This window comes from Athalia rosae, chromosome 1, assembly GCF_917208135.1.
Source record: "Athalia rosae chromosome 1, iyAthRosa1.1, whole genome shotgun sequence".
Lineage (NCBI taxonomy): Eukaryota > Metazoa > Arthropoda > Insecta > Hymenoptera > Athaliidae > Athalia > Athalia rosae.
In genome coordinates, this window is record NC_064026.1 from 4,571,952 (window position 1) to 4,714,676 (window position 142,725).

At 47.1% G+C, this 142,725-nt stretch overlaps 4 protein-coding genes across 6 annotated transcripts; 3 read left to right on the top strand and 1 right to left on the bottom strand.

Moving 5' to 3' along the window:
• Positions 1-15,770: 15,770 nt before the first annotated feature.
• Positions 15,771-29,550, top strand: LOC105692942. Of its 2 annotated transcripts, none has more exons than XM_048649695.1 (4): positions 15,771-16,036; positions 26,954-27,228; positions 27,736-27,993; positions 28,090-29,550. In XM_048649695.1, the coding sequence occupies exons 1-4, from the start codon at positions 16,027-16,029 to the stop codon at positions 28,579-28,581; spliced, it is 1,035 nt and encodes a 344-aa protein (XP_048505652.1). In that variant the 5' UTR covers positions 15,771-16,026; the 3' UTR covers positions 28,582-29,550. The 2 variants fall into 2 exon arrangements, with proteins under 2 accessions (XP_048505652.1, XP_020712007.2); XM_020856348.2 differs by lacking the exon at positions 15,771-16,036 and adding an exon at positions 19,312-20,214.
• Positions 29,551-31,621: 2,071 nt separating this feature from the next.
• LOC105692961 lies at positions 31,622-34,417 on the top strand. The gene is made up of 2 exons (XM_012412544.3): positions 31,622-32,351; positions 32,870-34,417. The coding sequence occupies exons 1-2, from the start codon at positions 32,001-32,003 to the stop codon at positions 33,191-33,193; spliced, it is 675 nt and encodes a 224-aa protein (XP_012267967.2). The 5' UTR covers positions 31,622-32,000; the 3' UTR covers positions 33,194-34,417.
• A 2,172-nt stretch (positions 34,418-36,589) lies between these two features.
• Positions 36,590-85,287, top strand: LOC105692958. 2 transcript variants are annotated; one of them, XM_048648875.1, is made up of 3 exons: positions 36,590-36,796; positions 82,452-82,489; positions 83,597-85,287. In XM_048648875.1, the coding sequence occupies exon 3, from the start codon at positions 83,651-83,653 to the stop codon at positions 84,491-84,493; it is 843 nt and encodes a 280-aa protein (XP_048504832.1). In that variant the 5' UTR covers positions 36,590-36,796; positions 82,452-82,489; positions 83,597-83,650; the 3' UTR covers positions 84,494-85,287. The 2 variants fall into 2 exon arrangements, with proteins under 2 accessions (XP_048504832.1, XP_012267962.2); XM_012412539.3 differs by lacking the exon at positions 36,590-36,796 and adding an exon at positions 52,454-52,801.
• Positions 85,132-86,632, bottom strand: LOC105692941 (glutamine amidotransferase-like class 1 domain-containing protein 3, mitochondrial). The gene is made up of 3 exons (XM_020856349.2): positions 85,972-86,632; positions 85,737-85,900; positions 85,132-85,677 (listed from the first exon to the last, which is right to left on the bottom strand). Exons 1-3 carry the CDS (start codon positions 86,130-86,132, stop codon positions 85,469-85,471), a joined length of 534 nt encoding a protein of 177 aa, XP_020712008.2. The 5' UTR covers positions 86,133-86,632; the 3' UTR covers positions 85,132-85,468.
• Positions 86,633-142,725: the final 56,093 nt, after the last annotated feature.

A 142,725-nucleotide genomic window follows, 5' to 3' on the forward strand; every position in this document is an offset into this window, starting at 1 on the left:
GGGAGACGCTACGGAGCTTCTGCTGACAGCGTATAAGTCCAGACGTATAACTCATCTCTGAATCTGCTGAAACTGTATTTTGAAAGAAAACAGAAATTCGAATATATACGTGCACGGTGGGCGAATCGCGTGTGCGCGAAGCATGAGAGAATGGCGGGACTCGTCGTCCGTATTCGATATCGATCAGTCATTGTTTACAATTCCTATCAGTTATGGCATAGCGACGATGTATACTAGAGATAAATCGTTACTAATGACTGCATTACCTCACGCGTAACACCTATAATCGTGGCGCCGGCGACAGAATTTTTGAGTCATGAAAATCCAAGTATCCGTGGAGTAGGCGCTCAATACGCACGTTCCGTTTGATCGTCCCACTTTCTGAAAACAGACGTAATTGTGATTTAACGTGGCGATTCGTTTACTCCTTTCCAAGTTGATGATGAACGGATATAAAAATTCAGGAGTTCGGCAAAGATCGTACCGAATCCCCGGGTTTCTTCGTCACTTTTGTCCGCGCTTTCTACACCGCCGATTATGCTTTACGTTCGGCCATCTCGGTTGTCAATGGATGGCGACGCACCTTCGTAAAACGCCAGCTGAGGCTCGGATCAGGTCTAATTTTACGAGTGATTGGTTTTGCCGGAGGCGCCTGCCAGGAAGAGTTGGCGACCAACTACTCCTACGGCGTAGCGACGCGACACCTCCTTTCCTTCGATCCGATCGCCGAGCACGATGAAAACCACGTCTCAATCGTGAACGGGCGATTTACGCTTAATACTTTCGTATATGAACACGTTGTTATTCGTGTACGGCTTAAACTCTATTATGAAAATGATGACGCCCGGTCAACGCGGCGTGAGAAAAATTTGAGTACAGGTGAGCGCGTAGGACGATGGCGAAACGGTTCGTGATCTATTGACGCAGATACGGATCGATCGACCGGCTCTCGTTCCTTCGCAGAGATCGAATATATCGTCGGATTCGGTTCACGATTTTTCAGATCGACTCGCGGCACGAACGCTGCGATAACTAAATATCACGGATTAATTATCGTTGCGTAACCTTGGAACGCAACGATTTAATGGATATGCAGTGTCCGTTGACCACTGGAGCATACGTACATTTGCCTTTTGCCGGTTACAGTTTCCGATCGGCCCAGCTCTGGTAGCGGTAGCTCCGGTAAACCAGGTGCCGGGATATGTCAGCAATGACGTCATTCACCTGGGGCGACACGTGTTGCCAGCTCGTCTGGCCGGATCGTCGAGTCCCCGGGGCGATCCTGACAGTTCTTTGCTCGCGAAAACCGCCGATCACTGACTCACCTGATCTTCTCCCCCCGTTCCGCCGCGCGAATCTGTCCTTCGTTTCGATCGAAGGCTCGACGAAATCCAGCCAGAAGATTCTTGAAATCTAACGATCGCCCGTTCGATTTTCGCCATTACGGCCGCTCTCGCACCGGTTATAATGGCTCCCACGTGTGAATAAATAATTTCCAAGTCACGAGGCGGCACGTTTTACCTAATTTACGTACGCGACCAGGTGGTGAGAATTCACCGGTCGCTATATAACGAACGGATTATTTTAAGAGGATTTGCGAATCGCGTTCAGATTAGAGAAAGCGCGAAGGTGCCAGCTGATGTATCCGGAGAACGTCGGTAGGCCGAAGCGAAACGTACGCTCTTTGTCTTCCCGTACGATCGTTCCCGTATACCATTGCTGCTGCGATCGCGTCGAGTAACAGCAAAAATCTTTCATTAGTGGCAGTTTTTATTCATTTGCTAATTCGCTTTTTGTCGTTCGACGCCCGACGCTGCCGCGGACGCGACAGCTGAAATGCGACAGACCAGATTGCTAATTACAAGTGGGTATACTATGGACAGGAGCTTGCGCAAGAGGTGGGTACAAGTTGTCCGAGGGGGGTGCGGGGAACGAACGGTCGACGATCGCCGGGTCTAGTCTCCGCGATCTCTCGGTACTATCGATTGATAAATTCTATCAATGATTCATGAGTAGAAAACGTGATCTCGTTGATTCGCTCGTTAGCACGAAAGCCGGGGAATCGAAAGGGAATCGACAAAATCGTCTCAGCTTTCATACGATCTCTCGCCGATTTTCAACTCGAACGTATCGGCGTACGTTTAATACCTTCACGGATATCGTTGACTCGAGCCCGCTTTCCATTTCACGAACGCGTCGGACACGGATCCTACCTACCCGTGCAACGGGGATACCCGGCACGCGCGAAACTTCATGCGGTTTTCGTTTGTTTTCGAAGTGTTAATGGCCTGGCGTGATATAGCGAGACAACAATGCACACGCAAGCGGAACGGAGTGCGCCGTGTGGGCGTTCGAAGATGTGGGCCAGTCGGGCCATTCGGGCGGACCCAGCAGACCCAGCAGCAGACTCGCCGTGCAGAATCTCCATACCGTTGTCCGTTCGCCGTTCTCCGTTCCCTCCGTCGATGGGATTCGTCGGTCCTGTTTCTCCGCAGGGTCTCCGGACGATCGATGCGCTTAGAATCCCGCACATTAAAAATCTCTTTTTTAGTTTCGATTGAAATTTTTTTCAACCTTTTCTGTTTTGTTTTTTTTTCTTTGCGGCAACGGACAACATTGGCCGGCTCTTCGCTCGACGACGCCGTGCGCCGTCGCACACAATGCACCTCTGCAGCTTACTCTCTCCGGTGAATCACACCGCCTATTAACCCACGTGTTCAATATAATATACCGCGCGGAATTGTCATTTGACCGGGGTATAAGAGCGACTCTTTGTAATGACTCTGCGTAGGTCTTGCGCGCGTTGACTGCAGATCATCGCGAAAACCCCGGCGGAACGACGACACCTGCGAGAAGTTGCTTGATTTTTTTCTCGTTCCCTTTGGACCGAACGCACGACGCCACGGTAACAAAGAAAACTCGGAGAGGAACGGAGATGAGGACAGACTTAACTTTAGCGTCGCGAAAATTCTCGCATTCTTGGATGGTACGGGCTTAAGGATTTGTCCTTTTCGCGTGGGCGTACAGACAGGAGGAGGTGAAGATGGTCTATGGCGAGATATGCGGAACACACCCGGTCCCGGAGCGGCGAGTGAAAGAGGAACTCCGCTCCGTAAACTCACCCGAACGTGGGCCGTGGATTTCCGAACCCTTTCGTCATCGACCCTTTTAGAACGGCGTCCTTATAACGTACCCCGTATTAATTCACGGAGATCCGGAATTCAATCGGTCTCGCTGCGCAGAGACGACCGGCACCATTGGAGGGTCAATGCCCCTCGAAGTCCGATTTCATGGTCGCGATGAGGAGCACATGCCATTTCTGTTTGGATGGAAAAATTCACCTCTTCGTTCGATTCTACGGATGGTACGGGTATCGGGCCTGGAGACCGATTGTATTTATATGAAATAGGCAAACATCGATTTTCCATGAATATTTTAGTTAATTAATGACGCAGATCAAAGTCTTCGGAGAAGTGGAAATGGTTTAAAAATAATTTTCGGTGAAAACGAAATTCGAAAATCTGCTGAGCCATAATCGATCGCCTGAGAATAAACGTTTTATGATAGGTACGGTATAATCTTGATCGACTTCGCCGTGACGCGAGTATTCTCGTCGGCGTTCTACAGTCAGCGCGTATGATCGTGAACTTTGGACCCTCGACGATTCTGGATCATTTAGCTTCCTCCGCGCCCAATCTCATACGTTTACCTAAAAACTCTTGGGTCGGAAAATTCTTTCACCTCAACGGAGTCTGGAAGAACGTCTTCTATTCACAACATGGAGTACGAATCGCACTGCCGCGGTATCAATTGGACGATCTGCACCTGTCCGGAGGAACCGGAAGTCGAGCAGACAACAGGAGAGGACTTGAGTGGATGGAGTGGGTGGAGGGGGGAACGGGAAATTCGCGTAGATAAGACCGAAAGCTCGAATCCGCTAACTAATTGTGAGCAGGCTGCACTTGGTTCGATTTGCATAAGTACCGTAATTTATAGGCAATAATCTGGTATACAGTCAACCAGTCTAGACCACCGCACGTGACGCTGGCGGTTCATTCATACGAGGCCATCCCAGGTGTGAAACAAGAAATTCGCAGCATCGCAAAAAAGGCACACACATTTCATTACATAGATTTCGAGCGGCATTGAGGAGTAATTTTTTTTTGGTTTTTCACATACCGAACGAGCGCTCCGTAAATCTAGTCTGCATGAGCGAACCGACGGTGCCACACCTCCAACTAAGTGAATTTCTCTCGAGCGTAAAATGTTTCTCGGTATGGATATACCGCACGTACACGGGTGTACCGCAGGTATGTGTATTACCTACGGCAACGTCCCACCGACGGATGCTGCATCGCCGTTCATCTCGAAGCAGTACCATTCCGTAGAGTGTGCTCGATGCCTACGGCATTCGTCCCACTAACGCGAGGTAATCCAATATTCGCTCGGAACCCAATGATAGATAGATATATGGGAGGTACGTCGCCTGTCGGAACGAGGGTTTTTCGAATGGTTTATGGCTGAAAACGTCCGCGAGAACATTAGAGTCCATCGCGGAAAGTTCACTTCCGATCAGCGATTCGCTTTTCATCTCATCCTCGCGCGTCCATCGTCCAACTCCTCGACGAATTGTAACGACGATTCTCGACAGGGTTTTCGCTCACTCGGCGTTCGGGTGGGAAGCTGTAGATCCACCTCAGGGCCGAGCAGCGTTCAACATCTTACGATCACTAAATACCGAATGATATCCAAACGTTGCGAGCACATGTATTATACGGATCGAGACTCGGGATCTGTTATTATCGATGGTCGATGTCTCCTAGGTATATTACGTGACGTGACGGGGGGGGGGAGGTGGGGGAAATGTAAGGTCGTATAGTTGTATGTAACACGTTCATATAATACCTTCAGGAAACACGTACACGGCTCCATAAATATAAACCGCATGGTAGTTGGATGTTGTATCTGGCCCCGGGAGTAGTAGTGGGAGGAGTGAACGTCTTAATTTATCACCGGCGATTTATCATCTCGTGGGAACGAGTCATTTTTCTATAATTTTTATCACATTTTTTTTTTTTTTTCTTCTTCTTCTTCTTCTTCTTTTCATCGATCGTTGATAGACGCAATTACATCGTATCGATCGCCGGAGTATTACGTGTACACCGCCATACACATATACACGTCTTACCTGACCCGCGCAATTCGCTCTACGTGATTAACGCGAACGCCAACTGATTTAAGCGCAATTAAGTAGCGGAGAATTATCCCCCCGGTTCGACCCCCCCTCCCCCCTGAGTTGAATGAAAAGCGTTTATAAAGATATTACGAATCTGGGATGTGTATTTGCAAATGAAACGAACGATTACCGATTATGAACGGGACTAGACGATGTGGAGCGGTGCTAACAGACCATTGTTTTTTATCGCGCTCGAGAATCTCCCTCGGTAGTATTTTGCAGCACGCGACTTGCAAAATGACATCGGGCGAACGGACGGTTAGCCGGGCGACACCACGGGCCGCAGTATAGCCGAGTGGCGAACGCGCGGCTCGTGAGATGAAATCTTTGATAGAGGTAAAGGGCGAGAAGAAGGCTGGGTTCAAAAGTGTCTGACTACAAGATCAATGAATGTCGTTAATGCATGTAAGATGTTAACGGCAATGACGTCCCTACTGCTAGCAGGTTAACGAGGTAGGGTGGGCGTCCGGTCGCCGTACCCAGAGCACCCAGAACCACCAGTGGCCGGCCCTTGCTTATCCACCTCGGTGTGTCCTCCCGGTCACCACAAGCTGTTGGGTCGTTCAGCGCTTTTACATACCGAGGCTCACCGGACCCTCGTAATTTACATATCTCTCTATCAAAGCTACCTTGCTGCGCCCCGCATGCAGCTCTCTCAAGAGCACAGCGGTTCGCAATTATCCGTCAACGACTCTATGCCGTTCGCACATGGATTAGAGAACACCAGTTTCCGCCGTCTCGTTGAAACGGAGTCCGAAAATCACCTGGCAGATTTTCGCGTCACCGGACGGTGGAAATCGAGTCGCGGTAAGAGACGAGAGATTTTTTTTTTAGCATCGCAAAGATTTTGCGGTGGGTTGAGCGCCTTGGGGTTCGTCCTCCATATAATCCTCTGCGATGTTTAATCCTGTCCACAACTCGGGCGTTTCTTATTAACAAGATCTGCGTTGACAGTAGCCGCAGTTAATAACCCATAGAAGAATCGTTTGAACTTTATGCAAACAGCGAGGAGGCGCCAAATCGTATATATCCACGCCATTGAGATATTTTTCATCCTGTATTACGAAATATTTCTAAGGATTTTCCGCGTATTCTATCCTCTGCTAAAGTCATCTCAGCGATTCCATCTCTTTTCCTGAGATATTAACATTTTCATTCTATCGCTATTATAAGTATAAAGTGGTTGAGGTCCCCGCGAGTTAATCCCTGACGAGATATGTACCTGCCGTCGGAGCGACACCGTCTCGTCATAATCTTCGCACATAATCGGGACTAGCTTTTAACTTTGATGCGAAAAAAATTTCATCCAGCGAAATGCTGCCGTTGCTTCTAACCGTAGAGGGGCATGCAGGCGTACGGTATAGGTATGTCAGTGGTCAGTGAACGCAGCTGCACCCCGAGGCGTCGCTCGTGCGAACGACGCCTCCTGGACGTTTGTCTTGTTGTCCGAATGATGTATCGACTGTATATCGGTTGGTAATGAATATATCAATATATATGTATACACCTATCCGGACACATGGGGATATATTACATAAGACAAAATATATTTGCGTCGAGATAAAATACACGTCAGTATTGAGAAGCATTATTAATTCGCTGCGCAATGATACCCCGCATGATTGTCGAGTGAGTCAGATCTGGTGTTATCTGGAGGTGATTATACGCCTCGGATAATAAGTATGAACCTGGTCGAATACCGATGTGATAAATGATAACGGTTGATCCTTATTATCGTCATCGATGATCCACATGATTCTCGAACGACGAGAAAACGAAAGAAATCCGTCTCCGGCCTTTCGCAAAATTTTTTCACCTCGTGGAGGTATCAATGGATGAACGGCGAGATGAATGGTGCACGTTCTAAAAATACAACGATCGCGAGTCACTCGAGTATGCGGGGATCACCCGAAGATCGAGCGTAGATTCGCTCTTAGATATCCTAGAAAAGTTGCACAATCATCGCGTTCGCAACAATGGAGAATATCACCGCTTAATTGACTTGGCATTGTTTAGAGTATATCGCGGCTACTCATATACCGTGGGAGGTTCGGTCTTTCCTAGGACGTCATTGCGGTCTTGGTACATTAAATCGCGTGTTCGCAATCACGTATGCACGACACACGTACGCACATTGTAACCGGTGAATTTTCGTTTGTACGCGGTAACATCCGTTGGAATGCAAAAGGATAAAAATGAATCTGGACAGGAATTCCGAGGACACCGACGCGTACCTTTGCTACGAAAACGGAAGAACGAATGAAACCGATAATGAGATACAGTTGGAGCCGAAGTGAAATCCTTTCAGAGCTTAATTTTTTTTTCTTTACTTCGCACAACGCCCATTAATTCTTAGACCAGGTTACTTCGGGAGCCTATCATCGCGGATGAGCTGCCAACGTTGCGGTAGAGTTGGCCAAAAGTAGGACGGATTTTTCGACGGGGTCGAGGAAAAAGGGGCGGAACGAGGAGCGGAAATTTTGTATTCGTATTTCGCGGGTTTCGGCGATGAGTTTGAGTTTTTAGTTTTATAGAATTCCCGAGGTTTCGGCGTGCTCGACGTATGCGGTTGTGAGCCATGAGCCGATGCTGGAGGGCCGAGCGAGTGGGCTGTTGGTAATTACATAGGGCTGGCAGTTTGGCGGGTTCGCGAACAGCCTCCCACTTAAACACCCTCCCTTCCAAGTATTAAATATTAATGTGTATTTAAATAAACCACCAACCGAACAAAGCCGACTTCTCTCTCAAAGCTATAGGGTCATTCGCGAGACGCTAACGAGGGTTCGCAACTTTTAAAAAATCACCACTACCACGACGCGGATCACATCGAGCCGAATTACTGACTGTTCGACGATCCACCCGGATCCCTCTTCTTCGCCTCACACTTGATCCGAACTGAATTCGGTTTCGTGTTCTCGATCACTTCGTACACTCGTCGAAACAATTTGGCGAATTACCGACGGATCTGTGCTGCAGCGGTCGGACCAAATGAAAGAAGATGAATGAAAAAAAAAATAAATAATAAAATAAAATAAAAAAGAAAATAATAAAAGAAAAAGAAAGCGAAGAATTACGAGTGTTTGTAAAAGAAGTTGGGGTCGAGCGAGCAGCCTGGATTCGCTCTGGTTGAGAGCCAAGCCTTCGGAATTTGTGTGAATGTATTATGATAATTGTGAAATGATGAATTTATAATTTGCGTAAATGATGCAGAGCGGCCCTCCGAATTGTCGGCTCCGAAATTATACACCGTTCGCCAATATATCCTCGCTCCCGTTAATGCCCCGCGTCCCAGAGTAGGTAGCACTTTTTTTTAACAATCTTCGAAATTACTGTGAGAAAATTTGCGAAAAACTTCGGTATTATTTGCTTTTGAAATGCCCGAGGGGTGGATCAACCGCAAACCACGTATGCGGTCAATTGGCTTCGAAGTTCCACTTCAGATCTTCCCGCCTACTACAGCCTGATAAAATATTACGAGATCGCCTGTAATTTTTCAAAACTGCACCTGAGCGGAAAATACCGTTCGCGCGGACCGAACTGGATGAGGAAAAAAAAGTCGAAAGGTGGTCATAAAACTGAGAAAATCGAGACGGGCCCACATTTCTAAGAGAAACATAGTCGCTTCGTCGCGAGCGAATCGCTGTGAATTTAACGGGTAAATTTGTAAGTTGCAAATCCGAAATGTTTGGCGTATATAACGGCCTCGCGCCCGTCGGCTCGAGCGGCGAATCGACTGGCTTGCGATATACGTCGGTAATGAATTTCAATACCGCCGAGTTGGACGTTAAAATTTTTTACGCCGCTAATAAACCAGTGACTGCAGACTGCGAACGCGGGCTAAACTTTGCATGCGGACACGGTGCGTGCGTAAGAACGAATCGATTCTATCGAGCAGATGGGCGCCGAAACGCTCTCTTTATTCCATCGTCACCGATCACCTGATTCCACGCAACGAAACGAATATTCCAATGTTTTCCATCAATTCGTGAAACGTTTTTTCATCCGGTAGGCAGACGTGTAAGTTGTGACGATTACAACCGTGCGCCAGGTGAACGTGGGCGTCTTACAACTAGGCAAATGAGTCAAAGCCGAAGAATTGTCCGGCGATGTACCGCTACCGGTGATGGACTTGGAGTAAAACCTGATCTCGTGAATACACGCGCACGACATTCGGATAATCAGAAAAATTCTAATTAGAGACAAAATTCCAGCGATACGCTCGGGCTTGCGCTATTGATAGTAATGTATGACGTGTGACTAGCGCCTCGAAAAACTTCCTTATACGAACGACGCGCGATGTTAATCCAAATAGATTCGAGCTTCGTAGAATGACGGTACAATCTCGTGTAAATATTTGGCCTAATTTTTTTCACCGGATTGTTTCTTCTTCTTTTTATTGAGGAGTATCGACGTCGTCGTCCAACGTCATGGTTAACGCCACCGTGGCGCGTCCTATCGATGACGTATCGTCAACGAACGTGATGTAGGTCCCCCCCGAGCCACCGGAGATATAGCGGTATGACGATGACTGGCTTGCAAAAAATGTTTAAAAACGTCGTTGACATCTGTTTATTTTAGTCGGACTACGTCAACCGAGCTATTAAAATAGACGAGGAGGAGGGGCCGAATATTAGTCGCCGACTAAAATCTAAGAATCGGAAGGTTCGACGCGAGCCCGACGTGGCCATGAGATTCGGACCTGAAGGCAGGCAGTTTCCTGAGTGCGTTTTCGACAACGGATGTGGAAACTTGCGGAATCACCGTTCCGACCGATCGTTTCACGTATTTGTCCCAAGCGATCGTACCATTTATTCATTGAATCGATCATCCGTCGCAGAGCTCGACTTCTGCTCTCTCTAATCAGATGCTCAGCCCATGAGAGGTTAATGGCTCCTCGTTCTCGTTATTAATTACGCCAGCGTTGACCCACTTCGGTAACGTCATTGGTCAGTTTTCACGGTGCAAGGTACCCTAAGCGATCGTTCGTTGTCTCGATCAATTTATTCAAGCCATTAGCCAACGTAAGGCAACGCGCTCTGACGTGCTACTGATACGGAAGGCATTTCTCGCAGGGTACATCGAAGGACAATCCCGTAGAGATCCGACGCTTTGTCTTCACTTTGTCTTCACGAGCTGCTTCCTACCGGGTTTCCACTTCTGGTATGTGGGCAACGGACCTCTACGCGACCGATGTCCACCTCCATGCGTCGGATGACCGGTTTCATTTTGGATAAAATAACGTAACCGATCATCATCCCCGCTGCCTTACTTCTGACGCATCCTTCGTCCAGATGCTTCGCGTTGATTCCGCCAAAAAAATCAGAATCGAAAGCAAACAAACAACCATCCGGTCTTTAAATGTGAGTTATCGATCGTTCTGTATAATACGCTTCGAATGAAAAGGAGGCGCGACCATCAGCACTCACTGAGTCATTCGTGCAGGTCGTTGAAAACTTCGTGTAAGCGAACAGGTGTATTTCGCGGCCAAATTTGTATTCGTTAGTGTTCCCGAGATGTGAATTGATGCTCGTTTGGGTGACGGGGGCGACCGAGGTGCGACGGGTTTAGCGGCGGCAGCAGCAGCAGCAGCAACATCAGCAGCAGCGGTAGTTCCGCCGGTGGGATTGAATGAATTTACAAGTGTAGTATAGATACAAACATGAGCGGGGAGACGAACGTGAGGGACCAACGACGGTGCCCGGATGAAGCGCGTGGCACGCTGTGCGATAACCGGATCCGACGGGAAAACCCCAGCGTTTAGTTCTAACGAGAGAGCAAGTAATTAGGTTCCGCAAATCGAGACGCGAGCGACAGCTTATCGCTACCTCCGATAAAATCTGAAACCACGCTCGACGACAAGTTGTGAGAAACTTGGTCAATATTCAAAAGCGATCGCGATTGAATTTGATAAAATCATTACCAGTTTCCATCTTCCTTTTCATTAAAGTCATCTCACGTATGGTGCACCGGAGCTGTGTAATATTTCTTTTTCTTGCGAGTCCCGGAGATGTATACGCGCGAGTCCTCGTATCCCACATGTAACCCCCCCTTACAAATATGTACACGGTGATTCTCACGGCAGGGACGGCGTGTCATGCTTCCAAAGAGATTTACTATCCGCAAATATTTGACGCTCCGTTTAGCGAGTTGAATACTCGAACGCGGTCTAGAAACTCGATGCAGTTAAGTGCAGGGCGTTACTTTTCTCGCATTATTTTTTCATATTCATCGAGCGGTTCGCGACGAGTTCGATTCCGACCGGGGTTTCGTAATTCGCGGCGATATGCAGCCTCCTCTCGACGGTCGATCTTCCGATTCGCCGAAAGGATCGCGAGCCTCCGTATAGGATCGAAAGAGGAGGTGAAAAAGTCCTTGTACGATTTCTTCGTTCCACGTTACAACTTCCGAGCTGGTTTTTTGGAGAAATCGTAAGGCGGGAGTGCGCCGCGGGCGAGCCGTGTGGAAAAAAAAAAAAAAACAGAACAGAACAGAACTTAAAAATTCAGTCAATTTTTTTTCACCGCGGCTCATCCGCGGGAGTGAAGTTTTCTCGGAGAGAAAATAAAAGGAACCGAACAAAATAATTAAACGGATCAAACGGATGCGCTCCGAATATTTCGTCAAAAGAAAAATCTGCTCCGAAAAATCTTTCGATCCCACGTACGTATATATCCGTAGCTATCAGCCTCGATGATACGTTTGGTATACACGGTCGGCTCTAACCTGCCCGCAGCCTCCGTCTAATAACGAGGAGGAGGCTGAGAGAAAGGAGCGAGTTGCGTATACGTGAATATTTGACGAGGAGAGATAATCCTCCCACCGCTACGTCTCGTGGCGTCCAGATACCCCGGAGACGATACCGAGTCCCTGTACCTGCAGTACCTCCCCGGCCACCTATACACGTATAATACCTATCCTATAATCTATTTACCATACGGAGAGTATCATTAGGTTCTATCGTAATACCCATACGCCCCGCGCGTTACGGAAGGTGTCCCGGGGAAATAATCCTTCAATACCCCCGCGTTTATTATTTTATTTATTTTAATTTTTTTTTTCTTCGAACTTTTTTTTTTCTTTCTCCATTCTTTTTTTTTTCGAACAGCTGGGATATCTCATCGATCGTAATAAATCGTCGTTCATCGAAGACGGTGAATCAAACATCCCAAAGTGTTCCCGTTCCACTCCGTTCCATTATATTATTTTCCATTGAGTTTGTCCGCCCGCGTTCTATCTATACCGTACATCCTTTCCTGCGATCCCGAAGGATACGATCTCTAGGAATACGTTAAAAATCCCTACGAAGCGCACACTTCTCCCATTGTCTTTGGGGCGGAGGATTCCTTTTTGCGGTCGGATGTATACTCGGAGCTTATTAATCGGACGAATTATGGATGTGGGAACCCGTAAATACCGGGCATTTTCGGAGGGCCATGCCTCCTCAAACGTGATGTCGTAGTGTCGGTGTCTTCGATTTTACCGCGCCTCCAGCGTTTTCGTCCACACGTACGTGCGTACGTGCGTACCTACGTGGTCCGTTCCACGATTAGACCGGCGGATGGAGTATGACTTGAGATTATTCTGTCATATGATTTTGGCGTGACGCAATATACATTCGCGGTATCGATACACAAAAATTACATCCTAGTTCTCCGATCGAATCCGGGCCGGCGAAACTAGGTCGCGCGACAGAGTTCGAAAATATTCAGATATGTTATAGTCACACTGGGCAAACGAAGGAGACTCGATGGTAATTAAATAATGATTACCCGCCGCTGGGATACGGACAAGTTTTGTTTTTTCTTGAACTTTTTTCTATATTATTCGTTACTTTTTTTTTTCTTATTATTATTATTATTATTTTTTCGTTATTGATCGAATTCCGTTAATCCGTCGGTCGAAATTGTCGAGGATGTGGTAAGCTTGGTAATATTACTTATGCGTCTCGTGTGCGTGTGTATGTATATTATCTAAAGCGATACCCGTAATACCCGCGGCCGCGTTGCGTCAGCCAGGTATTATGCGGAGGTATGAAGTTGAATACAGAAGGGAGACTGAGAAGTGCAAAAAGATAGGCAATGAAATTCTTATCCACGTCGCGTTTCAGTCCGGTATCACGAAAAATCTTGAGGTATGTCGATAAAATTATACTCGAGCAGGCTACCTGTACGGGGAGTCCGAGACCAATCAACATTCTACCTGCGTAAAGTGGTCAATTAAAATCCAGAGAACAGTACATCGGGGATTAAATCGCGTGGTATCTTCAACGAAATTCGTATTATTCTCGACTCTTTTTATCCCGTTCCTAGGTATTCTCATTCAGGGTGGAGACAAACCAGTAGGTGAACCGAGAGAACCGAGGATATACGCGCCAGGGATTCCATCTAATTGTAAGTTAATATTGTGTCGCCTGCAACCTCATGCCGTTCGAATCGCGTGCGACTTACATACCGAATATACACATTCGTTATTCCCGAAGTAATTCATTCGACCGGCCGATGCGGGAAGAACCGACTCGATCCCAGGTAAGATAATCCCGGTGGAATTACGAGGGTAGGAAACGGTCTCAATCAGAAGCACGAAGATCGGAGGGACTCGATCGCGGACGGATGCGTATTGGATGGTTCTACTTCGAAGTATGATTCAGGGGGCGGTGTTTGCCTCCACTTCCTGAAAAGCATAGATCTTCTAGGAACAAACCCTGTGGCAATCGGTACGGTGGTCCGTTGTCTTATTTCTTCTCCTCCTTTTTCTTCGTCTTCTTCTTCTTCTTCTTCTGCTGCTGCTGCTGCTGCTGCATCGCCGCTGTTACTTCGGCGATCGGTACGAGGTGCTAGTATGCTAGCTGGTCTTTCATTTTGACCGCGGCGTACGAAGGAATTCACGATTGCCTTATATTCCCACGGGGCCACGGAAGTGGAGTCGCCCTCGCCTCGCTTCACCTGACCAAACCGCACTGCAGCAGCGCGGGTGCTGCGGGGTGTAGCATATTCAGAAATAGCAGCATATTCTAGCGGAGCCGTTTGCGGTGCGACGTAGCTCTTTTTCCACCAAAAATATTAATAAGTTACTGCTTACCCGATAGGTTTCTGGGAACGCAACGGCTTTTGGGTTGGCGAACACAATGGCTCGCTCCACGGGAGTCCCGACCGGGATCTGCCCGAAGATTTGTCCGGATAGAGTTTGTCCCCGTGTGCACAACTAGCGTTCGGTTCGCCTACTCAACGGTGCCCGCCATCAGATAACCGCGCGTTTGAAAAAACCGACGGATTCTTTGCTCTCGTTCGCACGCCTTTATCCCCTGCAGCAGCGGCACACCGTCATCCGACCCTAAGGACCGGAGAATCGAGCTCCTCGGAGACCCGGGGACCCGGAGACCCGGAGACCCGGGACTCCGGGAGGCAATTCTTTTCATAGTTCTTCCAGCAGTTTTCAATCCGAGAATTATCATCCAGTGTAGGTTTTTCAATGCTGCGGTAATTGGTTGAAAAACTTTTTATCGTACGACGGATACGACGTCCAGCGAAAGTGATTCGACTTGTCGCACTGCGCACCTGTGCTCCGAATAAATCAGTCAACTTTCCAATCATTCGGGCATTCGGTACGCCTGTAGCCAAAGTCACGGGGGAGATTAGAATTTTCGAGATCGCGATGTCCGCGGGGGGATCATCGATCTCGATAAAATCTCCCACGTGGACCGGCGTCTCCTATATGACTATATAGGGTCACAATTGTGTCACCGAGCGGCGTGTCATCTTTACAGATTGCGACAAATTCTCACGTCGTTACGCGATGGTTATGACGTTTTAAACATCCGCGTCCCAAACGGCGAAGGGGGTCCAGGGGGGTTTCACTGCCAAATTCTGACAACGTATACGACGACGTTCCTCGAGTTCACGCCTCAATGTTTACTTACAGAGCTTGCGTGTACGCAGTGTCGCGGGCACCGCTTGATTTCCGGCCACGATCTACATTATATATATCTATATTCACACTGTACCACACGCACGCCGGACGAGTTACATAATAATTGTCCCGTCATTGATATATATATATATATATATGCGCGCGAGTCTTTCACACACCTACAGATATATCGTATAACCGAGTGATTCACCACCACCACCTATTCGTAAAACTGCACCATAACGTGCAACGCGATTGTTGTCACCTTTTACAGGCGATGGGTCAGCGCCACTTGACACCATCTTATCTCACGGGGTGCGACCCGCGCCGCTGGTCGATACCTGAAATAATAAACGGCGTCTCAATTAGGGGTGGGTGGGTACGGGCGAGCGAGCGTGTCCAGGACGAATCGTTTGCCTCTTGGGGTCGGGCATTTCCAGTTTCGTTGGTTGCGGACCGCTGGAATCACGGGGGCAATTTCCGCAATGGTTGCCAATATAGTTCGGCGGCTTCCAGTGCTGACGAGTAAAATTCTGCGAAAAAATAAGGTCGTGGTCGGTAGTGATGTCCGATTGGTGGAACCGCCCACGCCGCGGTTGGTTATATAGCACTCTTGTACCACGCGGAGTTCATTCATGTCTCCACTCTAGCGTATAGTCATTCATTAATCCGATCCGACGACCCGCTCTCACGAGGGCCCGAGAATCACACTTCCACACACACACGCACGCACGCACACAAGACGACACGTGTTCACTCCATCGCATCGTCTCCGACGCTTTTCTTTTTCGAAGCGTCGATCGACAGTTCGACGAATCAGTGAATGGGGATATCAGAGGAAAACTCATCGGTCGATCAACCCTTTGGATACTCAACGACGAAGCATGTTATACGGTAAGAATCGTCAACGAATAATTATAAATAAATATCATTTCACTTCGCGTGCCTTTCCTAAGCTGGATGAACACACCTCCGTCGTCGGCTACGAAATTCACCTGGAATACTTCCAGGTCCCGTGCACCGACGGTCGAATGTAAACACATGTGATAAGCGCACTTCGGTACACCGATGCTAACGCTACAGGTACAGGTACTCGAGTCGGCGTGTATCTGCACACGATAAACGTGTAGAATGCCCCAGCTATCTATCGCTAAATTCTTCCATGCAACTTTGAACATTACGTCATTATCGTCGCGATCTGGGGTGGCGATAAAAAGCCAGGTGTAATTGTATACATACAATGATTCGACAATCTTTTTTTATTTCCAAAACGATCCACGTTCTTCTTCGGGCACATTCAATTTAATTAGCGCGTTACAGAGTATCAAAAACGAAATCGATTCGAGGAACTTGTCGGATATCTAAAATCCACTAGTATGCGACGATCTTTGGACTTTCGCTTCAAGTACAGTTGTGTATGGCAAAAAAAAAAAAAACAGTAAAATGTTCACGTCGCCGAATAATGAATCAGTCGATCGGCGCCCACGGTAGCGTCTCTCCTACGGAATCTGTTCAGACCATCGTTCTAGTCTCCCTATCGATCGATTGTAATCCGCGATCAAATTCGACACGACTCGAGCAAAGCTCTGAATCTGTACGTTGTGAATTTTTTTCAAACTATCGCGAAAAACTAATACGAGTATACATACGCGATAGTCCCGTCGCGAGCACGCATGAGGTGAAGGGAAGGAAAAAGAGAAGTCGACGGTTTGAAGAATGAGGAATAATCGTAACGGACGGAAACGAACCGCAGAAAGCTCACCGATGCTCGTTACTATTTACCCGAGCCGTAATATTCCAGTTCTTGCGTAGCGGATGATCGAGAGCGCGGCGGGGCGTGAAGAGTTTTCCATGATAATCGCGACGCTGATTCACAGTCACAACAGCGGAAAACTAAAGAAAAACTGGTAACGCGACGTACCGTATATTGCTGTGCAATTTTCGCTACCGTCCTACCGGGATGCATTATAACTGCAGCCCGTCGACGCCCTTGATGTAATACGTACGCGATTCTCGTACACACGTGACGTAACTCGTTTCTTTACGTAACAGTTATTACAAATGACAATTGAAGATCAAATCGAACTGTGCCTGAAACTGAAGAAACCAAGTCGGACTTAATCGCGTCAATATACCTTTCGCGGCTGATAAGCGACCTGCACTTGACGAGGTGCAGGTGTAGTCGTTCTTCCGTTTTATTCGCCGGAAGTATAAACGATATTCGCAATATTCAATCGAACTGTTTGCAGGCGATGACTCGGTCGTCGAAAAGTCGTACGAGGGAGCCGACGAAAATTCAACGTCCCTTAGCGTGCGAACGGAGTTTGTGCAACGATATTATCGATCGTGACGCGGTAGGAACACTACCGTAGTACAAGTGGTTCGTTTGTTGTTCGATTTTTTCGCGACTTCAAATTGCACATGAAAATTATAGATATTATTGTAAGGCAATCGCGAGAAATAGCTTCGTTCTTCGGTTAAAGTTATCATTGTATAATATAATGTGAAATAATTGCGATGATCTTATACGGTGGGATAATGACTTCACCGATGAGGATGACGACTGTTGTTGAAGAAAAATTGTCGGTCAATGTTAAGTCATGCCTTCGTTAAATCGTGTGTATAATTTTCCTCGCTTTCAGGACACGCGACTTCGCGTCGTTATAGTCGGAAGCACGATTCCGTTTCTTTTCTCGTGCAGCAAAACTTGTTGGAATTGTCGCTTCGGTGTAGTTCAGATCCTTCGATAATATGTACGGCTGCACTGCGTACGCGGTCTGTACAACTCGACTCAAAAAAGAAGAAGAAAACGAAAACGAAAAAAAAAGAAACAAAAAAAAAATCTACGACCACGATCATTCCCTGATAATTCTCTAACGGCCGCAAGCTTTCACCAAGAGTCATAGCCGATTGTTACGTCAATGTAATCGCGGCGGGCCCATGCATGGTCTTTAGCGCTTATAACCCGTATAGTAAGTTGGCCGATCACGGAGCCAAAATAATGTATGACTAATAAGACGGAAGAACCGACCGGGGTCTTGTCACCTGGCAGCGTGCGGCTTCACCTGTCGCTGTATAACGAGGGAGGTGCCGTCGCGGGGTTCGCCTTCGGGGGATACCTTATCAATGACGTCACACGTCACGTGTACAGATCCAGATACATCTGTGCGTGTGTTTTCACAGATTGTAACCCCATCCTTATCGTCGCGGCTTCGAAAGTCCCTCCTCGACGACTTTTCCTGCATGGGCAGGCAGTAATTGTGGTATCGTGCGATCGTGATCTCTTTCGAGCTGGAAACCGCTACTCATACGTATAATCATCTTTAATGGTGAGATACGTATGTCATTAGCAGAAACTGCGGTTCGCCACCAATTTATTCCGCGTGTGCAAACGTTATCGCTTCTTATACTTCATATTTTTCATTCGGATTCTGCGGGGAGAATTTTTCCCAGCTAGCTCATCCGCGTGCACGCGTATCGAAAGCACATCAGTCGAAATCGATGTACTTCTGTCGCCGTGCGATCGTCGCAACGCGAAACGGTGATTTTCCGGATATTCAAGGTTGAGGAATCAAAAGTGTTGTACGTTTCGAGTGAAACCGTGGAGTTGACCCTAGTTCACGTCGAGTCGGTGAAATATTCCCGGGGGCATGACGCGTGGAGCTGCATCGAGGTTCGTTAACTTTACGACCGGCACGATTGCGACCCGTAATTGTTTCACGCTAATTCTGATTTTATCGTCAATTTCCACGCACCTCAATTTTCCATAAATCCCGCGGTCGCATCAAAAAATATCGCCAACATTCTAAACACCCCGAGGTGTTTCCCGTAACTCCATCGTCCGCGCATCGATGCTTCGAACAATAATTCCAAAAACTCCGTGCTCGCTATTATCGCACCCGAATCCCCCGTTCGCTTCTCTCCCGATTATCACCCGAGAATACAACCAGCATTAATGTCCGCGGCATAGATGAGCATGCAACATAGTCGGACGGTATGTTGCTCTCTGTTTAATAATATGTACCTGTGGGTAATGAAATTATGTTGCCCGGGGGTCAAGTATCCTCGCACGCGAGGGCGGCATGTGTGCGAGATGGGGGAGGAGGTCGGGGGTGAAGAGAAAATTATGGGGGCAGGGGGAATGGAAAGAGAGGGAGATAGGGGGGAGACCGAGAAGAGCGGTTTCCCCGTGGAGGAGGAAGCTGGAGGGAGAAGAGGGCCCGATCGGCCGAGTGAGTTGGCAGTGAGTTAAGCGAGTCAGGCGCGCGCCCGGCTCAGTCACCACGAGATCGTCTTGCCGAATGGTCAAGTTGCGCGTTTCTAAATCACGTTATAGCGACGCTGACTTACTATTTTCTTACATCGGAGTGGGATAGAAATTTATGAAATTTGAAAAAAAAAAAAGCAAAAACAACAACACCAACAAAAAAAAACAAAAAACAACGAGGTAATTTCATGACACGGAAGGAATAAGCTCGACCGAGAAAGATCGAAGGGACAGCTCTGAGCCTCCGAAAGGGATCGGCGCGTTATCGTTCACGGTAAAGTGCACACCACTGCCAGGGAGATCCTCGAAGATATTCCGCGGAGATCGACGAAAGATCGACAAACGGATAATTGACGATAAAGAAGTGAAGGCCGATCGTAACGGGACGGTTTGCTTCGGAAAACGAAAGATGTGGACATTTTTATTGCGCTGTTACGTGTCTATAACTTCAATCTGAATTTATTGATGGCCGCCTCGGAGTGATCGATACATCGATACCTCGATCGCGATCTTTACAGTTGTGGTTTTCGTTATATATCTTGCGTTTAAAAAAAGAAAAAATAAAAGAAAAAATAAACGAAGAAACGACGATAATATAAATTACCGCCCCCTTCCCGAAGCAACGGTCAGCCGCGGGCCCAAGTGGATGCTGCAGCGGAGGATACTTCTGGTACCAAAGCTAAGAAGGATAAAGCGACGCTGGAAGAAGCGGCGACGCAGCTGCTCCTGCAACAGGAGAACGCGCAAGAGATGATCTTCGATTTGCTGGTGGCCGGAGCATACGCCCTCGCCACACTCAGGCGGTGTGTGTACATTGTTAAATTTTGTTTATCAATTGCTAGTTTAATCTTAAGAAATACTTGAGATCGTTAAGGAACCGGAAGGTCCCGCGCGCCTCGCCATCTTCTTTCATCCCTGAGCTGTCGGTCGCTTGCGTTCGCGATCCGAGATCTCTTCGTCTTACCCTTTCTCGCTCATTACCCGCGTTGATCTCATTAAATCGATGATATTCCAAGGTGTTCGAACGGCAGGTGTATCGTGGCTACCCAGCTTAAAGATACAACTGCGCCATGTTTTCTGTCAGTTTCTTTACATCCGCTGAAATTCTTGCGATGAAAGTAGACGGAGGTATACATATATACCCTTGGTATTTATTCTCCACACCGAGCACGGTTTCGAGTTTCGACACTCTACCGTGCGCATATGTATGTATACTAATATATCGACGACGTAAAGAGTTTCAATCGCATTGTAGATTATAGCTTTTCTCGTACATCGGCGTAATTTGTTGCGGTGTGAAACCAAAGGCCGCATTGAATAAGAGTTGCGAAGTGAAACGGCAAAGTTGTCGCGTCATTCGATCCGACTCCTCAAACTTTCAATTCCATGCAAATTTACAGACTATTCGGTATCACCACTTCGGTCTACCCTTAACTTTACAGATCTGACGATCGGTCGACGAATGCAACGGGAATCGAAAAGGGATACCACGGGCGCCAAAATTACCGTCATTTTTTGCGTCAGTTTTTGAAATTGTTTCATCGACATCGGCGAAACGTCATCGTGGATAATCACAATAAAATGTTTCATTTTTATCGTTCGCCGATCGCGATAACCGTTTTATTCACTCGACACTGGATCACGGAAGATTGTAATTACGTTCAGATAAGAATTAGTACCGACGGGGTATCGGGTGTGCAGCAGTTCGGCGGTTAAATATAGCAAACTCCTCGTCCGACGCAGTACTTAATATCACTCAATTGTTTATCACTCGAAATAATATTGTATGTAATTTCAATCCTTGATACCAAATATCTTAATGACCCGGGGTCCGCGAGTCGATTGACGGTATTTTTATATCCAAATTAGTAAACGCGTGACTAAGCTATAACTGAGTCAGTCTTACGGTGTTTATTTGGCTTCGGTCTACGAGGAGTAAGGCGCCCAGAGGGAGACGATCTTATCCCGATGCTCGTTGCTTATACTCAACAGCCGCATATAGAGCTATGATGTTTCCGAATACGAATGATTGAGAGAAATCGCGTCGAGCTGGTCGATAACCGAATTTTCACGACAAGGTCGCGGAACGAGGGACGAATCTCCTCTGCGGATCTTCGGACGTCGGTCCAAGAGACCGGGAGATTTCGATCGATGAACGCGAATCGGGAGGTTCGTCCGACATTGAGGAGTCAGGGAAGGAAGGAAGGAGGGGTGAGGGAAGGTGCCATGTTTCGTAGGACAAATCACATGATTACTTAAAACAACGAACGTATCGGCCCCGGTGTAAAGATAGATGGGATGACTGAGCTGTGTGCTCGGAGCAAACGCACGTGTTTACTCTGGGCCCAATGATCACGGAGACCCTTTCCTCACGGCGCAAGTCACAACACTAGTAAAGTTACAAAGCAAAGGCAAACAGATCCGAAGATGGGCCTTAACCAGTTTATCAAACAAGCGGTCATGTACGACGCGCCGGCCTCAGCCCTACGGGCAAAGCTCGAGCTCGCCCGGGTTGCGGCAGCAGGGACCGGGTCCCGAAACGGCCGAACCTCCGGCGTCCTGGCGGAGTAGAGTCAGTCGGTCGGTCGGTCGGTCTCGCGCTGCGGAACGGAGGCTCGTATGTCGGGGTTACCGAGGTGATCATCGCCTCCCGGGTGGGCGCCGGCCGGGACTGACTAACTCTCGACGTAGCGAAGCGAAGGATCCGAGGCAAAGAAAAGCGGGAGCGAACAAGGACGCGGAGACACGACCCTCGTTACAAGTTTCACAGTCAGATCGGAGTCGGTCTGGCCTATTATAGTCACGCGCATCGTGTAAAGGTGCGGGGCCCTAAACATGCTCTACCGTCATTCGCCACGCGTCCCCGTGTCCGCGGGGGGTTACCGCGAGACGACCATATCCTACGGTCGAGGCGAATGTAAACGGAAAGAGGCGAATTTCTCATGACCTTTTCGCGTCTCGAAGGACACTTATCGGCTCGAACGAGGATCCGTACAAGTTCACGTGACTGGGTCACGACCGACGCCTTCACTGTTGCGCTTATTAATCGAACATCTGCCTCCGTTATGGAGACGCTGATACGTGTTTTTTACTTCACGAACCCCTCCGGGCGTATACCCAACTTGTCATCCGCGAAAGATTTAGCACCGTACCTTTTGATTCCCGTCCCGCTTCTCTCGCGTCACGACTGCCGTTGGAATGCAGATCGCGATCGGTACCATTCCTACCGCGTTAGCCTGACAAAATTCACGTCGCACGGATCTCGAAAATTTTCCATCGATCCGATCGTACAAATGGTTTCGGCGTTATTAATCGGTCAGGTGAATACCGATCCGCGGTACCGATTCGGGTTGGTTCCGGGCTCGTAGAACGGCCGAGTTCGAGTTCACCGAGGTTCACGAAGCTAAGACGACGCACACGAGCCAATATAGTAGTCACGTACGTGTTCTGGGAGTGCACGCCTCTGTCATCGTGTAACGTAAGAGTAGGTATATTCGTGTGGGACAGGCGAGCACTCCACCGTGAAATGAAAATATTATGCCAACGCACACTCGGAGGAGCCCAGGTTTCCACATGGGGTGCAGCGAGAGGCAGGGGTGTGACGAAAAGGCGCGCGTATGTGGAGGTCTCACGTCGGTATAAGCTCGCGAGAGAGCCTACGACCGTAACGCGTGCGGTATTAGAGGTTGTCGCTGCGGTCTCGTATGGAACCTGGACTACCGTGGCGGTGTAACTGCGTGCCACCGGATCGCGAGCATAAGCACATCCAAGTGTCGTCGAAGCAGTAAAGATTAAAGCTATGGGATCGTTAATTTGACACGAGTTGTTGTTCGAAAAAACTGGCCCTTTTATTAACGTTAGTTGTAATATATTCACGGGAGTTATGACACGCGAGCATGCACTCGACGCTCCCGAAGGGTTGGCGTATCCACATTACCAGCTGTTATCGCCCCGGGGCTCTCGAAAGCTCGCCTTATCGGTTTCTGTTGTTCGGAATTTTTTCGATCGGATCTCCGGGGGTCGAAATTCGGAAAATCTATTTGACGAATCTTGTATTACAAGATGAAGGACAAGGCGACGAACGGAACGATCAGAATCCAGGTACAGACTACGACTACCGCCTGATTCCGGTATAGCGAGGGTATCTGTCGACAACTTTTTGTGTCAATTTGTTAATCGCGGTTACGGGTTATACCTACTTACTCGAGTCGAGCAGGTAGCTTCTCGATCCTGCGTTACTGCCGGACTGAAGAGACGCTCGACAAACCGGGCTTGAAATAAATTCAGTTTCATAAATTCCTGTCAAGCCCTGACGATCTCTTGCGCTCGTACTCCGTACCTACGCCTCTCTCGACGAGCCCGATGGCTGCCGGACATCTTACAAAGCGCATAGGTATTTCACGAGGACGAAGGTACCGCCGCGTCCGCGACGATGATACGCTCACACCTAATTAACCGTACCAATGCGTTGCATCGATGCGGTTCGTCGATCCATTTCATCCCTCAAATCGTTAATTCGATAAAAAATTTCTCGGGTCAAGGTGCGCGAGCCCATTAGCGGAGCGGGTGTAGCTGCGAATACAACTTCTAGCTACGGAGACCGGTGCGCGAACCACTCAACGAAGAGTCGATAAATTACTCGTAAATTCGCACAATCACCGCCTCATTGCACTAGCTCGTAACTTGACACCTTCGAGTACCGGTCCCGATTTATCTGAATGTTGCAGGTCACCCGGATACGCGTGCGTTTTCAACGATTATATCGTCGGTTAGCAAATGAACGGTCACCGTTGTCGGCGTCGACGTCGGAGGTCTCCCATATGTACCGCGGGCGGTGCGAGCCCGAGTCTTTTACTCCGAGTAGAAGCAATGTTTAAATTACTCGGCCTGAGGTGAGCGAGCTTTACGACCCCTCCGGCATTCAGAGTCCCGCGTCCAACGTCGTCGTAATCAAGTCAATATCCTGTGACGGAATATAAGTAGATTTCCGGTCGCAGGTTGGGCCTGCCGCTATACGTGTTCGGCCGAACTTCTTACTTCTCTTCTACGGAATAGCTGCGAGGAAGAGAAGTAATTATTCAAACGGCGGAGAAGCGGAGGTGGAGCGAGAGGGGGATGAGGAGGTCGGATAAATCGATGGGCGTGTTATGGCGCTCCCTGGAGCACTGGCCAAGTGAATCGCGGTGAGAAATCGCCCGTCACCCGTGACTCCCGTAGCAGTTGCAACGTCGCAGAAGCGAAAGAGAGCCGGTGCGCGAATTCGAACGCAAAAATTCCGCACGTCCTCCGCGAACAGCGGCAACGGTCGTGAAGGGTCTCGCGACCAACGCGAGAGCTCCCGGAATCGAACGTGACTGTGAAAAATAAGCGAGTCCCGTTTCGCTCGTCGTTCAGAGACGCGACGAACTGAAATATTGTTCGCAACTCGTTCGAAGAGCATTTTCACCTGTTGATCATCGACGACCCGAGACAACCCGCGAGGATGATGATGCAACGCTACGATTTCCACGCTTGTAAACTCACAAGCCGATGTTTCTCGTATGCAAAGATCGCACAATGTGAACAACCAACGATTACGAGAAGGACTCAACGCTCGTCCAACGGCAGTTACGTACGGAGAGATCTGAAAGCAGCCGCCGCACCATCCGCGGCGCACTCATCACGTGCTTTCCTTGAGAGCCGATAAATATGTCACTACAGCAATCATATTTGCACCCAAGTCAGCTCAACGCCACAGCGCGGCTGTCACCTCTGAAAATAAATGATACGTGACGTCATGTCTGTAAACTGACATCACTGATCCATATCTCTCTACCTCGTCTACCCCGATACAACCGCCGCTGTTGCAGCACCGATATATTAACAGTGTACGGTTGTAGCGTAACGTTACACCTTCTTCGCCTCTTCGTCCACGTGGAGAGCGAGCTTCCTCGAAGCTCCGTTTCTGACATATCCATCGGCGAGCACGTGCTGCGGCGAGACATCAACCTGCAGCTGCGTATGACGATGCGAATATCGCCGACGAGCAGCATCCGAAGGCAACGAGAGATTCGTCGAGCACGGGATGACCCGCGTACGGCAGTTCGCCAGGGGGAAAGGATATCGAGAGGAGAGAAAAGGGTCGGACGGACCGTTCCAGCCTGCTCCTGCATCCTCCGTGGGCGTGCGAGGGATCGCGACGCTACGTGGTGCTGCGGCGAGCGCACAGGCCAGACGCGACATGCAAATCTGCACACGACGCAGACGCGTTTCGGCTGTTTTCGCGTGTGCGACGCGCACACGTGTACACCTCAGCTAATCTGTCTGGCGTGGTCCTGACGTCATATATACATACGATGCAGATGCACGAGCTCTCCTCCGCGATCCTGTTCGTGCAGGCGCAATAATCCCGCAAGCGTGGCTGAGGTGGTGGCTACTTTGAAAATAAAAAAAATAAAAAAAAAACGGAATTCATGTCCCTGAGTTTATTTTTTTTTTTTCCATCCGCTGATATTTCATGGAGTAATGTCCCTGCGATCCGCGGTATCGGAGAGGGATCGAAGATATGACTGCGGTGGAAATGAAAGCTTAAAACTCCGGTATATATTTTCTTAACGCCCGGAAATTTAACGCAGACTAACTTCGAGCATTGTGAAACCGGCGACACAAAGTGTGATAGAGCGAAGCTGAGTGAACTTATACTCCGCCGCATGCGGAGAAAGCGCTTAGTCAAGGTGGATAAAGACACTGACGCACCGCGTGGTGCAGCCCACCTCGGTCGCTCCGGACCTGCACTCCAATATAGCAGCTGCGGAGTTTGAGAGCGCAGGCGAACCACAATGCATATTATATGGTGTATAAAGCTCGTAACTATTCAACTTTAGAAATACACGGAGTTTGTCGTCGCTCGAAAGCTCCGGGTAGCGGGTAGACGACGAGATAAGGACCTGGGTCCTAGCCTGCGCCGCAGCGCCTTCTCGGCTTCTCTATACCGAGGACTTTCCACGTCGCTTTCATCGCCTCCTCCATTTACCTGACTGCCTACTACTCCGTTACGAAACTCACCCACGTAGAAAACTTACAATACCGAACGACTCCTTCCTCCGCCCTCGCAACGCGAATAGGAAGTAGGTTGCCGCTCCGCCGAGAGACTAGAATTTATTATGCAATTTACTATACGCGTACTTCTATTCTCTCGAAGGGTAAAATTACCGCTCGTTCGTTCAGATTTTCTTTAAATTTCAACTAACGACAGGTTTTCCTGTCCTCTGCCACCTCGATCGCCCTGATATATTGCCCATCTCTGCAGCGCGTGTATTATGATTCGCGAACGCTCTGAGCTGGTTTTCTGAAACGCGTCATTTCCGATCCTTATCTCAGTTTCCATCAGCTGTCGAGATTTCAGACCCGGATAGAACAGAACTAGTCAGATTATCGAGACTTTTTTTTTTCTCACCTTACCAATATGAAATATATGTTTAGCTATATTCCTAGTGTGTATTTTTTTGCAAAATTTTTTACCGCATCTCACTCACGTGAATCCCCTCGACATTTTTTCATTGCAGATTCAGTGGCACAAACGGCTACTCTGACGATCTTCGCATTGTTTCTGAGTTCGGGCCTCGCCGGAGTTTCGGGAGCGCCGGTGTTCGACGTGCACGTAAACGTGCGGGACAAGCCTTGGGTCCAATCCTGCGGTAAGCCGGTCGCTTCGGCCCAAAGACCGGCCGCCCAGAGACACAGCGTTCATCGTACCCTGAAACACGTACAAACTCAGCTGAAGGTGGCGCAAAATCAATATCGAAAGGAGCTCAAAGATGTACGGGAAATTTACTCGCAGGTGAGAAACGCCAATTGAATATGATAAGGGGAATTTTGAGAGCGAAAATATTTGAGATAACTGCGCGTTTGAAATTGAGTGAGATCGGATGAAGGACGATGCACGGAGCGTCGTATTAGCTCTCGAGGATATAAGGTGTCAATACAAACGGATACGTGAGATAGGACTCGGCGTTTACATAACGCAACGCAGCAGTGCAGGTTGCTAGATGACAGCTATTATTGTTTTGTCTACACGTTCGGTGGTCAAAGCTGCTTATATGCAGTTGTAGCGGTTCCTTCGCGCTGCGCGATATTTTGTTTATATCTTTTTATCATTCCTGAGTTTATGGATCGGTGTGGGGCCGCGCTGAGCCGGCGTCTCGTTCTCGTTAGTCCTCCGCTAGATTTTTATTCGTTAGCCAAAAGAGAGAGAGAGAGAAGAAGAGAATCAATAGGGGGGAGGGTGAGTAAGTGGGATGCTGAGGCGACTGTTTCTAACACATGGGTGTCCGGTTTCCGGTTGCAGGTGACTAAAGAGTTGGAAGAGCAGTACAAGCTGCCATGGCTACCGGAAAATCAGTTCGAGTGGTATTACAAAGAGGTGTTGTGCCTCGATAAGTCGAAGAAGGCCCAAGTCGCTCTACCCAAACTCCACGATACTCTGCAGAGGTACGCGATCACCTTTCACAATCTCAAGATTTTCGAACTCAAGGCGGACGTCAACGATCCCGCACCGGAGAAACGAAACAAAGTCATCAACGGAATTTACCACGAAATTCTAAGGGTGAGTTGAAGAATTATTTTTTCACCCTGATCGAAATAATAACGTCACTTCAATGACGGTGGCCGTAATTACCTCCACGTTTTTCGCAATTTTCAGATGCTCTGCGAAGTCGAGACGGCAATCCTTACGCTCGGTATCAAACTGCCGTTGGCGCACGAAGAGGTGATAGTAACGGAAAGTCCTCACTGGACAAAGGAAGCGGATTTCACGCGTATGTTGGTGCAGGACAGCGGGATACTCAGATTGTACAAATTATTTCTCGACGACTGGTCAAGGGCATTGCGTAACGCGACCGCTAAGGGAACTGGTACTTGCGATCCGTCGAAGCTCCCGCCGTACGTAGCTGCGCCCAAAAAGGGGAAGAAAAATCACCAGGGAAATAAAAATGGCGGCAAGAAACGCGTCGGGGTCAAGAAACAGAAGCAAGGTCAACGTGCGTCCGAAACCGAGGGAAAGAAATTCTCCAGACCCGGTAAAATCCCGGGAAAGGGCCCTCGCAGAAAATTCAATGGTAACAGGCGGAAAAAAAATGGTATAAATTTTAATCTCCCTCGAAGGGAGAGGTCGGCGCACATGCAACTTTGGTAAACGAAAGACGGACGGACTTTCGTTAGTTGTGCGGAAAACGCGCATTTATCACGCGCAATAGTTCTCGCGATAGAATAGTAATTTCACTAACACTCTCGTCAACTATTTATTTCATCGACACTACGATCATTTTATTGAATGTATACATAATTAATTAGCCTAATGATAATATCTGTGGTCCTACCGTGTTTCTGGATGAAATATGTTCGAGCGAAACGAGGGACGGGACTAGAGACCAGTATTACGAGATCTACTTCAAACTAAAACAGTATTAAATCGAATCACAATTAGTGCGATTACCAATTCCAGGCATTTAGATGGGCGCAATTTCGTCGCTATCGTGCGGAGTGTGTATGTATATGAGTATAACGTGCCAATTATTATTGCGTTTAGGTAGAGATAATTGTTCGTAAGTTTTTTTTTTCTCCTAATTTTTGTAAATTATCATTTTGTACTATAAACGGCCAATTTCTTAATCGTATTTTTATCGTACAGCGTATCGTTAAATGTATAGACAATTGAAAAAGTATTTATTATAGCGTGGCTTCGAACAAGCGACGATGCTTAAACTAGTAAACTGTGATATCAGAACGTGCGTGAACGTATACAAAGTTCCTACGTTTTTTATAGAAACTAATTAATTATTACGTGTATCATCTGATTTTTCATATAACTTGACGTAATCGCGTTTTCACGTTATCAAAGACAACATCTTCATACCCGAAGACTAGAATCTCAAGTCTGTCCGAACGCAACAGTATTCTAATTCGATATCAATTCAGACAAAAATCATCTCTAAAACAAAAATTTCAAGATTGAAAAACAAAATACGTGACGCGTATGTTTCTCAATAAGTAGGAATAATTATCATTAGTTATTAATTAATCCAATAGTATTAGATAATAATCAGCCCTCTAGCAGGATTAGTATAATCGTAGTATTTATGAGAGATAAATTTTTTTTTTTTTTTTTTTCAAATACCAAGTATTTTATGAGATATATTTATTGGGCCCAAAAACGTACGTAACATTAATAACTATTTATTATATCACGTTACCATGCATGTATTTATTATCATTCCTCTTTTATGTAATCGTTTTGTAATAAATCCAATATTTTATATAAATCCAAACGAACAATCAGAAACATATATTTAATCAACTTCCCAAACCTATTCCGCACACTTTTACTGCTTATATGTCGACCGATTGACGAGAGCCAAATCGTAAGATTGATACTTGAATGAGATTATCGCCTCCAGACAACTGTTAGAATGCTAACAGCTTTATCTTAATCTCACTCGTTGGAATCTTCATGGATCATCGGAGACAATGTTAACGATTATCTTCGGCTCGTCGCAAGCCGTTATCTCTACCTTCAGGGAGACGCTCTTCTTAATATCAAGTTTACGGTCCCACGCGCTTATCGTCCACTCCTGATGACCTCAGAAAATGTGTTCGATCTCGTATCAGACGCGTTCGAACGGGAAAGATGTACGCAGATCTTTTTCCTTCAAATATTCGCGTGTTCTTGTTCGAAATAAGTCATTTAGAAAAATTGACTCCACAGTGGTGAAATCTCACGTAGACGCGGATGTGATATCTTTGTGGGATAATTTTCTGTGGGATCGTAATCCTCACGGAATGGATGTCGCGTGGATTCGAGCGTGTGGGAATGACGTCCTCTTACGTATTGTATACATTACACGAATAGGAAAAGGCCGTAAATGGTTCGCGCCTCTTTCTGCACGACCAGCCGCACTACTGTCGATACTCAATCGAAGCGAGCAGATGCTCCCGGTATTACGTAGACGTTCATTCACAACTTTTTACAGCGATAACGTTCGCTTCGGCTCCGAAGATTATTTTACGTCATTGAACTCCATACAACCCGTTTCCGCCGCAGCGTCCATCGTAATTCCGGACTCGGCTATCCGCACCCACCGTGCAGGCTGAAATAACAATCGTAGGATCGATCGCATGTGTGATATTTACACACGTTTCGCAGGGATCCCCCGAAATATCGGAGCAACTCCGGTGCCGTCACTTTTACCTGTTTACCTTATATCACAGGTGATTCTAATCGTCGTCATACGCACATTGTTGTTATGAGCGGTAACGGGTCTCGAAAACGCAGCGGTAAAAATATTAACAAGTCGATTCATCTCACATTTCCCCTAACAATTTGATGAAAATACGCGTCGGTGTTTACGTTATCCGCACCGATGGTCGAGGAGTCCATCTGCATTTTGGTGTGGTCGATCGCCGGTTCCTCCAGATTACTGGACGGATCACGGATAACGTTGTATGTGTACTACGTAGATTTAAAATGCACGTAACAGCGCGGACGGCGTAACGTTTGTTCCGTGGTTCGCGTGCGCGGCAAAACCCGCGACCACAATGTTGTTCGACGATAGGTGTGAATTCGGAAAAATAGAATGCCGGGCTTTTAAATCTTCCTGGTAGTTAGGACCGAGCAGCAATCGCTCAGAAGTTCCGCGATGATTTACTCGATGATATTTATCGACGGAGTAAATTTTTCGCATATTTCCCCGTTCTTTCCGCGAAATTTCCGGCAGTAGTCATCCCGATCATCTGCGATTTACGCGAGTAAAATAAAAAAAAGAGGGAAGGAGGATGGGAAGTGCAATATGCTTTCGCTTAAATTAACGAGGTCGAAAGTACGTGACCTTGCGTCGCCTTGAATCACGGGGAATTCTAAGCCGAAAGTATGAATAATTTTCATAACATTCATCACGATCACTGATTCCCGATTCATGCACACCGGCTTTCCTTGTATGAACGTCATCTCGTTCGGGTTACTGCATCTCTTGCAGTCCAAGATCGTAAAAGTCGTTTTTATAAACCACTCTTACTTAACCGTCCGGATTTGCATAGGATTTTAAAAGAAGTGAAGATTGACTCACCGTTAACTCGATTGATAAAATTAGCCTTTTTTACCACGGTGCGTGCGTTTAGCCCGGCCCAGCTGGACCGCGTTGCAGGTCTCGTGACGTCAAAGTAACAGAGTCAGGGGACTCGGAGTCCGCGCGCCGGAGGTCGGGGATAATCTTGGGCATTTTGTACATGGGACAATATTTTTCCGTCACCGTCATAGTCGGCTAAGAAGAAGAAGAAGAAGAAGAAGCGCGGGAGTCGGTGAGCCTTCGTCGATTACGTTCACGCATTGTTTATATTAAAACGATGTCCCAGGAATTCTACAAAAAGTTGCTATCAGCCTCCGCTGTATATAAGGAGGACGTCTTCAGTTTGGCATATCAGTTCGCAATCGCCCATCTACTTGGTCCAACCACGAGTCGAGCTACTCTCGTCGTGTTAAGAATTCATAAAACCATTCGACTAAGATTTGAAAAATTTACCTCACCATACGTGTAACGTAAAGTAGTAAAGCAAACAAAAATGATGGGCAAATGTTCGATGGTTATTCTCACGATGCTGATCGCCGCTAGTCATTCGGCGCCGAGAAGACAACGTAGAACGCCCGTCCCTTCGTGGCACAAACCCTGCGGGCAAAGTTTGGTGCAAGTAATGAGAGTGATTGAAAATTTCGAGGAGGAAATCAGGGAGGGAATCGACAACATTGCCCTTCAGCACCAAATCACCCTCAACAATTATCTGTACAGTGATTACGATTTTTTGTACGAAAGAGCGAGACTGGGAGTCCAAAAGCATCAGTACATACCGAGTTGGGTACCCGGCAAAAAGGACGTCAACTCGGTTAAGAAGCTGAAAAATTCGAGCATCGAAACGGTAAGTGAAGTTATCTTCAGCCATACGAAGATCTCAAGCCAAGTCCGAATGCATCGCTATGCACTTAATGTTGGGAAACTTTAGTATCAGGGGTTGAGTAACCGAAGAACGAATCGTTGCACTGTGTAGCGAAATCAATTACCGGAATGAATCGTAGGCCATTCGAGCCCCCGGTTCATTCGTGGGAGAACATTGCGATTTAATGAAACAAATCGCGTCGAGTGTCGCTGATTAAATTTGAATAGCAAAATATATTAATGAGGTGGTAATTATTGTTAAGTATCGGGGTATCAGAAGTGTAGAGGTCGTCGCGGCGTACGTTGTATTATAGGGAGAAGATACCACGGGTCTTAAATCCCATCGGTCCACCATTTTCATAGTAGCCTGATTGTCGGCTGGTATTATCTGAGTCGTCGTCGTTTAACAGTGATTAGAATTGAGACTTCGAACACCCGACGTACGACCAACGAGTTCCGATTATTCACTCGACTTACGGATCTCCATTTTTCGATTTACAGATCGCCAACCACCTGCCAAAGCTTCACACGGATCTCCAGAAGTTCGCCGTTGCTTTTGAGGAGCTCGTCCAGGATGAGAACGACGAGAATATTCACCGTACATTAAAATCAACTCAGTCCTACCTTCTGATGACACTTTGCGAAGTTGAGAGCGTTTTGTCGACATTTCCGCCCCTGAGAATACCGCGCCGCATAAACAGGAGCATCATGAGCCACGCGGAGAGGAATCCCGTCGACGATACACGACGGATGGTTCGTGACTGGGGAGTCCTTTTGAAATACAAGGACTATTTACACGCCTGGAGACACGTATTTGATTACTAAGTTGAACTTAGCGATCGATAGCCGATGCAGCTCTTCAACTGCTGGAGCGTGAAGGATGGAAGATTTTCGAAAGAGGAATGTTTTTAGAAACAGGAAAACAAGAGGTGACGTAGATGCAGTGGATCTCCGATGCGTCGAGTGGAGGCTAAGCCGCGAGTGCGTTTATCCAGAAAATAATTAGTCGAGGTTCTCACCTGCACCAGATTTCATCAAATACGGAAATATCCGAGGGATGAACGGATGAACATGAGCTACCGTGAATCTGAGGCCCGGTCAGTCGGGGAAAAAATTTCAGAATTGAGACGGAAAGTGTTTTGAAAAACAGATGATGATGATCCGACGGGGAAGAACCGAGGATTAAAAAAATACGAATTAAAATGACAATGGTGAACCGGGAGTGAAGAACACTGGGCCAAGGTGGAAGCGATTATTCAATTGAAATGAAAAATTTTGAGTGTATCTGCTTGAAAAGACGCGCTTAACGCGAAGTACATATCATATGTGATTAGAGTAATGAGAAAAATTAGGATAACATTCCAAATTACTGTTCGACTAATGGACTGGAGCTCGTGAACTTTGTTTGAAAAAATTTTCGATCATTCAAGTAATTCCATTTAGCGACGGTATCGGATAGTGATAGTGATTATTTATTTATTTATTCACTTATTTATTTATTTATTCGAATTAGCTGCGACGGAGGAGTGTTTTTTCAAGATTTTTCTTGGAGAACTCTTTCGATCGATAAGAGGAAAACACTCTTTGTGCTAAAGTCAGCTCAAAAACCTCATTAATTATTTATCACGCATAGGCCATAATTATTTATAATAAACACGGCAGTATTTTATGTAATTTACAACAATCGCAATACCTATATATTATTATATCCAGTGTGAATATTGGACAAACGAGTGAATCTCTTTGCACGTATGATTGCGGAATAGGTGATATTAATTTATGGTCGTTTTAACTTATATTTTCATAATAAAAGATAAAATATTCACTAAACCTGACTTGTCTGCAAAAAAAAATCAATAATTAATCGAACACCCGATAATTCTGTCCACTTTCAACAGGTCACATAAGCGCAGGATTTTAATGTACCAATTGCTCATACAACAGTTATTCGACGCGTGTGCAATGAACTTGACGATAAACGGTAGAAAAAGTTGGATCACTTTACATAATCAGGCGCAGGTAGAAGACTGATTTCACTCTTACCTGAAGTCGCTGAACGGGCCTTATACCGACCTGCGATAAGTCCCAGCTGCGCTGAAACCAGTTGGAGGAGTTGTACGTGGCTTTGTGAAAGTTACCGAGCAACGGTCGTTCGGAAACCAACTGACGTCGTCGGCACGTTCCGCCTGTGCTCGCCTATATCAGCGCACAACTTTCCAAGTTTCAGGTTTCAAACCGACGCCTGCGTATGAAAAATTTATTGGAAATTAACAAAATGCGGAAATTGTTTGAAAGTTGAAAATTTTTGATATTCGATACTCCGACGTTTGAAAAATCCAACACCCAATTTACGTGTGTGCTATTTCAATTCGAAACCTATAATAATAAGACGAAGTAGAAGGCGAGGGCGCACGCAATGGTGTATCGCACCTGAATCGCATAAGGATATTATGCCAACCGCGAAAGTTAATTCCGCGTTAGGGTCAAAGATTAAGTGAGGAAATCATCTCACCTTATGCAAATGACTGTACGCTCACACATGACTTCTCATACTTTCACACGCGATTATTATCTGATAACAATAAAAATCACCGATCGAACGGTGCAGAGAGAGCGCAGTGTCGCGTTATGTGGGCTACCGTTCGTGGCTGATTGTCGTTTGATAAATTAACTTTGTTTTTTGCATCGAACGGTCCGGATCTGGTAGTTGGTTTTTTTCATCACCCCAATTGTAACAGTTTCATTTGATGCAATTAGCGCTATTTCGCAGCCGCAATTTGCATCGTACGGACCAAAGTGGCAATTAATTATTGTCGCTTCGAGGTTTTGGAGCAACACAATCGAGCGTGTAAAATTTTTTCGCTCAATCTCCTGCACCCGACCAAAGTCGTACGGCCTTATTTAGTCACGCATAGATATATCATGTGTATAATATACAGACACACCTACAATCCCGGTTAATTTACGTCTCGTACGTCGTACGAATTGTGTCGCCGCTAACGAACCCAAAGTAACCTATGTGCCACGTGCCCGGATTCAAGGCTGATGGTAATATTTGCAATTATCCCTCGATATCTGCTACCCAACCTCTGCAACCGATCCGAGCAGCTCGTTCTAATGAACTTTTTTCAAACGCGGAATGAGAGGACTGACTTAACGAGCCAACCGCGAACCGACTCACCGCGGTAATTTAATTATACTTATCACGCATAATTTATTCAACTAGTTAGAATTACACCGGTACATGCAGCGCCGATAAAGAAAATCCATACGGAATGTACGTACTCGTGCCATTCTCTGTGCAGCTCGATGGAGAAAAAAATATCTTCGTACTTTGTTGAAATGGAGAAGAACAATGGAGACAAAAAAAATGGAGAAAAATGCAGGGTATTACACCTCTGCACGACCTGTGACACATGGAATATCAACACGAACATCGGTTGGATTGTTCTGCTGCGGGGGCGACGAGGGAATGTGGTCTTGGCATGTGGCTTCGGCTCGGCATCACGTCATGGCCACGTATAAATAAATAATAACAAAAAAGAGCGTGTGGGTACCGAATACCCGAACCGTATAGACAGCTGGCTAAGTGCGTTGGCCGATTGATCATAGTAATAATCTGCATATTTCGTAGTACTTTCTTCGATACGCGAACGAACCCGCGGGGGTACGCTGCGCAATAACTCATCGCGGTAATCGAGATTCCGCTCGATGTCCGGCAATCGAGGATATTCGGAGGTGACGACCGTCGGGCGATTGGAGAAAAAAAATCACTCGGAATGTACTGAATAAAAAAATCGGTCGAACGAATTATTTCACCTGAAGATCCAGCGGAGCGAGTTATCCACCGTACAGTCCTGATCTATTGTACGGTTGATCTCATGGCATTCAAATGCCAACTCTTTGTTTGTCGGTACTCCAGTACCACGGTCTGCCGTTATAAGGTACGTCGGGAACAAGGATCGTTCCTTCGATCACCGCAGTTCTCTGAACAGTCTCTGTTTATATGCGAAACCTCGTGCGATAGAGCAACAACACGTGACTCTTCGCGGGGCATCCGAACTGTATACTTATCCTCGCATAACTGTCGCAGATCATAATGATTAGACAACGCACAGCCGTTGGCTGGATTCTATATAAACCGCAATTAGCGATACGACAGTACTAGCGAAACTCTCGTGAATAGTGGAGCGAAATGCGCGGCGAATAATTATTCGGTTACAAGGGTCGCCGTGTAAATTTTACCGAGTAAAAACCCTCCGATGAGCTCTTCGAATCGGATAATCACATCTTCGTCTGCGAGGAACTTTCCTCACCAGGATTGGATCGTTTCATCTCTGGTGAATGTTAGCCTGGCATTTCATTTGGGACAACATCGCGCGGCAGCGATATGAAACGAAGAACCGCGCCCACCTCAGTCTTCCCATGGTAAGTAAACGTGGCGTACCCATAGGCGAACTCGCTCATATTTTACCTTCGCCTCAGCGTGGTACCTCCACTACCATAATCGCATGCTTGTTCACCGCGAGCTGCAGATTCTCAGATATCCTTTCGTACATTTATTCTTCAGCGATTCAATGGGTATTTAACTGCAAATCACCGAAGATATCGGATCTACAAGTTCGAATTTCGATCGCCTTTTCTTTTTTGGGAAATCAAACAATTACCTTATCCCGGCCTTGTCCCATTGTCGGCGTAGACGCCTCGGTAGAAAACACGTGCAATAATTTATGGCTTACAAAGTTCAAATTCGTATGATAATCCAGCCAATTATTGATCGTGCCTACAAAGTCTATAAATCCTTACAGCGAGGGCAGCAGAAAACACGGCGGTAATATAATTTTATGCGGTACGCGAGGCGCAGGGCGAAATACATACAACGTGTCACTCGATGATGGAAGTTACGATTAAATGTAACCGCTGTAATTAATATCAACGTTGGCTCTCTCGGCTCATGCACCTGCTGCCGCAGCTGCGTGCTCTTCTGTTCTCTGATGCCTATTGTCTCCGAAGAGAGAGTATAGAACGCGATATACATAATCGGAGCTCGCGAATGTTTCATCTCAACGCTCGATCACGAAGATGACATTCAGGTATCGGGGATTTTGCTTTGCTGGTTAAATGACGAAATTTCGAATCGCCGTTTGTCTCCACCTCGAATCCGTGCGAGCGTTGAGACGAGAGGGGAGCGAGGAGTAAAAAATTCCCTCCAACGGGTCCGCGTTTACGGTTTCGTCCGCGCAATTCTTGTGACGGAACTGTTATCGATAACTCCGTAGCGGGTAGGCTGATGAATTGCGGAGCGGAGCCCGGTTGTACGTGGCGGTATAGTAGACGACCAGCATCGGTGGAGAGCAGGTTGAGCGACAAGAGACGTGAGATTTCCGGCTGTCTGTCGCGTGACTAGGCACGCGCGGTGCTTGAGGCTGCAACAGCAATGGCAGCAGCGGCAGCGGCAGCAGAAGCATCTGATGCATGGGACCCGATGTGAAACTACGGCCGCGTCGCTGCCGCTGCTCCCATGTCGCATGAATAATTCAGGTGTAGAACGAGGTAGTTGTACAGATGAAAATAAAAGAGTGATCCGCTGCTACGGTGCAACGCAATACCACGAACAACAGCTAAATGTACACGGGCCTGTAAGAGCGCGTGGTGAGCTTCGTGATACGAACGATATCGTACCGGGTCTTCCTCGTATTTATAACAACGGCTCGGATCGCGTCGTTCGAAATTCCTCTACTCATAAATTCGCGCGATCTCTTTCGCAATGCCCCTGAATAAACAATGGCGAGGACACGCGAGGCGGTAGAACCAGTTACATAAGGATACGACGGATTAATTAATAATTACCATCATAGAGAAACGATGGCGGGCGAAATTTCATCGCGATTTTTGACCCCGAGCGCTGTTATATACATATCTACCTACCTATCTATATTAATTTTATCTTCGCGGATAGTGTTTCGATTTTGCTTCATTCAACTCGCGGCGGTCAGTCGTTGCTCGGTTTGTCGTCTGGGCTGAAACTTTCTCGTTCCATTATTTCGCGTTTTTTCCTTTTTTTCTTTCTCTCTGATTCGTATAATTACATCCTCGTTGAATTTTCAGTCTCATTTCGGTGAACTCCGAAATTAATCTACGATCCGCCGTTCGTCCGACTTCTGTTACATAGCATCATCTTTCTGGGAATTTAGTAACCGCGCGTACGCGGTGCAGATTATACACCTATCCCGATCTAAATCACTGTGCACAATTATACAAGAGAGAAAAAATAAAAAAAAAAAAAAAAAAAAAGAAAAAGAAAATAACAAAACAATATAATTACCAAACAGATATTACGAGTGTACTCCCGGCTGGGTAATTAATTATAAAAAATCTTACATATTATAATACCACATCCGCTGATGATGAATGTAATACCGAAATAAGATCGTGCATAATTAGCGAGAGTCTCGGCGAACTGCTTACGTCTATTACAGGCGTCTACATGGTAGCCTACCCATAACACGATAAAATTAGAATTGTTAATATCGTGGGTGTTCAGGAAATGTCAGAGCAGTACCGTCTGACAGACTATTGTAATTTTTATTCCTATATTTATGTTTTTTTTTTTTTTTCATCTACTAGCTAATCGAGGTGACAAGGTCTCTCCCCTCTGTACTCTCAGCTTCTACGGATGTGAAAAATCGATTCATAATCGCGTAATAGTATCTCGTATACACATACGGAACGAACGTTGCCCAGGTTACCCAGAAACCGACGAACGGCTCCCCTTACTCGACCACTGACCTCTTGCCTCCGCCGCGGGCGCGGCACCCACGAATGGAAAAGAAAAAACAATCATCCACGCCTGGATACATGTTTAGATCGGAGCGACTAGCTCCAAAAATTAAGTTAGCACGTGGTCCCCACGACTTCCTGAGTGTAGTGTATGAACTCGGTGTCTCCGGATTCCAGAGACCCATCGAATATAAGGATACATACACTCGCGTACGTACGTATCGGACACAGGTCCAGAGAGCTCCGAGCGCCGTGTGCAATTGAAACCGAAAGTTTCGTTCACCTTGAGCGATTTTTTGCCCTCTTCACTTACCGATGTCAAGCATATCGAAGCGTCGATTGAAATCGTTCTCTGGTATCCGTAGAATCTAATTTGCATTTTTCGTCGACGAATCGCAAAATCCAGTAGCGGTTGAACGTCTCCGTTAAAAAATCACCGCGGTATTACACATATTCGTGAAAACTTACTTCTGTGAATGCGAAAGTTGAGAAACACGAATCGTGCCGCGTGTGCGGTAGCTAGACGTACGTACATAAGTATCGCGAAATATCTTTTCTGCATTGTTTCCTCGCGCTTTTATGATACGCGTAATTATACTTTCCCGGGTACGTACGTAAGTACGTCTATCTGGCTGCAACTACCGCTCGATGCCTCTTGGTTAATTTGAATCGCATGTGCGTGACGGCAAACAAAGATCTGCCGATCACGTGTGCGCAGGTGTTGGTTGGTAGGTGTATATAAGTGATTTTCGCATACCTTGTAGTCCTACGCCGTCGGAGGTATACGAGGAGACAAAATGTTACGCCCGCACCACCGCGAGTACCGCCGTCGCATGTGGTACGGGGAACGCGAGAAGGGAGCGCCTGGCATTTGGGACGCAAACGACTAGGTATGCAAGGGCATAATGCACGCGAGATCTTTCGATCGAGGTCCGCGTGATCTCCGTACGCGGCGAACATCGTACAGCCGTCCGCTGTATGGTATACGACGATCCGTGTGAATCGTTACACCGAGCGTACCTGATTATCTTCATTTTTTTTTTTTTTTTCTCTTCCTCCATTCATTTTTCTCCGTTTATCCTTAATCCTTTTATCGTTGTCTCTTTGATGAGGATCTGAAGTAGTCGGTGGTTCATCTCCTCGTTGGCGTCTGACGTAAATGGATTAATCGACGGAGAGTCGGTTGTAATAACACGAGTCGAAGATAATAAGATTTTGTAATCGTGACCTAGAATGTGTGACGAGTAAAGAGTGATCGCTCGTTGGTGTTGCTTCGCGGTGCCGATCTAGTGTGTTATTTCAGATGTATACGAATCGCCCGATTATTCGCTCACGTCGATGATCGCGCCGGCGTATACGTACAAGTCCGCGTACACCGTACGTCGAACAATGGAGATCTTTCAGTTACAACTTCTAGTCTCATCCCACTTCACGCGCTTGTTTATTCACCGAGGCTGCAGGGGTCAAGGTGTGATCTTTGATCCGCCTCTTTTACTCACCGGGTCCGATCTCGATTATGTCCGAGGTACGTACGTACGTACGTACGTACCTTTGCGAAGGCCACTCGAGGTGAGTACGATAAAGAGGTGACCGTGTCCCGAACCACGTCCCCGATCATCCTTCGTAAATAAAATTATCCAAAATCACAAATATATATAATTGATAATCGCGTTAAAGCCGCGAGGACAAAGATGGCAGTGATCATCGTGGTGTACGGATTATTGCGAAACTGTCATCGATCCGATGCCGGCCAAGGATCTCACTCATACTTTCCAATTCCTGCGGCAGATCGCTGACTCCGTGAATCATCCGGTTCCCCTACTGGGTTCCACTAGGCAGCGGGTATTCTTCGCTAATAATTCTCCTCGCCGTGGCTTATTGCCTTTTTTCCTTTATTTTCTGCCTTCCCGAAGTGCAACGGGTCCCTGGGAGGTCCCGAAGATTCGTGGGAATTAATACCGTCGAGAGCTTCCGTGATATCGTGCTTTCTAACGTTCGTCGGGTGTAGAGGTATCGGTGAAAATGCACCTACTAAACCGGTTGTAAAGACTAATCGAATTTCCATCGTGGATATTAGAACGAATTGATAGATACCCAGGTGAGCCGGAGCGCTGCAGGATGCTGTAAATGAATACGCTCGAGCTTCGGTGGAAGTATATAATTGCCGAGTTGCAGTGGCGCACAGATTGGCACGTCTAATTTGAACATACTTCTTGTTTCATCGAGAATAAACATTGTATTTATTATTTAATAGAGGGTAATGCTTCGGTAATAACTTTTTATGACCCGTTACCGTGATGTAGTTCACAGGTAACGGCGGCTGCGGCTCGCCCGTTGTAACGATAGTAAAGAACAGTTAACATAATTGACTCACTACACGGTGTAAGAGGGTGAAAAAGTAAGGGATTCGAAAAAGTGAATGAAAAACAATCCGACATGCTCTCTTCGAGAATTTTTTCCGGCAACAGCGCATTAGACGTATAATTAGGTATACTCGTACGTTGGACAGGAGAGTCAGCCGTGTGTGAGAATTGAAATTGGAGTCGAACGGATTTCAATGGATTTTTTCATTTTTTTGTCCGATTTTTTGCAGCGTTAGACAATTAGCCGTTCGACGGTCGGGACACAATGGAATCGAGCGTGCGAGCAGCGGCGAGATTCTTTTTACGTCCGCGTCGTCGAGCCGTTCGCGGATATGGTCGAATTTGCGCCGTTCAGGTGCGATTCATCGCCCGCGAGACGTACCCATTACTGGAAAACGTAAGAATTCACGATTATTCGCCACTCGTATTGACCTATTCCGCTCCGGATTCAACCGCATGAACACGCTCGTGATTTAGCGAAGTGCGATGAACCAACGTCACTGTAAATGTGCTGCGCCGGGGTAGCTGCACTATATATATATGCGAGTCGTGCATTCACGCGCATCTAGTCGTTAGCGATATGCATTACAGCTCAAAACATTCATGCAAGCCAATTCCTCTCTTACAATCACTTTTTGCATTAGCTGCTGCTGCTGTTGCTGCTGCTGCTGCTGCTGCTGCAGATGCTGATACAGCTCAGACCTTTTCACCACCTCATGCGCTACACGTGCGATTCTCGCGTGAGTTGAAAAATCGAAGAACAGACAGACTAGGCTGCATGGGATGGGATTTGGTAGCAGCTAACATGCACCCGATTTCGCATCCACACCCACTCATCCGATTGGTTGCACCGTAACTGGAACAGACATCTCTGTAATGAAATCTTCGGATCGTCGAACACCTTCGGCACAACGTTGATCATTGAATACTAGAATATTGAGGGGTCGAATTTGCGCTTTCCGTAAGTTTACTGCATGAAGTACTCGTACCCGGAATATTTCTGCACGGTTATTACGATCGGCACTTCTAGTTTGCAGGCTCATAACTTCTACGGTTTACATGCCGGCAGAAATCGGTATAGTTACGGTGTGTTATCGACTGACATCAGTGAGATCGTCATAAAGCAGAACTCGATGTTCGTACGATGTACCGATTCGATTTCAAGTTGCTGCAGCGACTCACGTTCAGCTTTCAGCTAGAAGCTTTCAGCTGAAGCCTGTCGAGTCACATTTTTATTGACACTAGCATTGCACGTCGCATTGCATTATGCGTTACTCACAGTTCGTTTATTGTTAATTGTGACTATGGCCTCAGATTTTTGACAATAATGGGGTGCACAATCACATCTCCTATCATAAGGGTATTCTGATGTATTTGAATTTGATACTTTGAATGATTTATGCATCGAAATGATCGAGTCATTGTCAGTTTTTCGCGTTCCAGGGCGGAAAAATTAGGATATCTCAGTGAAGATAATTCGCAGCTCAATTTACTCAACGGATTCGTGTTCCTGGGGTCAAAATACACCAGAAAAGCATCATACAATTGACGAATACTTCATTTTCAACCGAAAAATCGAAAAAATCCCAAAGGGTTCCCCTTGAAATTTCGTCGATTTTGGGCCAAAAAAAAATATTTTATTTTATATGCTATTCTTATGTATTTTGACCTCAGGAATCCGAATTCACAAGTTAAATTGATCTACGTATAAAATTGATCGAGTTATAGACAATTTTTCGCTTTTTGGAGCATAAAAATGAAGATATCTCGATGAGAAAAAATCGTAGCTCAATTTACTCAACGGATTCGTGTTCCTGAGGTCAAAATACGTTAGAAAAGTGCCATACGATCAATTTTAAAAAATAAAAAATTTTGGCCAAATTTTGAGATTTTTCCAAGGGGTACCCCTTACGATTTTTTCAAATTTTGGTCAAAAATTTTTATTTTTAAAAATTGATCGTATGGCACTTTTCTTATGTATTTTGACCTCAGGAACACGAATCCGTCGTCCAAATTGAGCTACGATTTTTTCCCTTCGAGATATCCTCAAATTTATGCCAAAAAATGCGAAAAAATGGGGATAACTCGGTCATTTATGCAGATAAATCGATTTTTCTTCTGGATTCGGATTCGTGAGCTCAAATTACATTAAGATAGACCAAAAAATCAATTTTTTATTTTTGACCCCAAAAAGCTGAAAATTGGCGATAACTCGGTCAATTTTATAGATAGATCAATTTTTCTTCGAGATTTGGATTCCTGAGATCAAAATACGTAAGAAAAGTGGTATACAATCGATTTTTAAAATACTTCATTTTTGACCCAAAAATCAACATTCTCTTAGATCTCGTTTTCAGTGTATCTCTATCTGTTCTGATCCTAGGAGTACGAATCTGCAAGCTGAATTGATCTATTCATATAATAGATCGAGTAATTGCCAAATATCTTCCATCTAGGATAGGATTCGCTCATAACCCTTTTTAGAGAGGCAGGTAAAACAATCAAGTTGTGATTGAATAAACGACGTCAGCCCTTGGAATGTCTACGACACACTTGATTCGTTAGAAAATATACTGACCAATGTAATAACTCCTTGTTAGAAACGTAGTGGAGTTACGCAAGACATTATAGCTCCTGAATTTCATCGTATGATTTGGCAAAGCCGAGAACTTTGTCTTTTTGCGTAGACTTATATTCTTGGTTCTTTTTTATTCTTATTCTACTTTCATTGTCAGACATGCAATAAAATCTGCACGTGGGTTGGAGATCGGCATAAGAACGCACAGAGAACTCACATTCAATCAGGATCAATGATAGCAGAAGTAGATTTTACTAGTCTTTTTACCGATCCGGGGTTTAAGTGAATTTTTTATCTTGCATCTTCGCCGGTGCAAGAAATTTTACAGCATCGCCATTGTGGAATCACCAGCTCATTATGTAATTTAATCAACATCGATTGTCGGTTCCTTTTCACCGGTTAATAACTTCGGTTGGATAACCGTTTCCTATCTTAATCAAGTTATATTATACTTTGTCCACATAATTTGCGCTGCATTGTTAAACGGGATTTTATCGTTCTCTAACACAATTCATAGTCAGCGCGTTCTCTACTCTCGTTTTACGCATTCGGGAAGACAATATCGGCGAAAGTTAAGCGTGCGATATCGATGAATCATTCTTTCGATTTTACGAACCCGCAAGATGATTTTTTTTAACGAACGTAACGAAATGACCAATCCAGAAATCATAGAGACAGAAAAAAAAAGAAAAGAATGAAAAATAGCAAATGCAAAATCGCTTCGCTTCTATCGTCGCACCTTCGGCGTGACAAACGTGATCGCGGGACGCGCAGCGCGACGTCGAGTTACGCAAGAGTTTCATGTAAAGATTTGGTAGTCAGATGCGATCAGGAAGGAGATGATTGTCGGTTAAGCTGCAGAAGAAAGTTGGGCTGGGCCGATCGACGCGGCAATCACGATGTCACATTGGCCACCGGTTACAATTGTTACTCGCTGCCCACGGATCGGGAGAAGCGCGCCTCCCGAATAAGCGATCGTAAAGAATTGTCGCTCTTTGTCCAGGATTGATTACGTTGAAATACAGTTGGTAAAAAATGACGACGAACGAACAAAACTCAATAAATATACAAACAGGACTTCTCGGTGGGCGGTCGTTTCGTGGATTGGAAGTAAGTTTGAGTATCGGGGAACGGAGTAAAACGCGATGTTGAAATACCGGGCCAACGATACAACTTGTATCCTCCGCTCTGCAGTCTCCTAGACTGCAACGATGTAATCTACAATCCACTTGAACGGAGTTATAGGCTGTTACCAACGGCACTGTTTATAGGCATTTATTTCGTGTCGACAGTCAGGTAAGCTGTCTTCGAAACTATCGAGCGCAATTTATCTGTATCTCTCACGGATCCCACGAAGTTGACTTTTCATTCGCATGCGCCGGCCGATATCTTCTCCGCGGGTCGCAGCCAACATCCCGACGGTATTCAAAGGTTATCCTCGATTATCATCGTTGCCTCGAATTTTCCGCAGGTGTGAATCTTTTCTATGTAATAGCAGGTATTTGTTCTCATCGCGCCTCGCCGAAATACATTCAAAGATCCATGAATCGATTTCGCGAAATTATACAGCGTGAATGAGGATCGAGGTCGGATTCCGAAACTCCGTGGGATTACGTAAACAATATTAAGCTGTCGTGGGCAGGAATTCGTCTGACCCGAGACGGTGCGACTCGTCATGTTTATCGGCTGCGGTTATTTATTACCGAGGGTTGAGGAAACAAGCTTCTTGAATATTCCAAAGGTCAAGATTAAAATTACGTGGGCGATTTTACGGTGTCAACGTTCATCGGTCACCGATGTTTTCAACCGATTGAATGAATCGCTCGCCGATATATTATTTGCATATGCATAGGTATATTTCTTCTCAGCGACCGAGCCTCGAGATTTCAGGTGTTTCGCGATCAGCTTTTAAGGCGCCGGTCACTTAGGAGTAGGAACAATGGTCTCGGGTGGCCGAAACGATCGTACTCGATGACAGAGAAACGACAAACTCGATCTCAATCGCGCACGCACTTCGGGGCGCACAATAGACGCTCACTCACTCATTTTATGCAATGTGGACCCATTACGCAAAGATCTCGTTGTCTCTCGAAGCAATTACAAGCGTGTCAGAGGTGATGATACCAAAGCGGCGGATGACCTTTCCACAAAGGTAACAGGATAATAATACTATTATACATATACCGCGCTACAGCTGAGACTGCGGATCGCGATTGTTGAAACACTTTTCTTTCTATAGATGGAAAGTAAATCCGTAGGTACGTACCTACCTCGTTGGGTTTATCGCGCGAACGATCCGCTCGAAATATTTACGAGATGTATAGCCCGTAGGACCGTCTGTTGCACGGTCGCTCAAGTAGACCGCAGGGCGCAAGAACAATACCTTCTCATTGCAGACAAATATAATATGCACACGATGCGAGAACAACAACTTTCCTGGTAGAGTTACTCACAATTATAATACTATTCCACGAGTCATTTCGAGTTAATTGCATTAATTTTAGAACATGGAAAGTAGTAAGATTCCAGAGGTGCTGAACTTACAGCGGTTATTATCATTATCATCACATGCACATTTTTCTTTTTTATCGCGAGAACCATATCCGACCGCGTTCATAAATTCGTAACAAAATCCTGCGGTGGAAATTGCTGTTTCAAATTATACGTCGATTCATATGTGTACGCGGTGTACGAGAAAACGTTTAGCTCTTTTGTACGAACGCGCGTGTTTTCGCCGCTGAATCACGCGTGTTATACACCGTATTTGTATCCGTATAATTTATTTATTGATTACAGATTTTTTTCTTTCATCTTTTTCTCGTGCCCCAGCTCATGACAAATTACACCCGACGGACAAAGTGGCTAGATCTACCTTATCTAACGGATAAAATCAGAATAAATTTACATCGATCTTGGCGTGGAAACACCTTCATTAATTATCGTACCGCCTTCTGTAAAATTTTAGTACCATCCTGATCGGAGATAAGAAAGTACTTGATAGTTGTACATTGATTTTGGCCTACGGCTTATTTGTCAGGCACGCGGATACAAACGATTCGATATCCTTTGACCGACTCATTTATCGCCGGCGTGAAAACTAAGAGAAGGAGATGAATAAATTCCTCAACATCGGACCCGGTTGAAAAGATCAATCAAACGAAAGGGTTTTTTGATTCTCGAATTTTCATATCGGAATCTTTTTTAATAACCAATGAAAAATGATCCTGAATTCGTGGAGATACCGGCGGTGATTATTTCAAAGACCGAGGGTTGTTTCCTTCGGAATAAGTGGTGGAGAATAATGTCGGATGATTTCTAATAATAGCTAGGGGCTGGTACTTCGCGGTTCTCGTGTATGATAATTTCTATAATACCGCGTGCGTGTTTACAGCTTTACTTCGAGAAATCCGTTCACCATACGTACGTCGAGTATGATTATATTCCACGAGTCCGCAATTCACGATGCACACGCGGAGGTTTTTTTTTTTCAGTTGGCTTGAGGCGATCTCATAGCAGAGCGTTCAACATCGCACGGATGATGATCCGTGGATCGAGGTGATGCGTGGGCGGAAAAACTCATCAGGAGATCACGAGCGATGATGGTTGTAGCCAATCAAAGTGTAATTAAGAAATCGCGCGACCCATAAATCATCCGTGATGCAAAACCTACATGTGCACGCGAATTACATGCCTCGTCCGTACGTTCGATAAATAAATGAATAAACGGATAAATGAATAGTACACAACCCCATTTTTATTTCCTGGTCACTCGATACGATTTCAGTCGAAGAGTGAAGAGTGTTCGAGGATGGGGAGACGCAGCGAATAGTTGTAGGATCGGCGTCGAGCGACATTTCGTTTCTATAAAGGTCCGTTCCTACCTCGGTTGACTCGTAATTTCGCTCCGTGGCACCTTAGAGAAGAACTTTGCCTGCACGGCGTAGATGTGGGACAAAGATTGAACGCCTCATTGTTTGAAATCAACCACCCCCTGCGTCCCGACCGGGAGAAGGTAGCCTTCCACATGCTACGCTGCTCATTAAAACTGAAAAAATAATTTCTCGTGGTGAAATACAAAGTCCACACGATCGCCTTGACAACACTTTCATACGTTACGCAGGACACGTGTTCCTCCTAATCAATGTGGAATCATCGACGAACCATCGGCGCCCGACTGCCATCGCTCACAATTAGCGTGACCATGAATTCCGGAAGACGTCGGATGAGCAAACCCTGTTCTTTATCGGTTCGTTAATACGCGAAAGAGCAAAAAAAAAAAAACAAAAGGAAAAAAAAAGGAAGAGCATGTTCTTAGCATTAGGAATAACAAAATGGAATCGATAAACACTCTGATCGCCGGGTAAAAGCGATGCCCTTGCAGATATCATCTTGGATCGCTCGAGATGTAGATGCCAAGATATTGCTCCTTATGCATCTAGTACAACAACAGCATCGGCATTCTAACCTTCTTACCTTCTACTATTTGTGATAATTGGCAGATAGAGTTATGGCGGACGGGGATTGAATGGGATCCGTATTGGGGACAAATAGATCACTGACGGATAGCGCGTGCGTTCGATCTTGTTAGTCGCACGGATCATCCGTGTTTCTCTCGCATCGGCGACACATATTTTCCCCCTGAATCGGACGGCCAAGCGTAATATACGAATACGTGGTCACGAGTAGCGAACTTACTTTTAGTCCACAATTGCAACCCGATTCGCGACTCTAGATATAATGATGCGGCGTACATCGTCGTCGTCGATCGTTCCGTAATTTTGCATGTTATTCCGTGAAATAATAATTTCCAGTACAGAGCTGGAATCTGTATGACGGTTGATTCCCAGTTGTATACCCAGGTGTTGCGTCTGATCATTTTTCAATGGAATCGATAACCCGAAAAGGAATTCGGTATGGTGTAATTCCGTTTCCTATGACGCGACGGCCGTGATCGTTGGTACGTATTGAAGTAGTAAATCGCCAATTATTTCCTGCGTCTGCAGAAACCAGGATGAAAACGCGTCTCGCTCTCGATTCACTCCGCTCTAAGGATCTAGCGCATTCGTACGATTTTTCTCCATCGCCTCCTCTTGCGGCACGATTTCTGCAAGATATCGAGTCGATCACCTCAACCATCAAAGATCAACCGCGTCCAATTTGCTACGCTCTCAATTAGCCAACAAATTGACATCGTCTCTACCAGCTGTAGACTGGAGCGAAGCAACGTCTGAATACCACCGCATCGCCGATATTACCGTCTCGCGCTCTTTCTATACGCGGGTACAAATCGTTTCGATTTATTCAATTACGATAGTTGCGGATCAGGTGAGCGCCGTGTGGCCACAAACTTATTCTTTCAATGCCCTATCATTTCGTGGCCATTATCCAATGCCGATGGACCACCGCTCGCGATAGCGCTCGATGTGTCCCCATTATTTACGATCCAATCCTAAAACAGTTGATTTCGAGGAGCATTCACTTCTCAACACTTCGTAAGTTTCCGACCGAGGACTCTCGTCCTCCACGGTTGACGGATAAATCAAAACAAATTCGAACGCTCGGCGGATATGAAATATGAATATGCACCGAGAGGCGCGCTCAACGCTTAGTCCCTTTCAAAAAAGTGATGATCTCGAAAATCCGGCACCGCGTCGTGCGCGGACAACTGTACGACGATTTGTTCGACTGCTCGATGTGCAATTCATAACTTCGCCTGCCCTCAATATTTCCGTTGGCTGTTAGCTAGGAGCGATGAATTGTCTGACACATATTTAACAGGTCACAGCCGACCAACGGTGATCGCGGGTAGGTACCGCGTACGTGGCGAAATCTCGCGAGTTAGTCGCGCGTATGTTGAAACGTGGTGTGTGTATACATTTATAACGAGCGAGTGAGTCGAATCCAATCGGCGTGGGAGATTGTCAGGAATTTTTCCGTGGCAAGGACAACGAAAGTACGACGCACCGCGTCAACGCAATGAAATTCAAGTGCAGTGTCCATGTGGTACGCCGATATTTCGTACGGCGGATCGCCGCCGCGGCGAACGCGACCGAGTGCGAGAGTATTCAACAGTCCTGAACGGCGTCCATCGGCAAATCTCGTCGAGATCCAGATGGTGCGAAAATTGGATTGTGTCATAATTGACGACCGCACACTTGTAAATTGCCGAGTGGCGATCAACCGTGATTAGAGGATGATCGCGGCGACGGGGTACATAATTATATTATGTATCGCTACGCGCGCTACACGTCTGACCTTTGATTCCCGTCTGTCTTGTATATAATTCGTATACATCATACATTCGAAAGAATATCGGCAAGTCAGAAATGTCAGTGTCGGTGCCGAGCCGAAGTACTTTGCAACGCGATCCTTCCAACGACTTATTCGTTACGTAGGACGCCGCTCAAGAGTTACGAGGACCATTAGCCGAAATTTGAGCCGAAAAATTATTCCTCCCGTGGTCAGCTACTTAAAAAAACATGAGCAGATGAATAAGCCCGTACGAAACCGTATTCAAAAATCTCCTCGTCTGACCTCGCCATTTCACCCGTGATGAATTGTCATTTCTTGAAGTACGCGTTACACTCGCTCAAAGAATCGACCTCATCGTCTCGTCCGTTATTCAAAATCAGCGACGACTCGTACCTGTGCGGATAACGCAGCGGTTTCCGCGCGACATTTAACTGTCAAACGGCAGCGACGAGGAGTGCGAATACCGTGGGGGATCTGTCAATGTTCAAATTAGGTTGCAGTCTCCGGTTTCGAAGCGGTGAAATGGATATCCGTTGAGCGGTTCGCCGTGCAATATCATTGTTACAAGGCCACAAAATTAACCTTGCCATTTAGATCACGGATCGCGATACTCGGTCTGCCGCTGCCGCTGCTGCTGCTGCTGCTGCTCCCCGTACGAGGCGATCGATAATAAAAAGAAAGAGTTTCCATCCGGCCGTTCATCGTTACCCCCCTCGAATTTAGTCGTGACATCACTTGCGTGTAGTCGAAACGTCGACCGCACCCACGATCGAAGGATAGGAAGCCGGACGCGAAGAACGCGGAAGATCGAGCAACGTCGCCTCGTCGTTGCCCGCAACTAGTATATGATATACTAGATCACATAAATTCTGATCGCCGAGCAACGCGATCGCAAGGTCTGATGAATAATTAATGAGCATATCGAATCCGCGAGAATTCTTCGATCGGAGAAATGAAAATGGCCATGAAAATGAAATCGACCTATGCAACTTGCAAATTTCTCTTGCATTCGTTAGAATTGTATTCACGATTCACCATACATCTTTACACGTATTGCTCAATCGTTCGCCACCATTCCTCCTTATTTTTTATTCTTTTTTTTTGTCGACTGTCGAATATAGAATTTATGGATCTATTAATTTTTCAATCAATCTTAAAAGCACATATTCGATCCATCGTACGTAATTATGCCAACCGCTGAGAGTCAGCGCTCAAAGTGCGATTATCTCATGGATCGGGGTAACGCGGGATCTTAATTCGCATCTAACAAGCAATTGCGAAATATTTACACGAATTACAAGGCCCCTGACAAAAGGCAGTCTCATTCATGCGGCGTTACTTCAATATATATATTTTGATTCGGCTCGTATTCCGTCGCTCCGAATCGATGGGATAAATACACGTCGCAGCTTTCTCGATCGGTTCATGTCATCCGGCTTAATCTCCACCGATCGCCCCGATCGATACAATTGTCGTTGTACACACGTCTATCCCGAATCACTTTTTTCAATTTATCATTTTCGAACGAACGTCGTTGCCACACGAAATACTCGACCCCCCCCCCGTAAATTCCGCTCGTGCATAAATAAGGCTTAGCTACTCGAAGATCGTTATAAAAACACCGCACGCTAACTGCATCGGCTCAATTACACATCCGAATACGAGTTTTTGCTAATTAAGTTCAATGTCAGAAATGCTCACCTACGTAAACGGCGTACAATTGACCACGGTTAAGAAATACCGCGAGAAATATCTCGCGGTTGAGGTGATTATAATGGGACCTCAAAAACTTTACAGGCAAGGATCTCGGTTTCGTCACTTCCTCTCCGTTGGCTTACGAATCCGTTCAAGAGAATGCAACGGCGATTGTGTCGCGATTCGAATACATGGTTATTCGAACTGTATCACATCTAATTTATCCGATGTAGTTCGTTCGGAGATTCGTCGGCCGGTCGAACGAGAGACGGTATATCGTCGGCCACAATGGTTTGCCGGACTTCTGCATGAGGGAATGAGCCGGGAGTAAGGCAGGGGATCCCCTCCTCTCTTTCCCAGAAGAGGAGCTTTCCTGATTGCGAGCTCCGGCCGGTGGTATAAAACCGGTGAAAGCGGCAAGCGGCCCTCCAGACTCCCGTATAGCCTGACAGCGGTAGGAGCTCTGTCCTCTCTCGATATACTTGTAGTTTATCGAAGCTCACTGTCACTTTTAATCAGTTAAGATAAATAAGTTTTTGCTAAGAAGAGTGCAACGGACAGACCCCCCCCCTGTCTACTCGAAGTTCAAGTTTTACCGATACTCGAGAGAGAGAGAGAGAGAAGCGGCCAAAAACGTTCGTTAAGAGTTCACAACAAGCCAATACGTAAACATGACGCTGAGGACGACTTTCTTCATTTCGGTCATCGGACTCATGGTGGCCACGCGAGTTCTAGGATATCCGTCCCAGGAAAGACTCATGCCAGGTATTTGAAAAGCGATTAAATAACGTCGTTCATTTCACTTGAAAATATTGATTGAATAAAAATTATCTGGTTTTATCGTCGAACTATTCATAGAGCAATATTTCCAATTTAAATTTCTCGTCAATTATTCCGATAATAGGAGTTGGATAATTCAACGTCCGTCGTTAAATTTCCGTCGGTAATCGAGACCGTAAGCAAACGTGTCGATGATTGTTGTTATCGTCTGGTTTAACGACGACGATGCTCCTCTTCCCGGCAATTACTTCTCGCGTCTTCATCGCCGCATAGTTTCATCCTTTTGACTTTATATCTCGCAATGGAAAGTGAAATCTCGTATATCCAAAGCGGCAGGCTTCGTGCCTCCGCTTCCTTGTACACAAATTACAGACGTTAATATTAATAATCTCCAAAACCATTTCTGCGACAGACTTCGTTCGGTCTCTGCAGCCGTAGCTAAACTGAAACTCGTCATTACCCCGCTGCTACCCCACGATGAATCAACGTCGCGCATTAATTGCATCCGGGGAATCGTTCCGATATCCCGATTCGACGAACAAAAACAATCATTCCCACATTTGAAATCGTTGCTAAAATTCATTGGATCAGAAAAAAAAAAAAACAGAAGCGTAAACCTTGACCGAACGTTGATGACACGCGTTCCAGTTCGAACGTGAAGTTGCATGAGAAAAAAAAAATAGAAAAAAAAGAAAAGTTGCAGTGGTGAGTCGGTGGTTGAGCAGGCGCGGGGGTTCGTGTACCATAGGCTTGCACGGATAATTTCTGCCCACAACGTGTAAAGTCACGTGCGGCACGTGCGACACGTGACTGCATCCTCTGCACGTGGCTCATGACTCGGAACTCGCGGCAAGTGCGCCGCATATGCAGGACTTCGCGCACCGGGTTCGTTATTTGTTTTACATCGCAGGATGCGGTGTAAAAATATCCGATTCAAGCGACGCCGGTGCACGGAATCGATAAAAATGTGGACGATCGCCGGTCAGATTGTGTTGAAAGATAAAAAAAAACGGTAGCCCCGCGAATCGCCCGAGCGAAACATAATTGTCAATACAAATAATATCATTGTCGTAATGAATCGCGTGCGGTTAACGGCTTCTGTGAACGCGATATTCCGCCATTGACAATTAGATCGATTACTCGGTGGAATAAACGTATCTTTCGGATCGTAAAAATTATCTGGTGTTAAACGATCGAGCCACGAGCGATGCTTTGGAATTATATAGTAGTCGCAGCCCCGGGGCTGCGTGTCATTAAGTTTGGCTGAGTGATTGTGCATGAATAGGAACTCTCCGATCCGCAATTCACATCGATTATTCGATTAGCTCGAGAGGTATTAATTAATATAATAATCTGCGCTCAGCGGACACGCATGCTGCGGATTTCTTTGGCCCGATGGATTAACGATATCGTGTTTCCGCGGTCTCGACCCTCCGATCGTCGTATATTCATGTATCAACGGACAGGCCGCAATTTCTGACACGAAGACAATGAAATTATCGTTAACGAGGACGCGAGCGAGAAAAGAGGTGAGGAAATATCGGCCCCGCCTACAAATGTCCTATACCAAGATTCTCATGCGGAAAGAAAAAATTCTAAGGTCGATCGGAGCAACGGGGTATAATGTGTATTATCTTATATTATAGGCTACGGTTGCTCGCCGCGTATCGGCCTTCGTGCAAATCTATTTCGTTTAGGTAGGTACAATTAACATACGACTTCTTACGCTGCTCGGCAATGATTATCCGTTCGGTAAAAAGTTTCGTAGCTTATTTTTTTTGTTTTTTTTTTTTTTTTCATCCACGCAGATCGAAATTAATATATCGTTCCGGACGTTGTGGTGAAATGATTTCACGCGTCCTTAATAAGAGTTGATCTTTGACACGCGGCGAACCGTGGCGAAAAATTCCTCCGGAGTATGTTTGAAAAATGGCGATCGATGCTCGGGGGCACTTCCTGCTGGGTAACGCGTACGCGCGTAGATGTGATCGCGGCGAAGCCAGATATTAACTTGGTCCATGGGGACCATTCTAGTTCAATAGTTACGGATTTATATTAAAATATTGTAAATTTAACAAGATTGACACTAATTAAGGTACCTGACCGCCTATACCTACAGCATAGAAAGTTGACGTTTAAATCAAGTGTAGCGCCATTTTCCCTTGGATTTACCTCGCTCGGAAATATTTACACGCGTCGTACATCGATACTCGTAAAATTCAGGGGGGAATTATTCATTTTCCTATGCCTTTGCAGAAGTCGGTATATTTATGAAGCCGTTTTCGCGTTGCTCGACTCCAGTTTTCTGGCGTACGTCCACATCCAGGTGAATATATGACACACCTATGAGAATGTTGGATAACGTGCGTACACGCGAGCCGTGTCGCGATCGTGGTTCTCTGCAGGAAGCGAAATTATTTATTTGTAATATAAATCGAGTCGTATTGTCTCATGGGAGAAGAGAGAGAATAAGAGAGAAGGTAGAAAATTCTTTCGCTCGATCGTACGAGTAATTTCTTTTACATGCCTCGCGTTAATTGCCTTCCTTTTTTTTTTTCTCCGCCACGCTGTGGCGAATTCCGCGTCGTTCATTTTTACCAGTAGGGTATATAATAAGTTCTCTCCGTATACATGGGGATACGTACGTACGTGGGTATATAATAGCCGCGCGAATGAAACTTGCGATTCAGCAAAAGAATGCGATTCAATACCTCGGTATAAATGGATAAGCTGCGTGGCATTCATTTCGATCGATCGATCGATCGGTCGATCGACCGGAGCTCGGCCACCTCGTAAAAAATATTTCACTTGAATTTCGAACTTTCTCCGTTTGACCGTTACAATTCCACCGGTTGCACCGTTGCGTACATGAGAATCCGAAACGCAGATCGATCGATCGATCGGTCGGTCACTGGTCACCGTCGGTCAGCAGCCACCGCTCTAACGTGCGGAAAACTCGATCGCGAGCGTTTATGTACATTAAACGCATTGACAAATCTACCGATTTACCGTAGATGGAATACGCAATTATTCAGGTATTAGAGGAACATGAAACGTCAACCCCGATTGGATAAATCCGTAAAAGTAGGCACGGTCACCTGTCGCAAATAAATCAATTGTTGTTCAACAACCCGCGCGGTAGGCGCAACGGGTCGATCGTTGCTACAAGAACCGCATTCCGTGACCACCGAACGTAGCGTAGCGCTTTTACAGCGCCCAGACACTACACCGATAACCCCACACCAGCTCCCCGTAATTACTTATTAGAATCGAGCAGACCCAAGTGCGACCGCAATCGGACCGGCGCGTCGGTCGCACGCGTGCGAAATATCGAATTCCCCCTTTCAAGATCGTTCATTTTTTTCAAAGTGGAAAATCGAAAAAACTGATCGAATCGCGGATCGTTCGGATGTGTATTTTCGTCGAGTCGAAGTAGAGTTCTTCGTACGCGCGTTTCTATGAATAAAATTTTTGCCGATTGCCTGGTATCGATACACGTGACCGAGGTAGTGAGCCGTCACGTGCAGCGCATGAAACTGCAGCAACTGAAACGGTCTGATCTCCGTGAGCCGAGGAAGGTTTTCCTTCACCAACGGCAGCCGCACGTGAATACGTCGACCTATAACACTGAGGCATGCTACGGCGATCGGCCGACCGACGCGGTGCGGCTCCGATCTTGAGACAAGTCAGACCCATAGATTGAAATTGTGATTATTGTCTAGTGAATGGCTTAATTATAGCGTAAAAAAATGTTCAATTATGGTTTCTCTTCGTAGTTGCGTCGGACGGAGGGATAATAATGATTCGATGCGGTTTTTTTCCGTTTTTTTCCTCCACGTTGTTTTTTTTTAGTGACAAATTTTGCGAAGATATCGACGAGAACCTTAGGATCGCCGCGTTTCCCGATACGACCGTTGCAGGGCACGTTATTGCGATCGGTCGAACGTGCGGGGAGCGAGCAATTTACTCCGAGGCAGTTAAGAGGCCTTAACGACCCGGCTAGTGCGGTTAAGGTAAATTTTGATAAAGTTGAACGAATTACCGAATTAACGACGGCGTGGTATCGTTGATTATATGAAAAGTCTCTCAAAACGTTGAGGGGAAAGTATATGGAGTCCCTAAGTAGCGAGTCGCGGCTCTCGATCGTTTGGCGATCTCGTTAATTGACGCTGCGGGTCAAACGTACGCGCGAGCGATACGTAAGCGAGGTTTCCGAGAATTCCTCGCATACCGCAAGAACAGCTGCTGCACTTGAGACGAAGCGAAGTGATCCGATTATAAAATCGCGATATACATTTATAATACATCCTAGAAAGGATCATACATCGAGAGTGGGTACGAAGCGTGTAGATGAGATAATACGGAGAAGACGTTATAATACCGCACGTATACGTATGTATATCCATCCATCCACCTACGTTGAAAGCGGCGGAGATTGCACGAATGCAAATGACTCACTTTCGTATTATCTGGTGAGCCTCATAGCTGCAGTTCGTGTACACGAGAGTCTCTTTGATCTAGTCATCCTTGAACGAAAGGATGTATAAGTCACGTCGTTGCTCGCGGTGCATAGCGCCGTTGAATCCGCAAGACAAAGAGTCGAGTTAGGAGCAACTCGGGACTGCGTTCCTCTTCTCTCTGGGGAGAGTTGCGCTATCCGATAACCGCCGTTTTCTTCGCTTTGTTACAGCCACTGGCTACATTACAATCTTCCGCTCCATGCGGTTCGGATTCTACCGGTGGTATTCTTTCCCCTCTTTTCTTTTCATTTTATTTCTGACGTGTGAAAAGTTGCCCAAGTTGATGTTGCGAAATTGTATATATATATATATATATATATATGTTACATATCATGTTAGTCGGAATAAATGAGACGCTAAACTTTATTACAACGCCTCGAGCGACCCGGCTTCGTTATTAGAATCAGATCGCAAAAAACTCGATTCCCGGGCTTTTGCGAAACTGAATAAAATTGGTAACCGTATATCATACGGGATAAAATTTGACGATGACGTATATAGTTTGAAGAAAATAAAAAAAAAACTGGTAAAGACTCTATTTTCCCAGTCCCTGTGTAATTGATCTTTCCAATGCGAATTGCAAATCCACGTCGAGCTTTGTATCGCCGCTCGTTTTAGGGCCGCTTAACGTATACGCGCCGCTCATGGTGGTAATTGACCATTGCGAAATTAGAACTGAGAGAAGTCAAAAATTTATTATCCTGCTTACCCACATTACGCCGGGGCACTCGCCATACCCGTACAAAACTGGTGTAAACGACACAATAAAACCATACGAGAAACTGTGAAGCGAATCGACGGGTTAAAGGTATCGCGGTACAACCTGCTAAAAAACCGCATACTCTCCGTTCGAGAATCGTAGTACATAAAAAGTATGCGCTTACAGAGATATACCTATTTATGATCGGAAATAGGTGAAACCTATCGAATGTCTGCAGGTATACAACCGTTGGTATAACTCGCGGGAAATTATACGTGTAACTGAAAATAACATATCATAACGTGTGTCAAGAGCGTCAACTTATGGGTTAGCGGAGGCCGCCGGTACGTATAACAGGGCAAAAAAAGGGTACATGCAGTACACCCAGTTCATCGCACATGTTGAGCAAATGGTAATCAAGCCGACGTAAGAGCTGCAGATCCGCTACCAGCCGCGGACGTCGTACAACGCAAATATGCTCAATTAGCGATCGATTAGAGGCACCCGGTTGATTTATAAGAACAAAAAAGAAAATTGGATAATATAGCTTCGGATAGACGAGTTTCTGGACTTCCTTTCCCCTCGACATTTTCCACCTTTGATCGAGGCGCACGAGCCGATGCAATTTCTCCATTATTATTTGATCGACGGATCGATCAATTTTCATTATTTTCACACACCGCGGTTATTGCCGCGCACGCTCGAATATCTCATGGTTCACCGTTCATCGTCGATCTCTTTTATATTGTTGAATTTCGCTGTGACAATTAGTCATCGGTCAGCAATTTAATACGCTTTACTAATTATTTTTAATTATACCTCCGACCGTTTTGTAATAATTAATGGTTAATTCTTCGAGCTTATATACGCAGTTATTTTCTGTGTAACACCACTTCATAGTAACAGTTCAGTCACATATATATATACATGTATACGATCATACAGGCTCATGTTTTATTCTAGGAGAAAACACATTTTAAGCCGTACGAGGCTCAGTTTTTACATACAACCGACCCGATGCATACGCGCAGTATGCGCCAAAGTTATTAAATTCTATTACCCGCAGCTCCCGGGGCTGCATTTCAGAGCACTTTTTTCAATACTGTCGAATAGGTTGTTAATTGTCCTCAGTTATTCGACTTTTCGATCTGGATTGAACCCCGGCAGATATCGTCGTTAATTTAAACGGACACCTGTGCTCGTTGATCGAATGCCTTGACGTATCTATCCGCGCCGTTCGTTTCACAGTATTATAAGTTCGCGACAAATGCGATACACATAACGCGTGGACTTTTCCTCCTCGTGTCCGTAACGAAAGATAATTGTGTCTCGTGATTTCTAATAGTCGAATTTCGAAGGTGGTCGATAGACGTGGTAGAAGTAACCGCGTGACCAATCGCGATTCTTTGACGTTGGAACCTTCACCCAAAAATTTTGCGAACGGGCGAGGTGTTTTAATCGCGTTAGAATTTTTATTCCCGAATATACGATAATTGCGCTCGCGTTGCTCGCGTACATGGATATGTTGAAATTGGAACGGTTGTACCGATTTCAGTTGGTGGGAATTTAATGCGATTTATAGAATTCCGACGAAAGTCAATGTCCCGAGAGGGATAAGCATAGTGTAACGGGTAATTAATTTACTCTCGTTCTGTTTAATCTAACATAACGTGGACACGAGTCTGGAACTCACAGGTATACGGGTACACCCGAGCTCGCGTGACAACTGGAGTGACTAGCTGGCCGGTTAATAAAATGAGACAATTATCACGCAATTAAACAAACCAGCTGAGTACATCAGCTGAAACCGTAGCGATGTCGCGACCCACCTCCAGCTATTCAGCCTTAATTGGCGCGACCGTACAGACCGCAATTGTACGGGCAACAACGTTCTTTCTTTCGTTTAAACAATATTTCTTTTCTTTTCTTTTTTTTTTTTGTCGTTTTTCTATATTTTATTTTCATCGCGGTTGCAGCGTTTCGTTCGGTTTGTTTCTTTTCACCTCTTCATTGTTCTCCCGCAATCTTTGTTAAACCCGAGACATTCACCCGACCCGATGATTAAGTCTTTCACTATAATCCCAGTTGTAAAGCGGCGGTCGATGGGCCCGATTCGTACGACGCGATTTTGCGGTTATATTCGTCTTCTTATCGCGCGGGGAGCTTGCGCCGACTGCAGGCGGGTTTAAATGGTGAAAGTAAGTCCTTAGGGATTTCAAATAAAACCATGATAATTATAAAATGTATGTTCACGTTTTGCGGGGTAAAACCGAGGCCACCCGGCTCAAGCGGGATACTGAATCGAACGCGTTATTGTAAAATTATTCGCAGTCCATTTACCCGGTGTCTGTACACGCGTGTATATAGATATATTTATATATATATATATATAGATTTATACACGGGTAGGATATTGCATATGGGTCGCAATTTCAAGCAAAGAAACTCATACTCGTTAACTCTCGTGTCACCTATACCCGTTTGTGTATCACTCGTATTTAGTTCCATCTAATCAATGGAGTACGAATGAAATGTACACACGTGTATACTGTATATGTATATATATATATATATGAATAAATTATTCTTTAACGCGATTCGAGTAACGCGGAGTTATTAATCACCGGGTGATTAACCGCCGTTCGTATTTACTCATATTTAGCTCTGCTCGTTGAAAATTTTTCATCTTGGTTATAACTCCTGCCTTATTTAGCAACGTGGAAGTGATCGTACGCGGATGAAAAATTTCAAACTCTTTGAACGGAATTCAAAATTGGCGTTAACCGCAGCCGCGTAATCGGTGTAATATAACTTTTTCACTACGCGCAGATACCTACGAACAGAACTATTTCAAAATAGGCAATTACCCACATTAGCATACCGCGACATAACGTCAAACACTTTGCATAATAGCAGGTACTGAATTTCTACCTTTTCAAAGCTCACATATACCAGACGCGGCTTTGACGAGATCGGATCCCGGGGAGAATAGGACGATGGCTCGAGGTGTGCTCTTGTAATTCGTACTTGTCTCGTGAATAACGAGCGTGAAAAAATTTCCGATTCAATCGTCGCATTCCTCCCAAGGACCCGGGGTGTTCTTCCACGCGACCGTCTCTCACCTTCTTCATCGATCCGATTTACCGAGTCCGTTTCCCGTCGACACCAACGACTCCGTGTATCATGCAAATTCGCTCGATGTCATTAGAAGACGTCGACACCGTTGGTATTATAACGCGCGTACGTTTAGCGTCAATTCAGCTCCAGCCTCGCCTGAGTTTATGTTACGTTTACGTTGCGTTACGTTACGGTATGTTAAATCTCAACGCGATAACTCACTCCTACAAAGTTACAGCAGCGTGTACCCCACCTCCGCGCAACGACGGTGCACACGGTGCACTCGACGGTTGCGGCGTTGCACGTGCGGTCAGCCACTTTGCATGGAAATATCACCGGCATAACAGCGGCGTGAAGAGAACACGCGCTCGATGCAAGATCAAGGGAAGCCGGTTTCCCCGCACGATGTGCCGAGAGCCGGTATTATGACCGGCCGTTTATATACTCCGATTAATTCTGCACAGCTGAGATCGCGAGCGAGAGATCCGACGACTAAATCATCCCGGTGAATCTCGCTCGGCTTCCGAAACCCAAGGCTGTCCACTTTCGACGATAAACATTGACGCACCGCTGCTGAAAAATGGGTCGTGCGATCGGTTACGGTTCGCGTCTCAATCGCCGGAGTTTCTCTAGGAACGAGGATTCCCTTGATAAAGATCCTCCGACTGCGTACAGACTCACTCGGTTGGATAGCCTTGCAGCGAATGATCAGCTGCTCGCGGGGACACGCTTCGTCCGTTCACTCGGTATTTTCTCACGGTGACATCCATTCTCGAGTAACGTCCGTTTGACGTCCGATATGGAAGTTCCGTGAGTCACTTGCACGCGCCGGTGATGTCGATGGTCGAGACGATGCCTGCGAGAATTTCCGTACACCGACCGAATCCATTTGCAAGGGAAATTTCATACACGTGTTTTCAGCGCGCGTATCGCAATCAGTTTCCGGCAGAATGTCGATACGATCGAACGCCCGAACCTTCCGGCGCTGCCCTTGTCTCGGTGATAAAACGAACGGCGGATCGGATCGGCGAGGTTATCGGTTTCGCGGTAATATGCGGTGTACTCCGTCACACGTGATTTAAGATAAATTGCAGGTAGATAAATCCGAAAGATTTTTACCCTCCTCACGCGACTCGCGAGCCGAGGAACAACAACAAATGTCGCGGGATTAGCTTGGCATATAGCTAAATCGAGTATCACTCAAGGACTACAAGTGCAGCAACGTTTCGCACTATCTCCGTTTCACCGTTTACGGAGAGGGAAAACCTTCGCTAAACTCGCCGAGGAACTCCGGAAAATTGTTATTATTCCGCCGCCTCATGAATTATTTTCGATATTACGCGTGTTTTTTTTTTTTTTCTTTTTTTTTTTCGATTCTTAGGATTTTCATCTCGCGGTTATGGAAGTAGGTGAGAAGAAGAAGGAAAAAAATAGGACACTCGGAGCAATTAATCGCTGATCATTATAGAACGATAAATAAAGAACGGAGGTGATGCGTTACGAGCTGAACGGCATTGATTATAAATTTGATCCGATTTATCGCGTGAGAAAATTATATCACCGCGGTAGGTATATATAGGTAATAATTATAAATTCCCCCTCGGTGTAATTAGCTGAGCGAAATCGTAATATCACGTAATATATGACGTGCCTACATACATTTATTCATAAATTACCAATCTAAATTACACGTGCTGGGAAAGTGATAATAAAATGACGAAGCATCGTTATTTGAATACGAGTACGTTGATCCTGCAGATCCCATAAGATCGCGGCGCGAGATGCGACGATGGTAAGTCAGAAGATACACCTTTTCAAACGAGTGAGTTGCATGTAGTATATTTCTACGAAACAGTCGAAGAATTGCAATAGGCCAGGTGGATATTAGGATCGGCTAATTTCCCCCCCATTTTCCAGATCATAAATTCTCTGTATAATTCCTTTGTTTTCGATTTCGTACAATTTGGCGTTTCGCAAAGCGGCTTATACGACCGCGCGTCGGCGGGGAAACAACTTGGCCAATGATCGGTCAAATTTCACATCGATTTCTCGATACCGCGGACGAACGCGGTTTGCACGAACGCCTGGCTGCGGTGCCCGGGGAGCAACGACGCGATTTACTTCGATGTGCAATTCCATGGGGGGTTTTCTCTTTATCGAGTCATTAAATCAGTTGTGCAATATTATTATAGTTGGGTGCACACATGCGGACCAGCAGCTGATCGACGCTCGTCGTAGGTATTATGTACATTTGATGCAGGAATTTTAACTATCGTATAAAAAAGCAAGATAGCCGATATTGCCCAAACCGATTGCCTACGCGCGACCCCGCAGCCGCGAAAAGGGAAAGAGAAACACCGGCTGCGAAAACGAAAGATAATTGCCGAATGAAATTTTTCCGCACAGTGCCATTGAATTTTCGTGCGATACGGAATGTGCGATATAAAGACGCTAAAAATCACACCTACTACACCGCATCGACTTTCTAACTTGCGCGCTCGAGACCCGCATAATTATAGGACTTTCCATTGTACGTTATAAAAAAGGTTATTATCCTATCGCGGGTATCGTTTGCACGGCGGGGTATTGTACTTACCTAAAATATGAGATTTACACGTTGCTCAAATATTGCGGAACACCTTATCGAAGTTTGACCAATAATTGGAGCGGCGAACCGCCCGGGCTTTCGTTCGAAGTGTTGACATATTTTCTCCTGACGCAATTTCGTTGGTACTGCAGCGCGTACACCGCACTCGAAACGATAGCGAGTGAAAAACGAACCGCCTACGATATCGCGATTTATTCCCATATATATACGTCCGAAAAAAAACGTTGCGATTTACGTTTTTCCCCAGGTTTCGCACGAACAAAAGTGCAACGAACGATCTCGGCGCTGGTGCGTTCGATACGCACGCATACTGCGGTTATTTCGCAACTCGTAAATGGCAATTCCGAGGCACGCACCGACTAGCCGGCTTGTAACGCTTATCGGAAAATCTTTCCACAAAACACAGGTTTACCCGCAGAATATAACCAAGTGATTAACCTTAACGCGCAAAGTACTTTATATAGATTAATATTTTTCCATGTAAAAACTGGTACTTCGTCAGCGGAGTATGAAATTATATTCAATTATGTCAAATAAAATTTCTGTGACAAATGATACGGCGTTGGGTATAATCTACTTTATATATCTCGTGATTATCTCCGACTCGGCGAATATTACAAGTGCGTTAACAAAGTTGTGCGTACGTCCGTGCTGCGGAAGAATTATACTTATGTACATATATCTACTTGAGAAGCTGCAACTCCGCGTACGCACGGGAAATAAATACCTCGCCTCCCTCGTCGCCGTCCCTCCCGCGTTAAGTACGTTATACGTACGTACGTTATAATGGGTACCCACGTTGTCAAGGCGGCGACGGTGACACGACTGTCCCTGACATCGCTAGTCACAGTCCGTGTCCTCTTTATAACATTGCATCGCGGATTTACAATAAAAGAAACGAGCCAGCTACCTCGTGCCCCAGTCGGTTAATCTTACTGCGGAGGGAAAAAATAGAAGAATGAACAAGGATCGCGTTTCCGGTGTCGGTTCATCGGAGCGGATAGGTATAATACTCGAGTCGATGCGATTTCACGGGGAAACGGGCGAGTTGGAATCTACGGGAGCTTCTGCGTTTTCAAACGTTGCGAAATAAGTTTGCAAATATCGAAAATCAATCGCTGGAGTATCGACTTGAAATTTCAACACTCCGCGGCGAACGTTCGATCGGAATTCGCTCGATAAAACCACGACGTTGAACACAGCTGTTTGCATACGATCCACCGCAATTAGCCTTATTGATATTTTCAGCGTGGAATCGGTACTGCTAGCTAATTAACTGCCATTTGCTCGGATGCATCAACTACAATCTCTTTCCAACTCGAAATGATCTTAGCCTTCCACTTGGCGCGATTCAACACCACCGATTTCTATCGGATTAGTGATAATTCTCACTAGATACCATTAACTCTGTTTGTGTGTCTACGTTACCTCCTGTGCCGCGTACAATAATCACTTTGCCACATCTTCGCACGCCCGTTTCAGAGATCTTTGATAACAACCACATGCGACTCCTGTTCCGTCTCACACTCGTGGGTGTACGAACACACAGAAATATTCTATTTGAACCCATATGTACGTACCGTAGCGTACACGGAACGTATGTATACGTATGCGTACAGGTCGTACACTACGTAAGAATCCGGTGGCGTTACGACCGAGTCGTATCGAAGGTGTTACGATAACGGAAGGTTGTCGGTTCTCGCGGTTTTTCCGGTGGCGGATAATCGCGTTAGCGCGGGTAGTTTTGCCTACGCCGAGCGGTAAATCGCTAAGGAATTGCGTCGCGGGGACAAACGAGATTGTGGCGGGAAAGGAATCGCCTCTTCCATAACAAAACTAGCCGCACCGCGCTTGTTCTCCGTCGTGAGTATTAGGTATTGAACGGCGCATGGGTTGCGTTACATGTCAAACAGGACCGTGGTGGATACATAAGTATTTTGCAATTTCCGCGTTTCTTACGCATCGTGCAGTACCCGCGCACTAGTCCTGGCGGTGACTCGCTGGACGGACGCGCGATACCGAGCGGACATTTCAAGCGAACCAAACTTGAAAACTCAATGCGAGCCCGATCCGATCGGTCAGAGGTCTATAAGTCTATTCAAACGCGCCGATTTATACTGTTTTTTTTTTTTTTTTTTGCGACCGATCGCCGCGATAAAGTCGACCATCTCTATAAGGGTATAACCGGAAAGCTAAAAGTGTATCGTAGCGGTGAAGCTGGTGGAAATTCGAAAAGGTTCGAGCGGATCGCCGCTCCGCTGCCGACGGTTTTTCATCCCCCGCACCCCGCACCCTTGCGGGAAATAATTGCGTCAAAGCGCGCGAGAATCGTTGCGAAATGAATACGGTTCCTCGAGTCGTATAGAGTCGTAGGCATTAAATTATCAACACGGCGATTGCAAAATGTTGCATTTTTGGAACCGAAAGTTTATTTTATGGGACATGTGAGTCAATAGCGCGTTTTGGTTCTGAACTTGGGTGAACCTCGTCGACGACTTTCTCTGCTATATATTTCGCTTTATGGTGTTGCGGGGTCGTTTTAACGCCGCAGAGTAATTAGTCACGTGTAATTAAAAATGAAAAAGATGCGAAAATGCGCGGGCGTCGTAGAATAGCATCGGTATAATGTATGCCGCTATTTTAATGTTACGCAAGTTGAAATAGGCGAGTTCGTAACGCAACGCAACACACGCAATAACACAAGCGCGGCGGTGCGGTTTCTTCCTTCCGTAGCGCTGGTTGGTACAACTTTAGAAAATCACCGATAGGCAAGCGCGGCTCTTCTTCTCTATTTTTTTCTTCTTCTTCTTCCGTAGTGAATTATTGTATACCTTTAGCATAAAATTACGAGAGAAAAGTTCTATTACGAAATGAACTTATGGCAGTTGGATAACCGTCGTGTAGCTCGTATTATAGCGCGCGATGCGGACTCGTTCAGGAAATATTTCTGATCGGTTGTCGACTCATACCGCACCGTAATGCGCAAATCCCTCGATGCTCTGAAATTCCAATGAAATAAATGCCGATTCCGAACTACCGACAAAAATAATTCAATTCATACCTCGACAGATTCCAGTTAACATTTCGAACAATCGATTTCCCCTGTTCGGAAACCCGTGATATTGGAACGAGAATTTCTGGAATACCGCGAGTCGCTCGCACAAATTCGTTAACGGTTCGGTCGAACGGCGCAGCTAACCCTTCGGATCGCCAGGTGGAATCTTCGCCGGTTGTACGAGAGTTGGGCAAGACGAATCGTGAAGTGGTACTTTCCATTTCATATCTCCTATTCTCCGTATTACAGCGGTGATTTTATTTCGTCTTTGCAGTAACGGCTCTCATCGGCCGTGACGATGACCGCTCGTCGTTACTCCTTGTTCGCTTATTATAATGATCAAATTTCAAATTCACGCCACCTTCACACCTCGTCAATGAAGCGCGCCCGCCGCCGATCGATACGATATTTATTAATCGTTATATCCATCGGGATTACGCGATTCCGGCAAAATAAATCAACGGATTATTTCGCCGATTTTTGCAACTGAAAACACATCGTCACACCTTTCACTCGTCAGATTCGCTCGGATCGAAACTCTGAAAATTTCCAGCTGCTGCGAACGTAGATTTTTTTTTTTTTTTTTTTCGTCACGCGTCGAACGGAACGCACGATCAAACGGAAGACGAACGCGACGAATAATGGAAATGAGTGCCACTGCCGACGCGAGTGGGCAATAGCTCGTCTACAAAAGCTGTGTGGTGTGTTCGCGGCGATTGTTAATATTGGAAAAATCGAGAAACGCTCGGCAACGGCGGCGCATCTCCTCTAACTGTTCGTTAGCTCTCGGAGATAGCTCAGCAGGCATCTTGTACCATGTAAATGTTTATTTACCAACTAACGGCGTATAATGTGGTACAATAATTACTTCAATTATACACGCAAAGGGGATTCCGAGGGGAAGAGGGAGAACGAAGCGGCGAACCTGTTGCAGTGAGAAGAGGAAGAGACTCGGCTCGGCTCATTGCCGAGTCCAAGTTTCACTTTGATTTCAAACACTATACTGGATTAAATGAATATAAATAAAACAGCTGTACTACCTCAACTTCATTGAAGTTACGGTAGCTCTCGGTTTACAGGCCTGGCAGCGCTGCTGCACCCGCGCCGTTTGTCGTCCCGACGTATGCGACGATTTTCTACCTACTATAAATCATTCCCTCAATGGCGCGATACGTAAGAAACCGAATACGCTGTATATTTACTCGCTGTACGTACGGTCGGAGGCTGGACGGACATCAGTTATTTATTCGATTCTTTTTCTTCCACTTCTACCATTATTTCACTCGATTTTTCAACGAGTTAGCGTGATTCCGAGAGAAGTTCTAATTGCCGATTTCCTCCAGACGTTGCGGTATAATGGCATTCTTCTATCCTTTATTTGTTCCGCGAATCGATGGGTCTGAGTTTTTCATATTGAATTGGTGGCGTACGTATTTTCAAATTTGATGTACCGTATAATAAGTTAGAAAATACTAGAGTTAATCTGGTTCGTCAAGCTTTCTAGTATAATAACGGCAAATCCCATCTGTACGTAACGTACGAACGCCGCCGCGTTACGCGAAACGGAATGAAATGAAACACATCCGTATCACACTCGACCGACGCACCGTCGTCATGCAGTTGAACGCATACGAAGTGAACTATCAATTTTATATTCCGGATCAACAATTTGTCGATTTTGTTCGTGCTGATAATTTTCGCATCGACGAACAACGTATTTACACACATGCGGGAAACGTGTTTATTTCAATCGTAAAAAAGGAGGGACAATTAGATTTTATCGCTTTTCTATTACATATCGTCGAAGAACGTGCCTCGGACGATATTATCGCCGACGTTTATTTTGCAGCCAAATAAGCGCGGATGTAGAATCGATATACGTAGATGGTGCACGAAAATAATCGAGTCAAGAAATCGCAGCAACGGCGCGGGTGACGCAAATGGCAATTGTCGCACGTTGGAGCGCGCTAAGGTAATCCGGGTACGTCGTAAATGATTGTAGAAAAATTTCACTCCACTCGTAAGATATTCGCGATACCGTACCGAAAACTCTAAATCATATTTGTGGCACCTGCGGGAGACACATTATAGCGTACGATCGTATCGCCTCCGCGCGACCAGACACTCGGACGAATTGGCAAAAATATTATATAGCAACGGTTGGAAGCCAGCTGTTGTTTCTTTCTACCCACTGGCGAAGATTGAATCTGGTTATAAATCTAGCAGAAATATATATATAATATACGCGGTCCGGTAACGCTCAGTTTACACCGTAAATCTCACAAAGTGAAAAGTCACATGTGTTATCCTTCTGTTATGACGAACAAAAAGTTGGATGTTTTTTTTTTCTTTTTCCTTGGAAATTTGTCGTAACACTTTCTTGTTGAATGACAGTTTCCATCATCGCTGCATGCGTAATGATCATAACCGACGTTGGACGTCGCGATAGTTGTAATTAATTTCTTTTTCAATTTTTTTGTCGCAGGTAAAAATTGTTACTTCAGTAGCCGCTTGTGAGAGAAGAGAAAAACAAAAAAAAAAAAGTTCTAACAGCCTCGATCGAGCTCGGCTCTCCCATCGGACGTATGTAGAGGTCATCGCGGTAATCAGAGTGCGACCGCCGTAAAGCTGGAGGGTCGAGGATGCCCGTATGGTGAGCCGTGCATTTTAATGCAGTCTCTGACTCGGCTCACCTTTGTAGAAAGTGCATCATTTACTTACCGGTTTCTTCGGTCTATAGTTCACACTTTACGTTCATATCGCACATTATTATACACACCACCCCGTTTTAATTATGGCCGGTGTTGAATCGGAACGGGGAATGCGATTCTTTGAAACGCAGCACGGCTTTTTACGATTGAGGAAGTGCGGAATGCGTGGCTACGTTGTCTGCAGTAATTTGATTCCGGGAGGCATTTTCAGAAAAATCAACGATCGAAAAATAAGAATAGCGAAAAGAACGGCGCTGGTTGTTCGCGATATCGAATAGATGGCATGGCAACAGCACGTAACACTGTCGACACCCCGTCGATTCTACCGGAAGACCGAGGCAGCCTAGCTTTTCAATTAAGTTGGCGTGAATTGCCCGAACGTACTGGAGCCGAGCAATTAGCTTCGCAAATGTTGTGATTTACTGCACCTACTCCTTGCGATTTTGATAGACGCGGTTCGCCTTCAGCTCCTGGATACTTACAATTAGGTGCCTCCCACCGAGCCGACTGCAGGGGGCAAAAAGTGACCCGCGAGTCCTTTAGCTGTCGCCGCCGACTTTATACGGTACACTTAAAGGCTGCAATCACAGCTCGGGATAATTATCGCGGGATTGTCTTCGAGCAGCCGTGGGTTTTACGAGCTGCGATTCGCGCCGCTCGCGTTTCGCTCATTTTTACTTCCACCGGGCTTCTAGATTCGGACCATTTTTGGCAGGGCGATAATCGTCACGAGAGTCTCACGGTTTTTCGCACCGTTCGTAAACGCGCGAACACGAATTTCGCCGACGGAATGAGGATAAAATAGCCGCTCGTCGACGACGACGTTCGATTCGACGTACGCCGTCGTGTTTTGCTACTGCTGCCGTTCCGTACCGCGCGGCAAACGACCGCGTTGCGGCAATGATCGTCGGGTCGCAGAAAACCTGCGGAAAAGCCGTGAGAGATACGCGGAAGCTATTATTATATACGGTAGCTGACAGTCCTCGTCTAACAACGTAAATCATGATTCCGCAGTTTATGAAGTAAAATACGAGCTCGACAAGCTGAAGGAAAAATCATACATGTATAATACAAGCGGATGACGCAGGCTAACAGGTATATCTATACGAGTAATCGACGTGAGTCCCCGGGGAGCCGCATGTGCACGGCTTTTATATCAGCTACTTCGTATATATACTCCGGTCGAATGCATCCTGCCACGCTCGCGACACAGGGCTGATAAAACTTAACTAACATTAAAGATATTCTCCAATTAAAGACTCGACGATTCTCTTATATATATACAACCACGGTAAAACTTCCCCCAAGGACGCGAAAAAGTCAGTCGCGAATAATAGATAAAAGCGCGCGTTCCGTCCAGAAAAAGATCGTACAATTCCAGTTCTTGGTTTTCAATTACGCAATTGGATATCCATAATCATTTCTTTCTACTTTTCTTCTTTTTTGTTTTTTTTTTCTCTACGGAAACGAATCATCCGTACGATTATTCGTGCACAAATTTGTATCTCCAACGAATCGTTCGGCGCTGGTTATAGGATTACAGCGTCTCGAATCCAAGCAAGAAATCGTGCTTTCACGCTGTGAAGGAAGTAATTTTTTCTTTTTTTTTTAATTATTTTTTCTCATTTTCAGTGTCTACCCGCAAAAAAGTAATCACTCGTTTTAGTTGAATTATTAGTTTTCTTTTGGTAGAAATTGGCTATAGCGACGGACGGCGGTGCACAGGTGGTGTTTTGTACAATTTGGGAAGTTAACTTTACAGAGGCAAGGTACTTAAACGAGTCAAGGTTTTATTTACTCTGTAAAGATTATTTTTAGTCGGTTGACAAGTGAAGTGAGAAAGTGTAATTGTGCGGCTCCGGAATGAGCTATTATAGTAAAGCTACATAAGGAACGGGTCGAAAGTAGCGTTGTAACGCGCGTTGATATGTGCGACGGTGGTGGCGAAAATTCGTGTTCATAAAATATGTGGAAGAAAAAAAAAATTACGTCATTTCGGTCCACTTCGTACAGCGTCAAAGACAGCACCACATCGCGGCTTTCTCGTCTCTTCTCTTGTAATAAAATGTCCGTATAATCGCGATTTTTTGCGACAATTCGATCGTCGTACAGATTTAGCCGTTCTATCGATTCTCTGTGCCGTAAATGTAACTTTACCGCCACCACGTGTCACTCGATCGTTTGTGAAACTTCTTTTCTTTTTTCTTTCTCCACAAACGCCAGGAGATTCGAACCGTTGGGACACTTTGGTTCGATCATTAGCGTGTCATTATTTATGTTTATTAGCATCGATACGAGCACCGGTTTTAACCCAGGTATAATACGGCAGGTAGATAAAGTTGAGACGGTAAAAAATTACTTCACCAAGTGAAATTTCCAATGCGCATATAAACACGAGAATTACAACGTTGGTTGTAAATCAGAATTGATCGTTCGCCGGTCTATTATACCGACGTCCTAATTGAACCTGGCCATTTCTGCCGTTTGCTGAAATATTTGAACTCTGTATCATGTTTCCATGTAGGAGTTGGTTGCATACAAGTACCATATGGATATACCCGTTCATTCTGCGTACGTACAGAATGGACTATTTGCCTTCGTATACAAAGTGTAACGGCGGTAAAACCTGGTCGTAATTTGTCAGGGCCCATTCGTTTCCGCGTTTAAAAAAGAGAAGATTAATATTAACTCCGAGAGAGGAGGAAAAAAAAGCTCGACATAAGCCACCAGTATATAATTTCTCGAGCTAATTATATACACTATAGTATCTACATGCGGAGGGACTTCGAGTCCAATTAAAAAGCACGAATAAAATCGGGCTGCCACGCTAGACGATATAGTGCAAGTGGACAAGTGGCCATTATTGCTAATTTAAGGTCGCTCGGACCGCCTTGAGAATTATCGATCGAAATAGTGCAATTTATTCGAGGTGTATTTCAAGGAAGTGGTATTTGTCATTGTGCCTTTTTTGAAAAAGTCTGAAACGTTTAGAGCACGCCGCTCTGGATGCATTCCGAGGCGATTTAATTTGTCAACCACATTTCGTCTCGCAATTAGCACACTCGCAGTCCAGGAGTAAACTAAACGACGTTCAGATCATCAGGTGTCGGCAATGTACCTATTAATTACCTAATCGTAGATACCTATGTACGTATATAATCGATCGGTGTACGTACGTACGACGCGACCACATTCTTCCCTACCGTTAAGACCGTCCGGATTCTATGTACCCATAAAATATCAGCGAGTTACGCTTTATTGCTGGATCCATACGAGTTCCTCATAGTTCACGCCATTTAAGACTCCGCCGCGTTGCAGACGTCCGACAGATCTCACGTAATCCCTCATCGATCAGGTGTAGAACACGTTGGAAAATTTATTGATATCGATTATGTATCGATCAAAGTTCCCAAGTATTCTTTGCGCTCGTTACGATACCCGCCTAAAAAGATCGGGACATAACGAACGTGCTGTGTGCATATACCTGGTAAGTGTAGCAGAACCTCTTAGAGAGTATGGCCGTGCTCCGCGGCGTGTGGCGAGATTTTTTTTATCCCCTGATCCTCAAGAGAAGGTCCTATACCTTCATCTTCCACAGGAGAAAGACTCGAGAGAGCGCGGTGCATGGCACCCGGAAATGTTTACTCGAACGTGCAGCGTCACGACGTGCACATTTTGCCGAGCTTCATTTTATATTATACCCGCTCCCGGTAATGTTTTTCACCGTTCTCAAGTTTCTGCCCCCGCGATTCCTGTCCTCCTCGCTTCGCAAGCTCGCGACCATATTGGAATAAATGATAACTATGCTACGGCGGAGACTGTAATTCACCGCTTCGAGTGTTTTTTACCTTTTTTTTTTTCCTCAATTTTCGATTCACTTGTAACTCTGCAGAAATACGTACCGTACATACCGTTACCGAGAGTTTGAACCGAGCAGTTTGCGCGATACTTTATAATCTACTGCATATAGAAAACTGCGAAAGGGTACGTCGTAACCGATCCGCGAGTATAAGCGACCACAACTTGTCATTTTCTTCGTTCGCCTGTGGGCTAGCTCTGCGGCTAAGAACGAATCATTTTTTAGGGCGGCGGGAGGGGAGGAGGGCAAATTGAGAAGAAAGGTGCATTCGTATAGCCAACCGTCGTATGTTGCCGCTCGGTCATTACGTTCGACGTTTAGATTTTTATTCAATTATGAATGAAATATTTTCATCTTTTTCGTTTTCAATTTTATACCGTTGTACCAACTCGCTTCACGAAGAAAGAAAGTGTTCTAAAACAAACGATGAGCGAATAAGGATGACGACGATCGTATCGATATCAATTACGGCGGAGGTATATACGCAGCTATCTCGACGATCTTGAGATGCGACGAGATCTCAAGCCCGACCGTAGAGTTCCCCTGGAACAGCAACACAACAACAACCTGCGGAACTTTCTCCGGTCCAATGGCTCGTCTTTCACTGTACATAAACCACGCGCGACATCGCTCGCCCGAATGCTGATCACGTCGCACTTGAATTCAGACTTCCGTCGAGCCGCTGCGCGGGATCGAGCCGGATCGAACAGACGTGTGTGGGTACGAGAAGTTTATAAAGTACAGTAATAATACATCCGTAAAACCTGCGGGTAATGAGAAAAAGAAATTCGAATTTCACGCGTGTCGTAAAAGATCTGTACCCGCACCGGGATACGGGAAGTGTAAGCACGTTCGCATTATATGTACCTAAAACACCTCCACGTGTCGTGTAAATAAAAAATTACACGCGATGGCCGTAGGTGTTTGTATTTACTGCGTTACACGGAGTCGTTGTTCGTCGTATACGCGGAGACGTCTAGTAAAATGAACCGAACGCGAAACGTAGGTGTAATTTTGCGAAAATCGTCTTGTAGAAAGCGACATATGTAACTCTCAATTACGTTACTATTATAATAACAGGGCAGTGCCTAATTCGTCGTAATGATACGTGAATACGCGGTAGTTTGTGTTACTCCGACCTCGACTCCGACGAATGACTAGTCCGATGTACGATCGGTTCTAAATGTTGGAAATTTATAATTCCGCGTACCGTTCGTCCGACCGAATGAAAGTCCCTCGACCTCCGTCTCTCTATTTTCTTCCTCTCTCTTATTCTCTATCTCTCTCTCTCTCTCTCTCTCTCGCTAAACCATACGCGCATTTGTGCTATGATAATGATGATGATGATTTTACGATTGGCGACTTCCGATGAAAGTCACTTATATGCCAGACACAGCGATACCCGCGCTACAACGCCGTCGCATTACCCGCGCGCACCGCCTTCGCGGAGCTTTTATATTTTCTCCAAGCGATTATATTTCACGATCGATTCGACCCGATTCGGCGACGGGATCCCAGCTGCCAGGAAATGATCGATAATTAACGTCAATCAGACAGATCTTTCGGGACCTTTTTTCCCCCCCCCCCCCCACCTCTCATTTCACCCACCTTCGAACTCGTCGGTGCCTATCACCGATTGAATTATCGTTACGTCGTCATTCCATTTCACCGCTCGAGCTTACGGGACCGGACGAGATCTGGATCATTTCGCTCACGCACGATGCTGGCCGGTACCAAGGCTCGCGAGTCACGCGTAATCTTCGGGGTCGAGTGATCGTTCAACGGGAACGGCCGTGGCGTCACCCACGCCGCGAGTACCGCACCACTCACGGAAACTAGTCACCGTGTCAGCAATTACAACCGGATATGAAAAAACATGTGTCGACGTTAAATACGCACGATTATTCAAATTATGATAATCCGAATAAACTTAATACAAGTCTGGGGTCGACGGCACACGCGGTAGGCGTGCGAATACTGTGACGTTATGTTTGCGGCGGTGTGTTTGCATTGCGTAAGAAACGATGGGCTCTTCGTATCGCAGATAAGTATTAATAACCACCTGTCGTTACACCACCGTATCGCTCATAGTTCGCGACGTGTAGATGGGACAGTGCACCGTGTTTAGAAAAAAAAAAAAAAAACGAGACGTACGGGACCGTCGCGCGAAGAAGAGTCTGTCAAATAATATCGCGCAATCGTCCGTCAATGCGGTACGCGATAAAAGGAACAAAGACTAATAACTAGTTGCGGCAACAACGACAGCTGAACAACAACCATTCAAATCGAGCGATATCGCCGTGTTTGGAATGTGCGGTTCAAGTCCTCGTACGCCAGTTGATTCATAGATCGTGTCGCGGAGCGAGAATTGCTCCCGCAACCGAGCAGTTCGACGATGTATGGAAAATATATCTCCTTGACTCGATCTTATGCTATGTCCACGACAGTTGACTAGAAAATTACCGTTAGCTAACGCGATATTGTCTCTATCATCTGTATGACTCTATCCCCCTACGCGCGATTTAGGATCCGCATTATGCGATCGAGGTGCATCTACCGATACGGCTCTTGTTTTCCACGATTATTAGATTTTCTCCGGCACAACGGCTTTTATGTATACGTATATCTCGAGTCGTGTTATTTCAAAGTACGTGAAAGTGGGTCAACATTCTGTAGCAGTTGATTCGACAGACTAAGCTTTTGATAAAGGGTTATGCGGCGATATTGAACCGGTGAAAGAATTATCATCAAATGCACACACGTTTATTAGGGTGTTCCATTTTGAGGCCGACGTATTTTTTTTTTTAATTTTTTCCCCACCTCAAAATGGAACACCCCGATGCTCACACGTCTCCGAATGGATGTTGTACAGGTTGAATAAATAGATCGGTAAAGTCCTATAATTCACCTGTGGGAACAGAAAATGCGGGTTGCGAGATTCCTTACGCGTGGCTATGGTGGTTGCACAGCGAACGTCAGAGATAGCATCTAATCGAAACCCGGAAGTTTGAGGTGCTTGGGATATTTCTACGTGAATAGTGGTATCTCACCGCGCTATCAATCCCGAATAATTGCACTTCCCGGATCGTCGATGGCTCTCAAATGAACCACGTAAGAACCACCGAGTCGTAGATCTTCTCGAGATAACGAAGCAGCTCGTTTATAGGTTCGCGATTACTTCGTGTTAAGTCGAGTGCAACGTCCCTTTGTGAAGCTACACACCTTCCATCGGGAAGCCCTCGCGTGTGAAGTTGAATTGAAAAGCTGGTGGACCCCGATTCGTTTGACTTTCAGATCCGCAACCGGGACTTGCAGCTAAACACTCGATAGAAATATCTGCGATTCTTACCCCCGCGTCTGACGGATCGTCCGCCCTTGAAATTAGTCAAAGTCACATTGGAAATCGGCATGCAGAAATCGCTTTTCGATCCGTATCGAACGCGCGCGCGCCATTTCTCCGGTTTTATAGCTGTGGTAATAACTTCGGAGTGAAAAAAATATTCAATTATTACTCGAAAGAATTCGATTACGAGAACGGCGAACTATGTACCTGTTTTTTTTTTTTTTTTTTTTTTTTTTTTCTGCCGTAATAATATTAGCGCCAGATTTTCTGCAACGCCGAACAATCTGTCGTGTGACGATGATGGCGTAACCAACGATCCGGCCGGTGGAGCGGTTATGGTACTGCTGGTTTCGAGACAATGTCACGTTCTTCCAACGCTGCATAAAGTTACATCGACCCGATTCGAATAACGGTGATTGTCGAGTGCCGATCAGAAATTATGTATTGTAAATACACATTACGATAAATCATTGCACCTGCCTCTACGGCGAACATGAAATCGATAGCGAAATATCGATTGATTTGTTTTTTTTTTTTCTTTTCATTATAAATTACTTATCGTTTCGCATTGGAAATTCTTGATTTTAATCAGCAGTTGATTTGATGGCAACGTTTTTATTTATTATTGGGTATGTATTACGATCTCAGAAATACGAAGAAGTAGTACAACGGTTCTTTTTCGAAAAAGTTAATCACCAATCGAAGCTCGGAATACGATATGAACCGAGACGAGCCTTATGAAATTGATCGAGATATTCCCAATTTTTCGCTTTTTGGAGCAGAAAAATGAAGATATCTCGATGAGAAAAAATCGTAACTGAATTTACTCAACGGATTCGTGTTCCTGGGATCAAAATACATCAGAAAAGCAGCATACAATTGACGAATACTTCATTTTCAACCGAAAAATCGAAAAAATCCAAAGGGGTAGCCCTTGGAATTTTGTCGATTTTGGGTCAAAAAAAAATATTTTATTTTATATGTTATTCTGATGTATTTTGACCTCAGGAATTCAAATTCACAAGTAAAATTGGAAAATCTATAAAATTGATCGAGTTATCGCCAATTTTTCACTTTTTGGAGCAGAAAAATCGAGATATCTCTATGGGAAAAAATCGTAGCTCAATTTGGACGACGGATTCGTGTTCCTGAGGTCAAAATACGTAAGAAAAGTGCCATACGATCAATTTTTGAAAATAAAAATTTTTGGCCAAATTTTGAGATTTTTCCAAGGGGTACCCCTTACGATTTTTTCAAATTTTGGCCAAAATTTTTTATTTTTTAAAATTGATCGTATGGCACTTTTCTTATGTATTTTGACCTCAGGAACACGAATCCGTTGTCCAAATTGAGCTACGATTTTTTCCCTTCGAGATATCCTCAAATTTATGCCGAAAATCGCGAAAAAATGGGGATAACTCGGTCATTTTCGCAGATAGATCAATTTTTCTTCTGGATTCGGATTTCTGAGCTCAAATTACATAAAGATAGACCAAAAAATCAATTTTTTATTTTTGACCCCAAAAAGCTGAAAATTGACGATAACTCGGTCAATTCTAGAGATAGATCAATTTTTCTTCCAGATTTGGATTCCTGAGGTCAAAATACATCAGAAAAGGGCAATACGAACGATTTTTGGAATACCTAATTTTTGGCTCAAAAATCAACATTTTATTGAATTGGGTATCTTATGCTATTTCTTTGTAATTTGATCTCAGGAATCCGAATCTGAAAGCCAAATTTATCTCTATGGAATTGATAGAGTTTATCGCCAATTTATGACAAATATAATATCATGGGCAGTGTGAGTGCACAGAATGAAGGAATAGAGAGAGAGAGCTTCTCCTTCGCATGATGCAAAGCGACGAGGTGAACAAGGCGCGTATGCTTCAGAGAAGTAAAGTAAAGTACTGTCGGCGATGACAATGAAGCGATTGGAATTCCTACGACCCTCAATATGAAATTTTTCAAAATGTGGTGCAGCGTGTGCGTGCAATGCCGGTGTACGTATGATATGAAAAGAAATTTGTAGCATCGTGCCTCGTCTGTCAGAGAAAGTTCTGATGAGTTCGTCGTGAAGTTGCTCGAGTTTCGTTCGTTGACCAATTATCCGCTCTGTGAGCGACTTAACATTTTTACACATTTTTTGTTTACCTCGCGTTTCTCGAAGCTGTTGAGCTGTTTGTGGAAACTGAGAGTTACTTTTTCTACGGCCTTCACTCGCCGCAAATCCATTTCTAAGTAAGGTATTTGGATTTTTTTTTTTTTCTAGAAACGAGACGGAGAACGCCGATCCTCGGTCAGCACTCTTGAGTCCATTCACTCCAATAAAATTACGGAATTCTAATCTTTCTTCTCCTTTAATAGCTTCTTATCGGGTAACTTCCAGAGTATCGATACACGACGACTTTCTATCGTAACCGATACACCACCGACCAACGTTATTCCTGCGCAGCTCTCTTCTATGAATTTATGTAACATTCGCCGTTGGAGAAGATCCTCATTTTCACACAATGTCGTTATACAAACCGTGAACTCGCGCCTACCTCCCCCTCCTGAAGTTTTTCGCACAAACTTATTTCCTGATCGAACCGTAACGAACAAAAAAACAATCCCACGTTTACATCGTACGGCTTCCGTTCGTAGACCCTGAAATCGATATACGATCAATTTTCGTTCGGATTTCGAGGAGAGCAACACCACTGACCTAGATGAAGCGGTATTTCCGCGAGAAAGACGAAGCCCCCGGCGACTTACGATCTTAGGACGTCTACCCGGGCAAAATTATAATTTTATTGGCACGTAGTGACCACCTCTTACCCGTCCGTAGTGGTCACGAGCGTTGAGATTGGCCTTGGCAATGTAGTGAGTCCCTGCTGCCGTTCGCGAAGAACGACCGTCTCTCAACTCTCCCCGAGCTGGTCCTACGGCTGCGGATGAAACTTTCACCTCGTATTATAATTATATGGTTATCCCGTACGTTATCCCCGGATTCATCGTCGAATACGCGTAAAAATACCGAATTGTTTATCCTCTTCCGAATCTCTCGAATTGTTTTTTTGTCGGGTGGCACGAGTGAGTCTGACAATGAATGAAATTCATGGCTCTCGGGCAGAAGAATATGAAGCGTACGGTCTTGTTGTTCCTCTGGAAAAAGTTGCGTGACGTCATTTCTGTCCGTCAGATCCGTACCGATGTTTTCTGGAGCGATCGAGAGATGCTTTCACCAATTGGGATTGTTACAAGAAGCCACCCGCGCATGAGTTCCGATCAAACTCTCAACTTATCGCTGGTTCAATGAAATTATTGAGATCGGGTGTTTTTTGGCGATGAACCGACTCCGCCATGTTGGATTCATACCTGAAGATAATTTCGAAGACGATAGCGAAAACATGACGAAACAACTCGCGGTTTGCGGGATAATTGCCAACATGGTTACTCCTGTAAAGTTGGCGTATAGTACGAAACGTGTCGCGGTAGTTGACGATATCATTATTGTGTACGTTAGTTACTACGTTGCTTGAACAGCAGCAGCTGCCGTGGATCGTTCCACCGTTGAGCGTTGACGTGTTCACTTACTTTTCCACTTATTCAATTTGTCGCATTGCAATTTTACGCGGAACCTGTAAATGTTGTGTTATTAACCACTGTTATATACCGCGCGGGTACCGGGTCTCCGTTTTATAAGAATTATACGCGGATTGCGGAAACATTGGTTATTCATGAATCGTAAGAATTTTTCACGGGCTGTATAACCCGATCCGCGATTAATCGCTAATTAGAAAATCCGTGTAAAATATTCATCCGGTATAGCTGCTCTGATTTCATTTTCATCTCGTGACCGAACGTTCTGATCGCTTTGATCCGATTTACATCAAACGTTGGCTAATGGAAAGCTTCTCCGCAACGGATCTTCTCAGAGACGAGTCGAGAGCAGTTTAATGAATTTTTTTTTCCCGTCAGGGAAAACTTGCTTAAGAAAACTAGCGCCAAGGTCGAACTCGGGCATTCATCGATCGGACGATAATTCGTAACGGGTGGGAAATCGCCAACCTATGAAATCAATTATGGAATTTATCCAGATACGTTTCTCCTCTAGTTTATAGGATCCCTGAGAACGCGGAGCGGCGAATAATCGATGTTACGAACTTTCTCATCTCAAAATGTGAAGGCTGTCGATTGTTTGCTCGAATGCTGCACCCGGTTTCATACCAGAGTTCCTATACCTTTTACGTTTGATGCGGACGTGAATATGATACAGAAAAAAACCATCGATCGGTACAGCTTAGGAATTACAAGCGCGGTGAAGACTGACGATCGAGATTCGTCGGTCCGTGTTAATCGAGAGAATGAAAATAATTAACGTGAATTCCAGCCGCGGTAAGTGATGCGAAGCGTAATCGAGAAGATTCGTACAACCGACCGGCCAAAGGAGTGAAATCATTTCGACTCAGGAATTAAACTGTGAGATTCTTCGGTTGAGACGTTCGGACCACGTTGTCCCTGTTGTCGTAGAGTCTAGACCGGACAATTTACTTTCTCCTTTAATAAAAAGCCGTCATACACCGTGATTAATTGTGCAGGCCACCGACCCGCCACGTCCAATTAACATCCTGAGCTGACGCGCACGTATTAATTAATTACCCAGATCAGGATCGCTCCCCCGTCGTCCGTACGTCGTGTCATCCGGAGAGTGACGAGGACGATTATGAACCGTTGTACGGACAAATACAATGATCGTCGAGTTCGCGATTACGCCCTCGAGTCGTATCCCCCTCCTTCCCTTTCTCCGCGGATGTGTTCTAGACGGACGAAAAATTTTAAATCAACCAAAAACGGAACGCTATAATTCGAAAATGATTAATGTGCCGGGCTGTGTGGAAATTTGTGTAACGAAATATCGAACAACGGTTTAAAACCGATGGATAATTAATGAAACGGATTATTCGGTACACGCCTCGAGCTGTTGTAAGACACGGAATAAATCGTTCCAATTTCTGTAGTTATACACTTCCGTACCCTTCCAATTTTTTCTTTTTTTTTTTTGTCTGATTTTCGTTCCTATTTATTTGTACACATACCCATGCGATCGTTTTGAAATTATCGAAAGTAAGGAGAGCGTGATATCGAATCGTAACAATCACGTACGTAAGAACGAATAAATATATATCTGTAGTGTGGACGCATTAGTCTCATTGCGTCTATAGAGTTTGTGAATATTTTTCACCTGCAGTTTCGATTATCGAGCATCATTACATGCATCCGATCCCGAAGGATTTCGGCTTCGCGGACGTCCTCGCGTTCGCATTCGTGAGGAATTCTAAATTTAGCCGCTGAAATTCCTTGACCTCATCGTAGTTATATATATATGTATACGTACGAAAAAATTCGCCGAGTATATATTGTCATGGCGCCTCGTACCTTGTGCGTCAGAGCATCCCCGAGTATTTACGTGGTAGTTTCCCGTACCTTTATCCTGTGCGCCGTTTCTTTGTCCCCGAGAATCGGCGAGTCTTTGTCCTCGGTTCATCTCGATGACCTCGGGTCCTCGAAAACTCGTTGTTATTACCGCGAGAGGCAAAGCGAATAACGTGTCGTATGGAAATACCTCAATAAACGAACGAGATTTGTCGAGACGTTCTTGCAATACTAGCCATTGGATTCGCGACGTGGATGCAGTTAACGTGATCGGTTTCATGAAGTTTTTCATTTTCTGTTACAGACGGAGCTCCTGTTCCCGCAGAACCAACCGACCATGAGGTAATTAAGGATCGATCGCTGTCTCGGGATTTAAAAATGGAAATCTTTTCGATTATTGGATGAAATCGATTTGCATCTCCCACATGGATGTTATTACAGATCTTAATGATTTAATTCAACCTCCGCGGTTGAAAGACTTCAGTTTTACGTAGCGTGCAGACATGCAGACGTTCGCTCTTAATTCGCATCTAATTTATACGGATAATTTGCACCAGGCTATAGGTTGTTCCGCTGCGGCGTGTCTGAAAGTATTAGGTAAAGTTAATAAGATAGAAATTGTTCCAACATCGAAGCGATATAATATAATATAATCGTATAACCGTGAGCGCCAACGGATTTTGTAATAATCGTGCAAATGGTGAGGAGCTGAATTACCACTTGCAATCTCGTAATTAAGCATCGGCAAACGCGTATTACCGGGTAGGTAATATCGCGTTTCATCCGTATTATAATTAAATTCCGTCGAATTTTTTCCCATATTTTCTACGACCCAACATCTGCGGTTTTTCAACGAGTACGACCCACAGCGCGAATAGGGTTGACATTTGCGAACCTAATCCTGCATTCGAATCGGCGACAACGAAAATCTGGGCTCAATGGCAGGTGCAGCGAGTTCTACACGTCGCCCAACTTTGCTCCAGTTCTCACATATATGTTACATATATTTCGTAATCGGTTCCCCCCTGCGGCTAATAACTACATACGTGTTATGCGCCCTAGAATCGCATGCTTACAGTTACAAAGTCTCATTGCCTCGCGTGACTCGTGCGCAATGTCAGCGGCTGACATATCGGTAACAATGCTAGGTGCGCCCGGTTATACATATGTACAGGGAATCGGTGTTGCAACCGCTACCATTGGTCGCTGCGTATTTGAACTCAAGTAATTCGCAGCGTGTGGCGGTCGCGTGCCCACATACTCGATTCTTATTCAACTGGTCTGCATAGAGCCAGCGGAGATACGAAGATGCATGATGGCTAAAGGTCAAGGCGAGCCTCGGGGCAGTCGAATTGGCTATATTTCGGAACTCGAGTAGTTGTGCAGTCGCTCGGTGATCTCAGAAATGTCTGAGACTTGACGGCCTTTTTTTTTTTCTTCTCGTTTTAGGACTCGGTAGCCGCCGCATCGGAAACGGAAAACGACGAGTACGACGACTCGGACATGTACATGGAACCGGATGGGGCTGAAACGATTCCCAAAGATCAAGCATCCGCCTCGGCTCATCACATCTCCGACGAAGAAGCCGTCGCGATTGTCGACGAGACCTTGCCCAAGGTCATCGGAAAGATCGAAGAACAGACGGAAGTGATTCCCGAAACGGCCCCCATACGAAGAGATTTTTCGGTCGACAAAAGCCTCGAGTCTGAGAGCCAGAATTTCTTCCCAAGTTTCGCGCAGTTGTTTTCTAATCACAGATTATCGTTCGAAGAACAACAGCAACAACAACATTACAGACCCAACAGGTTCCTAGGTTATTTTCAGAGGGAAAGCGGAGGTTACGAAGCTGCCGCCAGTGAACATCCCCATCCTCTTCTGGGATCGGGAAACTTCGGAGTGATTCGAGGAGGGACTTATTACAGCGATGAAAAGGACAAGGACGAGTACTCCGTGGGCGAGACGCTCTACAACCCCTATTTCCATGGGTTGAATTCGAAAGCTAAGCAGAATTATTACAGGAATCCTAAACCGCAACCGGTTCACGGTGGTGACTTTTTCGCAAACTTCCGAGACTTCGCCGATATAACGGCGCCGCCGAAGTCGAGCTTTTCTCACCTCTCGGTTGTGTATGCCAACAAAAATGGCACCAGAGGACGAGTTACCGAACCGAGAAACATCATCGAGACACTCAGAATGCTCGAGGAGGAGACGGAGGCTACGACCACCGAAATCCCTCAGAAGAAGCTCAGCAACGGAAAGCGGAAGCTGATGAAACTGAAGAAGTACCAAGACGACAAGACCAGGAAGTCGCGCATGACCACCGAGCCACTACTCGCTTTAAGTTGAGCCTGAGACTGAAGGTATAGGCTATGAGACCTCTGAGGATGAGGGGGTGAGAAGATCCGCCAAGGGACGAGTCCCACGATTAACAAACTGGCCTTGATCGGAACCAAAGTCTGACTCTTCGACCTCGACTTTAAATCCGTACGAGGTAAACGCATTTCGAGATGAAACGCGAGTCGAGAGTTTCATACGTCTGAAATAAAAAAGCTCCAAAACTAAAATCCGACGAAGTAGGGAAATTTAGATTTTTAATTATGTCCTAACTGTTTTTCGAATTTTGCACTTGACTGGAGAAATTTTTGTCACGGATTTACACAGCCCCGTCGCTGACCCAGTATTTCGAGAATACGAGATTCTGAAATCAACGACGAACTCTTGACCTCGCGATAAATTTAAGCTTACAATTAGTAAAGTAATATGTACCTTCTTAACACGTCATCTATGTATCATTGAAAAACATTTATTCTTTGGAATGGACTTTCTCGGTATTACCCTATACCTGGACGGAAGTCCGTAGCGAAGATGTTCACCATGTCAAATCGACGCCTGGACCAAAATCGATATTTGTAATAATGACTATCTAGTAAAATTAATCGCAAATAATTTTGTATTATGGTGTAGACGTCGGTGATTTGTTATTGTATACCTATATATATATATATATTTTTCGTTGTTGACTATTGTAGCGTGACTATAGAGTTACATGATAATGAAAACGGTAAATGAGAAAAAGAAAATGAAAAACACCTATGTGAGAAAAATGAAGTGGTTTAATAAAAACTATACATATTTTCTAATCACTGTGATAACTATAAAATCGTACAACCCTCGATCAAGGTTCACGATCTCTTTATTCATCCATTGTTCAACGACGTTTACATTAATTAGTATGTACTCCGTAAAATATTTACAAACCTCTCGGTTTCCACTGACACAGAATCACTTGGACAACCATTTAAACTAGACTACATTCGCTGCCTATCTAATCCTCTTTTTCAGAGCTTTCACCAGCCTTCCAATGCCATCGTGAACGTCGGCGTAAGTTCCGTTGTACATCCAGGCCGGTGTACTGAAGACATCGTGCTCTTTGCAATGGGTAACCTGTGTAACGTCGCGTTCCTCGATTTTAGCTCCGATTTTTCGCGCCTCTGCAATCGCCGAGGAATGGGGCCATTTGGCCGGAGGACCTAAAAGTATATATATGCAATTCAAACATCCCACCCCGATATCATCGATGATCACTCACTCGTCTTTCCTAAGGTTATTTTCGTGCCGCACAATACTTTGGCGACGAAAAACGGAGCTAAGCATATCGCTCCTATGGGTTTCTTTGACAAGGCGAACTCCGTGATGACCCTCTCAAAATCTGGGAGGACAGTGCACTCGGCGCCCCGACTTGCGAAGTCGCTTCTGCGCGGAGAAAAATTCATTGAAATGGTAATTGGTGGTTCGAAGATGGACTTGTTTCCCGTACGACTTACAAAGTTTTCGCGCATCCGAAACCCCCGGGAATTATCAGAGCTCGACCGGAGTTGCAATCGCATTCGCAGAGCGGGCGAATTTCCGATCTCACGATTCTCGCGGCCTCAACGAGCGCGTTTCTGGCCCCGCTCGTATCCGGCTGCCTACAAAGGTGGTCCATGGGCCCGCATAGCGGCACGTGGGGCGCGAAAAATTGGGGCTTTAATCCGTTCAGGTTTAAATTGATAGCGACAGATATCGCCTCCGATATTTCCGTTCCGTCGAGGTATCCACAGCCGCATAAAACCTTGTTAAAAAATGTCGTGAGGGAATTCGGTTTTTTTCTATAGTGAAACAAGTACAAGAAACCATGGAAATTCTTGATCGGTATAGAGTTCGATTTGGATTCTCGTCCGCTCGATTAAATTTTACGGAAACCGGACATAGTTGTTCCAAGGCGGAGACAATCACCGACCTACATGTATGTTACAACAACACATTGTGCGCTAAACCTATATGACTGCGCCGCAACTTTACGTCCGAGCTAATTAGCCGCACGGATAGATAGCCTGGTTTCGATCGCCGAGATTCGGCACCGAGATCTAATTAGGTATTTCGCATACTCCGTTGTTTTGATTGACAGGGCGTGCGTACGGCGGCCGCACGGAACTGGATAACAATAGCGTTGAGTGTGAAATATTATTCCCAAGTTCCGCCTCTCTTCTTTAGCACAAATTTTGTACGCCATTCAATCGGAATATTCAAATCAGAACTAGCAAGAGCTGATTGACGGAAGTATGAAACTGCGTATTATTTTCATGAACGAAGGTCGCGCTGCGTTCTTCGGGAATTGAACGGGTCGTTGGATCTCATTTGAGAAATTCTGGAAAAAAGATGCCACTTACAACCGCGACGGATTTTGATTCGCCGGCTTTGGACTTCGATTGACATGTTGCGGTGAGATGGAGGTTGGAAGCACGTGACAGTCGGCAAAATACATTCGGGATCACGATCCGGGCTAATCGAGAGGCCAGCATTTTTCTCCAATGATCTTCATCATCTGGATCATTGACGTTACTGCGTGAGGGCTGCTTGTATAATTACTAATGATTTTGTTCAATTCTGATTCTGAATTCGCTATAACTCCGTCATTATACGAATTAACGTTCCCTTGTTTCTCTATACGATTCATGAACACGTTCACTCGGTTGCTCCGTAATCGGTACGGAAGATATTTCGAGGGGTGATATCGATCGCCCCTAATTGCCACCCCTATCGATTCAGGCATTGCAGATAAGTTGGGACTCCTACCGCACGGTTGTCGGTTACTCAGCTTCCTCTTGGTACCGTTCAACGGATCGGAGCCGCGCATCTCTCACCGTACCGGTTGAAGGTCGGCGAGGTTGTGGAATTCTCCAAGGAGTTTCGCGTTACCAGCGGAGCCGAGAGTTTCCTTGAGCGAACGTGAATTCGACGAAGGAAACGGCAGCAGGAGCAACTTTGTGAGCCGACTCGAAAAGCGGCGTAGAGAAGTCGGTAGGAAACGCGGAGGCGCGAGTTTCTTTTCCGTGGTTAATAAAAAATCGACGAGGAGAGTCGGGAGCAAGTAGAGTTTACTTTATGGCTCGTATAACCTTTACCGGCTCTAGGAGCAATTTTTGCGCAGACTATGAATACGAAACACATAATGGGGGCAAAGATTTTACAGTTACGGAGGCGGGACGGGACGTCGAATCGCGCGAGGGCCGAACCTCGATCACCGTGTACCGAGGATATAAATTTTTCAAACTTATTGAAACACCACCACCGCGCGGCTTCGGAAGACCCGATACTTTATGAAGATTATGTGGGAATTGCCTGACGCCCATATTTATCGACTTCCCATCGTTATTACAATATAACTCAGTAACGATGGTGTACAGGGGTGGGAATATTTCTCGCCTGGGCCGCGATCGCAATTTTGAATAACTCGCTACGTAAAATAGAAATTTGGAGAAACTTTATCCGTATCGGCATCTCGGAAACGGTATCGCAGAAATTCACAAGTTTTCGAAACCGCTGAGCGGTGAGGTAACGAGTCGCAAGAACGTGCGGATGGACGCCAACATTGTCCTCGCTCCGATCCGAGGAGGTATCTCTGGAGAGTCTTGTCTCGACCCGGAACGTCAAAATGTAACCAACCCCTGGATACAACCCCTTTATGAACAACCCTCTTCCTGCGCCTCTCCCTTCCTCACTCCCATATTCGGGCGGCACATATCGCCTACCTTATTCTAATCATCAACTTCGCGGAGGAAGTGTTCCCGCGTGAGTCCTGCGAACCGGGCGTTGATCCCTGAAATCTCGCGCCAAAGTTTTACGAGAATCTCTCGACATTTTGTTGTGAAAAAAAAATTCAACGGAGATGAAGCCAGGGCGATACAGATAATAATTTCATCAATTCTAGGATCGAGGCGATTTCCGTACAACTAATCCCTAATTTTTGGGGTAGTTATTTCGCGAGTACCGATATCGTAGGAAGATGATGACAGGTAATTCCTCACGAGACATGCTCCCCCTCGCACCCGGGCTCTGTTCGAACACCCGGCTCAACCCACTTATTCTAATTATCAGCTCGAGACGAGTGTCCCCGAGAGTCCTGTTCAACTCGTCACTTCCTCAATCTCCCGGTAACGTCTTCTTCCAACTCCTCGATGCGAGAACCTCCCTCATACGACTGTGTGAGTGCCGAGCTGCATGTGCTCAACACACGTACACGAACGTACTCGTCACTCGCCGCCTCTCCCCGGTTTACATGTCGCACGTAGATAGACTCGCACGCGTACGTGCGTTCGGTCCGTACGGACGATACGCGACGCACGGAGGGGGAGGTCGGGGGTGGTGTATATGTGTCCGTGTTTAACGGGCATTCGCATACGCGACGAGCAAGCCATTGCGTACGAGAAGCTTACCCATAATCTTATGTAAATCTGTAGCAACCCTTATGCGCCCAACCCTTAGGTATAACGGTCGAGGGGCGCTAGTTCTCCTTTTCGGGTATCTACAGAAATAGGGAGGAGGCGTACGTCTGGAGGGTGTGGGGGGAAAGCGGAGCAAAGGGGGTTATATGAATGTTAAAATAAGTTTGAAATTGTCGCGGACAAGTTCGGTCCCGGGGGAGGACGACGAGTAATTTCACTGCGCTACTGGTTCCAGATTCCAACCTCCAGGTACCAGGTTTCTGGTTCCTGGTTCTGGTTTCTAGACTACGGCTTTCTCGGTAGCACCGACATCCGATTCTCGGTGTACTGCATGCGATCTCAAACTTCGCTACACCTGTACACCGCAAACCCTGACCACCACATCGTCCGGATAACCCGACATAATAATCGAGTAATCCGGAGTTCGGCTCTCCTGGTGATTGCGCAAATTTTCACTCGCCCCAACGGAAGATGAGAGAGAAACCGAACGACGACGACGGTTCTAATTAACGAGTCGTTTTTACAAAAGTCTCAACCTCCGGACCTCGGAGTCCGCCGAATAGACGGCATAGAAATAACGTGCTTACGAACCAATCGGCGAGGATCAAATCCTTTGACAAATGATTCCGAGGGTTGCGCGGATCTCCCTCCGAAGGATACGGATCTAGCAACACTCGATGGGTTATTAATGGCGTACTCACGTCTGTCAGATCCGTATATAGAAATTTATCTCGCGCGTCCTCGTCGAGGGAACTTGTTTCGAATGGGTAAAACGTATCGCGTTCGATCGAGGGTCTGGGTAGCGACGATTCTCTTTCACGAAAGCCGCGATAGTGGTCATACGTTGGAAGAAGGGCGAGAGTCTGATGGTTTTTGGCGTCGCGAGGCGAGGCGACGTCGCGGTTACGGAGATGTTAACACCGGTAGTATACGTCCTAATAGCAGCATCAGCAACAGCAGCAAATTCTGACGTATGTCACGCCAAGAGATTGGCGCCCCTGGGATGTGGCTCATTCAATTAGTCACTCGGTTACTCGCATCACGTCACATTTCCCTGACTCCCAGGTGGCAAACTCCGTCACCCGCTGTCAGCTCGCCGTGATTGCGAGTGTAAACTTTGTCGAAGAACGAGAACGACCCGGAGAGTTGAAAATCGTGCGCGCACACCGAGCTATAGGCACGGTTTGATCGGAACCAAAATTATTTCCCGCTCTCATCTGACGTTATTCGATTCTGAAAAATCATCATCCCCTCCGCTCCGACGTTCCGAAAATTGAGGGGAGCGATCCGATAACAATTTTGAAAGAATCGATTTTTTTTTCCACAAATCCTCAAAGTACGAGATCTTAAAAGTATCCTGCAAAAAAGGACGAATCGAAATATGAAATTATTTCGAAGTTATCGTATACCGTTTTCAAAAATAATATTCATAGTTATATAGTATTGAAACTTTGAACGCGATTATCTCGAAACTGTATTTTTGACAAACTTGACATGTCAGCAAACGAGAAAAAAAATTATTCATTCGATTTCAGAGCTGCAGTAGTTTTCCATCATGCGCGAACAATATATTTCAACACACTGTATAACGCAGTCATTTTGTTTTTGTTAAAACAAAAAAAAAATTCTCACGCATCGAAGATGTAATGGAATTACTATTATCACTTTTGAAATGATTCGCAAAAAATGATGCATTTTCGGGCATCCAATTAGATCGCTCCCCTCAACGGTTATGCGACAATCCTCTGAAATGTTGTACATCACCGCGGGCCTCGAAGGCACATTGTATAACCCGTAAGCGTGAACTGCTTATGCATTCTCGACGCGAAGGCAATCCCTGGATGGTGCACGGCGGGTGCATCTTCTCTACCTCCTGAAGAAAGTCTCCCCTCTCTCTCTCTCTCTCTCCGTCCATCTCACAGCATCCCGAAGGATGGCTGTCATCCGAGCGCGAGAGTTCAGGTGCGAGGTCCGCATGTGCTGGAAATTTTGTGGGACAGACGCGTTGCAGGCGGTCACCGCAAAGCTGATACGCGAAAATACGGTAGAAATTCAATTGCTAATGAGGATAACAATTATCACCCCATTCGCCGGGTTAATTGCCGAGATATGTTGTATTGACGGGCGACGACTCGTTGACAGACGGTATAGCGGCTATTCGTCCGCCGAACAACGCTATTAGGTGCCTCCCCCCCCCCCCCGGCATTTTCGCGCCCCAATCGTTACTCATTTCGTCTAATTCATCGGGTATTTTTGAGCTTTATTTTATCGTAAATTCAGGAGACCTCGATAACCCCCCGTCTCGATCGGTCAACGTCGAACGATGCTGCGCGGTAGTCGGATATCGCACGCGTGTCAATGAACCCGCTAATGCTCGACGCCCGCAAATTTTTATCGGTAAATTATTACGGACAATGAAACGGCCAAGTTCGTAAAACCGTGAGTCCAGGTCGATACGGTTGAAAATTTTTCCCGCTACTGAATCATTCAGAGAAATGTGTATGATTTTTTAAGCTCAACTGGGACTGAGGGATGTCCGCATGCCAGCCATTGCTCATATTACTTTCATCGCTTCAAGACGTACAACAATTATATTCAGATTTAACGATGAATAAGTAAATCGGGATCGAATCGAAGGGTTTTTCCAAATGAAATTCTACGAGTCTTACTCCTTTCAAAAACAGGACGGTCTCTCTAAATTCTTGGTAAAAATATATATATACATATAAAGCTTTCCTTTCCGGGCAGCTGCGAGGGGTGGAGAAAAGTCTCGATATATTTCGAGTGAAATTGAACGGCTCACGGTGTAATAAGATTCAAGGGGGCAGCTGGTGTCCGGCGAGGCAGCCCTCGCGGCTAAACGAGTTATGACGTCATAAATGTTTCGCGTCCGATCTCGGTACCGAAGCCAGAAGGAAGGAAGGAAGGCGAAATACGGAGGGGATGGTCGGTGGCTCGGAAAAGCCCCGACCATCCGATATTAAAATAACGCCACGGAGTGCATTATTCACCTCCATCTCCGAACGCGAGCTGCTCGCGAATGTTTTAGTGAGAAGTGCGTGCTACCGCTTCCAACGGTGCTCATATTCCCGAGCGCGGTGTGCCTGAACGAAACTCCCGCGTTTCGCTTCACAAGAGTGGCCGAGAAGGAAGCGGAAAATCCGTCGAACTAAAAATTAGACCACAAGTCATCCGCGTTCGCGGTGAGATAAAAACTTCATCGTTTCACTCGGGGCAACAAAAACTTCGGAGCGCAGACTCAGCGACGCGCGTTCGTTGCCGTTCGTCGGCATCTCGGAGGCCCGTTTTTGAGACCCCGTTTCGGGGACAGTTGAGCCGAAGCGCGCGGATGATAAAAATACACCGGTGACCACCCCTGACAGCGCGATGAGCTTGGAAATGGCAGCGAGATGATTTTTCCGGGCAGAGAGCGGGCCTGTCCCGAGGGAGCGCGGTCGAGGCGAGCTATTCCCGGGGCCAGGAAGGGGGTCGAGGCAACGAGGAGGAGGAACTCGTGGAAGGGGTGAGCGGGGAGGAAGAGGGGCGGCAGGAAGACCTTCGCTCGAACGAACCGGATCACTTCTCTAATTTTCAGCGCGATCAAACGTTATTTTCCCACCAGCGATCCCCACGCCGTCCCCCCGCCCGATCCCATACAACTTTTCTGTAACTGATATTGGGAAGTTTTCGTCCACCGACAAAACTCCGGCCCCGCGTTTGACGCGAGGAACGGGTAAGAGGAGAGAAGAACGAGAAAAACTCGCTTTTTGTTTGCCGTTGTTGTTGTTGTTGTTGTTTTTGTTGTTGTTGTTATTGGTCTGTTTTTATTTTTTCTTATTCTCTCGTCTTCTCTTCCCGCTGCTCATTATTCGCGCGCAACGCCGAACGCGTCTTTGGAAAATTGCTCTACGGCTCGCTAGACATTTATCGCGTCGCGAAATTCCACAGGGTGCGTTCGACCCGTCGCTGTACATTCGGGTAGAACCGAATTGAAAGTGTTCAAGGAGTCGGTGGTGATATCGTTATCTTGAATTAATTAGCCCAACTTAAGCATACAGAGATACCCTTAATTATAAACCGTGTAGGTTACCTACGAACTAGGAACGGCAGACCTGGGGCGCGGGACTGAAATATACATCTCATTATTAGCTGCCACACTGCTGCTTCGGGCCGGATTAATAGGGTTCGCTGTATTAACTTCTGATTTATCATTCAGGCGTACGACGCCAACGGTAACTATATGTGTACGTTGCGACGTAGCCGAGCAAATTAGCCCGTAGCTGATGATGTACCGAGTTTAAACCGAGGCTGTCTCTGGCTCCGTCGGGTGACTCATAGTTTATTACTCTCGTACGATTATGCAACGTCACAATGTACTTCGCAAATATTACAGAGCGATACTTCCGATCGACGATCGGAACTTGTTAGACGTAATTAATTAATTCCGCGTCGAAATCCGCGGATGTACGTAGCGCGATATCTAGTCTTCAGGTTGCCACGGGAGATCTATAGGTATATTCGTTGGGGGTGGGGGTGTGATACGGCGAAACAATTTCATCCCCTTGCGCGCATCCCTCGGAGTTTAGGCCTTCGGCGGAACTGGGTGAGCTGTTATTTTGAAGAGAGAAGTGAACTCGGGCGAAGATAATATTTCACATATTCATCTTTACAGTCGGACGCCGTGCTATTAAAATCTCCGTAAAGTTGATCTCGCTTGAATAAATGAATAAATGAGTCGGATCTGGTGGCGCTGGGCGTCGGCATTCGCTACGGGTGGAGGGACATAAAGCAGTTTATACCGCCACTCTCCTCTCTTCCGCGCACTTGAGCCCGTGATACCGCTCCGAGTAGCTAGAACAATATGCCAAGAAAATCTGTCCTGCGTGGCAACTAAAGATTAACATTTCAGGAACTACGCGAGATGCCTTCGCCCTATGCAACGAAATATACCTCGGTAGAAATACGTCACTTCCCTATTCATAACCCTTTTCAAATTAATAAATTATAAACACGCGGAACACTCGCGGGACGGAGTCCGGGGGTGATGCGGGGATGTGAAATGGAAGAAGTCCAGATCTCGGGGATGAAAACTAATTCCGCGGGTTCCGACGTTTCGATGATTTTCGGTATACGCGGACGGACGACACGGGCGCGTTATCTTTTCCGCGACCGTTGCGTGATTTCGCTTCTCCTTTCTCTCTCTCTCTCTCTCTCTCTCTCTCGGTTCCTTATGTTTTTCATATTTTTTTATTAGCAAGTCTCAGCAGCCACCGTGCAGCGGGCGCGATATTCCCCGAGGAACTGCGTGAAAGTTGGCGAGTTTTTGCGCGACTTTTGTTAATGTTCGGAATTAAGGGAGTAAGGCGACTTTAAGTCATAAGGTCTCGCGGGACGCCGAGAAACTGGCGGGTTCGACGCCAACTTCTACAATTCTTTATTTCTTTATCAACTCTACGGGTTCGAGACGGTCGCCGGCCTCCCTCCCCCCCTCCCCCCCCCCCTGACGTCACCCTCGCGAGTTCATATAATTACTTTGTTCGACACAATTCTCTTACAATTTCGCCGTCGCTGTAAACGCCGAGAATCTACTCCGCGCCCGGTAGAATATTTTCGGTGAGGGAGGAGGGAGGGAAGTAACGGGTAAATTCTCAACCCCCTTTCGCGAGCTCCCGGGCCTCCTGGCGCAAAAAAGCTCGAAAGAACGAACGAAATAAAATTTGAATAGAGACCCTTAACTTCACCGCAGGGTAAACCGCGAGACCGAAGGCTAAATTTAATGCACGGCGATATTCGGCGAACGCGAAAAAACGAAACCTGATTGGTTTCGTTTAAAAGCTTTATTTTTTAATTTTCTACATTGTAGAGTTTCCGTATTCAGCTCGTCTCCCCAGCTTTCATCCCACGCGGTTGACACGGGCACGTGATCGTCGGCAATCAAAAAAACCGTGGAGAGCACCAGGTTCCGAGGCGAAAGTGGTTACAAATTGAGTGAAAAATCGTCAACCATGACCGCTAATGAGGCAAAAATTGAGGCAACTTTATTAAGTCGAGGGAAGTTACTCTGATTAAGTTACGTACGCCGACCGGGCTGCAGAACACAACCCCTGCAGTAGCGCGCGACCTCCAAACTCACCCCCCCGCCGCAGGCTCGACATAATTTTATTTATTACGCAATTTAAAAATCGATCCCCAACAGGTTCGTCGACGGATATATCGGTCTACGCGACTCACGCGAACGCTTATTGGTCTTGAGTGTCTCGTGTTCGGCGCAATATACGCGCCACGGTAATCAACCCCCGTCGTAACTTAACCCACTTTTTCCCGTTCTCTCAAGGATCGTTCGCCAAAATTCCGGTAGGTAATCCGGAAATCGCCCAAAAAAAAAAAAAAAATGAGAAACCGAAGGCAAACTCGGAATTATCGTCGTCATCGATTCGTTCAGATTCACCGAGGGGTAGTTTCTCGCATAATGGGACATGATTGTGTCGTGTAGAGTCATAGCGGCGTCGGCCGTACGCGTATACGTGCAGCACACGCGTGATTACCAACAGAAGCGACAACCTCCTAACACATTGTACAACGTCGCTACTACGATCGGTGGACGGTGTTGGGCCGTCGATCGCTCGCCCTCGTGTAACTAATCAACTGACTCCCGGTGCAAATCGCCTCCCACACATTCCCACCGTGTGATATCCGAGCCCCCATGTTTCTCCGCAGTCGCTATGCAACACGGAATACCCGAATAGATCGCCGTTTGAGTACACGTAACGTCGAAAGATCGATGCACAAAGTGTTCTTCGCCACCGTGGATTGATCGAGAATTGAAAGATATTCTCATCCGTCCGTCGATCGGAGAAAAAAAAAAAGAAATCTGGATCGACGACGAGTTTGAAGCAGGCGGGTATGTGACGCCGATTAACGAAAATCGGTGGATTCCAATCACGTCGTTAATCTGATTGATGCTCGACGATAAAAAGTGAAACATACGTGAGAGAAGTTCACCCCGGATGCATTGCATGTCACGTTCGGTTTTGTTTGCATTTTTCTTCTTTGTTTTTTTTCGTTTTTTTTTTTTTGTTATATACATGTACACATATACGACCACCTCACATCGTTCTGAACGAAACGCTTCATTATTTCACGAAAAATTACGACTGCAGCACGTAATCGGACCGCTACATCACGCCGCTTGCAAACACGCGAAAAAATGTCACCCACCAGTTGGACTCTGCCCGACGGTTGTTCGGAATTCATGTGTTTCACCGTCACTTGATGTATATCCACGAGGATACAGGAATTTTTCCTCGTTTTTTTTCTTTTTTTTTTTTTTACTTTTATTCCCGACTTTTTTTTTCAAGTGGCCTGTAAATACCCCCCAACAGACGAAAAGATATCGCATCAACGTTTCCATCGGTACCGATAATTGCGGACATTGTTTTCAGATAATTTTGAATAATTGCTAAAATCGCTCAGATTGCGAATGTGAGTGGTGAATCCGGAGCTGGTGAACGGTTGCGTACAAGTTCTGCGACTTGGGGTTTTTCGCGTTTAATGTTTTAATTTGACAGAAGGTTCCTCTTGTAACTCATTCGCGAGCCGCTGACGGAGCGTGAAACGCAACCCCGTTTGCCGAGGAAATGATAAATAAAATATTTGATTTTCACGAACCGCCGGTGCAGAGCACCAACACACGTACTCCGCAGCATCCGGCTATCCTCGGAAAAGAAGAGGAAAGATGCGCGGATATATTCGCGGTGATATTCGGTTTCACCGTACACGTATGTACGTACCTACGATATCCTACCTTGCTAACTCGATCGCAGTCCTTACGTTTATGTCGCATCGAAAGTCGATAACCTCCACACAAAAGGTGCGCGCTATCGCCTACGTATACGTCGTCGGGTGTATATACCTAAACATTCTATGCGAGGAGATGTACGTACGTACGTACGTACGCGGTATATAGGTATAAAGTTGTATGGTATAACAAGACGCTAACTACGGGGGTTGAACGGGAACTTGGCACGGGCTAACCGAGTTAACTTAACCCGATTAACTCAAGACTAAGGGCTGACTTGACTAAAGGAGGGTAGTAACCGACTGCGGCGGGTAAATAGCTACGCTGTCAGCCTCTTCATTTTTAATTAATTAGCGATCAATTTGCGGACGCAAAACACATTACCGGAATTTTAACCGCGTTTCGCGGCTAATTCTTGTCTTTTTTTTCCTCGTCCCAATTTTTTTTTTTCTTTCTCCGTCGCTCGCTCCCTCACATGTCCGAAATCGCCGAACAACTGTGAGCTTTCGTTACCGCGATCACCGAGACATCGTGCCGCTTCTTCTCGGCATTCGGCGAAATTTATTGTCGCATCACTCGATGCGGCAGGGGTGATGACGCGATCGCGTACCAAGCTGAAATTAGGTCCTCGCTTTAGTGGGCAGTTATCAAACGTTGAGCCTGGCTTGGGTGAATTAGGAAATTGGACGATAAAGCAGTAGCGCACTCGGTTCGGAGACGAGGTCCTCGTTGGGTGATTGCTGACTGGAGAGTCTTTAAGCCATCGGCTGGGATTAAAGCGACGGGATTTACACCGACGTATCGGCGTAGTTTTAAGATTAGCTCGTTGCAGAAACCGTTGGATATGAGATTAGAACGCGAAGAACGAATTATGAGGCGAGAGCGTCGAACGATAGGTAAAATGCGATCGGTGTCCTCACGGAGTCGATTCGTCCGTCAACTAATTATCGGTCCCCGGTCAGGGACCGGCGGCAGGAAATTAAGTAACGCCGATTCGAAAGTAGGCCGACGCCGCCCGCGGGGAATTTTTTTTTTCTTCTCTCCGTAGGTATTAGCCGGGGTATAGATAAATGAATAAATACGCGAGCGTACGCGGAGGCGACCGCGTGCCTAGATACCCGTCCGCATGCCCCGCGTTATCCACCAACACCCCGATGTTCGAAGCCCTCGTTCGTAAACCCTGGTAATAAAACATTTCGCGTGCGAGCCGGTATAATTGTCGGGGCCGTGCGCTCCCGTTGTACGCCGGTAGTGAGCCTAGGTTTAGGGGCCCCGGGGGGCACCGCACCCCCTTTTTCATCCCGTTGTTATTTATCACCTTGTTTACCGCGCTCGCTTCCACTCGCCGCTGCGACGCGTAGCCTCGCTCGCTCGCTCGTTTCGTTGCAGCGCTACGAACCGACGTGAACGGCGACGGTGGTGTAGGTGCTACGCCGACGCTGACGGGGGTTGTGTAGCGGGTACAAGCGTGGTTCGGACCTCCGTCAAGTTGGTCAGAGACTTGGCCGACCCGAGTCAAGAATCGCCCTCGCCAACACTTGTTTTGTTTTCATTCGACCGTCCCTCGGTTCGGTGTGCGTATCCCTTGGACATCGCCCCGACGCGCGGTAAGGGGCAACGCGTGTTGGCGAGCAAACGTTCGTACGAGAAGCGAGAACTCCGGTAACGTACGAATACGATCCCGTTTTACGCGATCTTCCGAAATTTCCAACTCGCTCGCTTTCCAAAACAAGCCGGGATATCGAAATCCTGTTTTCTAGCTTCGCGATATCCCCGCACCAATAACGTTTCCCATGAGAAGGTCCGCTCCGTTCGTGTCTCGCGCGAGGGATACGGGAGGGAAGAGGGGGGGGGGGGGGGGGGGGGGGCGGAGGTGACGGTGGCGGCTGCACGGGTTCCATCCCCGGGTTCCGGCGGAGGGTGTGTATGGTAATGAAGGACCAATCATGCGGTAACTAGCTGCCCATGGGAGGCGGTCAGAACTGGCAGGTAGCGGTCAGCTACCGTCAATGTGTCACTTATCTGCGTAGAACGCTGAGCCCTCCGGACAGGATTGAGTGGAACACGTAGCTACCTCGATGCCGCGACGGAGCCGGCGTTACGTTACGTCCTACCGGGCTATCCGACGTTCGCCGTTACCTCTCACGTCACGATCACCCCTGGAAACCCACCCCCACCCCCCCTTCGTCTAACGATTGTCCGAATTACGATCCGATAGAAAATTGCAGAAAAAAAAAAAAAATTATAAATACAATCGCGCGAAAAAGATGACGAGAACTCGCGAGTCATTCGAGCGGTTGAAAAAATAATGCTCGTGGAAATGTACGACCTCCTTTCGTGTTGGGGGTACAACGAATGCCTGGAAATGCGCTCGAGCCTGCTTCTTTTTTCCATTGTTGTTGTTTCGATCGTGCACCTGCCAAACCGTTCATTGGCATTTTCGAGCATCATTTGCAGTCGCAGACGTTTTACGGGGTAGAGTTATACCGCGGCAATCGCAGGAGTAGCGGTGAATCGACGCCATTTGTAGCGGCATCCTTTCGTCCCCAGACGGTTCGTACCACGTCGAGCTTACGATGCTGCTGCTGCTGCTGTTGCTGCTGCTGCCGCTACCGCTGGTTTCGAAATCTCAGCGTAGAGACGTGATGCGTCTAGAGGGTTGCAGACATCACGTGGTTCGCGCTGGTGGAGGGTAAGGCTGCTTGAACCTCAGGCAACCTCCTCCCGCGAGGTTTCCACTGTAATTAAGCGAGTGCACGTTCTGCGCCTTCTCCCCCCCCTATCCACCTCCTCCAACCCTCTGCATCCTTCATATGGTTCGGGTACACATGCATCGTCGTGTTCCTTCGACGAGCCGGTTCTGCAGTGTCGAACCGCGTACGCTTCTTACTCCGTCACATTGTTGACGTAACGTTACTCGAATCCCCGGAGGACCTTTGCGTCCGACCGCGAAGGATACGCCGAAGAACGAAGCTTCGTTTGGCATGCGGAGTTACCGTTGTACGGGAACCCGCGTGGGTCGATGTATCTTCTTTTTTTCATTTTTTTTTTTCTTCTCTTCGGCTATATCAAATGACACGGAGTTTCTGGACCGATTCGCAGAACGTAACTTATAATTGGAAGTTCGTCGATCCGCGAGAGGAAGAAAAAAGATTGGAGGTGCGAAAGATTGGAGGAGAAACGGCGCGAGGATCGGGAAGCGAGGTCCACGAATTTGCAATTCTACGGGAGATCTTTTGTGTGATTCGAATTCTAGATAACGAAATTAGTATTTTAGGTGCATAAAAACGTCTTCCAATTTTACCGGAGAAACGCGATCGTCATCTAATTGCAATTCGATCCTCGATAACGAGGGTTCACGAACTACCCTCCCGCTACCACCGCTCTTTTCGTTCAACCCCTCATTTCACTAACCCCCTGCGCCTCACGCCGTCCTTCGTCCCAGAGCGAGGGATGAAAAATTGTTATCTTATATTTATGGGTTCGAGATTAGACCGGGACTGAAGCCTGCAGTAGGACGCGGCGTACTAACAGGCGTTGGAATGATAAATACCCGGTAAATTAGCGTCAAAGTACCACCCACCCACCTCCCCCTCCCCCCCCACCTCCCCCTCCCCCCCACCTCCCCCCCCCTCCCCGACTCGCCGAGAACGAAGAAACGAACAGGGTCAATCCAATTAGGCAATCGATGCTAATTAACTAATTGTCTAAGTGCGAGAAGTCCGCGGAGGGTTAAAAGGGGTGATACCGTAATACATATATATATGTATATTGTACATCCGTATTCATCTACGTTTTATGCTCACGTATAATTTGGACGGTGTACGCAGAGATATAGAACCGGATACCGAGTTACACGGCGTGACGGAACATCACCGATGGCGTGTGCATGCTCATCCCCGCGTTAAACTGACAGTTATCGGTCCCGTTGTCCTCGCAGTCATTCACGTTGACCACCCGGTTGCAAACAAACCCTCGCGTCTATGACGAACGCCCCCGCACAACGGCGGCGTTGCTATTTTGAACCCGCAAAAAGGAGCTTCGCAAAATACGTCGAATTTCAAGCGCGATGTACGATTTTTAGTTATGCCCCGTTCGACGCGTAGCGAAAAACACACATAGCACGGAACAGAGAGTGAAAAAGTGAGCCCTACGCAGTTTCCCCTGTTAATGGAATATCATGCAGCTGCGGTGCGCAACGGAGTATGACGACTTCGTGGAGGGTGGAGGGTTTGGCTTGAGGTGCTAAAAATCAGAATAAAAGTCTATTAGGTTGATTGCCGCAATATATCGTCCACAAAGAGTAGCAGAGGAAGGATAGCATTGAAAACACGGTGGTGAGATAAAGGGTTGAAAAACTATAAAAATTGTACCTGAATTAAAAAAAACAAGGAGCGTATTGAGATAACGCTCGGGCACGCACGGGATGTGGGTTTTTATTTTTTAGTAAATGGAGTTGACGAGGCGTAAACGATACTAATCTACACCGGCCCTCCGGCCGCGGTACTTGGTTCATTCCGAGCTGAGCTTAACCCCTTTGTTGCTGTAAGGGTGGGCTAACCGAGAATGTTTTGTCAATCGACTTTCGGAGCGTCGCACCGTTCTCTCTACGAGGTAACAAGACACTAACGATCGCGATAGAGTCAAGCCGAGTCCAGCTATCCAACAAATGGTCAAACCGGAAACCAAAAAAAAAAACAAAAAAACAACAGATAGAATGAAAAGAGAGGAAGAGAAGAAAAAAAAATAATAGTGCGGTCCCGCTCACGAAGGGATCAGGTGTTCACCGTACGTAGTTTTTATACCGCGTTTAATCGGAAATCTTTCAGCTAAATCTACCGCACCGTTCGAAACAATCGCGTAAGCTGTCGACACCTGATTACAGGTTTTTCCTCTTTGTTTTTCAAACACCGATCGCGTAGCTGTTTCGTTTTGTATTCGTTTTAAAATCGGATCTTGGTCTTGTTTTTTTTTTTTTTTCTGGTTATCCGGGAGACCGACGTCAGCGAGCAAGCAGTGGCTGATTCGATTGTAGATCAAACTGTTTTCCCGGGGAGTTTTTTTATTTTTTTTTTTTGTCGCCGCGCGAAAGTGCGAAAGTGTGACTCGATAGGGAGCGGTATTACCAGCGTCTCGGTGTCTTTCGAGTCGAGGCGGGTATCGGGGGTGGGTGGGTGGGTGGGTGGATCCCATGGGTCTCGGATCGAGCGTGCATCTCCTCGCACGGAGGCGCACGGTGCACTTCAACGTCTCTCCCGTGACAAAGGGTACGAGATTCACCATCTTTTCCCATCGAACCCGTTATCTCCGCATATGCGGAGGCGTCGGTCACACCTCGGCAACTCGCTCACGGTCCGCGCCCCTCTCCCGGAATATTACTTACGGCTCGAGCGGATGAACGTTGCGAGGGTGTCGGTTTTGAAGAACAGTGCGCGGCGTCTCGGAGGATCGGAAGCCGAGAAATGTGACGAGCGCGCCCCTGTATATCACGAAGAAATCGACGAAGTGCCGCCGGTCTGGTAGGTGTATAGTTTATCAGAGCTGGCAGTTCGGCGGACAGTCAGCGAGTCTGCGGGCTATGGGATAAGTGGTGTTCCCCCTTCCGCCCCACCTCGCGCCCTTAACGCCCCGACTCCGCGCTCGGGGTCTCTTTCTCGCTCTCCTGGCCACCGACCCCCGCAAGTCCCGTGGTGTGCGACTGGGGTGCGACTGAGGAGACTTTACGTCGACAGCGCACGGTAAACTCCCGGAATTGTGGCTCGCCTCCCGTTCACCCCGCGTCGGCCCCCGGAGGCCTCGCGGGACCTCGCTGGGTATTGAAAATTACATCTTACTCTCCCCGTAGCCTGCCACCCGGTCGCCTATATTCTCCATCCCACCGCCTGGAATGCCCAACACCCACCAGCCGTCGTCTCCGTTCAATTGTAATCAACTCTACGATGGTCTAATTCACGTTCGCGTATCCACGTTATCGACGTCATCGGGAGTTGCTATGTTTTTTGTATCTTAGAGAATGATTTTTGAATTCACCGAGACACTGCTTCGACTCGTCGCCTATCCAGGGTTTGGTTAGCCGTCGGATGACACGCGAGACAGAAGTCACACGTGACGTGTGAGTGGTACGTGCATAAGTCGCGATCCTCCGTGATCTGAAATTGGAATTTCAGATACGACACATCAAACAACGCTACACCTACATGCAAATTACCCCGCCGCGCTTTCCTTTGGAGAAAAGACACGAAGGTACGTAGAAGCAAAAAGATAAAAAATACAACCACTGATCAGACACCTGCAGTACGTGTATAGTGCAAGTCCGGGAAACTGTTTGTGGCATTTCTTTTTTTTTTTTTTTATTCCGAAAAAAATACGAGAAATTTTCGGCCGCAGCGTCGAGCCCTAATCCGAGGGTGTGTAGCGGCACGTTCGCATTACGCGCGGTGGAAGAAATACAGAAGCGAGAAAAGTATAAACATTTAGACAAGTTTAAAGTTGAAACTTCTGACTACGCGTCGGGAGGAGGAAAAAAAAAAAAAAAGAAGGAGCGACGGGGAGGTGTAGCGAGCTGACATCTCGGGACTTCGATATTCGTTAAACTTCCCCCCCTTTCTTCCCCGTTTCTGTATTTCCCCTCAGTTGCGTTCTCTTCTTCTTTCTCCCTCCGCCCCGGGGCTCGCCCTCCGTCAATTTTACATATACACAAACCCTGGAACTCTCCTTTACAAGGCATAAACTCCAGGTTATACGTGGCATATAGATTTTATACGATTACCAAACGTAGTAGACCTCTGTGTTCCAATAAAGATAAGTGATTTTGCGACCGTATTTTTGTCGTTTCATTGCGATTGTATTACCGCGAAACATTCCGTCGAAGTCCCTCCTCGCCCGCTTCCCTCCGCCGTCGTACCATCGTCCTCTCTCTACCTTTTTCTCTACCCGTCTCACTCTCTCCTCTGAGAACTCCTTCCGTACGCATTTTATGAGCTTGCCTTATTGAGCGTATCTCTTGGGCTCTACCGTGGACGATAAGGGTGCATTTCGAATCTATTCTACGATCATCCATGCCTTCCTAAATCTCTTTCATCTACAAGAGACTAACATTCCACGCGCGCTCCGCTTCGTGGTGTGGGGTGGTTACCTTGACTTCGTTTATTCTCGGTTGTACCGCAATTTTTCATTTGCATGTTTCAGGGGATTCCCCGGAACTGCTAACTGAAGCGACAGTCAAATACTTTGATGATTTTTCGTGGATTTTTGAGTTTCTTCCTGCATCCCGAGGTTTGAGTGAACTCCTGGTGCGTTGGTTATTGCGACGTACGAATACGCCGAAGCTGACCGACATTTATTTGTGCCAAATATTTGGAGGACGAACAGCGAGTTGCAGGTCACAACGAAGCGTCGTCCCTCACGAGACCGCTGGGGGTTTCCACATTGTCAGACCGCCGTGGCTACTGTACGGGAGACCGGTGATTAAACAATTATTAATTCGTTAATGAGTAGAATCTATCACAGCTCTCTCTCCACCTCCACGATAATATTGCGTGACCGTATCTCCTCTTGCAGGGTGCGGTTGCACGCAACTAAAGCTCACCGGGCTACTGCGGTCAACCCAAGGATATTGTAATTCCTTTACGCACGGCCGACCGGGGCAACAACGTGACCACCGTCTGTACGTGTATTCGTCGGGGTTCCACATCCGCCATACGACCTCAGCTACAGCGACACGGGTGCGAGTACAATAACTAAAAGGCGAAAAATCAAAATCAATCCGATTTGTTCGCGATTTTTTTTTCAACTAACGCGGCTGATCCTTTTACTCAAGCTCTGATCCGAGCATATCCTCCTTTCTATCGGTGTCGGCGACTCGTACTCGGTTAACCACCAAAAAGAAGCTGTACTTCTTGCAACTGGAGTATCCGCTAGAAGCCCTCGGCGGCAGCGTACCACTGGCAACAGGGAGAGCGGGCTCGGAGTTGGTAATTGGCAATATGAGTGGCTGGATGTCGGGTCAGTCGCGTGCCCCTGGGACTACCCCCTTCTGGTTGCCTCCGCTGGTCTTCTCTCTCGTCCTTTCTCCCCCCCCCCCCCCCTCCCTTTTCCTCCGAATACCGAGGTAAGGGGACGGTCGGAGAGGAGAGCTGCAGGAATCAAATTGAGTTTCATACACGCCGACTGGTCGTCTATCGCCCGTTCAACTGCTGCTTGCTTCGCGAGGCCCGCTAACTCTCTGCACCTTGTACCTTTGCCGACCAATGACGGCGGCTATGGGCGACCTGCGATTTCCCGGGCAGCACGCTCCTCGGTATCCGGGTATTTCCAACTTTTGACCAATGACCTATCCGAGTGACCGAAGGACCGCGGACGTAATTGTACACGCCAGCTCGAGCGAAAGCCGCATCTCGATAGTCGAGAATTTTAACCCGAACCGCTTAATGGAGGTCAGTCGAGATCAAAGGATTTGCGTTTGTCGCTAGACCTAGCACACCACCCTTGAAGCACCCTTCGCCGCGATTTCGAATCCCCCGAGAGATCGAACCGCCGCCCGCGCAGATTCGCAGCTAACGTATCACCCGCTACAAACAGGACCGCTCGAAACTATGTCATCTTCAAACTTTGGCCACATATTGATCCGAGTAGTACGGAGCACTGTCTTGTTCCTCGACAAATTTTGCCCCCTCCCCCTGCCGCCGTGAAAAAATAATCCCGAATCCAAACCGGGGACCAGATTTCAACGAACGGGATACAAGAAAAAAAAAAATGTTTTTTGAATCGAAAGGGTACGGAGGCAGGCAACGTTGAGTTTCGAGCCTGTTCGGATATTTGAAGTTTTATCGGTGTGGTTGGACAAGAGAGAGCCGATTGCCAGAGGGTAATAGAGAGCGGAGGGGGGGGGGGGGGGGGGAGGAAAGGGTCGGTTGTGCGGTAGCGTCTGGACCGCGGATAATAGGAAGCTACTCGAATATCTCTGCTAATCACGTTAAGTCCGGCCGACCGCTTTGTGCTCCACAGTCCGGCGACTCCGAGGTCCGCAGGCTTTCCAGTCAGAGACGGAAGGGATGAGAGTTTTGCCACCGTTCGCCGAGTGCCGACTGTCCACCGGAATTTAATTCAAACCTGCAGTATTCCGATTCAGTCTCTAGACACCCGCGTTAAAACTATTGTTTCTGGAATCATTTCTCTGATTTATATTCAGTTTTTTCTCTGCAATCTTACTACGTATTTCAAAGGCGTAGAATTATTCGTTTGAAAATGCAAGACGGATATCTTCGCTCCTAACATGCGTCAATCGGCGATAATTCGCAAGTTGAAAAAACTTTTTCCAGAAGCTTGCACGCCGTGAGCTAGTCAAGATAAAACTAAAACCATACGGCAAACCGGCTAGCACATAACTCCCTTCCCGGTGATAAAGCAGCTCGAAATTTTCTGCGATAAAAATATACTTGCGGCGAGGGTCCTCCTCGTAAGCAGAACTGATAAAAGACATTATTCAAATTCTGGACCAGCTGCTGCTGCTGCTGCTGCCGCCGCCGCTGCTGTTGCTGCCCGAAAATCTCTGCGGCAAATAAGAGTCGGTGTCGCAATGCGAGGTACGGGGCCAGGGGTGGCTCGCCGTTCCTATCTTCGGATCACACGCGCGGAGTTTGGTCAAAGTGCTCGCGGGCTCGCAAAACTCGCTTCGGATCTCTTTCAACGACAAGGATCGACTTCACGTGTGCGTCAACCCACGTGAAGTCGGTGGAGACGAGTCGACCGACGAATATGTGGGTATCAGCTATACGGAATGGGCGGATACGCCAACGGCATGCGGTCCGGGTGGCGTAATATCACGGGGACGTGGTCATCTTAATGGGGAACGGGAGATCGCGCACCACTGACTTTAATGAGATTCGCAAGTCCGAGTAGACGACGACACGCGCTATATCATACGTTACGTTGGTGACGTACGCCGGCGAGTTTACGTACGGGGCATCTGACCTTACGAAATGAAAAGGGGGAGAAAATGCAAAAAACGTCACCCTCTGTAAAAATATTTTCCCTTCAAAGACGAACTTCGAAGGAACCAGATCTTCCGAATATTATCGGAAAAATTCCTTCGCTTTACCCGACCGCTGCTATGTTTGCTCTTGGCCATCTTTGTTTTTTTTTCCCTTTTTTTTTTTTTTTTATTTTTTTCTTTTTTGCGAAGCCGATTAAACTCTTGTGAGAGAGGCAAGCGCTCGGGTAATTTGTAGAAGAAGGACTGACAAAAAGGGTTGTTTGCGGGGGTGGGCTAATGTGACCCCGGAGATGCTGAGCTCAGCCACAGAAGTGATCTACTACCGACTCCCACCACGGTTTAACTCACCTTTTCACCCATCGCCCATCTCCCGCCTCCCACCGCCTATCTACCGGTTACCACGTTCGTTCGTTCGTTCGTTCGTTCGTCGAGTGTAGGTTTTATACTTACATCGAGTATCGGTTACCGGTGTATCGTTGGCGGCGCGGTTTGTCGGCGGGGGAAAAAAAAAAAAAATAAAATAAAATAAAATGAAAATTCTCGTAAAAAGTGAAAGAAAAAACTCGCGAAAAAAAAAAAAAAAAAAAAATACCATCGGCGGTAACGCGAAACTACGCGTCAACGCGTTCAATTCGTCCGTGAAAAGTATGCAAATTCGGTGTAAAAACCGAACCAAGCCTGCACGCCGTACCGGAAAACTCATCAACGAATGCAAACGAGCTGGACATTGCCGCCGACAAATTTAATAAAATTCCGTACGACCAATTTAATCTCGAGCGTTACAGTCAGGCGCGGTAACTACCGCCGCCAACTGACTGAAAATTGTCTTCAGGTATCCGATCTCCGCGCTTTCTATTTGCCGCCGTGGTTCGTCAGGTGGAATGATAAAGTCGAAAAAAAAAGAGGAACGCCTATCCGCTTCGATCAGGGTGATTCGTAAGAGGAGAGAAATCAAATTTCTAGTTCACGGGCTGGTCAATTTGAATATTGCGTTTGAATATCCAATTTACAACGGTGGTTCTCTCGCGCAGCGACTGAATCCCGATTTGCTTGACCCTACCGCACGAACGCAGAAACGCTGGCTGGGGTTATTTCCCCGGTCCTTTTCTCTCCGGATATCGCGCGTGGACGCACCGACCACTCCTCGGAACAGTTTTTTTCCCCGTCGCCTTATTTCTCGCCGTCCCACAAAGATCCCCCGGATCTGTAAAGCCCCCGACATGCATCGAAGACGCTCTCGCTCTCGGTCGCCCCTCGCCCGCGCTTCTTCTGTCTCGCATAAGTTTCCCGACTTTACGAGTCGGTCCAAATTGCACGCAGCTGCTGGAAAGAACTAAATTTGTATCTACTCCCGGCCCAATACCCCACCAAGGCGTCCCAATTCCCTAACAATAATTTTGCAAATAACAGACAGAAGCCGCTGCTAAATAATGAAGCACCAAGCCGGCGGAAAAATTCAATTTAGGGTCGCCCACCCCGTGCCCCCGCGATACCAGCTACCTCAGTTCGCTGGAAAAAGTCAGGTCGGGCGAGGATCTCCGCGGTAAGGTGAACATATGTTGCTTACGCCGGATTGTCTTTCTTGCTCTTTGACCTCTGACCTCCATCTCGTACTCACCCGTGCTAATAACGCCGAGGATTTTGCGCTTCCGGAATCCGGTAAATTTTAATGAAAAAAAACTCTCCGAGTATCAAGATCCGCGATCGAACCCGTCCGAAGCACGCTGCGGATTGTTCCGACCCGTGACCTCGATCGGATCGTTTTATACCTACGCGTACCCTACAATCCGCTCGAGTGCGGAAGACGGAGGGACGATAATCATAGCAGCCTCTATTCGTAGGGGGACCTCGTCCGAGATATAAGTTTGAAAATTTCCTCGGACCGAGGAACGGTCCTTCGTCGCGCTTGCGGCTTGGCGGTATGTGGGAGTGAAATATGTTCTCTGCGGACATCGGAGCGACGTATCCCATGAGGCATTCCGCGGGTGAACCAGTAGCAGCGGTACCACCACCGGGCTCCTATTCGTCACCCCCTTCCAAGAACACGCTCACATTATTGCATTGTCCAGTTTGATAGAATCCTGAAATCCTTCAGGTCCGCGAGCCTCTGGTATAAGACGCGCGAGGTGCCTACCAATGCGCCCTGCGACCGCTCCTCTCTCTCTCTCTCACTCTCTCTCCGAGGAAGATCCCCCGAGTACCGAGCAACCCATCAAACTTTTAGCCGGACACCTCGACGGCAGGAAACACCCCCTCGTCGTCCCGCGACCCCCCCCCCCCCCCCCCCCCCCCCCCGACTCGTCCTCTCCGACTCCCCTCGCCTCCCCGTGATGAATATTGCAGGGGCCGTTTATTGTTTCCACTCACAAATCATTCGCCGATGTCTCGCGGGGAGCGAACCCCGATGTTTTATTCTCCTCCACGCTCTGCAACGCGGTGGCCTATAGAGGTCCGAAGATTCTCTCGGGTTACGAAAAACACCTTGGCACTCGCGGGGATATACCTTACCCTCTGATCGTGAAATCTATCAGAGTATATGCGACTGAGGAGAGGAAAAAAAAAAAAATTAGAAAGCGATTCGGGATTCTCGTTTCAGTTTTTTTTCGTTCGGATTACCTTCGACGTTCGAAAACGGGGACTTGTTCGTTTCCGGTACTCGCGACGGAGAGCGAACAACGACGGCCAAAAAAGATGAGGGAATTTCGACGTGAATAAATAAGGGGATATCGGTGCCCGGTGGAACTCCGTGTCTAGTCAGCGAGCCGGCGGACCACCCGCTCTACTCCGCGGTAGATCATACATCGCGTGAATATTTGATCCGTTCTGGACACGTCCCGAAGGTCACTCTCTGATGAAACCACCCGTGGGATCGCCGGGGGACGACGCGATCTTCCGGACCACGTGGATCGCCGTAGCGCACAATCCCTACTACTGCTACTACTTATCCTAACTTGGCGTATATTCTATTCAAACATCAAGAGCGGAGCCGCTCGCTTCCCGCGATCTCGGAGAAGAAACAACGGTGCCTCGTAACGAAACTCCGGCGAAAGAACCTCGGAGGAACTCCCCGGCATCCATCCAATGGCAGCCGAGGTTCTGAAGCAAATAGGATATCCGAGATACCCAAAGACATTTTAAATTGGCCATTATACTATTTAACTTTCGTAGTCCCAGGTTACTGTGTTCGTACGTGTGCTACGGATGTGTAAAAACACACGTGTGCGGAGGAGAGAGGGAGACAAAGAGGGAAAAAGGAAAGCCGTTGGATGCGAGAGATACTCGCGCCGAGTCAGGGAGAGAAGGAAGGAGATAAAGGAGAGGTCGCGGGAGGACGTATTGCACACACTTGATCTCCATTCAACTCGGAGCAAACAGTGTTAACTGTATTTGCCTACGAGCTCGGGAATCTAATGTCTTCTCCTGATGGTCGACAAATCGCAACGGAGTGACGATATCGGAGATTTATTCGACCCCTGGACCGAAGCCGTCTCGGAGGAGGAATCGCCCCGGTGTATCGCAAAGACACCAGCGGAGAATTGGCCACCGTGCGGTTCGCGGATGAGGTTGATTCGCTTTTTTGATTGGTCAAAACTTCTCATTCTTCGACGTGGTCATACCGAGCGACTTTGGGTTAAAGCCGGGCATCTTTCATTGACTCGGGAAATCCGATGGGAATCCGATACGCGGTAGAAAGAGAATTTGCAATCATTCTCAGAATCACAAGAAAGAGAGAGAGGAAGGCTACCAACGATCCTCCAGATGTAGCTGTAACGGCAGGTGGGTATAACCTACCGACATGGCGCCGCTCGCAAGCTTCCGGGGGACTTTCATGCATGAGACATAAGCGCAGGATTTCACGTTGGAAGAAATGATACGCAGCTCTACTGCCTAGTATCATTTATTTAAGGGGGGTGAGCGGGAGGGGGGGGGGGGGGTGGGGGTCACATTATGCGACCTGGAATTGTACGGGGGTTACGGAATAATATTGCACCTCGGGTAAACACGACGAGACAATGAGACCCGGCTTTTTAATCAAGTCTCACGTCCCCTGTAGCTGAATTAACTCAAGTTATGTGCGACCAGCGGGACCCACGACGGATTTAGAATTCATGCGGTCTTTTCAATATCTCTATTGTCCTTCGAGCGCTTGTACTGAAAGTTGGGATGAAAAAAAAAAAAAGGACGACGTGCGCTTTTTAATCATTCAACTGTGCGGAATACAGACACGATTATTACTTAGTTTTTTTTTTTTCACCGCGAAACTATTTCTCCCAAGATTTTCGATAACGTCCTCCGATATACCGAACCACATCTCGTCGAAACGCGCGAGGTTTTTCCAGCTCCCGTGCTACGAGGGTTGGTACAGTTGCCGATCTTAGGTGTCGGGCGCGGGGTTACCCGTGTATGGTTTTTATATTCCGAGAAAAACACGATCCATCACTTACTCGGCGTGTCCGACTTGGAAATATCACTTCTGCCCTGAGCCATTCCATTCCGCGGGTGTTCCACCGACCGACCATACTTTGTCGGAAAGTTTAGGAGCGGAAAACAGAAGCAAGTTTTTTTTTTTTTCTCGGTTTTTTTGTTTTTTTTTCTTCATTTCCTTTTTTGCAGATCCTCGCGCCAAGAGAATGTTTCGGCATGCATCACGTTATCACGAGGCGTCGGTCGCTAGGGATTCTTACCGACCCCCCACCCATCGCTACGCCGGTTCCCACCCCCGGAGACGACGCACCCGGACCGCAAGCGGACCCGCAAGAATTTGTAAGAAACACACGCGAGTGAACGTGATGAATATTTCGTCTGGCCACGGATTATCATATGGAATGAGATTGCGGTTGAATTATTAATGCAGCCCCCGTTTGTGGTCTGCATACATGCGGGAGTGCGTTGGAGACAACGCGATTTTTCTCTCTGAATTGTATATTCGCAATTCCGCCTTATGCCCCGCTGGAGCCAACCAACCAACGAACGCGAAGCACCTGCGGTGCTGTCCGTACGTAGCCACGCGACTCGCTCGTCCCGGGATCGCCGGGAGTATTTGTCTCGATTTAAGTAACAGTCAAATCTTCACAAGGGGAATTTTGAAGAGAAAGATTGAAGCGAACCGCGCCGCTATTCGAGATACCGAAAATGGAAGGATTCCATCGAGCGAGTGGTCGAAATTGAAAAATAATTTTCCTACCAATGCTCCGAACCGAACGGCAGTTGTTATTCGGCCTTCGGACGATGTGGTTCGGGCGGTCGTGAGATCTGTGAATAATTCAAAATCGTAGGCAATTGACAGAGGATCGGAAAAGGCTGAGCTAAAACCGCACGCATTCACGACTGAACGGCTTCAAAGCAGAACCGGGGGCGCGACATACCTGTGTGCAGCCACGAAGATGGTCTCCGAAGCGCTCCGGGGACTTCCAAGAGTCACAGAGACTCAAATATTTGGACAGATCGCCGAGTCATCGCGGGCCACACGCACGTCCCCTTCGCCGGTTTCTATACCCCCCCGACCCTACGCCCCTTACACCCCCTTGTACAGCTACAGCCGTCCCCGTGCATCGTGAAAAAATCGAGAAGCGCGTCGCTACGCTATACGCCAGGACGAATGAACGACGAATATTGTGCTCCTCATCCCCGGGGACGAGTTCCTTCGCCTTGCCAACAGCTGATTAATCGTCTTCGGATCTCGGGGGAACCGCACCGGTGCCAAGCGGCTTCTTTGTCGCTGCGGATCGCCTCCCGAAAATGCCTACCTTTTCCTCCACGACTTACGACCCACTGCCAGTTTCCCACCTATTTTCAACCAAACCTGCGACTTCACCGAGTCGACGATCACGCGTTCTCCAGAATCGCTCAGCACTCGCATTACCTGGACACCCTGCAGCTTGTTTTTTTTTTTTTTTTTTTTTCGTAAACGAACTTCAATTTGCGCGGCTGCGGCGCAAACTGATATCGCAATTCGACGATCAGATGAAGTGACTTCTTTCCGTTCCCGCGTTCTCCACGAAAAAAACCCCCGCCGGTCTCTGCAGGTTCGTGTTGCGACTTAATTTGTTTATCCGGTGCTGCAGTGCGCGCGGTAAGGGGTGAATTGCAGCGAGAACCAATGTTTTATTTAAAATACATTGCTGCGACTCGTCTCCAGTCCCCGGAGTACCACTGCAGGACCAATGCCCATACCAACCGCGGTGCTGCAGAGCTTAATACATACGGGAGGATCGTGCAATCGCCATTTTTATTCTCTTCATCCCTTAAAAATACGTTTGCTCGGGTGTGACTTACGCCCGACGCGCAGTTGACGATCGCAGATATCTTTTACGGGGCGCGAAGTTTCGGTGTTGAAAAAAAAAACAAAAAACTGTCGGGGCGATAGAATGCGATGTTTGCATTTTGGTGCACCCTTAAACCTACTCCCTCGCCTCAAATAATTGCCGAGAGAGTCCAGCGTCTCCCGATCATCTCCCCCGTCTCTCCGATCTCTCCCTTACTCTTTCGTTCGGTTCTCCCCTCCCCTGAACCGGCAGCTCTTGCACCCCTACAAATACAACAAATTGCACGTTCACCCCAAGGGAATCCCGAAGTTATGACCGAACTACCTTCTAGACTTCCCGACTCCAGTAATTATCTTTTCTACGCCCCAACGCGGCATCGATACGCGGTCATGGGGCTCTGCGTTCGGAATGAGTATACCTTATACTATACCCTGTACCCCCCCCTCAGCTCAGACTTTTCGGACGGACCGACCAACTCCCGTAATTTGTATCAATCTGCGCCCCAAAGATGATCAACTGCGACGCTGCCTCTACTTCCGCTCACCTAATCCATCGAAAAGGAGAAGAGAAAAGAGCGAATGTTGCCTTTCGGTGGTCGCGATAATATCTTAATTCCTTCAGCAGAACTACAGCAGTCCCCAAATCTTTTATCTATCAAATTTGAATTCTAAAACAGGCGAACGCAAAAGAATATATGCATCGTACCTGGAATAGCAAATAACGACCCTGGAAAGAACTTGCAAGTGCCCGTCTTCGAGTTGCTCGAGTACCGGGATAACGCCGAAGTGGGACGCCTCGTTCAGCAGGGTGTAGAGAAAAAAAAAGGAATAAAAAGTAAAAAAGAATTCCGCGAACGGGGGATGGTGGAGAACGGGTGAGGCGCGACCTGGTGCGCGGACAGACACCAGGGGCGTGTCCGGCGCCGCCTTCGTACCCTCGACGCCCTGCCAACCACCCCTGGATCTCGTCTTCTGCCTGGTCCTGCAGCTTCCATCTACTTTCTCGCTCTTTTCGTTGCTCGTCCTGGTCCTCTCTTAATTAACAGTAGCTAAACCTGCCACTTCCAGCGTTTCGAACACTAACTCTGCACCGAATTCATCGAACTGCTTACTCGCGAGTACTCAACGATTACATCCGTCAAAATTTTCGCTATGCTCCGTAATCGTGCACTCCCCAACGATTCACCGTTCACAATTTTGGAATTGATTCACAGCGACGATGTTTTGATTCTCCTATTTTCGAATCGGTCGTAACCGCGTCACCTCGTAAGTCTAGGGAACGTTGTACACACGAATTTGAAATTATAACGTACAAGGACCGAACAACATGTTAGATCGTGGAATAATTAAGAAAGTATTGCAAAAGTTTTGAACGTCAAGACGATGTCGGAACGCCCAGTGGGACCTGGAAGCTAATCAAGTCATATTTCAACTGCATGTCTTCATAATTCATTATTTAATATTTAGTTTTTCAACTTCCCGCGGCCAAGGCATAGTATTCATCTTCATACCGTTTTAATATCGCCCGCAAACGCCGCCCGCGTTTATCCACCGTCTTATGTACTTTCGCCTGCGTTCGCCAGACTTACTCGCATGCGAAAGGGGGCTGCTGACGCCCGACACTACACCGACGTTTATTCCTCTCGAAGCGAAATTATTTACACCCAAATTACAACTCGATAAGTTGATATATTTCAAACTGCGAGTCCGCGGTACACATTGCTGTACAGATGTGGACAAACGTTGAATATTTCGAGCATAACTAGCATTCCACGCGCGCCCTTCGCACGCACCGCATTTAATTTTCTTCGACATTTGAATTCACACGCATGTAAAAAGCTTTTTTTGTCAATCTGCGAATTCTTTCCCATCGAGACATCTCGTTTTTTCTGCTCCCTAAAGTGAAAAATTGGCGATAACTCGATCAATTTTATAGATAGATCAATTTAGCTTTCAGGTTTGGATTCCTGAATTCAAAATACATAAAAATAGCATAGCAAACCCGAAAAAAATGTTGATTTTTGGGTGAAAAATGAAGTATTTTTAAAATCGATTGTATACCACTTTTCTTACGTATTTTGAACTCAGGAATCCAAATCTGAAAGAAAAATTGATCTATCTCTAAAATTGACCGAGTTATCGCCAATTTTCAGCTTTTTCGGGTCAAAAATAAAAAATTGATTTTTTAGTCTATGTCAATGTAATTTGAGCTCAGGAATCCGAATCCGGAAGAAAAAATGATATATCTGCAAAAATGACAGAGTTATCCCTATTTTTTCGCGATTTTTGGCATAAATTTGAGGATATCTCGAAGGGAAAAAATCGTAGCTCAATTTGGACAACGGATTCATGTTCCTGAGGTCAAAATACATAAGAAAAGTGCCATACGATCAATTTTTGAAAATAAAAATTTTTGGCCAAATTTTGAAAAAATCGTAAGGGGTACCCCTTGGAAAAATCTCAAAATTTGGCCAAAAATTTTTATTTTTCAAAATTGACCGTATGGCACTTTTCTTATGTATTTTGACCTCAGGAACACGAATCCGTTGACCAAATTGAGCTACGATTTTTTCCCTTCGAGTTATCCTCAAATTTATGCTAAAAAATTCGAAAAAATGGGAATAACTCGGTTATTTTCGCAGATGGATCAATTTTTCTTTTAGATTCGGATTTTTGAGCTCAAATTTCGTTAAGAAAGACCAAAAAAACAATTTCTTATTTTTGAACCCAAAAAGCTGAAAATTGGCGATAACTCGATGAATTTTATGGATAGATTAATTTTTGTTTCAGAACAGGAACCTAAAGCATCCGTTGACGTGATGTGATTCGATGCTCGTCGTATCAAGTTAATGACGAGAACTGCGTCAAAAAGAGGTCTGAAAATGCGCTGCGAAAATGTCATAGCGTTGGCTGTGCGATAGAGGAAGTGGGGGTCACACATGTAGATAGATATACGTGGATTTCCAGAGGTCGAGAAGTTTCCGGATACAAAAATATATGTTCTTGCATTATTTAGCCGCGTGTTTCTGGCGAGGCGTCGCGACGCTTTCCGTATACGTATCTCCGGAGACCGCGCGAAGACGCGCTAGATGTTCGGAGGAGAGGTGAGAAGGAGTGACGTCACAGAGTTCCATTTATCTATCTACATACGCTTTGATATCCTCCTCGTATCAGGGACCTTTGTATACGATGGAAACAGCACTTTGCCACGGCTATAAGGGGACGCCCGTCGAGCAACGGTGGTATCGGTAACGCGGAGTGGCTCACGACGTTTCCCTACGATACAACCGACCCGACGAATCTCTCTCTCCTCCCATTGCAATCTTTAACGGAATATGAAAATGAAACGTCGAAATACCCGAAGGCATTAAATTTCGAGAACGTACGCGCGCGTGTACATAGAACAATGTTGATTCGGACGGGAAATCGTATGGAAAATTCAACCGCCAGCTGCTACCGCGGTCACCGTCATACGAAACTCTTGACAACTCTTTGTAATTTGCTAATTAAGGTGTATGGTTTGTTTTACTGCCTTGTAACAGCTCCTCTGCGAGCGAAGTGTCAGATAAATTAACTCACGATAATCAACAGGGGACCCCATTAATACGCCGGCAACTCCGCAACGACGGTTATCTGATGGAGTGTCGGTTCTCAAATTAAATGATCATTTTATCCGGCTAATAAAACCCCCGATCGCACCCCGTGACACCTGGGCTCGTCCGTTCGCCGTTCGCCAACACCCAGAAACAGTCCCGAAAACGAAGCCAAAAAATCAATCGGCGCACCGGTAACGCGATAGACGCTAGGAAAATTTTGATTATCCTTTTTTCTAAGAATGTGAAAAATGACGGAGCTAAGAATCAATATTTGCGAAGCAAGAGAATTCGTGTAACTACTCGTGTACGTCGCGATGTTTTCCGTAGAGCAGCCCTGCAGTGTCGTTTAAAAGATCCCCGATCGTTGGCGAAGATAATCAAAGCGTGCGGATGGCTCGTCAAGTCCCCGGTAAAACTGGGCGCGATCCCCAGTGGCCCGTTCGCACCGTTACCAACCCCCTTAACGTCCCCGTGACCGATAACCGTTCGGATCAGTCAACGGACCAGATAATCATTCGTTCGCTGTACCGGTACGAATTAGAACCACGTTTTTGGGGCGGTAAATCGCCGGCGGTTGCCCAAGACGAACTTTCATAATTCCGACATTCGCGTTCGTCGTTACTCGATTTTCGAATACTTGCACTTTTAGGAATCGAGAACTTAACAATTTCGTAGAAAAATATAACAAGAAAATACACGGTCGTTGTACGGGCATGCAAATATTCTGCGATGCCTTGTGCTTTTACGAGTAGCAGACGAGACAATCGAAGTCGCGCGCTGGTTAAATCTGAAAAATTAAATTATATCGTCATAAAGTGCGATGCCCGGGGGTTTAGTGTCTCCTAAGAGAGTTGGCGGGGTGTTGCGGGGGGGAGGGGGGTGGGAGAATGTTGAATAAAAACAGCATTAGTCCCTGCATAATGTATAGGTGGTGCGGCCATGCGGAGGCGTTGGCTGCAAGGTGGCACAGGGTAACCTTACTATACGAGAAGGCTGGGACTCGTAAACTCCGTGGCAGGTCGCTATACGCCCGTTATAATAATTTAGTTTATGAAATTTCCTGCCCTAGAACGGAACGCCAAGAGCTTACGATTTCGCTGCAGGGAAATTCGAATCGTAGGCCTCGATGAACGCGCCGAAACTGAATTCGTCGACTCGCGACAACGAGAGGAGAAGAAAAAATATTTGCGCGATTCGAAATGCGCCTCATTATTCTCCCACTTTAGCGTTTTCTATCTCGCGCAACGGTTTTCGGTGAACTTGTTCGAAGAGAGCGAGAGAGCTGGCGGAGAGTGGCGTGTACGGGTCTGATGGATTTCACGACTCCGCGGGGTCCCTTCAATCCACTCTCAAGAGCCATCTTCGACGCCCACGCGAACCGAAGAGGAAGAGGTCAGCGATGGAAAGACGAAGACACCCCGCGATGACCCTCGCGACCCCCCTCAATTCGGGAAACGACGCCGGGCGTTTTCCACGGAGCGAGAGACCGTCAGCTGGCCGGTATTCTATCCGCACCGAAGTGGACATCGCGAAAAGTTGTGGCTTCGAATGGCCCATGAAATGACCAACAATTTGCCACTGTTCCGCTTTCCCTTATCCGGATCGGATGACCACCCCGCCTTTTCTCATCAATTGCGACAAAATTCTGCAGCCGTGCAATTGTTGAGTAGAAAAAAGTATGATGACTAGATTTTGCCAGTTATCGAGAAATATGCGAATTTGAATTTTCGAATTTGACTCGTAGACGATAATTTTAACTTTTTCATTCGTGAGCAGGGGATTAGCCACAGCGCGTTCGGGATCATGATATCCTGTAACAATGATTAATATTTCTCATTCGGTTTTCTTCTTCCAGCTGACTATATTCCGATCCATCATGAGCGGTCCCAATCTCCAGCGCGGATATGCGAGAGATTGAGATGGATCATAATATTATATTCGTACGTCCATAGATGTATAACCCAGATCTGTGCGTGTGTATGAGCAGTTAGTCGGCGAGGGGTGAGCGGGGCGAGCGGGGGGAGGGGGGCGGGCGAGTTTTGCAAGAAGGAAATTTAACGCTTTAACGCCATAGCTATGTGGGCCACCGCCTTTTCTTTCCGCGCGTTTACTGCGCCCCGGTAATTTTATGACACATTTTCTTCAACGGAGTGGGACGCGAGAGCTGAGACGACGCGCTGGGTAAGGGTGCCGTGGAGACATACACAATTCAGTTAGAGCACCGTAAGGGTGGTTTTACGTCATATCTTTTCCCCCTACCCCTCCCCGCGTTCTCTCTTCTTCCTATTTTTCTCTTTCTCTCTCTCTTTATCACACTCGGCGCGACCCCCCCCGTTCTTTTTGTGCGAGCGCACCACCCCGCCGAAGACTTTACGCCGTCCACGACGACCCGCGCGCTGCATGAACCTCGTCCCCCCGAATATAGTATTTTATTTATGCGATAATTGAAAATTTCACGACGTACGACCGATGGGTATTTGTCGCCGGCGAAAACCTGCGGAGCTACATCCACCGCACCCACTTGCGAGGGAAATAAGAGGAGGGGGTGGTGACTTTTGAAAATAAAATAAACACTCCTGAAACCCGCGACGGAGTCTTCAGCTCTCGTATTTAATATTCATCGTGGACAGAACTCGAAGCGCCGGTCGAGGGCCGGAGGGAGGGAAAGGTAGTCGCAGTATCTGCCTCGGGGACCCGGTTTGAATTAGCAGAGACATATTCATACGCGGAGTTTGCATCGAGGGTCGTTCCTCGGAGGGCACTCCGTCATCTAGCTACCTACTCACCTCCGTTTCTGGACGGACACCCCCCGGCCACCTTTCGCCCTTTTACGCTCTTCCTTCTCCGCTAGCGTCCACCACCGTCCGCTGTCATTAATTAAGACTTTTTGCCGTAGTTCGTACATGTGACCCTCGCAAGTAGCCACACATGCAAAAAACTTGAGAGGATACCGCGTCGCGCAATGTGTTTCTCCACCGATCTTTAAAATGAGTTTTTTGCAAAACGGATGACCGAACGCTTCGTCCCCGAATAATCCACATCCTTTGACGCTGTTCCGAGTATAATTTGTCGGTCAAAATTGCGAAATGCCAGTCGCCGTGGAAACAGATGTTCGGAGGGTACCCGAAATTCCCCAAATAAAAAGCGTAGTCTCGGTCAACGTTTCGTGCGGTGCCGTCCACTACACGCATTGCAGTCTCGGCTTCCGGGACTCCCGAGCAGCACGGGAATCGAGAATAATCGTAACAATTATTTTTACTACCTTCATTTTATCGATCGGAAATACATTCTCGATTTTCGTCCATATATAGGTCATACGGACATCATTGAGCGATCGCGGACCGTTACACGTGCGCAATTAGCATAGGTAGACGTAGGGGGTAGTGCGAGCGTAGGTATCGAAGTCGGCCTAGCGTCCGGCGTGGCGTGTTAACGGTAAATTGTTAAGGGATAGGGAATAGGGAACATGGAGGACGGAACAGCTGGTCAAGGGATGCGGAACGAGAGACAGACGACGCTGACATTGCGTAGACCTCGCGAGGGAAGGCTCGCATCGAGGTATGCAAATAAGTTAGCAACGTCCGGTGTAGTTCGCGTCGCGATGTAGGTAAGAGAGCTAAAGAGCGATGGAGATAGTGCTGCCGGAGGAGGAGAACAGGGAGGAGGAGGGATGGGGGGGAAGGGGGGAAGGAGGGAAGGGGGGAAGGGGAAAAGGGAAAAAGGGAGAAACGGGAAACGCGGGCCACCGCGAGACAAACAATATGTTAGCAACCCTCAGCGATATTTCGAATTTGAATTTAAATAACTTGGCAGGATCGGCTCGGGGACTTTGGGACCACCGACGCACACACGCCCCGAACTATTTGACACCGGCGCGACGTCGACACCAACGACCCCGTTTTCGCTATCGCCTCCGCGCCGGTGACGTCATTATTTTTCGTTGTCTACTCTTCGAAGGTATATACAAGCGACAACCTCCGGCTCGATATCTGCAGCAAGGCGATAGTCGTGCATTTACCCAAGTCGAGCTCGGACCCCGGGAATCGGACGACCGTACGGTATTTCGTTTTTAATTGGCATTTAGTGTTTGTAGAAACGTCGCCGGAGACCAGAGGCTCGGATTTCCCTAGGTGACCGCCGACTGCTCGCTGGAGTTATCGAAAAATACATATGCCCCCGAAATTTATATATAAGGAATGAGGAAAAAACGAGATTCCTATTTTCTTTTCATTTTCTCCACTTGACCAGACGAGTGGCCTGATTAAAGTGCCCGGCGGGTAGAACGGCATTCCTGGTACACGGTCACTGCCATAGAAAATTTAGAACCCGCCGCGGATTGGGTCGCGGTTAAAGTTAGTAGCGGAAAGCTCGCGGTTATCGTCCGATGTTCTGCCATTTTCGAGAAGCACCGAGAGCTCCGATCCGCGCTCCGCCTTTTTCTTCTCTTCTCTCTTATTCAACTCGGACGAGGAATGGGATCGACGTCGTTTGCTCGCTTCGGAGAGAGATGAGCGCGCGGCAGAGTGGCGGCAGACAACACCGCACGTCGCGGGTTACTCCTTGAAAAATCCATCGACTGATCGAATATGAAATTGGGATGGGGGGGGAAATTTATTACGAGTCCCAGGCGCCGGTGGATTTGATTTATCAAGCGACAAATCCTATCGCCACCAGCTACAAGACTTTTCACTCCGTCCTTTGATTAAAATGCGAGCTTAATCATCGCTCCGCGGGCACCTGGGACTTCCGTACGCCGAGTCCGCGTTTACCAAAGCAACTCGGATTTTCCGCACCCGATTTTACTTCGCTACTCTCGCGATACGATGCGATGATGATGCCGCCGCCGCCGCCGCCGGTGCCGCTAAGCCATAGAACGGATACGCCGCGACGTCGACGCTCGGATATAATGCTGGGAAAGGCACGCCTTTGTACCGAACGCCTGATGGCACTCTTCGCTCGGCTTGTTTTAAGATATTAAAATGTGTCATCAGCTGATGCCTTCGTTACCACAGGGTGATGGATCCACCCTCGTTCTTCTTATACGTTTTTATCCATTTTTACATACATTTTCATTCATTTTCTTTTATCCTCATTTTTTTGCTACCGTTTTTTTGTTTTTTTTCTACTCTTCGCTCCTCCGTATCAGTCGCGTTTGGTTATTCTGCGAGCGATCCTCTTTTCGCGTGAAAAAAAAGCGATGGTAACAAGAGAAAAGCGTACACAGGAAAAGAAGAACACACGGGGAGTTTCTCTCTACAATTTATTCATTGATTAAAAAACGACGAGGTGTGGAAAACAGAAGAAAATAAAAGTAAGAGGTAAAATAAAAAAAAAAAAAAAAAAAAGAAACGGAACAAATGTTACGAATGGAAGTGGAATGAGTTCCGAGGCGGATTGTAACACCGGTCAGATCTCCGCGGATCGTTTCCGTAATCGAGAAGGCCTCTCGTCAGGCAGTTCACGAACGCATTCGTGATTCCGCTTACGTTGAGGCGTCGCGACGGCCAACGTCGTGATTGCGCGAGTTCCCGTCCTCATCCTCCTCGCCCGATCTTCCGTCCTCACATTCGCCTTTTCCTCTACACGATTGCGAAAGTTTTGACGCTAAAAATCGCTGCCTTCGATGCGGGGGTGGGGGAACGACGTGAGCGAAAAATACGACGAGGTCGAGCGATCGGATCGACGTTAGCGCGATTTCCTCATAGAAAAATCGAGAAGAATGCGATTTCGCGGGCGATTCTATACGGAAAATGAAAGACGAGCGTCAATAGCATCGCAACCTTCGCTTGTATAGGTATACGCGAGGAGGTAAGGCGTTGCGGGGGTTCCGACGCGGGGGCTACGGCAAAGTCGGAAGAGGTGGGGTTGCAATTTCCGTGGCTCGTGATTGGGGCAGCCTCCTCGGGGAGCAAAAACTCCATCTACAAATGAACAGCCGTGACAAGAGCCATAATTCCTGGAGCTGAGCCACTGCCTTCGCGTCCAACCCCCTCGCAATTCACCGATACCAACTACGCTATTTCCCGCAACTCAACAACGCCGACGACCTCTGCGTTTCTCGGATATGCGGAAACAATCCTGCGCAATTTCGGTCATTTCGCGGCGATGATCGTTGCTCGTTCCCACCGATTTCCATTTGTACGGGGCTCGAAGGGAGAAACCAATAATCGGAATCGAGCACGGGTTCGAACCCTCCTTCGATTCGTGGGGCAGGTTCATATCGCGACCGGAAGTGAGTATAGCTCCTCCGACTCATCCTCGCCACCTCGCCTCCTCACCTCCGGTTCGGCTTTTGGTTTTTCGCTCAATTTCTCGCGTGGTAATCCTGCCACGTCTCGCCAGCTCCCCCCGCACCCTCCCGCGACCCTCCAGCCGCGCAACTTCTTCCAAGGAGCGGATCACGCCGGGGGATGATGTATGGTTGTGCTCGCGAAAAAATTAAACGTACATTTGATAAATAGAGTTGGCGGTACCGACTTTCGTCTGCGTGGGGGTGAAAACCACCCTCTCGAATTCTCCTGCTTTTTCTTTTCTTTTTTTTTTTTTCGTTCTTTTTCCTCTCTACCTTTCTCGTGCGGCCCCACCAGTCTTCTCAGCTGAAGCAGAAAATTCTGAATATACGCGAGTGGTTCGGGGAGTATAGGTATACGTCGTACTGCGTGTGCAGTGCAGCGCGGGGTAGCTACTATTATACCTCTGCATTGCCAGTCTTGAATTCCGATCCGGAGTCCCCGGGGAAGGCGTCACTCTCGACTGGGCACCCCGACGTCGCGGTAGCGACCGTCGATTACGAACATCGAACGAAGAAGCTCGCTTACCAAGCCAAGTGCTCGAGAGGGTGATTCTTAACGACCCCTGAAAAAAAAAAAACACCGAAAATCACAGGACCCGAAAATTTCCGCTCGACTCCGAAATGAAAATCTAGTCTTTGCATGTGATTTCAAAGGAATCGTCTTCTCCATGTATTTGTTCGTCGGGACAATTGAAAAAACAAAAAAGGGAAAGAGAAATACGTACACCGGGTAGCATTCGGAGGCCATAATATTTTTCCCGGTAAATTTGAACGGGCCTCCGGGTGGGTGGGACTACAGGCGGAAAGCGAGCATTGTCCGGAGCACCCTGTGGTCCCGGGCGCTCGGCGTTCAATTACGAGTCAGTTTACCGCATTTATGTAGAAGCTGGCGTGATACGGCCGTACGCGAAGGTAGCGGGTAATGCGATGCCATAGTCGGACGTGAATGTGAATCCCTTTTTTACTGACTGGCTAAAGTGAATTCACGTGTCAAGCACGTAGGTATGCGATCCTCCCCGAATCACCCCTTCGCGATGTTCTCATTAGGATGTGGCGGCGAGTTGGTCGTTGACACAACGCGACATGACGTGGCAATTTTTGACCGACATACGACTCATTAATTACCGGAAATTTAGAGCTGCAGCCCACCGGCGAGTCGTCGCGTTTAACGACGTAATTAGGTCATATATACGGGCATGGAACGCCGCACGAAAAAGACACGGGGCTCACAAATTACCCTTCCGATTCCTTTGCCGTCCGCTTTCCATTTAGATAAAAAAAAAAAAAAAAAAAACGAAAACACAAACACATAAACAACGATAAAAACAACAAAGGAAAGCAGGTAATGCGACGCGATCATCCCACCGGCGGGCGCACCCTGCGCTCACCTTTCGCCGCCTACGATGCCACGGGGAATCCCTGTGGGTCTGAAATCCGGAGGAGCCGTTCCCCCGAGGAGCCGAGCTCTATACCCAAGGTTAAACACGCCGCCATCTCGGTTCGCGCGGACTTTGATTGGCCCGGCAATCCTATTAATTCCAGACGCTGCCTCCCGCCTGAGGTCCGGCTGCGGGATTTTAGCTCGCGCGTGGCCAGAAAATTCTCACTCGTTCCTCGAGGGTGGTAAGAATATTCGCATCCCTCGGTGACGACGACGACGACGACGCGAGACGACAAAACTCCCTAAACTCTCTATATCCGAAACACGCGTGTATTATACCGGAGACACACGCACACGCTTACGGAATTTAATACCGGGCGAGCGGCTACGGTTATCACGCGGTTAATATGCAAGGGTTAATACAAAGGCGCCCCTCAGGAGTCGTATAAGGCGTCACCCGTTACCTACACCGTACGTACAACGTGCCTTCAACTCTACATACACCCCCATACGTCCCCGAGCATCGCCACGTATGTCCTGCACGCCCTTTATACACTTTACACTCCACACTTCACCCTCAACTCGGCTCTGTACCAACGGACTACGTACGTGGAGTCACAGTAGAAGGTTACACCTACGCTTGCATATTTCATATTTATATTAACCTGATTAAGACATGTTACCCTCTATTTAATGTAGATATGTGGAGTTTGTTTCTGAACTGGCATTCATTTTAATGGAATTTATAATTAAATGAACTAATGCTCTAGCTGCTGGAGAGGTACGTGCTTTGCACAACGAATGACTGGATGCTCGCGTTTCGTCATCGGACGCGATAAGCCATTTTTGCCGTTCTACGATATTCTCGAATACCGATACGCGGTGGCGAATACATGGAAAATTTTCCTCGCCGCCTGCGAAACAACATCTCGGGCCTGGGTGAGAATTCTGGGAATAGTTGTATACACCCACACGACGGAGTTGCGGCGTAGCGAATAAGGGGTTGAATAGCAAAGGTTGAAGCTCGCTATTAATTCCGTAACGAGGTGTGATTAGCGCCGGCGTCACCTCGCATCAAACTTTGCCGATTAATCAACCGACGCGAGGTCGGGCAGCCCAAGGTTCAGCCCGTGTAACTCGGATAGCAACGCGCCTCGTATACAACACCGGCCACATCCCTTTCGCGGCGGTGACGATGCCGCCGTAATGTAAACTAATTAAACTCGAGGCCGAGCACTAATGTGTCCATTATGTCCTGCGCCCCGACGCTGACTCCTACCGGACTCTCCCTCCTCTTCGAACCCCGCGTATACGACGACGACGACCTACCCCCCCTCCCCCCCGCACTACGTGCCAATGGAGAAACGGTCAACCCTGCGAGATATCCACCACGCGCCGACGTCTTAACGGAGGATACGCTGGAAGAATTTCGACCCCGGGCGGAAATCGTTGTCGAAAAAAAAGAGTTGATTTACCGCGAGTACGAGGGTTGAGATTTTTTAAAACTCGCCAACGGAGATGACCCGTCGGTATTCGTACGGAGGTCAAGAAACGGGGGGAAAACCTCCGGGCTTAGGGGTAGCAAAGGACGATCCTGAACACGGGGATGACGGTCACGGAGTTGGATAGATGCTAAGTTTGTCGGGAGGGGTGGTTGTGGGTCAGAACTTCCGACCTGACGATGCGGCGACCCACAAACTTCTGGGATATCAGCGCGATGAAGTACCTACCGTGGTTGGCTTTATGCCGACTGTCTTACCGGCTCGTATCGCCGCTAAGTAATACCGGGGATTCGGAATTCCCGGACCTCGAATGTACCACGGTAATACGCGGGGGGGAACGCGGCGATAAACCGGCGGGTGTTCCGCGACTTTTCCGCGCCTCTGAAAAAACGTTGAAACTGTAGCGTCGTCGGATCTGGAAAGGCATTAATTCGGGTCAACAACAAATCACCGAGCATTCATCCGTAACAGCGCGACAATTGAGCTCGTTTTCACGCTGCACGAACGCATTTAGTGGGGCATTGATACGACGTAGAATGGAAAAATGTACAATGTGCACTTGCCATACGGTCCATTGCAGCATATAATATGATGTAGTGGCGTTATTGTGCAGGAAGCGACGCGTACGATGCACGCACGAGGTACAGTTGTACGCGCGGGCGCGGGCGCGAGAGACAGGGGGGGCACCAGACACCGCACGAGGGTTTTTCGGGGGCTCGGCGCGGGGCTCAAGATACGCCAACAGATGGAAGTGTTAATAATTGATAGTCGCGCCCCCCTCATTGATATTTCAGGCCCGGGGCCTCGACGGGCCTCCCTCACCGAGCGATCCACGAGGGGCTGCCGCTCCTTACATTCTACGGAATATAAAAATTCGCTACGTAATTGTTTTAACCCGGTGGATCGCGCTCGGCTGTGCTCCGGTCCGATGATTCTAGGGTTCCGGTTCGAACCACTCGCCGTTTCGACCGTTTCGTTTTCCGAGAAATTAATTTAAGAACTGAGCAACGCGACACCGATCCATCCCTAAGTGTGATCGTATACATCCCGCGTACCGCTCCGGGCGAATCTCGCGCAAGGCTGCAGCCTTTTTAATCAATTGGCTCTGGCATATTGCGCCTCGGGCACATTTCGCAGTGTGCGGTCCTTCCGTCGTTGCCTCTACAAATTGGCACCCACTGAGATCGGAGTATCAACCCCCCGCAGCCGAGTCAACGATACGTCATGTCCCGACGCGAATACGTTTACCGCTATCTACAGCCATACGGTGTTCCGACCTTTTTAGAACACCGGAATATTCTCCGTTCGTTCGTTATCGCCGTCCCTCGGATACAAGTTTTCCCCCGTAAAATCAACACTTTCTGAATTTGTCCTTTCGATTCTCTGCGTCTAGGATTCTTCGGACAAAGTACATTTTAACGCGACACGTACAACTACGCACGGATGTAGGTATTCATCGTTATTGTATGCACGTAATCCGGAGACACCGTAAGCGTTGCTTTTCGTCGTTACAATTTTATGGGCCAACTGTCGCGTGGCACCGCGTACGCACCGGCAACTTCTGTTTATAGGCGTGAAACAATTTGCAGCATAGAAAATCACCGGTCGTAATATTTTGCCGGGGCGCATTTGTAACAGAATCGTCGCGTATTCCGTTCGGCGCGCGGTGCAGACACCGAACCTGCGACCGGTCTATAGTCAGATTCGTTAGGTGGTATTCAACGGACGTCGGAACTAATTATTCACCCACTGCGATGCATTCGCTTTCCGTTTTTCCACCCGTACAACCCACGCCTACGACCTCGATAATTTCAACCACCCCGACCGAGGTTCGTACCTACCGCGGAATTTATGCAGATCCCGATGGTTTTGTCTTCCGAGATCGATGCGATGTGTGATTTTTATTGAATCGCGAGAAAAAAAAAAAAGGAAAAAAAGAAAAAAAAAAAAAAAGAAAACGAAAGGGAAAAAGGGCGGAAAAAAGAATGTAATCAGAGTTTCGAATCGTGGTCTGGATTTCGAGCTTTTGGGGAAGGTGGAAGAACGCGGGGTGAGTAACGTAATAAAGGGTATTAGCTTGTACTTTCCTCGCGGTCTCTTTCGCTGTCGCTTTCGCTTTATCCCCTTTTTTTTTTCCCCCGCTTCGTTCGCCCCGCGGTTTCTCACCTCCCGCTCCTCTACCCACTTCTGCAGAATCCCTCGACAGACCTTAGCTGTATAATTCATAATTATGACCGGTGATATAATCAGAATATAACCCGGTGTCGTCGCGGTCATTGCGTTTTTCGGAGCTCGTCGTTAGCTTCGCCCGTAAATAAATACGTGACATTGTCCCTTTTCCCAAAGAAAAAAAAACAAAAAAAAAAAAAAAACAAATTATTCCTCGAGCCTTTTCCACGTGGTAAAATTCAAAGAACCGGAGAGTCTTCCAACTTTGCGATATTCGATTCGTTATAAATAATCGTATTATTTATAACGTTCACCGAAGATATACTTATATATACATATACGTCCGTGCAGTATTATCATATGCACGGACGTACATCAAACCGAGTATGTATACGAACATACTTGCCCGGCTGTTATAAAAGGCCATGAAACCGTCGGGGTTTATGGGAGTAGTAAATGGTTTCGAGGTCGTCATGTCCACCGAAGTCATAATATGATAACGCGACCCCCATGTCACCGGCACTAAGCTTAATCAAGTAGGTACGTATACCCGAGATGGACGCGAAGCTGACGGTGGTCGAATCCTTCGTGATCCCGAACCCCCCGAAGGTTTGTCGTATATATAATGCATAGTTTATTGCGCGCGTCTGCATATTTCCCCGACGAACCAACAGGTCCTTGAAAATTGTTATCGAAAATGCATTAACGAGCTACGGGATACAAAGGGGGGGGGGGGGGGGGAGTAAAAAGTTTTCAGGAATACGCGAGTGCGAAAAACTTGGAAGACGCGTAAATTTTGCGCGGACTCCGCGGTTGCCGGAGAGTCTAGCTAGCGAAATCCCCCGGAGGCCGGCGTGCACTGCACCCTCGGGATATTCAACCGGACTCGAACTGTTCCGAGAACAACTACTACGCCGGGAGAAGCGAAGAGAATCTGCAGGTAGCGATACACCGGATAGATATAACACGCAACGAAACGACGCGGGTACAGAACTCACTCCTCTAACTACCAATAACCCGAAACTCCGTCTCCGCGGTTTTTGATGAGGAAATTAATAAACTCCAACTACCCGGACCCCCCCTGGAATTACCCAAAAGTTTCGTAGCGATGTAGGGAAGCGTCTGGAGCGACCGGTGTGATTAGCTTGGATACGGATACATCGTACGCTGATTGTGAGTTTTGACTCGGATACCTGGTAGCCGGTGCGCACGGTACACACCCCCCGCTCTTCGCAAGTTTCGGTGCTTTTATTTATTTGTCAAAAACTCTACTGGGAAAACGTGGCGGAGCATAGGTGTGAAGGTATGAGGAGGGAAAATGGGAACGGGCGAGGAGAGAGGACCGGACAACGAGAGGGGTAGGGACGGGGGCGTGTTGTATAGTTTTCAGCCGAGTCGGCAACAGGAGTTCGCAAGAGTAGCACGAAGGCGTCTAGTGGCCCCCTCAGGGGCTGTGCAGTGACTTTCGCCCTCCTATCCTCTGTCCTCGCACTTCTGTCACCCCCTTTCGGGAAGGAAGGCCAACCCTGGAAGACCCCTTGGCCCGGGCGACGCTTTCTAAAGACGTTACGTCGGAGCCGGAATCTTGCCCATCCCCGAACCCACCCCCCCGATTAATGCCGGTGACAATATGCTTGATGTCTCCCAGCTGCCTCTTAAGTCTTGCGTCATTCCGCTGCCGCTCGGGCTGCCCCCTCAGCCGTACGCGTAAACTCAAAGTTTGCCTTATTGCCATTCAAGGGACTGTATAAACAACTAGGAGGCCTCTGGGAACCGGGCGCGGGAACTCTTCGAAGCTCGCCATCTTAATTGTCGAAATATGCTAACTACGAGCGGATAATCGAGATTTGTCTTATCGGTGTACTCGCCACTCGTTTTTACGTATGGCCGAGGAAAAGTTTTCGGAACAGGCGAGAAAACTTCCAGCGTTTTTCTAATCTCCTGTGGGAGTTTAATCTTCGAATTTTGGCGAACCCCAATTCTATACCATAATCGTATTTGTTGCGTTCGTTCCGGTCGTAAAGTTAGACGAATGATTTTCTCAGTTTGACCGTTCGACCAATACCGAGTGCGCGGAATATCCGAGTCCGAGCGATGGAGATGTTTAGCAAATTTACAGCCCGGTCGTAAAAGTATTAGCGCGCATGATGTCCTCTCTTTGTTCGTTAGACGTGACATTACCTGCCTGTTACCCGCCCTTTTCTATTTCAAGTCCCGCGGTTCAGGTCAGTTTGCGAAAACACCGTTACCTGATTTATGGTCGGCAGTCTTTCAATCGTTCGACGCCGCGGCAGGACCTCGACGCCACGCTAACGCGGAAAACTAAACTACACAAAATTTCCCAACAAACATCGACTGGCTACCGGGCGGAAAAACATCGGGATCCACGAGATTGTGGGCGTGTCCAAGTTCTCGAACTCTACCCAAGGATAATCCTGGATTTTAGGGTCATCCAATTATCGGGCAGGTGACCGGTACTTCATTTGTATTCATTTCGTCCTGATGGTTTGACTTTTGGCTGGGAATGCGGATTACCAGAAATATAACGTTAAACAAAGTCTTAGCGCACGCTTTAACTGACCGTCGGATTTAAATCGGTTGGATCGACGCTGGCGGTGTCATTTTTTTACGATATTGCTCCAATCCTGACGTGGTACAGGTGTGCGAGTGTATTAATGACCGGTAGATTATAGGTCCTGCTGAGATGAAAAAAAAAAAAGAAAAAAAAAAAAAATGATTGAAGATGACAGATAGTAGTTTCCGAGCAGCATAACGTACGAACTATGCCGACTAGATACTGCACATATGACGCGGTCTTTACGGCTCGTTGCTCTTCGCCTACTCCATTATTTTCACTCGCTCTTTCTACGAAGAGAGGTACAAGTTACAAGTAGATAGTGCTCGAAGAGAGGGAGGGAGGAAATATCGGGGGTCGGACGGGATGAAACGAGGAAGAAGGAGAGAAGAACTGCACTTGTCCATCCCGCAGCGTATTCTGCGGTCTAAAATCTGTCGCTCCCTCCGCGATAGCGCCGTTTCGTTGTGCTTTATACAGCGGTAGGTGAATGCGACATCACTATAGCGCCATATATAGATACCTAGACCTCTACCTAGCAGCGCAGGCGGTGGAACGGCAGCAGCTAGTCAGTGTATCTCTCTATTGAGTGGATTTGAGTGATAGCCAAGAGGGGTTTGCGATAGGCCGGCCACATCTGTTTGCAATTGAAACGAGTGGTTTGATTTAGGTTTATAGGTTTTCAGTAAGCATTGTTCAGGGATTACGTTTAAAATTGGATTACGAACGCCGCGCTTTGATCTGCCGATCATCGTCCGCTCACTCGCCGTCGGATGCCGTACGCGACACGCCGAACGATTGCGTTCCCGATCCGACGTCGATTCGCGCGTTTTTTTCCATTTTTCAATGATTTTTATTTTATTTTTTTTTCGCGGTGCCGTTTCCGCGGTTCCAAAAATTCCAACGTCTTCGGAGGGTTCCCGATTTTCCGATTTTTACTTTTCGAAAAGTTGACGGAGACCCGCTCGTAAAGAGGAGTGGTAGGATATCGGACGTTGTACGTTGGGAGCTCGGAACGTCGGGAACAAAGGATTGGTAACGACGTAGTCGAAGGTAATTTTCGTTAGAGATAAAGGTAACCAAGCGTGGAATCGTAAGGTCGTCCCGCGTAAGCAGAGACGATGTTTTCAATAAGAGAAGGCAGTTAGGTGTCTCTAACCGCACGTTTGTTTCCCGCGGTATTGTCGTTCCCCATATCCACATTCGCGTACCACTTTCAACGACTAACCCCACACATCCGCCGGAGTTTCGCGGCGTCGTCCTCGTATCGGCTTATAGTGCCGTGGTGTTGTTACGCCCAGTTATGTCTGGTTATATCTCGAGTAAAATGCGAAAATACCGCGAAACGACGGAGCGCGACCGACGATTGACTTCTTTAACGGCTACTCTATTCGCCGCTCGTCTATCGGTGGACGGAGATCTCTCCTCGTTGGTTCGTACGGCCGTGAAACGAGGGGGGGGCGAGTGACAACGCCGGTGAATGACGAAAGTCGCGGTGAACTAACATTAAAGCTTTCGGAGTTTATCTCTTCGATAAATTATCGAGCGTCATATCTAACGTCCCGACGTAAAGTACTCGGTCCTCTTCCTCGTTGGCGTCGGTACCGAGGCGTACAGGCTCGCAGGGGTGCGCGTGCCTTTGTGTCGCTCGGCAGTCGGGACGCCTGGCTGCCCACCAAAGCATCGCGGCCTCTCAATCTGTCATAGCGGTCGCAACGACGCGCTGCGGAAGGGCAGACTTGCGGACTTTTCTTCTCTCGACTCTCCCTTCCCCATCGCTCGCGATGTATGTCCTGTTTATAGACACGGGCGCACATCGACGATCCACTCTGTAATCCAAACATGGGGTGACGCGCATCCACCGTAACCGACTGCCATGTGTTAGCCTACCTTCGGAGAACGAGGTATGCAAAAAAAAAAAAGAAAAAAAAAAAAGGAGATGCGAGCAAAGGTTTTTGTTCGCGGATCTCCGCCGAATTGTTGTTCGGTGTAGGAAAATTTTAGAAAAAAGAAAAAAAAAAAGACGCGCATTCGCCATTCCAATCCGCGACTTTAACTCGTGGATCCGCTGAGTTGGAAAGTCGTGAGTCGATCCGCAGATCGTGCGGGGTTAGAAAAAAGGGTGCCGGTTGTTTTCAAACAAACGGGTCGTGGGCAGTGGCGCTAAAAATTGCTCGATGAATTTTCGTGGCCAGGTGCCCGGTGACGGTAACTACGAGCTGCCGCACTCGAGAGTCGAGATTCAAGTCGTCGAACATCATCGAGCGCTTTCGAACAATGCGGAGCGCACACGTCCCAAAGCGTATAATCGGACAATAGTACTTGTTACGACGCAACGAGATGTCACCCGACTATGAATTACCGCCGTGTTTCTCGTTATGGAGTTATACGTGGAACGTAAAGGGTTCTACTTTGGCGTGGGGCGAGGGTCGCCGTCACCGCGAACCAACGAGCCAAATTTCGTTCTTCGCCAGAATAGGACGACCCGGTACAGATGTGCCTGCGGGGTCGCCTCCCGGGGCCACATGCTTCCGCTGTATGTTTCGCCGGTCCATGTACGTACGTACAAGACATAAAGTATGGCTACATAACGTACGGATCCATGTACACGTCGTATATACATAACCAGCTCCGCCATTCGAATCCTGTCAATCTCCGTCAGGATCATAATTCGCCAGATATGAATCATTCCAAGTTGCTACCGCTGCGGTTACCCCGCGAAATCTGAGACGACTTACCGGGGATTTGCGTCAGAATATGACGACTCCGGCCCATCTGTCTGCGAACGGGACGCCGCCGGGGCGAGGAGCGAGAGGAAAGGAGGCGATGGAGAGAGAAAAAAAACTAGGAAATACGCCGAATCGTCGACTAATTATCGAGGATAACCGATGCCCCCGTAAAATTACCGGCACGTGAATGAAATTATTTTTTCAATCGAAATTAACGTAGAGATTGTCGAGTCTATGCGAATGGGTGGGTGCGGAGCGGGGGAGGGGGAGGGGGAGGGGGGAGGAGGGGGGGGAGGTAGTCCGTAGTATGTAGGTGAACGTTATAACGGGTACAGCGGACACACGTGAAACATGGAGTGGAATGCGTTTACACAAATGGAATTAACGGGCAGTTTAGTTCGCAGTCGGCGATAGAGAGGAGGTAGCTATTTTTCCCGGCGTATTAATACGCCCGGTGGAAACAGAGTATGATCGGGCGTGTAATGCAACCCTGGGGGCCAGTGTGATATGATACATTTGCTTTGCATAGTCATCCGTACACACCTGCATTTCGTAACAAGCTACAAATACCCGCCTATATATATACACGTATGCAGTTATACCTGCTGCCTCTGCGAGGGATCGCTACGCGTTCACCGCCGCTGTTACCGTACTATCGAGTTGTTTTACAGCGCGATGCCCTCCCCTCCCCCTGCAACCCCCCCGCTATTTGCACATACCCAACCGAGCGATTCGGTCGCCCAATTATCTCTGTTTATTGTCAGGCGTTATGCCCGACTTACGCCGTACACGCACTTCAGGAGAAGAGAAATGGATTCCTTTGTCAACGAAAATCGGACTACCGCCAATTTTCGTTTCAACAAGATCCCGGCTGACTTTTCGAACGTCTCTCGATTTTTTTTTGCAGGCAGAGGAAATCCCTCTTCGACTCTCGCCGATAATTTCGTAAATATTAAACGAGGGGTTACGCGGCGATCGCGCACGGGTCCGCAACAAATTCCAATGTAATTGATAAATTAAAAATCGTCAATAATTGCGGTAATGCATGCATTACTCGCATGGGTTGTGCCCGTTGCTGCACCGTTGTGCGTGGTGCCGGCCACGAGGGTCATCTGACCGGATGGGGTATTCCCGCATATTATATGGCGCGCACAGAGCGTTTGTATTATTATACTACGTACGTAATTTTATTGTAATTAGTAAACAGTCGTTTGCGTCACCGCGTGATTCTCAGCTACCTCGTTATGCAATGTGTAAGCTGCACTCGTTTTCCCCGCCGATTGTAATTTCGCACAATTTGCGACACCCTGTTTCACCATCAGACCGATAAATTCCGCTGGCGCACTTGAATTTTAATATCTCTTATTTTTATTTATTTATTTATTTATTTATTTTTTGTTTCGTTGGGTTTTAACGCGGAAATTATGGCGGTGGTTAATTCATGAAACGGCTCGTCGTTGTTGGTGGGTTGAAAGCGTTGCAGGTGAATATATAAAGTGACAGGTGGCGTAAAAGTGCAGGCGAGTCAGCGGAGTCGATCGGAAAATTTTATCGGGCCGCGGATCAGACTGGGTATGGCGAGGGAGGGAGGGGGAGGGGGGGGAGGTTATATAACGACAATTGAGAACCCGTGAAACGGGATAAATAACAAATTGAAAATCAATGGCATTACGAGATTATACGTTTATTAGCGGAGCTACCAGCCCAGAGCTGTAATATCCAGTAATTGCGTAAACTGCAGACCGAATGCAGTACCGCGTCGGTATTGATATCCCCAAACACCGAGGCCACGCGGAAGTGCACCGGCTACATAATTTGTTGGTGCATATTCATAATTGAACGTACTCAATCAAAGCGGACAATTCTGAACTCGGAGCGCTCCTCTTTATCAGGTACATAAATTGAATATGCCTTCATTTCGCACGCCTCTTTTCATTCACGAAACAAAAAAAAAGAGCATTAGCTGCGGTATTTTTTTAATCGTCTTGCAAATCGTCAGTCTGCGCAATTTCTGGTAATTTCGGTTTACGTGTTGGCGAAGGTAACTTCACCTACGGTCTTTATAAATCAGTGAGCTTGTATTACGGGTCGGCCTCGCAAATACCGGCGGATATTGCGGGGTGGCGTATCGCCCGTAGCCAAGGCGATCATAGTCCTGATCAAACAGTCACCTAATGTGAGAAATACACAGGGCTCGGTTCACCGGAAGCTACGAAATGACCAGACGACTTCTAATATCGCGTCTGTACCAGCCCGGCTCTGTAAAAACAGCGATCTCATTCGCTTCCATGCAATCGCTAACACACCGGTCGATTGGGGACCGAATTCGCGTAGAGGCGAACCCCGAGCGCTAGGTCTGCAACTGCCGCTTGGATCTGTGCAGGGCCCCGAGGTCTTCCAGGAGGTTTACCTGATGGCGAGGGGAGTCGGAGGTACGGCGATAAAAAGCAACCTTTACGGCGTGACGAAATTACCAACGGCAGTATCCGACGAGGCACCATCAGCTCCGCTGCGAAGCTTCATCTTCTTGCTCCGCCTGTTTATTGTTATTCTTTTACCACGACCGTGTGTAATTGTACCGAGCTGAAAGAATTGCTCGGATTTTTCGCCGGGCTCTCGGAAGCGCCTGCGTCCAGACGACGATCGTCCGAAGAGAAAAAAAAAGACAGTGTGACGAGTTCGCTACACGTGTGCAATAACGCGACCGCCGGTTATAGTTTTGAATTCCAAAAATAGCGGGAGGGATTCCGGTGCTCCGTCCTCTGGTCGTATGCACCGAGGAAGCGTCCGTTCGAATCGATCCGCGAGTCCTGCATCTGAATTCCGGTCGCTCCTTTACCCGCTCAGCACATTCGTTCTCGCTTCTTTCTGTACGTAGCTTTTTTTTCCTCTTCTTCTCGGAGAATCGTGACGTCATCATCGATACCGGTAAGTTATGCAAATGGTTAGAAGCTGGAAAAGCACGGCGACGGTATATATACACCTAGCCGTGGACAGTATGTCGCAGGGTGCGCAAGATGGCCGTGCTCAACTATCCCAGGGGAGAACCGCGGAACGCGGTTGAAGCCGCAATCTAACGGTGGACGGACCCTCGACACGTACCTTTCTTCGCCTTCCTCTCCTTCTTCTTATTCTCCGTAATTCGCCGCAAAGCGAATCTAGGTGTGCCCGATCCTTACCGCCTCGTCCCACCGATACTTACGTATTTAAATTTCGAAGACCGATACCAACTGCCCTATTCCGTTTTTTGCCAATCAGTCGTCAAGGCCTGACGAAAGTTGGTCGTGAAGAGAGAGAAATGAGGAAGCACCGGAATATTTTCATTCCCTCCTCTCCATTCATTTGGCCCCTTATACTTACGTCTACCCAAATGTTTGCTGACCACCAAGATGAGAAGTGCGACTCTAATTTTGTCGGACACGCACGCAAGAGCTACCGACTTTAACGCACCGACCGGGACCTGCACGCACGCAATCCACCGAGAATCCTTCCTACCGAGCTATGTGGCTATTATCTACCAATTCGTTAATCCGCTGAGTATTCGGTTACCATGGTTACGCGTGTGCGGATACCGAGTAATCTTGGTCCCGAGGCTTGATAATCATTGGACCGCTCCTTTGTTCGAGAAAAAATGATGCATTCGATCCTGGTAGGAATTTCAGGTCTACCGATCCTAATTCGTTTGTACAAACATCGCGAATCGCGTCGATGTCAAAATTTATAGACGTGCGTAACAAGTCACGTGCGGTGATAATATTATTTCGTAACTCCAATAATCGTTTGGACACGGAACGATCGGAGATTAATTCTCATTAGAAGGACATCGCCGACGACCGATACGGGTGTCAGAAGTCAATATGTGCGTAAAACCGTACGTACACATTCGATCCGGGCTCGGGCTTCAGGGTCACCATTGTTGAAGTCGCGTGCGAAACTGCAATGATCGTACAGCGCTGTGCGATCGTCGGTTAATTGTACCAATACTGCGAGGAGGAGGGTTACGTACAGTGGATAGAAACGATCGGCGGCCGAACGGTCGTGGATTCAAAAAGAGGAAGAAGACGACGGAGCGGAAGAAGGAGAAGAATAATAAAAAGTAGAAGGTACCAGCAGTTCCGGCAGGATGCCCCGGGTCAGAGGCATCAAGTTTGTGGGCGGGGTAGAAAAATTGAGTGGCATCGGGCTGAGGAAAAAGAAGGGCGGTAAGTCGGGGGAAGTAAGAAGAGCGGTAAGAGGAAAGGGAAGGAAGGTGGAGGAACCCCGACCACCGGGGTAGGGCACCCTGGAGAGCTGTATAGTCGGCACACGCATCGGCTGAAGCACGCACACAAACCACGGGATCGTACCACCGACGAGCCGCATCGGCTATAGCTACGAGAAAATGTGACTTATCTTGCGAAACCCGCAACGCGAGCTAATACGACTTTCCGAAGACGTATGTACGTACATTGCACGCTTACGTACGCGTTATACTCGGGATGCAACGCGAATAAATCGTGATTCCATTTCAGGCGCATAAGTTCCGTTATGGTTTTATCCTTTTATTTTTAAATTCGCAGCCAGTCGTGCGAGCAGAAAAAAACGAGCACGACTTTCGACAAGCGTGACCCGAAATTCTACGTGTTGTCGATTAGCTGATTGCAGACAAAAGAAACTAAAGGGTAAAAAGGGATCATGTACATCCGGTTTGACGCGTTAAATTCCCATAAATTCAACCTCCCCGTCCGTCTCCTCCGCCACCTAGCTACTAGGACGGCGTGTGTCCCTCTGTAATTCCTGCATGTCATTATATCCCCCGGGCACAAATTGTACACGTATTACGCTCACGTAAAGGAAAAGAGGTTGATGTGCCTATATCTCACCGGTGATTTCGTGCAGCGCGCGAGAATGCTCATATGCTAAAAAATAATCTTTACGACAACCGGAGTGTGCGGGGGAAAAACTTTCGCAAAGTTCACGGATCGAAAGCGTCGCGAATCATTCCAGCCTGATGATAACGTGATACGAATTTTTTTTTCACAAAGTTTACAGATTATTTTTCGGATAAATTTTACAGGGTGTTTAACACATTCGAGACCGCGACTCCTCGAAACAAAACCTTGAGGTATATCGTACCTTGAAGTAGTTAACAAGCACAGATTAAATGCACGTTTTAAAGTCGAAAAAAAAAAAAGGACGTGTGCCAAACCGGTTCTGCTTATTTTTTTGCATACGATCTCCGCGTGTATTTTTACATCTCTCCTCACCCCTCTCTCATCCACCTAACTTCTCGCCTGGTTTCCCTTCCTCCCTTTCTCTCCCGGTCTCTCGCTCGCTGCGGTGATTCATGGGACCTCTCTTAAGGCTGCCCAACGGCCTGTAACATTGCCGCCTTATGGCTGCGAAGAGGTCCCGTTTAAAAATGGAGTCGATCCTCTCGGTACTTCATACTTCTTTTTTTTATACCCTTCACCGCAAACTTCTACCGTCTGAAACTATACCGCACTTCCAACGCGAAAAAAAGGATACCGCGATGGTTAATTGAAAAGAAAAAAAAACAAAAATCGATCGAAGAGCTCAATTAGAGAATTAGTAATCTCCCTTGTTATAAAAATATAAAACAACTTTGGACCAAAACTGTTTTCATGCGGTGGAAATTCTTACGGCTTCGTTTGGGGTCACCGAATGGGTACGCGGGGTGTCTGAGCCGGCATGTGCGACAACATGGAAGACCGTCACAACGCAAACATCATGAGTGAATTTCGGGAGGATGGAAATGTTATCATAGCCGTGTAATAAGCTTAACCTGTGTCGACCGAGCTCGATCCGTATAAAAGCGATCATTCGGATCAACGAACAGACGGGCATGGTTGCAAGGCTGGCTTCGAACTCGCTGCATGGCATTAGGTGACAATATTGAGACATATGCGGTTCCGGAATAATTGGATTTTCGCTCCGCGCATTTACCCCGATGTTCATTTGATGTCATCGTGACGTTTAGCCAACGTTCGATATTGCCGGTTTTTCATATTCGGGAATAGAGGAATATTTTATTGGCCATGAAATTTATCGTCAAGGAATACGGAACGAATGGTGCTCCGTACTGTGTATGGGAATCGTCGAAGGGGTACCAACCGCTTATATACCCACCTCCTACCTATATGATATAATATATGAGCGAAAAGTGCTCGAACATTTTTAATCGAATCCCCTGTAGAGTGTGCGTAACGGTGAAAGCTGAAATCGGCAAGACACGTCGCGGAGAACCTGTAGACTGACTAAAAAGCTTCCCGATGTTCGGCCCATTCAATTTCTATGCGTCGCAAGGGGATGATTCTTTGAAATCTAAAATGGACAGATACACGCACCGTCGTATGACGTATGTATATATACCTCGGCGAGAGCCTAAAATACGCACACAGTTTCACCCTCGTTCGAGAGCCACATAAGGGCCTTCACCGCACTTGCCCCGCGTGTATATAATAGTAACACTATACCTTATTCCGTGTATGGCGTGTATATCTATCCGCTATCTTCCTATAGTGCTGGTGCACGCCGAAGGGGGGTCGACATATGCATTGCTCGGGGGGTGAACGGCGCCCCATTCTCATCCCCATCCCCATCCCCATCACCGTCTCTTGCCCCATCTACATCCTCGCGTACCCGTCACCCTAGCTTTACGTTTTAGAGCACTACTAGAAAGCTAACGCACTCTCCGACATATATATATATATATAACCCCGATGCGCGCGACAGAAATATGTTCTCGTTACGATTCTACGACCTACGAGTTTGTTTATTTTTGCCCATATGATTCTGAAGAGCCTCATTGATTGATTATTTTCATTGCCGCCCTCCGCACTGCGCGCTACTCGATTATAATTTCTCTGAAAACAAGTTCTGGTTGTTCTTATTCTTTTTTACTTTCATTCGAGGTGTGTTCGGATAAAAACTGAAAAAATCATTGTACCAGCCGATCAGTCGACTATTGAACGTTTTCCGTTACAGGGAGAAGATTTTCTTGAGATAAAAAATTAGGATGACGCGCCGATGATAATAATACGAGAGAGCGAACAAGCAAAGCGCCTAATGACGTGAACGGCGAATGAGGAACCTGTTGTGTCCCCGATGGGCGCACAGAGGGATGAAAAAAAGGGGATGGTTGGTAGGTGTCTCGTGGTGGCTGCGCTAATAAATGGGCCTCTTCGTCCCACATCTGTACGCCTACCAAAAATTCGAGCCCCTTCCGCTCTTATGCAGACAAGGGATACGTACCCGCGTAGACCGAGGATCGCACCCCCTCGGTAAAGAAGGGGACCCCATTATTATTATAATTGTGCATCGATGCGCTGATCAGCTATATTGTCCTGCCAAATGCTAAACCCTACTCCGCACCACCAGCCGTATTGCATTGCGGCTTCCGCTTCTGCGGACAGCTTCTGTTTGCCGCGTTTTTCTCGAGGGTCAAAATCGTACTCGTATATTTATATAACAAACGTAGGCGGTATATAACGAGTTTTATTCACCTGACGCGTTTCTCGCCATCGCGAGTTCTTTATCTTTTTTCAATAAATGTTTCTGCGGAATCGATACGGGGGACTGCAGAGGCGAAGAAGCTGGTGAATCATTTTCTCATACTTTTCCACGTTTTTACGTATAATAGTTGGCATAAGCCATCGACGGCTGCTGCAAATCTCCCTTACACCGCGAATTCGATTAGGATGACCAACTGAGGCAGACGCGGTAAGCGCGGATGTCGCACCGTACATCATGCGGTACCCAACGCCAATGCCAACACCGACGCGTCCGGCATAAGACCGAGTGTCCACCCCATCTCGTTACTAATTCACGCCCTCGGAGATCCCGGGATATAAAAATAATTTGGTTTATGATAACGTGAGCTCGCGCGACCGTCCGCTGTACGGCGATGTCGTATACACACATATACCATACAGCTGATGTTCTACCGCATCCGCATCTCGAAACAAGAAATATTTTCCAATAGCTGCAGCTATATACGGGCGTTTTTTTATTTCTATGAAACAGTCGACTCGGCAGTGATCTCAATTACCGTTGGCCGAGTGTCGAATATGAGAGGAGAGAGAGAGCGGTAGGGGGTGAATATCGAGTGAAATATGTGAAGATATTTGGAAAGTTTGGTCGTAGTCGGAGTGCGTAGTATGCAGATCAAGGTCTACCTTATTTAGAGCGGAATTGTTTGGAAATGCAAAGCGGCCACGGTGGCAGATCCAAGACGAGATCCTCTTCGGGAGTAGGAGATACGCGGGCGCCAAATTACCCGACGCAGAACGCATTATCTCCACTTGATAGACCCCCCCCCCCCCACCTCGTTCTCCTTCGACCGAAGCTCCTCGGCAGTCAGGAAACCCCGACGCACCCCGGATCATGGATGGTTCTCAGTTATATTCGACTCTTGAAAAAAAGTGATCCTAATCTACAACGGATAAAGTTTCGCCGCGTACGACGAAAGAAAGGAGAAGGAGTTCGCGAATAGTGAGAACCCCTGAAGAAGGACCACTTCCTATATTCCTTCATTCTTTCCCTCCTACTAAATTCGCGATTGCTACTACCCCATAAATTTATTCAAACAAATTCTATAATTACTTTTTCGGAACAAACTAACTCGCCCTGCGAGATTTATGGACCGTGGCTGTACACCAGCTATACTCTCGCAGTAGTATACCTCCTCTCTTAGCATTTTTATTGGACTCAATTACGTGTCTTACAACGCGTTTAATACGCTTCGCGGGAAATTAGCGACGCTACTTCAACTCCCAGCTGCTCCGTCACCGTGTACAATACCTTTTTACGTTACAGGTGTACGTAAATACGTGTAACAAGTGAATGTTTCTGGTTTGACATCGAATCCCGTAGCGCGTCACCCGCGCGCGGATACGCGACACGGACTTTTCAGCGGAGCATAAATTTCACCGTATACGACGTACCGGACACGGAGTATCGTGTCGTCGTTGTTCCTCGTACCTGAGAGGAGTCTTAAGGTGCGGTTTCGCGCTGCAGGGTAATGAATGCGAGTGCGGCCTCGTGTTGGGGGTTGTTCGGTCCCAAAGCAGAGGCACCCCGCAACGCGAAAACTCCAATCCATCACTTAGCCCGTGTCTTATGCATAACATAACATAACGGGGCATGCTTCGATAGCACCGTACACGGCGTAGACCACGGGAACCCGTCCCATCGATACCCCGATGGTATAATTATATTATAAGGGGAACTTCTCCCGTATACGTGTTGCACTTATTGAAAAGGAAGAGAGAATGAACAAAAAACGGACAACGATATTCCCTGGAAAAGTATCGGTATCTAGAAACGCTGAATATATCTTTTGTACCACCGGGGGTCTTTTAATCGGAGGTACTTTTTTCTAGCCGAGGATGATCATCGCTGAAGAACCGCAGCAGCGGTAGTCTCCCGGAAAATTCCTGATGGCGTAGCTGCTGCGCGGCGTCCTGGGGGAGAGATCAGCCAGTTCTCGGAACTTGATTGCGCTTGGAAAAA

Coding starts and splice junctions, on each gene's coding strand:
- LOC105692961 (XM_012412544.3), top strand. CDS start 32,001: ATGATGGGCAAATGTTCGATGGTTATTCTCACGATGCTGATCGCCGCT. Junction 32,352..32,869: donor AAAATTCGAGCATCGAAACG/GTAAGTGAAGTT, acceptor TTCGATTTACAG/ATCGCCAACCACCTGCCAAA.
- LOC105692941 (XM_020856349.2), bottom strand. CDS start 86,132: ATGGACCACCTTTGTAGGCAGCCGGATACGAGCGGGGCCAGAAACGCG. Junction 85,901..85,971: donor TTCGGATGCGCGAAAACTTT/GTAAGTCGTACG, acceptor TTCTCCGCGCAG/AAGCGACTTCGCAAGTCGGG. Junction 85,678..85,736: donor AATAACCTTAGGAAAGACGA/GTGAGTGATCAT, acceptor ATATACTTTTAG/GTCCTCCGGCCAAATGGCCC.
- LOC105692958 (XM_012412539.3), top strand. CDS start 52,708: ATGACGCTGAGGACGACTTTCTTCATTTCGGTCATCGGACTCATGGTG. Junction 52,802..82,451: donor CCAGGAAAGACTCATGCCAG/GTATTTGAAAAG, acceptor TTTCTGTTACAG/ACGGAGCTCCTGTTCCCGCA. Junction 82,490..83,596: donor CAGAACCAACCGACCATGAG/GTAATTAAGGAT, acceptor TTCTCGTTTTAG/GACTCGGTAGCCGCCGCATC.
- LOC105692942 (XM_020856348.2), top strand. CDS start 20,160: ATGATCTTCGATTTGCTGGTGGCCGGAGCATACGCCCTCGCCACACTC. Junction 20,215..26,953: donor CCTCGCCACACTCAGGCGGT/GTGTGTACATTG, acceptor TTTTCATTGCAG/ATTCAGTGGCACAAACGGCT. Junction 27,229..27,735: donor TACGGGAAATTTACTCGCAG/GTGAGAAACGCC, acceptor TTCCGGTTGCAG/GTGACTAAAGAGTTGGAAGA.